The 144,179-nt window shown below is 36.7% G+C and overlaps 1 pseudogene; it reads right to left on the minus strand.

The window, feature by feature from the left end:
• Positions 1–10,255: 10,255 nt before the first annotated feature.
• Positions 10,256–72,040, minus strand: LOC102512565 (annotated as a pseudogene).
• Positions 72,041–144,179: the final 72,139 nt, after the last annotated feature.

Genomic DNA, 144,179 nt, shown 5'->3' on the forward strand with positions numbered 1-144,179 from the left:
AAGCTGAAACTTGTCTTCACATCCAGATCCTATGTTTTTTTTTTTAAAAATAAACTTTCAATTTTAGAATAGTTTTAGATTTATAGAAAAGATATTGTATCATTGTAAACATAGTATAGAGAGTTCCCATATACTACGCACCCAGTTTCCCCTATTATTAACATTTTACATTAGTATGGTACATTTGTCACAATTAACTGATACATTACTACTAACAGAAATTCACTCTTTTACTCAGATTTTCTTGGTTTTTACCTAATGTTCATTCTGTTCTAGAATCCCACCACATCACATTTATTTGTCATGTCTCCTTAGCTCTTTGGTTATGACAGTTTCTCAGAATCCCTTTGTTTTTGATGACCTTGACAGTTTCAAGGAGTACTGGTCAAGCATTCTGTAGGATGCTCTACTGGTAGAATTTGTGTGATGGTTATTTTTTTATTCAATTATTTATTTATATCAGTATGGACTCATGGGTATTTATTTTATATGTTGGTTTATAATCCTATACTACTTTATTTTGTTGCTTAAATTGTTCAAGCTTGGCCACTGGAAGCTCTTTCAGTTGGCTTTTGTGCCCTTAGGCCTAACCACATCATTGTGTGTGTATGTGTTTTCTTTTTGTAAATTTTTGGAGTGTTTCGTTACTTGCTGGCACTACAAATGCTCCAGACTCATATTTCCAGCTACAGTCCTAGACTTAGCCATTTCTCCAAGAAGCCCTGGTTTGTTTTTATTGTAGAATGGTATTAGAAACCAACACCTGTCTGGGTGCCTCTAGTTTGTTTTTCACACTGTAAATTATCTGTGAAATAGTGATTGAACAGAAACATGAGGTGGAAAAGAAAGTCTGAACTTCAGAGTCAGGCCTTATTTCCATTTTCCATATTTCCTGCTTATTAACTGTAGAGCCTTGGACAAATAATTTGACCTCTCAGCATCTTACCATGCTCATCTATAAAATGGGCATAATATTACTGACCTTGCAGGGCTGTTGTGAGAACTAGAAAAATAATATTTATAATGGATCTGTCATGTAGCATCTCTTCAAAAAGTCATTTTTATGGAGTGGTAGGTCCATATAGGTCAGCACTCTGAAGTTGGCTGAATACCAGGGAAAACAATGTTTAATTTTTTAAATTGCACAAACAAAACCATATTACCCATGAAGAAAATAAAAAATGATGTTTAACTACTCTAACACATGTTCCCTTTTAGTCCTTGTCATTATGTACTTATTTAAAAAATATTTTCATCACATTGCATATAATAAGAGAAATGTTTCACTATAGTGTATATAGTAATAATAAAATAGTAGCACTTACTAAGTGTTTGTCTTTTACTCAACCTTTTACATGGATTATTACAATTTCAATTTTATAGTTGAGGAAACTGAGGCACAGAGAGGCTATGTACCTTCCCAGAGGGCACTCAACCAAAGAAGACAGAATTTGAACCAAGGTGTGTCTGATGCCAAGCCTGAAACCCTTAATTATTATATTTTCTCTTTAATGCCGGCATCCACACACACAGTCACATGTACACAAATATGTGTATGTATTCATTTCTTTATGCAACATATACTGAGCATCTATCATACTAAAGGCATTGAATGATGTAATAAAAAATGAATTGTTCATAGGCCCTTTTTTTTTTTAAAAGGTGCTCAGGATTTTATAGGAGATATTTCAAACAGACAATGACTGCAATGCAATTCTATGTGTTATAAATACTCTTTGAGCCATACAGATTTCAGTGTGTGGAAAAAGGAATGATTATATCTGCCCAGTGACACCAGGGAGAGTTTGATGGAGGAGGTGACACTTGGACTGGGACTTGGAAGGATGATGGGCCAGATTTAAATAGGAGGTTTGTGGATAGTAAAGGTATTTCAGCCAAATGGGATAGCAAAAATAAAGCCACAGAGGCCTGTGATAGATTAGATCATTGAATAGCAGTTATTCATTTCATTCCCCTAACTGCTTGGGGTAGAGCATCCTCCCTTGCCCTTAGTGTCTTTGGTCTTGGCCTTGTGATTTTCTTAGGCCAATGGAAGGGGACATCATGATACTTGTGAGTACAGACCTTAAAAGAGGCATGATAAATTTCTGCCAGCCCTCTTGGGCTTCTGCCAGCTCCTTCCCTTTGTCTTGAGAAGAGTATGTCCCAGGTAACTGTTGCTCCTTCAGCCTTGGACATAGTATGAAGGCACATGGAAGTAGACCTGAAAGTGATCTGGCCTGAGTCCAACCTGGCCCAGAGGAGCCCAGCTGAGATCACACAACCTTCGGCAGAACTACAGACTTGTGAGTGTAAAATAAATGCCAGTTATTATGAATCCTTGAGATTTGGGGGTTGTTTGTTACACAGCATGATCCCAGCACAAATCTGATTAACATAGGCCAGAAAGGATAAGACAAATTAGAAGAGTAGGTAATTGTCCAGTTCGGTTGAAGAATATACATGCATGCCTGTAAGAAGAATTTTCACTTAAGATGAAAATAATGAGTAAAATGAATCAGACTTTGTTGGATTTTGGCTGCCAACATGGCCAAGACGATTTTACAGACATCTTATGTAGGATTTATGAAAAATCTACAAAGTTATGAACTTGGAATAAAAGCACAGAATGTCTCTGGTATTTTTCTTTCCTTCCCCACCCCTTTTGTGCCCTTTGAGCAAATACCAAGTAAACGTTGGGGACATGGGTCTTCCTTCAAAGGACCTTATAAGTAGTTTAATAAGCAAGATAGGAACACAAATAGGAAATATGGGGGGGGGGGTTCTTGCAAACAATAAAGTAGCAGGATTTAAGGTAAAGAAGGAATCTGATACCATTTTAGCTTAATAACCTAAGGGAGATATGTTAGTAAGATGTTAATCATGACAATATGATGGGTATGATTCATACCTTCTCCTGAGGAGAAGTAATTGCCATGGGTCCCCTACTCTTTCTACTTCTTCACCTTCTGAGTCCAGGAATATAAATGCAAATTGCTGATGATTGACAAGGTACCTGGATGCTTAGGCCAAGGTAGAACCCAAGTGCAAGGAAACAAAACATTTTAAAAGCAAAAAAGGCATGAAAGAAAAAAAGATTGAGTGAGTAGTTGGCTTTATGGGAAAGGACTACGAGGTGGGAGCTTTTAGGGAAATCTCTAGAATGTAGAACTAAAACTCATGCTGGGGCAAGGGATGGGTGGAATAGACTAGAGAGGACTTTCTTTAATCTTCCCACCCTTTTGGACTCAGGTTAGAAGATGTCACTTCAACTTCATGTAAAAGACTGTCTCCTCCTGGTTTTGCTGTTGTGCATTACTATCAGTAAGATCATTTGATTATGAACTGTGTCACCCTCGGCTCTTACATGCAAGTCCTCTATATATCATCATGTCTAAAGAGCTTGTCTCCTCTCAGCCTTCAGTTCATGCCCTTAAACAATGTCTCCTTTATTAGATGAATCTGTACCAATATTTTTCAGTTAATAAATTCTGCATCATGGAGTAAATTTACAACCATAACTTTCCTCTGGCTTAAAGATGAAGGAAAATACGTATCTTTGGTACATAATTCTGAAGTGTTTCTAGTAGTGCCTCAGTCTCCAGTGAATCAACCCTTCCTCTTTCCAGGGTGTGCAGGAGAAATGTAGGGTCTTCTAGCTGAGTTCTGACTGAGCACTGCCCTGATTCCCCCGTTTGTGTGACCACAGGGACTGCAGCCATAAATAAGATCCATAGGAAGCCTGGCCACTAAAGAACTATAAAACATATTCCACCACCATTTGTTGAACACTTGCTATTTGAAAGGCATTGTGGTAGGCAGAGCAAGGGACACAAAATGAGTAAGACATGGTTTTCTCCCCTTGGGGGTTTATAATCAAGTGGAGAAATAGATAGGCACAGAATCAACACAGGATGTGGGAGGCTGAGTGGAAGGACAAGTTTGAGCACGGGCCAAATACAGAACCACCCAGTCTCTAGGTTCCAAATTGAAACATAGTGTAACAGAAATCCTACTCTAGCCACATGGAAAGCCAAAAGCAGGACCAATGGAGGAGACTGATTTAAAACATAATCCTAGCAGGGTGGTCAAAGCTGAGGTACCCTATACTGGTCTAGGGAGAAAAGAACAGGTCTAACTGGATAAAAGTACTCTTTTTAAAGCCCTACTTCAGCATCTTTTATTCCTAACTTCTTATTTTTGTTTTACCTCCCAGGAGTACTGGCTAGAAGGTTCCTAGAACACTCTTTGGCTGTGGGATAAAGATGGTATGATTCTAGTGGGCCTCAGATCAGAACCAAGTGGGTTTGTACTTTTAGCAACAAAACTACATTCACCATGAGCTGGTTTCCTTTTGGATTGAATAGAAGTGAAGGTAGTTAGCTCTCCGTTTCTCTCTACGTAGAAGCTAGATTCCTTTCAGCTTCAGTGAGCTCTTATGGAGATCATCTTGGAGACCTGGTAGCAAAATACCACTTGCGAACAGTTCATTCAGTTTTTCTTAAGTAGAACAGTCTTGGAAGACAGGCTTGGGAACTAGGCTTATGGGCTTGGGAAAACAGACAGGGATTCGGGCAGCAGCTGTTTTTAATGTGCTTAGAGACTGCATATGTTCTATGTAGAGAACACATTGCATTCAGTAAGATCATAAAATATGCATGTGAGTGTGGTTAGAATATGACAGTAAAAATGGTGCTGCCAACACAATGGAAACACTTTGTTATGCTGCTAAACCATGTGGCTTCATGTCTCAGAACATGGCAGCTAGGCTATATTATCCTAGAGTTGAGATTTGTTGTGTTTTAATGCCACAGTCCTCTATTTTTCCCTACATGATTAATACATAACACTGAAAGAATTGTTAATGATTCCTTCTAACCTCTGGGTAGAAATGGCCAAGGCTCCCTCTGTCCCAGATCAATGGAATAGTTGAAAGACAAAATAGTTAATAACAAAATCCTCAAATACAGGCAATTTGCCATACTAGTAACTAAATGGTATCATGATTAAAAACTAGGTGAGATAAGCAATCCTTTAAACTCTCATTCAGTGCATCTAAAAAATTACTCTTTTTATTTTAATAAACTCTTACTTTGAATAGTTTTAGATTTACAGAGAAGTAGTAAAGATAGCACAGCAAGTCCCCTTATACTCCTCAACCAGTTTCAGTTTTCCCCAATGTTATTATCTTACAAATGTACTCAAAATTAAAAGACCAAATTGGTACATGACTATTTACTGAACTCTAGACTTCATTTGGATTTCACCAGTTTTCCCATTAATGTCTTTTCTGTTCCAGGATCCAATCCAGGATACTATATTCCACTTGCCATGTTTTCTTAATCCCTTCTGGTCTGTGACAGTTTCTCAGTCCTTCCTTGTTTTTCATGACCTTGACAGTTTTGAGGAGTACTAGCTAGGTATTTTGTAAAATACTTTTAAGAAAAATGTTGTGTTTTAAAATGAGGCCTGATCCTTTCTTACTTGGGAGAAACTGCTCTCCGTCTTGGAAGGCCAGAGAAGAACCATGGTCAATCTTGGGGGAGAAAAGGCATGGAGGAGAACACTAGGCCTCCTCCCACTCTGATCTTCTGTTCAGGCGCATGAAGAGCACCTGAGGACCATGAGTGGGCCAGTATATTCGAGGGCAACGCCTGGAATCAATGGGCTAACCCGCTATACTTCAGAATCACTTGGGGAGCTTCTAAAAACACTGATGCCCAGAACTCAACCCAGACCAATTAAATCAGAATTTCTGGGGATGTGGTCCATGTTGGGTATTTTGCAACAGCACACAAGGTGATTCTAATGTGCATCCACGATGGAGAACTGCAGACTTAGTAATAAAGAACATATTTGCCTAGTACTCTAGATACGGAGAAGAAGTAGGCCACAGGCATGCAGTTGGTCGAGGATTTAGGATTTGGGGCCCTGGAAAGGTCTCTTTATCACAAATTTAACTGATAGTATTACTCTACTTTTCTTAACTAGCTTGAATGCTAGGTGTCAAGCAGGGGATTTGTTTCCTTAATCATCAGTTTGATCTGAGGCTGTAACAAATGAGTTTTAGAACCCTGTTTCTCATCAAATATCCTATTTTTAATTGTCTAGTGACCAAAGCTGACCATTTGGAGATGCAATCTATTGTTCAGGTAAAAATACTGAACTGGGTGGCAGCTGGGAACTGGGTTTCAGTCTTAGGGCTTTAAAAACAGTTTAGCCACTGGCTGGTCAAGTCACATAGTTTCTCTGGAACTCAGGGTATTCACCATAAAAATGAAGGGGTTGAATTATGTCATCACTGAGATCTCATGTGGCTCTAAAATTCTATGTTTAAGTCCCAGTTTGTCATTGACTAAATGTTCAACCTTGAGTGAGCGGTTTAATCTTGTCAGGCCTCATTTTTCATCTGTTAAGTGGGGATATCTCATTTCAAGGTTACTGTGGGCATTAACTGAGATAATTCTTTCTGAAGTGTATGAATCTAGGTGTAATGTTTTCTGAAAAGGTGGGTGATTCTTCCCTCTCTTGGGGGATCATTGTATCACCATTGTATATCTCTTCCTATACCACAGAAGTTCCTTCCAAATACTCAATAAATACTTGTGGATTGAGTAAATGGCATAACTCCAAGATAAAACACTTAGTCAACATAGCAGTGGGTTGCAACAGTGGCTTCCAATTAGATTTACCTGAGATGCTTTAAAAATCATGACCCTCTACCACTGCATCCAGATCAATCAAATTAGAATCTCTAGGGATGGGATCCAGGTGTCAGTTTTTTGAGGGATCTCCAGGTGATTCCAATGTGCAGTGAAAGGTGAGAACCCCTGCTTATGAGAGCCAGTTTTTCTTGCTCAGCAAGTTGAAAAACAGAAGAAGGCTCAAGTACCAAAGGCTGGCCAATCCTTGAAGGACATGCGTTGTATCTTTATTTCTCTCTCCATCTACCATAACACTTAGGTGAAAGTGCATGGCAGGAACTCAACTTGAATTTGTTGAATTGGATGGAATTATAAAAAAAAAAATTCCCAGATCACCATTTACTCCCTCAGCCATGTCATTTACTATGTGATAGGACATGAAAAAGAAAGCAGGTGAAGTCAAGGGTTCTAATCTCTGATCATATTCTCATTACAATGCAAGTTCTTTTTTTTTTTTTTTAAAGGAATCTTATGATTTAATGAGTTTAGTTTGAAAAAGAACCCTTTCTTCATTTCAACTCTCACTCTGCATCCTCCTGTTGGTCCAGTTCTGCAATCCTGCCGCCGATTGGAGCCTGGGGCTGGAAAGCGAGGTAAGTGTCAGCTGACAGCAGTGGTGTTTTCAAGAGCTGGAGTTCCTGTGATGAGCCCAGGGCATATCACTGCTTCAAGGTGTTTCATCCACTGACAATAAGGTACTCAATTTGATCTCCACACTCCTTAGGTTCCTAATGCTTTGTTTATTCTCATATGAAAAATATATTTTAAAAAAGATTCTGAGATGCTCTTATTATTAATACAGGTGCTTACTTAGTTCCAGATAAATACAGACCCCCCTCCCCCCCTTTTGAATGTGTTGTAGCTTTATATGAAGCTAATGGAGCAAGGCAATGCTCAAACGTCAAATTAAACTGCACAGCTCTGTAATCACTCAGACTGACATGGCATAAAAGGATAATTAGTAGTTCATTACATGGAACATTGTTTGTTCAGCTAAATTGATTTCTCAGCTGCCCATGTTTTCTGTTTACTTAGTAAGCGCTCCACTGCACATTTTTATTTGAGAGCTAGGAAATCCCTTTCCCTGAACTTTTTTTTTTTTTTGATGAGTATAGTTTAAAAATATAATTTGCTTGAGCTGGGTGAACCTCCGAATGACATACAGGTGTACAGTAACAATCACATGTGTGGATTGATGCGCGGAACATAAAACCGGCTGTGGTTAGAAACCTGGGAGACTCTCTCCAAAGGTTGGAATATACCCCACGGCTTTGTACTTGGAAATGCTTTTGTGGCTGTTTGCTTTTCATCTTAAGAGTGAACTTCCCTCTCAGAAAGTGAGCGAGTGAGAGAGAAATTGGAATAAACACCTAATCCCTTGCCGTTCGAAGTGGAAATTTTCCAACAAACTTTTCTTAAACCTTCATGTTGCCTGTTAATGCCAAGATAAAGAAAACAGTAGCTGTTTATGGGTTTCCTGAAACCCTGCTCACTAACATCAGGGTTTAGGAAAAAGGCTAAAATGCTGACTTCAAAACTTTCTAAACTTCCTACCCTATAACAATAATGTGAATTTTCCAGACTGGTACAACATAGCTGTCTGTAGTACACACCCCTTGGCTGTTTCCGTGTCTTTGGTACTTCTCTTTGGGGAGTCAGACAATCATACAGATTTTGCTGGACAAATATAGGCATTCAGACATGTGGTCTTTGAAACTATCAGCATCTGCCTTCTAAAGCATAGCTCACTCAGGGTTTTGCCATTGGCTTGCTCAGCTCTGCTTGACCAAGGTTAATGCATTGACCTAAATGGCACCTTGGAGTTGTGACAGTCACAGAGGAGAGAAGCCTGTTCTGCAGCAAGTTCAAGCCTTGGGCACATGATGAAATATAAATCCAGGCAGAATGTCAGGCTGGTAGTTCTGCTGCAAAGAAGTTTGTTTCCCAAAAGATTCTTAACATTAATCAGGTTTTGCTAGTCCTTAGAGGAACTTAGAAATCTGCTGTTTGAAATTAAATATTTATACTGTTTGTATTAAATGGAGAAGGTGGGTCAGTGTGAGGAGAGGGGAGGCCTTTTGAGGCTGGGCAAAGAAAAGCTGGATGGCTCACCCTGGTTAACTATTCTTTGAAAATACATGTGTGCAGCTGGGGTCATGCTAGTGGAACCAAAGACTGTATTAAATCACCACAACCAAGTTCTGGGTTTCTTTCCTTGGTCCATTAGAAGGCTCATATAACTTAAACATGACATATAGAGCAGGTATCTCTCAGTTACCAATATTACTGGGAGGAAATAGAGCCTGCATGAATGAAATCCATAGATAATTCCGGAGGCTCACCAATGCTTTTTGATTTATCTCCTCCCCTAGCAATGTTGTTAGGTGCTGGACTCAGAGTTGAAGGTATACTCAAAGGAGGAGAATCCTGACTTTTGAAGAGAGCGTGGGCATATTATAGTTATATTCTCAGCACATAAAGAACTTTTACTTTTGTAAAGAAAGTGATTTTGGGGTCAAAATCCTGGGCAGGTCACTCTCCTGTAGGCTTTGACTGTGAAGACCAGTCAGTGTGAAGATAGATCTGTGATTACCCAGTTTGTTTCAGGACCTTGCTCAGGGTAAAACAATGATAATGAATGAATGTGCCTGTCATGAACTGAAACCTACCATGTGTCTGGCACTGCACTATGTGATTTACCTCTGTTCCTCCCAACTCTTAATTGCAGGCTTCCTTTCTCTTCTTGGGCTAGTCCCAAGCACTCTAGGTTAAGACAACGGGGTAGTTACCAGTATAAGACTGTCCTTTATTTCTAAGTACTACTTGCACACCTGGATGTTTGTCTGGATGCTTGCCCACCTGTTCTACCCTCTTTACATGCTGCAAACTCCCTGGTTTCTCTTGGTCAGGGCTTGGACCTTCTGGCTCCCTTTGGTCATTCCCTATCTCATTTCTCCTGTTACTGTTTTCCCTGAGTTTTGACTGTCATATTAGCTATTGCTGGTACCCCACTGCCAATCCCCCGTGGGATTGTAGGGTTAGTCTGAGAACGTGGGCTCAAACATAGCCCAGTTCCCAAACTGATGCCAATAAAGGCAGAATAAGTAGTCCTCCCGACAACTTGCTCATGCAGTGATTTTTATCTAAGTTCTGTTGTCAAACTGAATTACCTGGAGGTCTTGTTACAAATCCGCAGTTCCTGTTTTCTAACTCGCCTTGGCTGCCAAAGAGATCCATGAACTGCTTCTCTAAGCGCAAGTCTTGGACTCCATATATCTGTCTCCTCAATGACTTCAGTCCTCTTGCATAAGCCCAGGACACAGGGTTAAGATTCTGCGCAGATGGCCCTTCTGAATTCCTGATTTTGGGTGTCATAATTATAGTCCCGTCTCAGTTTCCTTGACACCAAAATCGCCTCATTTTTCTTCTGTCTCACTAGTTGTTTCTTTTGCTCCCTCTTTCCAGCCTCTAAGGGTTAGGGAGACCAGGGACTAGACTTAGGCTAGTCTCTTTCCTTTCCCTGTCTTTCTTTGTTTCTTTCCCTTCTCCATCTAGGTGATCTTATTTGGTCCCATGATTTCAAATCCCATCTGTACACACTGATGTCTCTCCATGTAGTATCTCTTCTCTTGACCTTTCTCTTGAGCTCCAGACTCATAGCCAAGTGCCTAATCATCATTTTAGGGTATAACAAGTATCCCAAACTTAACAGAGCTTAAAAGGAATTTGGGCTTTCTTTCCTGAAACCTATCTTGCTCTTTTATTTCTCTAAGTTAATGGCTATATCCAGTTGCTAAGGCTAAAAACCTAGAAATCATTATTGATTATTCTCTTCTCCCTACCCTGACATCCAATCCATGAGTGAATCCTGGAGGTCCTATTTTCAAAATATATTTTCAGTGTCAACTTTTCTCCAGCTCCAAGCCAACATCATGTCTCCACTAAATTATGGCAATACCCTCCTAACTAATCCCTCCCTGCTTCTGCTCTTGGCTCCTCAGTCAGTTCTTCACAGAGTAGGCAGAGTGCTCTTTGAAAGACAAAATTCAGGATTACGTCATTTCTCAATTTTAAAACCCCCTATGGCATTTACTGTAGTTAGAATGACATCTGAACTTCCTATAGTCCACTGACCCCATATGATCTAACCCCTTCCGACCTTTTCTTAACCTTATTGAAAGTCCCCCTCAATCGAATTATTCTGTTCTATTTCCTCTCTAGCATAAATCACTACTTGCCTTCTAAAAAATGGTTTGGATTGTTTACTTATTATCTGTCTTTCTCTATAAGGGAGCAGACACCATGAGGGCAGAGCCTTTGTTTTGTTCATGACCGTATTCCCTGTGCCTGGAAAAATGCCTGGTATGTAATAAATGCTCAACAAATACTTGCTGAATGAATAAAGTCTAGCATCCTTGTCCAGACTGAGGAAGGGTCCCACCTTGCACCCGTTAACACTTATGTCTCTGCTTTTGTTTTCAGACTGGGATCCTGCCTTGTTTGGTCAGGAACTCTGCCCTTATGTCTTGCCTGGATTCCAATTCTTCACTGGCCATCACCTTTGGAGCTGGTTTTTTCAGGCTTATTTCACTCTGCTCTGTCTAGTTCTGTGTGGCTAAGAGAACTATGATGTCACACTCCTGAGTCTACAAAGCTAAGTTACAACTGCTTCGCCCTCCAGTTTCTCACTTGAATTTCTTGGCTTTTATCTGCGCTCCAAACTGCTGAGGCTCTGGACGTTTGCTCCAGTCAAACATATGACTTTGGTTTATAAAGGTCTTGCTTTCACCCTGATGCTAGGCTAAACCTCTATATCTTGCTTCATATTCCCCAGGAAGAAGCAGTTGGAAGCTAAACCTCAAAAGAGCCTGAAGAAGGCAGGTTGGCTTTTCATCTCAAGCACAGTTTCCATTGCAGTCATATGCCATGGATGTTTGCTGCCACTCTTTCTGGCATTCGTGAATCAGGAAGTGTGTTGGTTTCCTTTACTCTTCCTGATAAAGACTAATCACATAGCTAAATACACTAAGGACCATTAAACTGAAAAATCTGGTTTGGATGCAAACCGAGGAAAGTGAAATTTATAAGATTTCTAGCTTGAAACATAATGTAGAACTGATGTGGAAAAAGAAGTATAATAGAAGCCTCAGAATTAAAAAGGAAATTCCACTCTTATGTCCTAGCTGTTATTTGGCTTTTTGATAGTAAGTGCGAGTACATGAGTGTAAATAATTTGCATATATCTATACTCCAATTACCTGTTTATAGATGATGTATGTAAAATGCAGGTGATATTTATATTTTACTTTAATGAAAAGTTATCAAATGAGTAATATTTATTCAAGAACCAAGAATAACTCCTTTGGATTTACTTGGGTGATTAGGCCAGGAACACATTCGGAAAGATATATAAACCATATCTCTGAAAGAACAAAGTGATAGTTCTGCAGCATTTCAATCTGTCAAGTAAATATATATGAACATATTTTTCTTTTGAAAGGTATATTATTATGTACCCAATAAATCAAAATGAACTCTTTTGAGTGACTTACATCTGTCAAATAAAATTTGATCTCATATATATATATATATGTATATATATATATATAATATCACCTATTGAACAAATCCAACCTGAAGACAAAACGAATTCACTTATGTAATACTTTTAAAAACAAAAAAGTTAAAATAGATATTTGTATCATAAAGTAAAACAAAGCTTCTTTTAAAAAAAGAATTATATTCTATTATATGAATAAGTCATAATTTATTTCACTATTCTGTTATTTATGGACATTTAAGATTAATCTACTGTGTGACTGTAAACAATGTTTATTTTTGTATCCCCATAGAAATATTTCTGTAAGATTTAGCTGTTAAAGTGAAATTGCTGCTTTAAAAAGATTGTGCATTTTAGTAGAGAAGCCAAGATGGTGGAGTAGAAAGACCCTGAGCTCACATCCTCTCATGAGCACACTAAAACCACAACTATCTGCAGAACAACCATCGATGAGAAAGACTAGAACCTGTCAGAAAAGATCTTCCACAACTAAAGACATAAAGAAGGAGCCACAATGAGATGGGCAGAAGGGGTGAACTTGCGATATAATCAAATCCTGTATTTTCTGTGTGGGTGACTCACAAACTGGAGAATAATTCTATGGCAGAGGTTCTCCCACAGGAGTGAGGGTTCTAAGCCCCACATCAAGCTCCCCAGCCTAGGGGTCCAGCACTGGGAAGGCCAGTAGGTCTTTACTGCCAGAGCCCCACAGCATTGGGGGAAATAGAGACTTCACTCTTAAAGGGTGCACACAGAATCCCACATGTACCAGGACCCAAGGTAAAGGAAGTAATGTGATAGGAGTTTGGGCCAGACCTACTTGCTGGTCTTGGAGAGTCTCCTAGAGAAGCTGGAGGTGGGTGTGGCTCACCTGGGAAACATGGACACTGGTAGTAGACATATTGGGGAACATTCAACAGCATAAACACTCCTGGTGGCTGACATATTGGATCATTAATACCAAGACCTGACTGCGCCTAACAGCCTGTAGGCTCTGGTGCTGGGATCCTTGGGCCAACCAACTGTGCAGGGACAGAGCCCCACTCACCAGCAGTCAGACTGCTTAAAGACTTCCTGAACCCACAGCCACCTCTAGACACATCCCTAGACATGGCCCTGCCCAACTGAGGGCCAAGACCCAGCTCCACCCACCAATGGGCAGGTTACTGGCCCCTCCAGCCAGAAAGCCTGCACAAGCCTCTAGATCAGCCTCAGCCACCAGGGGGCAGACACCAGAAGCAAGAAAACTATGAACCTGCAATGAAGGCCAGACTGTACCCTGGTACCAGCTGGGGCCTATCCCTGCCCATTGGCAGGCTAACACAAACTTTAAGACACCCCTAAACCCATACCCAACTGTGTCAGGAACTGACCCCCCTTCCCCCACCACAATAATCTGAAACTAACTCTGGGATCCCTAGGCCCTGCACCCAGACTCCAAGAATCAGCTCTGCCTGCCATCAGTCTGTTACTAACCACAGGATCTGGCTTTACCTGCCAGTGGGTGGGCAACAGCCCCAGAGTCTTTAGGACCCTAACTCCACCCACCAGTGAGCCAGCACTAGCCCTGGAGCCCCCTAAGGTTTTGCAACCAGCCACATCATGACCAGATCCCACTAAATAGCAGCCAGCAGCATCTGCACAAGACAGGGCCTGGCAACCAACCAGACTAACCAAGCCTACCAGACTGCCCACATAGTCAGCCCACCACAACAGAAGGACTTACGCAACCCTCTTAGGTGGAACCCATAAAGCATAAAGCTTGGGTGATAAGAAGAGAGTGCACTGCTAGGATGCATAGAATGTTTCCTACAGAGGGCCACTTCTCCAGGGTTGAGAAACATACTAACCTACCACAGACATAAAAATACAAATAGCAATTAGACAAAATGAGGCGACAGAGGAATATGTTCCAGATGAAGGAACAAGATAAAACCCCAGAAGAACAACTAAGTGAGTGGAGATAGGCAATCTATCTGAGCAAGAGTTCAGAGTAACAATCATAAAGATGACCAAAGAACTTGGGAGGAGAATGAGAGCGAGAAGTTAGAATTTTTTAAACAAAGAGTTGAAAAATATAAAGAACAACCAAACAGATGAAGAATACAGTAACTGAAATGAAAAATTCAATAGAAGAAATCAACAGTAGACTAAATGATGCAGAAGAACTGATCAGTAAGCTGGAAGACAGAGTAGTATAAATCACTGTCACTGAACAGAAAAAAAAAAGAATGAAGAGAAATGAGGACAGTTTAAGATACAACACCAAGTGTGCTAATATTCACATTATAGGGGTCTCAGAAAAAGACGCGAGAAAGGGCCTGAGAAAATATTTGAAGAGATAATAGCTAAAAATTTCCCTAATCCGGGAAAGGAAACAAGACACCCAAGTCCAGGAAGTGCAGAGAGTCCCATACAGGATTAACCCACAGAAGAACACACCAAGACACACTGTAATCAAAATGACAAAAATTAAAGATAAAGAGAGAATGCTAAAGCAGCAAGGGAAAATCAACAAATAAATACAAGGGAACACCCATGAGGCTATCAGCTGATATTTCAGCAGAAAATTTGTAGGACAGAAGGGAGTGGCATGATATATTCACAGTGATGAAAGGGAAAAACCTACAACCATGAATATGCTAAACAGCAAGGCTCTTATTCATATTTGATGGAGAAATCAAATCTTTACAGACAAGCAAAAGCTAAAAGAATTCAGCACCACCAAACCATCTGTACAACAAATGTTAAAGGAACTTCTCTGTGTGAAAAAAGAAAAGACCACAAGCAGAAATAAGAAAATTATAAAGTGAAAAAGGTCACTGGTAAAGGCAAACATATAGTAAAGGTAGGAAATCATCCACACACAAAACTAGTAGGGAGGTTAAAAGATAAAAGTAGTAAAATCATATATATCCACAATAAGCAGTTAAGGGATACACAAAATAATTAGATGTAAAATATGATATCAAAAACAGTAATGATGAGGGAAGAAGAGGACAAATGCAGGCTATTTAAATGCATTTGAAATGAAAAGATCAGCAACTTAAAAACAATCACTTATATATGTAGACTGCTATACAAAAACCTCATGGCAAACAAAAAATCTATAATAGACATACCCACAAAAAAGAAAGATAAATCCAAACATAACACTAAAGATAGTCATCAAATCACAAGAGAACAGAATAAAAGAAAGGGAAAAAAAGACCTTCAAAAACAAATAAAAAACAATTAAAAATGGCAATAAGAATAAACATATTGATAATTACCTTAAATGTAAACAGGCTAAATTCTCCAACCAAAAGACACAGGCTGGCTGAATGGATACAAAAACAAGACCCCTATATAGGCTGCCTATAAGAGGCTCACTTTAGATCTAGAGACACATACAGACTAAAAGCGAGGGGATAGAAAAAGATAGATATTCCATCCAAATGGAGATCAAAAGAAAGCTGTAGTAGCAATACTTATTTCAGACAAAATAGGCTGTTAAGAAACAAAGAAGGACACTACATAATGATCAAGGGATTAATCCAAGAAAAAGATGTAACAATTGTAAATATATATGCACCCAATATAGGAGCACCTCAATATGTAAGGCAAATATTAAGACATAAAAGGAGAAATTGACAGTAACACAATAATAGCAGGGGACTTGAACACCCAAGTTACATCAATGGACAGATCATTCAGACAGAAGATCAATAAAGAAACACAGGTCTTAAGTAACATATTAGATCAAATGTTCTTAATTGATATTTAAGAGCATTCCATCCAGAAGCAACAGAATACACATTCTTTTCAAGTGCACATGGAAAATCCTCCAGGATAGATCACATGCTAGGCAACAAAACAAGTCTCAGTAAATGTAAGAAAATTGAAATCATATCAAGCATCTTTTCCGACTACAACACTATGAGACTAGAAATCAACTACAAAAAAAAAAAAAAAAAAAAACCAAAAAACTGCAAAAGACACAAACAAGTGGAAGCTAAGCAATATGCTATTAAACAAGCAATGGATCATTGAAGAAATCAAAGAGTAAATAAAAAAATATCCAGAGACAAAGGAAGATGAAAACACAATGATCTAAACCATTGATAAGGGAAATTAAAGAAGACTTTAAAAAATGGAAAGATATCCGATGCTCTTGGATTGGAAGAATCAATATTGTTAAAATGGTCACACTGCCCAAGGCAATCTACAGATTTAATGCAATCCCTATCAATTTACCCAGGACATATTTCACAGAACTAGAACAAATCATAATAAAATTTAGATGGAACCATCAAAGACCTAGAATTGTCAAAGCATTACTGAAGAGAAAGAAAGAGGCTGGAGGAATAACTCTCCCAGACTTCAGACAATACTATAGAGCTACAGTCATCAAGACAGCAAGGTATTGGTACAAAAACAGACATATAGACCAATGGAACAGAATAGAGAGCCCAGAAATGAACCCACAAACTTTTGGTCAACTAATCTTCAACAAAGGAGGCAAGAATATACAATGGAAGAAAGACAGTCTCTTCAGCAAATGGTGTTGGGGAAACTGGACAGCAGCATGTAAAACACTGAAGCTAGAACACTCCCTTCCACCATACACAAAAATCAACTCAAGATGGACCAAAGACTTAAACATAATACAAGATACAATAAACCTCCTAGAGGAAAATATAGGCAAAACATTATCTGGCATATATCTCAAAAATGTTCCCCTAGAACAGTCTACTCAAGGAATAGAAATAAAAGCAAGAATAAACAAATGGGACCTAATGAAACTTACAAGCTTCTGCACAGCAAAGGAAACCATAAGCAAAACAAAAAGACAACCTATGGAATGGGAAAAAATTTTTGCAAATGAAACCGACAAAGGCTTCATCTCCAGAATACATAAGCAGCTCATACGACTTAATAAGAAATAACAAACAACCCAATCCAAAAATGGGCAGAAGACCTAAACAAGCAATTCTCCAAGGAAGACATACAAATGATCAATAGACACATGAAAAAATGCTCAATATCACTAATTATCAGAGAAACGCAAATCAAAACTACAATGAGGTATCACCTCACACCAGTCAGAATGGCCATCATTCAAAAATCCACAAATGACAAATGCTGGAGAGGCTGTGGAGAAAGGGGAACCCTCCTACACTGCTGGTGGGAATGCAGTTTGGTGCAGCCACTATGGAAAACAGTATGGAGATTCCTCAAAAGACTAGGAATAGACTTACCATATGACCCAGGAACTCCACTTCTGGGCTTATATCCAGAAGGAACCCTACTTCAGGATGACACCTGCACCCCAATTTCATAGCAGCACTATTTACAATAGTGAAGACATGGAAACAGCCTAAATGTCCATCAACGGATGGCTGGATAAAGAAGAGGTGGTATATTTATACAGTGGAATACTATTCAGCTATAAAAACTGACAACATAATGCCATTTGCAGCAACATGGATGCTCCTGGAGAATGTCATTCTAAGTGAAGTAAGCCAGAAAGAGAAAGAAAAATACCATATGAGATCACTCATATGTGGAAACTGAAAAACAAAAACAAAAAACCAAAGCATAAATACAAAACAGAAATAGACTCATAGACATAGAATACAAACTTGTAGTTGCCAAGGGGGCGGAGGGTGGGAAGGGATAGACGGGATTTCAAAATTGTAGAATAGATTAACAAGATTATATTGCATAGCACAGGGAAATATACACAAAATCTTATGGTAGCTCACAGAGAAAAAAATGTGACAATATATATATATGTTCATGTATAACTGAAAAATGTGCTCTACACTGGAATTTGACACAACATTGTAAAATGATTATAAATCAATAAAAATGTTAAAAAAAAAAAACCCACAATGATCTAAACCTACGGGATGCAGTAAAAGAAGTTGCAAAAGGGAAGTTTATAGTGATACAAACTTACCTCAGAAAACAAGAAAAATCACAAATAAACAATCTAACCTTACACTTAAAGCAACTGGAGAAAGAAGAAAAAGCAAAACCAAAAGTTAGTAGAAGGAAAAGAATATCTTAAAGATTAGAGCAGAAATAAATGAAATACAGACTAAGATAACATAGAAAAGATCAATGAAACCAAAAGCTGGTTCTTTGAAAAAATAAACAAAATTGATAAACCTTTAGCCAAACTCATGAAGAAAAAAAGAGAGAGGGCTCAAATTAATAAAATGAGAAATACCACAAGATCTTGTATATATTTCCCTGTGCTATATAGTATAATCTTCTTTATCTATTCTACATATGCCTGACTATAACTCAATAAAAAAATAAATTTAAAAAAAGGACAAAAAAAATGGGCAGAAGATAGTTAGGGGTGGGGGTCAATGTAACTTGTTGAATAGGTGAATTAATGATCTATGATGTTACCAAATTTATGTAAAGTAACTACATGGGTACTAGTTATGTGGAGGACGTCACATTATAGCTATGTATATTTATTTATGATTTAAATGCATAGAACAATGTTTTGGAGAATATATACTAAACTGTTATCAGTGGTTATCTCTGGGGAAGGAACAGGATTGAGTGGAGGGGAAGTGAAAATAGTCATTAACTATTACTTGATATATTTCTGAAATTGTTCATATCATTATGCATTATTTCTATAAATTAAAAGACATCAGTAAAGAAAATAATCAATTATCTTAAACTATCAAATATCTGATCAAATATCTTTAAATTTCATTTGAAGTTCCTATGTTCTATATCATTAAGCATTATTTTTGTCAAGGAGATTCTAAAGGGACGCTTAAATTGGCACTAAACAGTTAAAACTAAAGACCAGGCAATTCTTACCAAGAATTGCAAAACAGACTTGGAATATAGCCAAAATAAGATATGGGTGTATGGTAAATAGGAACACAACTATTTTTTCCATCCTTAGGCTTTGAGCACGATCCAGAGAGTAGTATCAAAGTGGGTAGATCAGTGGTCTCATAACAAGAATCATGTGAGGGGACGCTAGAAGTTACTTAATAAAGGAACCAATAGCCTAATATCCAGGGATAAAACTGAGTCAGGAACTAAAGAAGAGAAAGATACAAAAAATCCTATTAATGGATTGAGTTATGAGTCACGAGGCAGCTTGGATGATTTTTACTTGCTGAATTTTATTGCCCAGCAGTACATGTGGCAATTCTCATATTGGGGTTATCATGAAGATTCTGGGTGTCTCCAATTAGGCAAAACTTATCCTTTTTATCAGCTTTATAATCAATACTGTCAAAGATGAATGAATCATGTGAAGAGTCAGATTTCATTCAACAAGAATTAAAAGAATGTTTATAGAACACAAAGATCTGGAGTAGGTTCTGTCAGGAATAACAGGATCTTGGAGGTGAATCAAAATATGAAGATAAATTGCCACAAAAGGATTAAAATTATAAAGATACAAGGTTATGAAGTTGGGAAGTAACACAGTATCAGTGGGAAAGAAAGAAGGAATGAATATGGGAGGAACTGAAAAGGGAGAATGGAAAGAGCATGGCCAGTGATTGTACACAGTGACTATAAGAAAACTGCCAAGAATCTTTTGGATTCATTGAACATCCCAGGGGACTCTCTTCAGAGAGTAACTGTGTCAGGACTTGCCTAGTTCCCAGAATTTCTGGACTGCAGATGGCAAATACAGCTATTTATTAAAGGGTGTCTACAGTCTCTGTTGTCACTAAGGGAGCCATTCAAGACTACACCAGGTCAGGACAACTTGTATTTTACTTATTTGTCTCACTCACTAGTCTGTAAGGATTTTTGAGAAGGGGTTCATATTTATTTCTAAATTCTTAGTGTCTTTCAGAATGCCTGGTACATAGTAGATACTCAATTGTTTCTTGAATTGAACATAAAAGCAATAATTGATCATTAGGAAAGATAACATGACTAATAAGTAAGCACTGAAACTTCTTTCATTTGTTCAGTAGGACTGAGTACCTGACTACATGTGATAATTCATTTTACAAAAGGCAGATACATAAATTCAGCCCCAACACTGGAGTTAACAGATCCATTGTATCTGTTGATTTATGTAAGCAGACTATGCCCAGACAAATAGAAAAGGAGATTTTTCAATGTTAAAACTTATGCTAATTTTCTAGGTGGTATATACATAATTATGATAAGGTGTCTCCTCCCAAGAGTCCAGTGAGAGTTCATCAGATGTACTAGATGGGTGCAGAAGAAAACTACAACTCAAGAAGGGGGAGTAGCTTTGCTACCAGAATACTAATGTATATTATTCAGGATGAGTTATGCTGTGGCAACAAAAACCTCACATCTCAGTGGTTTCCTACGACAGTCTTTCATTCACTCCACATGTCCACTGTGGGCTGACTGAAGCTTGGCTTCACATTGTCTTCACTCAGGGAACCAAGCTGAATAGATCATCTTTTCTACCTGGAGCATTGCTGGTCGTTGTGGCAGAGGCATGCATTGGGTCTTAATTTCTTCCTCCAAGTGACATACATCACTTTGCACATTTCATTAGCCAAAGCAAGTAACACGGACATGCCTGAGTATAATCATCTCACAGGGAGGGCCAGTGAGTCTTGATGAACAGAAATATCTTCTACCACATCACTCCTCTGCACTCAATTTTTTCAACCCTAAGACTGTATCTTAGAGGAGAATCTTGAGACTTTAAAACATTTCTGGAGAACAAGGAATAGGGTACAGGAAACAGAGGATGTTCTAAGGGTAGCTGGGACTGTGGGAGAAAATTCAAATTAAGGAAGCTTCAAGATAAATGTGAGAGAGACCTTTTAATTTAGCTATATACCCAATAAGGTAGTTGGTATAAGGTAGTTGGTATGGATGGTTGTGAAATTGTGAAATCTTATTTTTCTGTGCAGATGATATTATCACATGCTTGTCACGACTAGACTATTACTGTGGATTTTTAAGAGAAGAAAAATGAAAAGATTTTGATCTAATGTCATCTTTATTACAGAAAAAAGATAAGAACACTAATTGTTAAGACTGACAAAGAATTAATTTCTAGTTGCAGTGAGAGGAAAAAAATTAGCAGACTAACAAAATTATAACCTTAACATGATTGAACTCATTACTCTTGAAATGTGGAGCAGATACTTTCTGTTGGGTTTTTAGTTTGTTTATAGAACTGGAAATGGCTTTAGCATGTTAATATTTTATCAAATCAAAATTAATATCATTATGTTTTGAGAATCAAAATGTAAATGTAAATGCCATTATCTATGTTAGAATATGTACATTATTTTTTATAAAAATAATATATGCTTATTATCAAAACTTCAAGTAGTATAAAAAGTACAAAGAAAGAAAAATTTACTTATAAATAACCTAGTGGAACATTTGGTGAACACTGCTTCAGTGAACTCTATAAGCCTATACAGAGATTAACAGATAAACTGATAGGTAGGGCAAGAAATAAATACATAGATGTAGAAATAATTTTATAAGAATGAAAGGAGGCAGAAATCAAGATGGCAGAATAGAAGGAAGTGGAGCTCACTCCTCCAACAAATACATCAAAAATATATCTACATGTGGAAAACTACTCACAGAATACTTACTGAACTCTGGCAGATGATCTCATACAATCAAAACTATAATAAAGATCACCATGTAACCAGGTAGGATGGAATAAAAAGGAAAATTGGGATGGGACCTGTGCCACTGGGAGGAAGTTGTGAAAAAAGAAAGGTTCTCTCACCTTGGGAAGTCCCTTCACCAGCAGGGATATCAGCCAGGCCAGATAGGGAACTTCAGAAGCTTGGAGGAGAGTGCAGCAGGCAGACAGAGAGAGGCCAGCACAGAGGATCTGTGCCACCTTGATGCACTCCCCAGCCTGAGAGATACATCTGCTGGTGCATGCAGGGGATGGGTGCTGAAACTCGGACTTTAGAGGACAGACCTGGGGAGAAGACCGGGATTGGCTGCTCAGAGACAGCCTGAAGGAGCTGGAGTGTGGTATGGGCTACAAATGTGTACAATGGAGCCAGGGTCTGTCATAAAAAGCCCCATTGTTAACATGTGTGAAGGTAGGGCAGAACCCCACCATAGCAGCCTCCTTCTTGATGTGCTCACAGTCAGCATGGCTCCAACTCTATGACCTTAAATATGTAAGCACAGATGGTCTGCCCCTAAGCAGAGGCAGCACTGAAATCTGAGCCCATTTCTAGGTGCCATGCAACTTCAGAAGTGGGGCTGAAGTCTGAGCTGTGTCCCAGGAGACTCTGGAGAATTTACTCCTCCAGTGCCTTTGTTGGCTCAGCAGCTGTGGGACATGTGAACAGAATACTGGGTACATGGCTGGGGCAGGTTTGGCATTATCAGCTGTAGGCTTTTCAGGTACATGGAGGCAGTGTTGGGGTCTGGGCTGACTCCGTAGATCCCAGGGAGGGTCCAGGTGTGCAGCTACAGTGGGTGGGGGTGGGGGAGCTGGTGCCTGACTTAAGTCTATCTGCTCTGGTGGCTTTGTGAGCACAGTGTCTGAGACACTCAGACTGCTTGCATTCTCACAGCTGTAGCAGGGCCAAGGGCAGCTCCAACAACAGTGTACTTTGTGAGCATGCACAATGGGTGACAGGCGATACCACAGAGTGTACTTCCCAGTGGACAGCTCCTGTGGAAGATTACTCAGTGGCTCCTCTCACAGTGGAAGCACTCCACTCCTGCATACCTCATACCAGAGCTTAGAAAAAGATCTGCGGGCTTTTACTCCAACAAATGAAGAGTAGACCCAACCTACAACAGGGCTATGAAAAGTGCAGAGTGAAGAGGATGTCTGCTCAACATCCAGTGAAGGCTCTGGTCATCACAACACCAATCATATCCCCTTATCAAGGGGATAACAGCCAATACACACAGAGAAAGGATAAGGCAGGCATCCATACTAAAAACAGCCCCCAACAAAAATATTAAACTCACACAGGCTACACAAGGATGCTCCCACATAAAAATAGCCCTTCAAGGCCACAGTAGATAATTGTTACTCCTAAATTCATAGTCAGACAAATAAAAGTAAAATAAAGAAGCAGAGGAACCATTCCCCCCCAAAAGACAACAGAAATCCCCTGAAAGAATAAACAATGAAACAGACCTCTGCAGTCTACCAGAACTTGAGTTCAAAAAGTAGATAACAGAAATACTGAAGGAATTAAGAAAGGTTATTGACAGAAATGCAGATCACTGTAAAAAGGACCAAGAAACTGTAAAGAAGAGCCAATTAAAATGAGAAAACTCATTTGCTGAGATGAAAGCTGAGCTGAAGGCAATGAAGAGCAGACTAAATAATGCAGAAGAACAAATAAGTGGAAGATAGACTAATGGAAATCACCCAATTAGAACAGCAGACAAAAAGACATGAAATGATTTTAAAAAAAGAAAGTAATATATAAGATCTATGGGATAATATAAAGCATGACAATCTGTACATAATAGGGATCCCTGAAGGGGAAGAAAGAGAAAAAAGGATAGAAAATGTATTTCAAGAAATTATGGCTAAAAACTTCCCAAACCTAAAGATGGAAACAATATCCAGGTACAGGAAGCATAGAAAATCCTAAATAAGATGAACCCAAACAGACCTACACCAAGACATATCCTAATTAAAATGACAATAGTTAAAGACAGAGAGAGGATTCTAAAGGCAGCAAAAGAAAAACAAAGAGTTAGTTACAGTGGAACCCCCATAAGGCTATAGGCTGATTTCTCTACAGAAACATTGCAGGCCAGAAGGAACTGACAAGATGTATTCAAAATCCTGGAAGGGAAAACCTGCAACCTAGGATACTCTGCCCAGCAAGATTATCATTTAGAATAGAGATAAAGAATTTCTTAGACAAGCAAAAACTAAAAGAATATAGCAATACTAAACCTATCCTAAAAGAAACATTGAAAGGTTTTCTCTAAATGGAAAAGAAGCAAGAATCTACAGAAAAGAGAAAAATCACAATTGGAAATGCGGTAACTATAATGAACAACAAAAGAAAAACATGAAAATGTAAAAGAGGACATCAAAACATAAAATGTGGAGGAGGGGAGTAAGAAAATGTAGTTTTTTTATAATGTGTTTAAGCTTATATGACTACTAGTCTAATGCAAGTAGATAAAGTAAATGGGTTAACATACTTGAAAAACAGGGTAACCACAAATCAAATACATAGAATAGATTCACAAAAAAACAAAAAGAAGAGAATTCAAACACAATACAAAAGAATATCATCAAACCACAAAAGGAAAAGCAAAAAGAAAAAGAAAGAAGAAATACAAAATCAACTGGAAAACAATAAACATATCTAACAATAATTACCTTAAATGTCAATGGACTAAATACACCAATCAAAAGACACAGAGTAGCAGATTGAATAACAAAACAAGAGCCTACAATGTGCTGCCTATAAGAGACCCACTTTAGGGCAAAGGACACACATAGATTGAATGTGAGAGGATGTAAAAAGATACTTCATGCAAATGGAAATGACAAGAATGTGGGGGTAGTAATACTCAGACAAAATAGACCTTAAAACAAAGGCCATAAAGGAAGGTAAAGAAGGACACTATGTAATGATAAAAGGATGAATACAAGATAAGGAATTACACTTGTTAACATATATGCACCCAATAAAGGAGAACCTAAATACATAAAACAAATACTAACAGACATAAATGGAGAAACTGATGGGAATAAAATAACAATAGGAGACTTTAGCACCCTACCGACATCAATGGACAGATATTTCATACAGAAAAATCAATAAGGCAATAGACATCCTAAGACACAACAGAACAGTTAGCTTTAATTGATATTTTCACAATACATCTGAAAGAAACAGAGCACACATTATTTTCAAGTGCTCATTGGACATTCTCTAGGACAGATCACATACTAAAACATGAAACAAGCCTCAACAAATTTAAGAGGACAGAAATTATTTCAAATATCTTTTCTGACCACAATAGCATGAAACTAGAAATCAAGCACAGAAAGAGAAATGAGAAAAAATGATTATATGGAGACTAAACAAGATGTTACTAAAAAATCACCGGGTCAAGGATGAAATCAAAGAGGGAAATTCATAGCGATACAGGCCTTCCTCAAAAAACAAGAAAAATCTCAAATTAACAACTTAACGTGCCACCTAAAAGAATTAGAAAAAGAAGAACAAATAAAAACTAAAGTCAACAGAAGGAAAGAAATGATAAAGATCAGGGAGGAAATAATAAAATAGAGATTAAACACAACAGAAAAAGCAATAAAACCAAGAGCTGGTTTTTTGAAAGGGTAAAGAAAATTGAGAAACCTCTGGCCAGGCTCACCAAAAAGAAAAGAGAGAGGACTCAAATAAACAAAATGAGAAATGAAAGAGGAGAAATAACAACTGATACCACAGATATAAAAAAAAACATAAGAGAATACTATGATCAATTCTATGACAACAAATTGGACAGCCTAGAAGAAATGGACAAGTTTCTAGAAACATACAGCCCAGCAAAACTAACTTAAGAAGAAATAGATAATTCAAACAGACTGATCACTAGAAGTGAAATAGAATCTGTAAAAAACAAAAACCAAAAACCAAAAACCTCCCTGCGAACAAGCCCAGGAATGAATGGCTTCACTGGGGAATTCTGTGAAACATAAAAAGAAAAACTGATACCAATTCTTCTCAAAACCTTCCAAAAGATTGAAGAGGAGGGAAGAGTCCCAAACTCATTCTATGAAGCCACCATCACCTTGATACCAAAATGAGACAGACACTACCAGAAAAGAAAACTACAGGCCAATGTCTTTGATGAATATAGATGTAAAAATCCTCAACAAAATATTAGCAAACTGTTTCCAACAACACATAAAAAAGATCATACACTATGATCAAGCTGAATTCCTCCCAGGGTCACAGAGATGGTTCAACATATGTAAATCAACCAATATGATACACCACATCAAAAAAAGAAAGAACAAAAGCCACATAATCAACTCAACTACATGCAGAAACAGCATTTGATACAATTCAGCATCCATTCACGTTAAAAAAAACTCTTACCAAAGTGGGTATAGAGGGAACATATCTCAGTATTATAAAAGATATTTATGACAAACCCACAGCCAACATAATACTCAGTGGTGAAAAACTGACAACCTTCCTGCTAAAATCTGGAACAAGACAAGGATGCCCATTCTCACCACTTCTATTCAACACAGTATTGGGATGTCCTAGCGACAGCAATCAGACAAGAAAAAGAAATAAAAGGTATCCAAATCAGAAGGGAAGAGGTAAAACTGTCATTATATGCAGGTGACAAGATACTATACATAGAAAACCTTAAAAACCACACAGAAATTACTAGAACTGATAAATGAATTCAGCAAGGAGCAGGATACAAGATTAACATACAGAAATCTGTTGCATTTCATTTTTGTTTTTGTTTTTGTTTTTTTTGGGGGGGGAGGTAATTAGGTTTAATTAATTAATTACTTATTTTAATTGAAGTATTGGGGATTGAACCCAGGCTGTTGCATTTCTTTACACTAACAATGAAATACCAGAAAAGGAAAGTTAAAAAGCAATCCCTTTTGAAATTACATCACAAAAAAGAGTAAGGAATAACCCTGACCAAGGAGGTGAAAGACATATGCCAAGAACTATAAAACATTGATTAAGGAAACTGAAATTGATTTATAGAAATGGAAAGATATTGCATGCTCTTGGATTAAAAGAATTAATATTGTTAAAATGGTAATACTTCCCAAAGCAATGTACAGATTTAATGCAATCCCTATCAAATTACCCAGGACATTTTTCACAGAATTAGCACAAATAATCCTAAAATTTACATGGAATCATAAAAGACTCAGAATTGCAAAAGCAATACTGAAGAATAAGAAAGAAGCTGGAGGAATAATCCTCCCAGGCTTCAGGCAATATTACAGAACTCAGTAATCAAAACAGTGTGGTACTGGCACAAAAACAGACAGGTCAACGGAATAGAATAGAGAGCCCAGAAATGAACCCACAGACTCATGGTCAATAAATCTTCCACAAAGGAAGCAAGAATATACAGTGGAGAAAAGACAGTCTCTTCAGCAAATGGTGTTGGGAAAATGGACAGCCACATGTAAATCAGTGAATTTGGAACACTTCCTTACACCATACACAAAAGTAAACTCAAAGTTGCTTAAAGACTTAAACATAAGGCAGAACACCATAAATCTCCTAGAAGACAACATAGGCAATACATAATAGGCAAAACATTTTCTCTTTTTTTTACTGAAGTATAGTCAGTTTACAATGTTGTGTCAATTTCTGGTGTACAGCACAATGCTTCAGTCATACATGAATATACATATATTCATTTTCATATTCTTTTTTGCCATAAGCTACTACAAGATATTGAATATATTTTCCTGTGCCATACAATATAAACTTGTGTATCTATTTTATATATACCAGTCAGAATCTGCAAATCTCAAACTCCCAGTTTATCCCTTCCCACGCCCTCCCCTTCTGGTAACCATAAGTTTGTATTCTATGTCTGTGAGTCTGTTTCTGTTTTTTATATAAGTTCATTTGTCCCTTTTTTTTGATTCCACATATGAGTGATATCATATGGTATTTTTCTTTCTCTTTCTGGCTTATTTTACTTAGAATGATATTCTCCAGGTCCAACTATGTTGCTGCAAATGGCATTATTTTATTCATTTTTATGCCTGAGTAGTATTCCATTGTATAAATACACCACAACTTCTTTATCCAGTCATCTGTCAGTGGACATTTAGGTTGTTTCCATGTCTTGACTATTGTAAATAGTGCTGCTATGAACATTGGGGTGCAGGTGTCTTTTTGAATTAAGGTTCCCTCTGGATATAAGGCAAAACATTTTCTGACATAAATCTTAGCAATGTTCTCTTAGGGCAAGGACCATAAACAAAACAAAAAGATAACCTACGGAATGGGAGAAAATATTTGAAAATGATGTGATTGACAAGGGCTTAATTTCCAGAATATACAAACAGCTCATACAACTTAATAACCAAAAAACAAACAACCTAATCCAAAACAGGGCAGAAGACCTAAAGAACCAATTCTCCAATGAAGACATACAAATGGCTAATAGACACATGAAAAAATGCTCAATATCACTAATTATCAGAGAAAAGCAAATCAAAACTACAATGAGTTTTCACCTCACACCACTCAGAATGGCCATCATTAAAAAGTCCAAAAAATGACAAACACTGGAGAGGGTGTGGAAAAAAGGAAACCCTCCTACACTGTTGGTAGGAATGTAGTTTGGTGCAGCCATTATTGAAAACAATATGGAGATTCCTCAGAAAACTAAAAATAGACTTATCATGAGATCCAGCCATCCCATTCCTGATCATTTATCTGGAGGAAACTCTGATTTGGAAAGATATATACACCCCAATGTTCATGGCAGCACTATTTACAATAGCCAAGACATGGAAACAATGCCCACTGACAGATGACTGATATAGAAGTTGTGGTATGTATATATACAATTGAATACTACTCATTCATAAAAAGGAATTAAATAATACCATTTGCAGCAACATGGATGGCCCTCAAGATTATCATATTAAGAGGAGTAAGTCAGACAAAGATAAATATCATATATCACTTATATGTGGAATCTGAAAAATGATACAAATGAACTTATTTACAGAATCAAAACCAACTCACAAAGAAAAAAATTTATGGTTACCAAAGGGGAAGAGACAGTGGGAGGGATAAATGAGGAATTTGAGATTAGGAGATACAAACTATTATATACAATATAGATAAACAAGGTCCTACTGTATACCACAGAGAACTATATTCAATATCTTGTAATTATCTATTATGAATAATGTATATAATATATAAATGAATCACTATGCTATAAGCCAGAAACTAACACAACACTATAAATCAGCTATACTTCATTTAAAAATTTTTAAAAATAATGAAATCATACTCCACCAGCTATTAGAAATATATTGAATTTTATTCTCCTAGATTTTGAAAAGCAGGGTTTTTGATAAATGTTTTTCTCCTCAAGAGATATTACTCCCCTAAGATCCTAAGCTTAAAGATTTTGAAAAGCATCAAGACATTAACAATATTACTTTTTAAGAGTGAAATGTTTCCAGTTTTTACAGTACTGATTGATTTCCTGCTATGAAGGATAAAGCCTTTAATACTCTTTTTTTTTTTAACATGTAAGCAATGGATATTTATTATCATATTGTCAGAATGGATTCTTTTTAAAATATTTATTATTTATTTTTTCCAGTTTTATTATGTAAAATTATTACAGTTTGCACATACACATTATATTGCACGTAAATACATATAAACAGTATACTGCACATTTTTTTAGTTTTCATATATGTACTAATTATTGTTTCTAAGAACAGATTAGATCTTTAGCTTTTTAAACTTATATAGTTATCAAAGGAATAAAGCCAACTACAAGATAAGAATCAACAGAATGCGGTAATCCAATCATAAAGGACAGTCAAATGTGCTTACACACATTCAAGAAATCAAAATAATAATTAGTTCATTTGTGTCCTTATTATTCATGTTATTATTTTTTAGATTCTTCATATAAATGATGTCATACGGCATTTTTCTTTCTCCTTCTGGCCCACTTCACTTTCAATGACAGTCTTTGGGTCCATCCATATTGCTGCAAATGGCATTATTTTATTCTTTTTTATGGCTGAGTAGTGTTCAGTTGTATATATGTACCACATCTTTTTTATCCAGTCATGTGTTGATGGACATTTGGGTTGTTATCCTTTCTTCTACTTCTATGTTTTTTTCTGATTTTATTTAATTAATATAATTTGAGATTTACTCCTATGTTGTAGTAATATTGCAGGGCATTCCTGCCTACCCTTCACCCATATTTACCAATTTAAAAATATTTTTCTCCATTTTTTATTATTCTATTTTACACATTTGCATATTATTTGTCTAAACCACACTTAATACATAGTTAAATATGTATTTTTGAAGAACAAGGACATTCTCCTATATAATCACAATGCAAGTTTCAAAAGCAGGAAATTAAACATTGATATAGTACTGTCTAGTCTGCAGTCCATCTTCAAATTTTGTCAGTTGTCCCAATATGCTTCTTATAGAAATCTTTTTTGAGTACAGAATCCAATCTAGGATCATGCATGACTTAGTTATCATGTCTCTTTAGTCTCCTTTAATCTGAAGCTATTGTTCAGCCATTCATTTTTCTTAATCTTGACATTTTTGAGGAGTTCAGGCCAGTGATTTTGTAGAATGTCCCTCGAGCCCTCATTTGGATGCCTACTTTTTCTTCATGATTTAAATCATGTTATGCATTTTTGGTATGAATATCACTGAGGTGATGTACCTTTCTTAGTGAGGCACAAGATATCTGTTCCAACACTGGTGATGTTTACTTTGATTACATAATTGAAGTGGTAGGCACAAGATTTTCTTCTGTAAAGGTAATATTATCCCTTTCAAAATTAATAATTATATTGAGCAGAGATATTTTGTGACTATTTACTGTCTCATAACTCATCAAAATTTTGCCCATTTGGTTTAGCCTATTGATCATTTTCTATTTCCATCATTCCTCCTATATTTATTAGCTGGCTTTCTACTACAAACAAGGATTCTATTTTACCTAATATTTACTTACTTTTTCATTGCAATATGCATTCTTCTGGATTGAATTGTATCTCCTCCACCCCCCACCCCAAAAGATGTGTTGAAGTTATGATCACAGCACCTCAGAATATGATCTTTTTTGGAAACAAGATCTTTGATGATTTAACCAAGTTAAGATGAGCTTATTAAGTTGGGCCTTAAAAAGTATGACTTGTGTCCTTATAAAAAGGAGAAATTTGGTTACAGATACACACAAGAGAGAGGATGATATGAAGACACACAGAGAGAATGCCATGTAAAGATGGAGGATCAGAGGGATGCCTCTACAAGCCAAGGAATGCCAAAGATATGTTGGCAAACCACCTAGGCAGTGCTAGGAAGAGGCAAAGAAGGATTTCTCTATAGATTTCAGAGGGAGCACAGCCTTTGTCAACACCCTGATTTTGGACTTCCAATCTCCAAACCTGTGAAACAACAAATTTCTGTTGTTTCAAATCACCCAGTTAGAGGAACTTTATTACAGCAGCCCCAGGAAACAAACAAAACATATCTGGATTTTTCTTTTATTCAAAAGTTATAATCAATTACTATTATTAATTATTTTGATGTACAAATTGTCCCAGATTTTGCCAAAGGGAGCAACTTTAAGCTGGCTCCTGTATCCTTTTGATATGAACTCATTATTCTTTGAGCATTTCCTTAATTTCTGGCACAAGAATATGTTTATGCTCATTTTGTAATTTTCTTACCTAGCTCTCCTCCCTGCCCCCAGCTCTACAGCTAGGAGATATCATTTCTCTCCTTTTTTCTTAGTATCTAGGATACTTCTTCCTTCCTCTTCCTTTCAAAGTTTCTTGGAAGAAGGACTTTTTTTCAGAAGGAGGAATTTCATGAATTTTCTTTTTTTTTCTCTTTTTTTTTTCTTTCTTCTCTTTCTTCTCTTTCTTCTTTCTTTCTTTCTTTCTTTCTTTCTTTCTTTATTTCTTCTTTCTTCTTTCTTTCTTTCTTTCTTTCTCTTTTTCTTTCTTTTCTTTCTTTCTTTCTTTCTTTCTTTCTTCTCTTTCTCTCTCTCTTTCTTCATTCCTCCCCCCCTTCTCCCTCTCTCTCTTTCTTTTCTTTTGTCTCTGTCTCTCTACCTATCATCTTATCATCTCTAAAAGGTCATATTGATACTCTCAGTTTCAACCCAACACCTCAGGGTACATTCTTGTCTTCCTCCTTATCTATTTGTAACTCCTACAAGGAGAAATCTGGTTCTCATTTTTAGCAATATATTTACTCATTTGTTTAAGCCTAAAATGTTTACTCACTTTGTCTTACACAAATTAACTTTAGAACTGCTAAACCATACTACTGAAAAAAGCAAATTTACTCATTAGAGTTCAGTATCTGTTTATAGTCCTTTACTTTTTTTTTTTGGTAAAATTTAAATACAGTGAAATACACATATCCTAAGTATACAATCTAATGAGTTTTGACAAATGCATACACCTGTATACTCTACACTGCTATCAATATATGAAATCTTTCCACCCCCCAGAAGGCTTCCTTATGTCCATTACCAGTTAACCCCTTCCCTCAAGGCAATATCTTTTCCAATTTTTTTCACCTTTGTATAATCTTGTTTGTTCCAGAATTTTGTATAAATGGGATCATATATCATGTAGATTTTTGTGTCTGGCTTTTTTAATATAATGTGAATAATGTCTGAAATTTGTGCATGTTGTTATATTTATTCATGACTTTGCTGAATTTACTTTAAGTTTTAGTAGTTGCTTTGTAGATTCTTTAGAGCTTTCTACATACGCTATCATGCCATATGAACAGAGACAGTTATACTTTTTCCTTTCCAATCTGTATACCTCTTATTTATTTTTTCTTGCTTTGTTGCACTAGCTAAAAGTTCCAGTACAATACTGTATAAAAATGATAAAAATCCTTTACTTGTTCCCGGTCTTAGAGGAAAGGCATTTAGTATTTCATCATTAAATATATTAGTTGCAGGCTTTTTGCTGTTGCCCTTTTTCAGATTTAGGAAGTTGCTCTGTAGTCCTAGCTTGCTGAGAGCAATTTTTTTTTTTAACGAATGGGCATTGCATTTTACCAGGTGTCTTCTGAATTCATTGAAATTATTATATGGGTTTTCTCATTTACTCTAATATTATATTGACTGATTTTCAAATGTTGAACCAACCTTCCATTCCTATACAAAATTTACTTGGTCATGCTGCATTATCTTTTTTATATGTTGCTGGATTTGTTTGGACAATACTTTTTTTCTCTTCTTTTCTTTCTTTTTTTTTATTACCATTTTTGTATGTGCATTCATTTGATCATACTAGTCTGTAATTTTTATTTCTTGTAATATTTTTGCTAAGTTTTGGTATCATGGTTTGTGTCGTCTCACAAAATGAGATGAGAATTCTCTTTCAAGATTAAAAAAAAATTTGTATAAGACTGGTGTCACATCTCCCTTAAATATTTGATAGGATTTATTGGTAATCATCTAGGCTTATGGTTCCTTTGTAGGATGTTTTTTGATCATGAAGTCAATTTTTGTAATAGGTACAAGGTTATTCAGATTTTCTACATCATATATGTCATTTTCCTAAGTTACATATTTTACAAGAAATTTATCCATTTCGTCTATGTTGTAAAATTAATTGGCACAAAATTTTCATTTAATATCTGTGATTTGTAGTTGTAACCTCTCTTTTGTTACTGATATTAATAATTTCAATCACTTTTTTTCTTTATTATACTTTCTAACTAGGGATTTATCAATTTGGTTGCTCTTTTCAAAGAACCAGCTTTTGGTTTTGCCAAATTTGTCAAGCATTTGTTTTACATTTCATTGATTTCTGCTCTTTATTTTTTACTTCCTTGCACTTAATTTAGGATTAATTTACTTTTTTTACCTTCAAATTGGAACTTGAATATTGATCATAAAATTTTTCTCTTATCTAACATATGTATTTTACACTATAAATTTTCATCTGAGCATTGCATTAGCTACATACCGTAAATTTGGTATGTTGCAATTTAATTATCGTTCTATCAAAAATATTTTATACTTTCTCTGTTTTCTTTAACTCATGGATTTATTTAGAAATGTGTTGTTTAATTTCCAAATATTTGATGGCTTTTCTTGATATTCTATTACCATTCATTTCTAATCAATTCCTTTGTGGTTACAGAATATACCCTGCAAGATTTCAATATTTAAAAATGTATTCAGACAGTTTATGGCTCAGCATATAGAGATTATTCTACTAAATGTTCCATGTATACTTGAAAAGAATATATATTCTGAAATTTTTGAGTGTTTTGTGTCATTAGGTTAAAGTGGCTAGCAGTGTTATTCAGCTCTTCTATATTCTTACTCATTTTTTAAAAGCAGTTTTTCTATCAATAACTAAGAAACGGATGTTAAAATCTCCAACTAGTCAGTTTTTGCTTCATATATTTTGCTTGTCTGTTAATTAGGTTCATACACATAAATGATTGTTTTATCTTCCTGATGAACTGACTCTTTTAGCATTATAAAATTTGTCTCTTTATCTCTGGTAATAATCCTTAAATTTCTTAAAGTTAATTTTGTCTGGTATTAATATAGTCACTCCAGCTTTCTGTTGCTTCCTACTTGTTTTTTTATCCTTTTACTTTTAATCCATCTGTGACTTTACCTCTAAAGGGCATCTATTATGTACAGCATATAATTGAGTCTTGCTTTGCTGTATAGTCTGTTAATTTTGTCTTTCAATTACAATTTAGTCTATTTATATTCAATATGATTATGGATATGGCTGTATTTTTTGTCTACCACTTTGTGCTTTGTTTTCTTATTCAATCCATTTGTTCTTCTGTTTTTGTTGTCAAATATATTTTCTCTAACTATGAAACAAACTCTACAACAGCATTATAATTTTTGCTTTAAACAGTCATGTTATTTTAAAAAATCAAAAGAAAACAAATAGGGGGTTTTATATTTATCATTTCTAATGCTTAGTATTCTTTGCTGTAAATCTGTGTTTTGATCTAGTGCAATTTCCCTTTAGACTGAAGAGCTTTCTTTAATATTTCTTGTAGTGCAGGTCTGCTGGCAGCAAAATTTTCCAATTTTCGATTTTTTTGAAAATGTGTTAAATTCATCTTCACACTTAATGGATAATTTTGCAGGATACAGAAATCTGGATTGAAAGATTTTTATTTTTCTTTCATAAGTTTAGCAATGTTGATCTGGCCAACTATTTCTGCCTCACAAACACCCCCAACACCTTGTGTTTTAAAACAATACCAATTTGTTATATTATATTGAATGATTTTGCGGTTCAGAAATTTGGGCAGAGCTTGATTGGCTGATTCTTTTGCTCTACATGGCACTGGTGGTAGTTACTTGGTGGTATTCAGCTGTGACTGGTCAGCATGGTCCAAGACGATTTCATTCAAATGCATGTCACCTATGGAAGCTAGGGCTCACATACACATTTACCCTTTTCATGTAGTCTCAGAGTCTATCCATGTGATCTTTTGAGCAGGGTAATTGGACTTCTATCTGTCACTTCAGGACTTCAGGAACAAGTGTTTCAAGAGATGAGAAGAAGCTGCCACTCTCTTAAGGCCCATAAACAGATACAACAGGACTTCTACCATATTCTTTTGGTTATGCTATCACATAGCCCACTCAGACTCAAAGGGGCAGGAATCTCTCAGTGGGAGGAGTACCAAAGAAATTTTGGCTATCTTTTATTTACCACAGTTCTCCACAGTTTTCTCTTGGCCTCCAATGTTTCAGATGAGAAGTCAGACATCATTGCTATCATTATTTCTCTCTTATGTGGCATGTTGTTTTCTCGTTTTCAAGAATTTTACTTTTTAAATTTTTTTTATTTTTTAAATTTTAATTATAGTCAGTTTACAATGTTGTGCAAATTTCTGTTTAAACAGCATAAAGTTTCAGTAATACATATACATACATATATTTGTTTTCATATTTTTTTCATTATAGGTTACTACAAGATATTGAATGTAGTTTCCTGTGCTATACAGAAGAAACTTGTTGCTTATCTATTTTATATATGGTAGTTAGTATCTGCAAATCTTGAACTTCTAACTTATCCCTTCCTACCTCCTTTCCCCCCAGTAACCATAAGTTTATTATGTCTGTGAGTCTGTTTCTGTCTCCTAAATAAGTTCATTTGTGTGTGTGTATGTTTTAAGATTCCACATATGAGTGATATCATATAATATTTTTCTTTCTCCTCCTGGCTTACTTCACTTAGAATGATGATCTCTAGGTCCATCCATGTTGCTGTAAATGACATTATTTGATTCTTTTTTTTATGGCCGAGTAATATTCCATTGTATAAATATACCACAACTTCTTTCTTCAGTCACCTGTTGATGGTCATTTAGGTTGTGTCCATATCTTGGCTATTGTAAATAGTGCTGCTATGAACATTGGGGTACATGTATCTTTTTTAGTTTTCAACTGTATGACTACAATGCAACTAGCTGCAGTTTTCTTTGTATTTATCTTGCTTGAGATTTACTGAAATTTTGGATCTCTCAGTTTATATTTTCCACTAAATTCGGGAAAGTTTTGGTGATATCTTCTTCCTTTTGTTCCCCCTCTATTCTTTCTGTGTACTCCACAGGTCACTGAATGGCTGCTCACATTTTCCTCCCTCTTTTCTGATTGGATAATTTCTATTGATCTATCCTCAAGATTTTAGAGACTTGCTTCATTTTCCTTCAATAGTTTATGTGGTGAATTTAATGTAAAATGTTGTACTTTACCATTTTAGAATTTCCTCTTGGTTCCTTTTAATAGTTTCATATTTTTTGAGATTCCTCTCCATTTGTTCATTTATATTATGAATCATTTTTTAAAGTTCTTGAACATATTTTTAATAGCTTCTTTAAGTCCTTGCCTGCTTATTCCAGCATCTAGGTCAACTCTGAGTTAATTTCTGTTGACTACTTTTTTTTATTGGGTCATATTTTTCCTTCTTTGCACAGCTAGTGATTTTTTGACTCTGCTGGATATCGTGGCTGTAATATATTGTAAAGATTCTGAATTCTGTTACTTACTTCTGAAATGTCCTCATTTTTGTTCTAGTAGGCTGTTAACTCAGACTCCGCAATCTGTCTCCTCTGTGGTATGCTCTACTTACAGTCACCACTCAGTTCTTTTAGCCTTCCAACTGTCACCTCTCAGGCTCCTGGTGAGACATTTTAACTTTGTCCTTGTAGTTTCCTTCATTTATGTGCAGTTCAAGGTTAGCCAAAGACTCAGATAGAATTTAAATGCAGATTTTCTATTATATACATTTCTCTGATTCTCCAGTTTCTGATATTTGTCCCTTCACTTCCTCACTTTTTTAGCTGCTCTGGCAGCCCAAACTCCATTCTCTGGCTTCTTATGTCAGGAAGAATGAAACTTCCTACTTACAAATTGTTGTGATGTGCTGTGTAAAACAGAAAATGACTATAAGAAGAGCTGTACAAGTGCAAATGTTGCCCAGCAAAGCTTCCTTTTATTGAGCCAGTTCTTTTCCAAAATGCCTGCCTTTTGTCAATCTTCAATGCATTAAACTTATTAAAAAATTTGTCTAGATTTTGTAATTGTTATCTGTGGGAGGGTTCATCTGGTATAATCTATTCTGTTATTACTGAAAACAGAACACAGCAATTAATTTTTACCACATCAGGGTTATAATATTTTCATTTTATTCTGTGGCCATATTTCCCCAGAGGCATAGTCTTTGTTATATATATAATTTATTAAATTTCACCATCATTTCTCTTACCATCTTATTTAATGATGATTTCTTTATTAGGGCTTCATATGGTATTATGAATGTTTTATTTCCTAAGCTCTTTCTTGTGTAATATATCTGGACTGTTGCCTTTCTAATTGAATGACAACATGATTGGATATAATATTCTTGGTCAAAGATACTCCCCACCCCTCAACTCTTTAGGGGAAAAAAGTTAAATTCAGTTATTGAATGATGTTGTATAGCTGTCAGAGTTCAGGCTAATATTTTTTCTATTTATAAGTGACTTAATTTTTCTGCCTAGATGAGATAAGAATTCTTTCTTCATCCTTTAAGTTGAATAACTTAGTCAGGTGGTTTTGTGTAAGTTTTTTGTGATATATGCTACACCCTTTTGATCTTCAGATTTAGTTCTTTCTTCATGTTAGTACAGTTATCCCTTAGTATCCACAGGGGATTGGTTCCAGGACCCCCTGCAAATACCAAATCCACGAATCAAGTCCCTTATATAAAATGGTGTAGTATTTGCATATAATCTATGCATATTCTCCTGTATACTTTAAATCATCTCTAGATTACTTATAATACCCAATGCAATATAAATGCTATGTAAATAGTTATTGGTATGTGGCAAATTCAAGTTTTGCTTTTTGAAATTTTTTGGAGTTTTTTTCCCCAGAATATTTTCAATCTATGGCTGGTTGAATTCACAGACGCAGAATCCACAGATACAGAGGGCTGTTGTATTCCTATATATTTCTGAATTTTTTTTTCCGTTTGTTTTTTCTGTTTCTGGTTCTCTGATACCAATTATCATTTTTTTGGTAAAGATTTTATCTCTCTTTCACATCTAACAGTTTCTTGTTTAATTGTTTTAATAGCTGTCTTTTTCCTTGTATATTTAAAATTATATATAATGTATTTTATATATATATATATATGAACATATATTTCCTTTTGTGTAATCATCTGAAGCCCTTCTTTGCAATTAAGTTTTTTTGCCATATATCTGCTGCTTCTAATTTATTTATTAGTCCTTCAGTGTTATTATTTTCCTTCTCAATTTGTTTGTCAAAACATCTTTTTTGCAATTAATTATGTTGTTTTACCCTTCCATTTTGAATACATATACTTTTAAGTTCCTTTATAGATAAATCAATCTTAGGCATTTTCTACTGTTGGATAGTATTTTCTGGGTTCATCAGGCTTTTGCCTCCTAGGATATTCAATACATTTGAAAAATTTTTCTTCTACTGTATGATTACAAAGTTGCTATATCTTTTCTTTTTAAGTTACTCAAGCTTAATGTGAGAAGCTCAGTCTATATCTTACATTTACTCTGTCCTTGACATTATTCTCCATTTCTTGGTCTTTCTCCTTTTTATCAGTGTGGGGATAAAGTGTTGTTTTCCATATACTTTCTTAAAGTCTGAAAGAGTATGGCTAGAGTGGGCTGAGTTCCCATGGTGCTGAGCATAGCCACTCCCTGGGGGCCCAGAGATCTGTTCTCTCTTTTGAGAACCCACTGAATCTTCTGTACCAGGACACACTCCATCTCGCCAAGGGTGTATCATAGTCCCCCAAGCTTCAGCTTGTTCCCCCAACTTAGCACAGCACCCTGGGACATGGCATCTCAGGCTCTTAATCATGTTTAGTAGAGGTTCTGGGGCATTGTAAGGTAGCTTTTAGGAGTTCTTCCATGGAATATCCCTGGGTGCTTTACTCATCCAAATATCCTTTGCTCCAAGAATACTGTTCAAAATCCTCAAGATTTTGTTGACATACTTTGTTTCCTCAGTTCTGTTTTTAAAAGGTTAGAAAGTGTGGATACAAGTTTAGAAGCTGGGTTCTGATAAACCAGAATTTTTTATTTCTTTTCCTGATTGCCATTTTTCTGAGTTTAGGTTATAAGGGTGAAATTCTTTTTGGGTTTGGTAGCTGTTGATGATTTTTTAAACTTTCTTTTAAACAACTTCTTTTTTTTTCATTTAAGCTACTAGGTATTAGGGGGAGGGACATTTTATGATACTGACTTATTTGGCCATCTTTCACCAGATGTTTCCAGTAAGAGTTTATAAAGGTTTTTGTTCATGTCAATGCATGCAAATATTCGCTTAAATCATAATTATAATAGTAAGAGAAGCAGGAAAGACACAGTTATTACCACTACTATAAATGTCATAACTATCTTGTAGGATCTCAAAGACAGCACACCACCACATAAATGTTTCTTGAAGTTTGGGTTTAATTGATTAAATTATTTTTTCCCCTACATTAAATAACTGTCACTAAGAACAAGGTACATTTTAACAGATTTTCTTGATACTGTTTTAGGTGAATGAAGCTCCTAGGGGCAGAGGCTCTGCTGTATTTGAGAGCACTAGTGTGGCGTGATGGGAAGGTGTGGCTATGGAGTCAAACTAACCAAGGTTCAAACCAATAAACATTCACAGGAAAACCATTCAAAAGGTTTTATTTGCCTTGCCTAGAAATACAAGGTTTCCTGGTGTTCTGAGCAGTTACATATCTACTGATGGCTAGGAGTAGGAATATTTCTTATAATCTCACTTCTGGAGAGGTACAATGAAACGTTTATGCTATTTTCTATCAAAGTTTAAATCCCATTAATAATAATAATAAAAAGCTACTATATGATAATGGAAAATATTTTTTATCCTTTACTTCATTTAATTAATTTCAAAGTGCTAAAGAATTTGAGTTCTCTGGTGGTGAGCCCTAAGGCTGAATGGGTATGTATTAAAAAAACAGGTAAGTAAATGAAATACAGCCAGTGGCAGTCCACCAACCACCATCAGTTACTATAATTCAGAAAATCCTGGAATAAAATTTGGTTTTATAGTCTACATAAAGAAAGGATTTGCCAAGATTAGCTGTTTAAAGCAATCAAGTAAAGAAACTAAGACAATTTAGAAGCACTTAGTTACTATAAATAATAAAGATATTAATAAAATCCATTAATAAAGATATTAATGGATTAATTTTTTAGTGAAGATAAATAAACTGCAGTCTCTCTACCTGAGGCTCTCACAATATGGAAAACATCAGACTAAGCTCTCAAATGAGTACAAATTCTGCCTCTTTGATTTGTATCCTCAAAGTGCCAATGTAGCTATATACTTTTCTTGCAAATGGATAGGAATACACTATCAGATGAGAAACAGCATTGGTTAAGAGACTCTTGAAACTTCAGGTATGTGAGGAACTTGCAAGTAATCATCTTAGATGCAGTGAACGAGTGCTGTTCCTGTTTTGGCTGTCTATACCAGGGCACTGAGAAAAACTATAGATGAGCTTAGTCTTTAGTGACCTGTGGAGAATGAAGGAAGCACTATAAGAGGAAAATATGATGTAATGATAATACAGTGACAAACTGGTAATTCAGGCATCAATCCCAGATGCAGATATGATTTGTGAACATACAGAAAAGAAAGCAGTGGGCTCACTAAGTCGTGTCAAGTAAGTTAAGTTTTATTTCTTTGACAGGGATACTAGCTTGGTAGCTCAGGAGATAGCATTAAACTCTTGGGTTTTTTTTTTCTAAACAAAATGGAGAAAGGCAAATAGGATGCTAGTTCCAGGAGATGTATTCATAACTGCCCAAGGAAATAACTGAACCCCAAAGAGGGCTAATTAATGGATCATTGATAATCTTGATGTACAGTTCTAGAGTCCTACCACATAGACTGTGCAGTGCCTACTATGTACCAGGCATGGTGCTCAATGTTAGAATTAACAATGGATTACACATGCCAGCAACTATACTCAACACTTTATAGTCTTATGTGATTCTCACAATAACCTTATTAGATAGGCATCATTATCTCCATTTTATAGATGAGGAAACAGAAACTCAGAGAACTTAATTAGCCTAATCAAAGTTGGCCACACAGCTACTAAGTGCCCAGATACAAACCTTGATCTGTTGACTCCTCTTTACTGCCTATTTTTATTTATGATTAGAACAAGAAAATTAATCAATAGTCATGTAAAATGAATGCAGAAGAGAGACGGACATGGGAACATGCTTAATGACAGAATTAGTATCCAAAATAATTTTAATAGGCTGGAGCAAATTTAATCAGAGAACATTTAACAGAAATGCATGTGAGATCCTAAGCTTGGTTCTAAATGTCCAGCTTCACAGGGCAATGTGGCTTAGCAGCTGCATAAGCTCAATGTGATTCAGTAGTGTGACATAGCTGCCCTAAAAGTGAATGGAAATGAATGGTACATTTGTAAAAATCTAGTATTTCAAACAAGGATATAGCTTATTCTGTTTTACTAGGGAAACTCGGAGTAGCACACCTTCACAGGGACATAGATTTAATCAAACTTGTGAAAGGACCCAGTATCATTTCTCTTTGATTCTTTTGACTATTTTTTTTTCTTTATTGGAATATAGTTGATATATGATATTGTGTTAGTTTCAGGTATACTACATAGTAATTTGACATTTGCATACATTATGAAATGATCACTACGTTAAGTCTGCTAACAATTGTTCTCATACAAAGTTATTAAAATATTACTGAACATATTCCTTATGCTGTATATTACATCCTTTTGGCTTATTTATTTTATTAAAAGCTTTGTACCTCTTAATCTCCTTCACTTATTTTGTAACCCACCTTCCTGCTGGCCCCCTCCCCCCTGCAACAGCAGTTTGTTCTCTGTATCTATGATTCTATTTGTTTTGTTTGTTTTGTCTTTTAGATTCCACACGTAAGTGAGATCATATAGTATTTGTCTTTCTCTGCCTGACTCATTTCACTTAACATAATACCCTCTAGATCCATCCATGTTGTTGCAAATGGCAAGATTTCATTTTTTTAAATAGTTGAGTAATATTCCATTGTATATATACCACATTTTCTTTATCCATTCATCTATTGATGGACATTTAGGCTGCTTCCATATCTTGCTATTGTAGATAATGCTGCAATGAACACTGGGGTGCATTTATCTTTTCAAATTACTGTTTTTGTTTTCTCTGGGTAAATACCCAGAAATGAAATTGCTGGAGGATCATATGGCAGTTCTACTGTTAATTTTTTGAGGAACCTCCATACTGTTTTCCATAGTAACTACACCAATTTACAACCTCAACTATAGTGCATGAGTTCCCTGACAAGTATTTTTTGAGTGCTTACTATGTGCCAGACATTGTTAGGCAGTGAGGAAATGGCAGTTTACAAAACAGCCTGCTTATAGTTTACATTCTTACTAGAGAGAAAAAAAAAACAAAAACAAATGAGAAAATAAATGTATACCATAGTGTCAGGTAGTGATAAATGCTGAAAGATATAAAGCAGTATAAGGGGGTAGAGAATAGGGTGCAGGCTATTTCAGATAATTTGGTCAGGGAAGTATCTCTGAGGAACTGTCATTTGATCAGAAACTTGGAATAACTAATAAAGGCATCATACATTGAAGAAGAAAATTCCATGCATAGGAAAAAGAAAGTACAAAACTGTGAGGTAGGAGTTTGCTTCATACGTTCCGGAAGGAACTCAAGGAAGCCACTGTGCTATGTTAGCAGACAATAATGCAGGAGGAACAGCAAGACTGGGCTGCCACAGAGGCTAAGTGAATAAAGCATTTCAAGAAGGACAGAGAAATCAACATGAGTAAGATGACAACAGAGAACTGGTCATCGGATTTGGGCATGTGTGACTTTGTTGTTCCTCATTAGAATTAACTGAAAGAGCCTGAAGACATCTAGTCTCATGAAGAAAAGTCTTAGAACAGTGTAATTACGTGGGCCATCTGAAGATCTCCTGAAATCAGATCTCTAGGGACATGGAGGCCTGGAATCTACATTTTTAGCTCTAGGAGTTTCTTCTTCACCTAAAGTTTGAAAAGAAGCTGACATGGAATATTTACAAAGTTGTTCTGTATCTCCACATGGGACTGATGAACAAGGCTGAAAGTAGACAAATTTCTACTATATATGAGATGGAACACTTAAATGCTGGCCACCTTAAAGAATGAGTTATTTATCACAGAATAAGTTCTCTTCCATTGAAGCAGAGACTGGATAACCACTTTTGTCGGGCATTACTTTGAGGGAATTTAAGCATTGTATGGAATAGGAAGACTGTTATACTAAGTAAACTTCAAATCCTGAGGTTTCATTATTCTGAAATGCAAACAGCAAAAATCTTGGTCCAAATAGCCAGAGGAACACTGCCTCTGCCTAGCCTTTTCTATGTCTGATTTGACTTTGAAAATGTAGGAAAAACACCTTTCTATTTTGTTGAGTCCCAGGATGAGGGTTGTCAAGTGACCATAAAGCAACATCTATTAATTAAAAGAAAAGGAGAGAATTAAAATCTTACTGAGTAGTGGCAAAAGAAAAAGATCTTAATAATTGAGAATGCCTTATATCAATGTTAGCAGGTTTCCATTACAACATGTGAGGAAAATCCTGAAAGTCAATTCCCTTGCTGTTATTGAATTTATTATTATCATTACTATTACTATTATTAGTAGTATTATTGAATTAGGACAAAAGCACAAAATCAGAACAGATATCTTGGATCTGTTAGTAAATGAGATGTTTCAAATTTTGTGTCACAGAATTATTGTGGTGGGTTTTTCTCTGGCCATAACATTTCCTGCGTGCAGCAGAGGCTGGGCTGTGGACCTTCCCATTTGTTGAAGCATATGCAGTATTGTTGAGCTCACCACACAGCTGTGGGGGGAAAACGTCACTAACCCTAAGGTTATAACCCCCCTTCTCTAAATTACTGTTTACTGATGTGGGAGAAAAGGACTTCTGGCATAGTCCAATAATTATTCTTGGCACAGCTCAATAATTAATGAAGTGTTAAAAAGACACTGCTAAAGTTTGTGCATCTGCTATATAGAGTGTGAAAGTACAAGAAACTCACTTGCGTGGCCAAGTCAAAGACCCACATGGCCTGGCCCCTCCTCCCAGGAGAGGATCCAGTAGGAAGTGAGCACAAGCGAATGAATGACTTAGTGAAGGAGAGAAGGGGGACTCTTTAGTAAGCTGTTTCCACATTTCTGAGAATAGAGAAGCCTGAGGTAGTAGAGCTGTAATTTCTCAGATTTTTCTCCCCTGTGATTTATAGGTAGGTCCTTTAACTTGTGAAGAGAAATTTGTATGCAGAAACAATTGCTCTCCTCTCTCTATTGGTTATAATATAGTACTTTTAAAATCAGCAGTTTAAAATAATTTGATGATGGCAATGCAACAAGGACAGATAATTACTGCCACTAGGGTGGTATTTATCTCCTGAAGTTTTCAGAGGTTATAGGCTGGCATCTAGCCTAGTGAATAAGATATCAAGAGTGCTTTTTTAGCTGCAGAATTAACAAAGGGAGGAATAAATATTATTTTTCCCTCAAAGGACCCAGTTTGGAAAAAGCCCAAGGATTAACTCTTTGTGCCTCAGTCTGATTTCACAGTGTGTCACCTCTCACATTTGTCCTCATCAATCACTGACATAGGACCAGGCCTCAGACAGGCCTATGGGCTTTCCCAGGAATCCCTGCTGCTTGGCTGGTGAGTCGGGTCCAGACCAAGGATTTCTGAAACACAGCTCAGGTACAAGCTGACTCTAGCTTCAGGCCAATTTCTTTAAGCAAAGGGTCTCCACTAATATGTGGAACAGAAAAGAATGTTGCGAGAATGGGCTGGTATTGTTTATTCACCTTCTTTCTCTGCCCTCCCCTCTCCCATCCTTGAGTAATTTAAGTTCTAAAAGGAAGACATAAGACAAGTTCTGTTTTATCAGCTCTACTCTGGTTTAGTTGATGATATATTGAATATTGTTTTCCTTCTTTTTTTCCGGAGTTGTGTATATACATTTCTTAAAGGTCACAATTTCTCTGTGACAGATAAGGGGGAGTATAGGGCAAGGAGTAAACCCTAAGGAATTAAGGTGCAGGCTGCCCTATTTTTTGTCCCCTCTTCTTTAATATGAAACTGGTTACAGGCATATTTTTTTAAACCTCTCAGCAGGAACTGCGAAGTTTTCGCGGTCATCACCTAGCAACAAAACCCAGCAAAACATTCGCAAAGCAGGTTTTGCAATGCAGCCATCACTGACTGGCAGAACTGACTTGTGGAAGGCTGAATTTGTAATGGAGGGGAATTGAATGCTTTCTTCTTTATTCAAGTAGAATGCTGAGATGTGCAGTCTGGATCCTGCTTGAACCAAATTAACGTACATTAAAGAATAAACCATAATGCCCATTGTGAATAGGAGGTTGGAAGGATTCAACAGAATTTGATGATGGGCCAGTTCTTATTGAAACTATTTAAATTGAACTTTTAAAGTAGTTGTTTTAAATAAAGCAATCTGAGATTGATATAACTGTCCCTTTATTAGATAAAATATTCTGAGGACCTTTGGGTAGTGTAAGAAACCTTAAGTCTATTGGGTAATAAGTTCAGAATTCAACTCAAGATTACTTAGCCTCTTCCTCGAAAATAATAGTAAAAATCTCCTTTCAGAAGGAGAGGAAATCTGCTTTGTCTGGCTTTGACTTCTACTCAGAGTTAGCAGCCAGGCATAATATCTATTATCATTAAGAAAATATGCTACTCTGGAACCTGGTTATAATATTCATCTGAAGGTCCATGCTGTGGGTCTTTTTCCTTAGAAGTATAAGAATCTTACAAGATCCTTTTGCTTTTGTTATGTACTTTAGAACAAAAAGATTGGATGCAAACACATCTTATTTCAGTTATTTTTTTTTTCTAGTAGTAAAATGTGGTATATATGGAGTAGGTATATGTGGAGTAGTAGGTATATGTGGAGACTCAAGTATAGCAAGTCAACGATTTGATTTTTAATACTCAGATAGGGCCTTCTGAGTTCATATCTCTATTGATAATAGATGAGGTTTTCTGGCTCAGTACTTTAGGCAGACAGCAAAAGGATTTATTGAGTATGGCAGAATCCTCACTCTTCAGTGAGAATTCTACAAAGTTTGTTCCACATATGTACACCATGTGATGGAGGATTATATATTCTCACATAAGGCTTCAGCTCTTGATCACTGAGGAATTGATAAGACTAGTAACTTACGGGAAAACTGTTGTGATCCCATTTAGAGACTCTCTTCCGTGTGTCCCATAGTCTGGTTGTTGCCCAGGATGCCAACTTGGCTTTCCGTCCATTATTGCTAATGATAGAATTGTTCTAAACATTTGCCCACATACTTGCAAATAATGGAGCTGTTAAGTACTGAGTCCTTTCCAGTTGATTTGTGTAAAAGGCTTTGCTTCTGTCCATTATGCTCTGTGAAATGTTGGCTGTCTGCTTTATTTGACTATCTCTTGTTAGACTGAACTTTTCTGTCTGCCACAATTAGCATCTTCTGCAGCTATGGGAGCAATGTCCTAAATCCTTTACACAAAGCAAAGTATGGGCTGAAGACCAATGCATCAACATTACCTGGGGGCTTGTTATATACATAGAACCTCAGGCTCTGCCCAAGAACTACTGAACTAGAATTTGCAGTTTAACAAGTTACCCAGGTGATTCACATGCACACTGAAGTCTGAGGAAGATTGTAAATTTTTTTGATTCAAAGATTTGCTTCCTGCTGGGAGTGCTAGCTGAAAATGGATCTTCTTTTGACATTTCTTCTAAAACAGCATTAAACACTCCCCACTCTCAACAGTACTGAGGTGAAATCAGAGGCTGAGCTGTACCAGCCACAAAGAGACATTAAGCAAAGATGTAGAGACTGCCCATGTGTTAACTGGTGTTCACAGGACAACTCAGTGGTTCCACATGACCCAGTGGACTATCGGATAGTTTTCTCTACTCTATACATCTTACTGTTATCATTTAGGGAAAATTCTACATTTTGTCTTACATTGCAGTTATTTTTATATATGACAATTCTCCTAGATGAAAAACTTCTTGAGGGTATATATTTATATATTTAAATATAAGTACTCATATTTATTCCCTTCACATCCCTAGCCCAGGGCTTTCATCATACTAGGAGCTCAACAAATGATGACTGCATTAAATTGGTAACATTTCCGGTAGATGTAGTATGTTTAAGAGGGTCACAACATCACTGTTTCTAGGGAAAATGAAAAGGAACTTGATAATGACCTAACACAAAGCACCGAGGGGACAGTGTGCCTTGGTGACTCTAGGCATTTGGGTCACATTCCAATTGCTATAGGCTGGTTGAACTTAATCCTATTACCAAATAGGCCAGGTCCTCAAGTCAGTTATGAAAAATAACATAATTTGGGGGCATCCTTTTAACTTTGGGCCTAGATATTCATCCAAAATGGTCCCAAGAAAGGAAGAATCCCCAAGAGTGGAGGAGATATTATATTAAGGGTTTTCATGAATCTGTTAATCCTTCTAAGAGGTAAGAAATACCAAAGTTGCAACTTGGGAGTATGAGGGGAAAGGGTTTGCTACATGTGGAGAAGAATGACAATTTGGGAAAGAATTTTATTTGTGCTAGACATTGAAGAATATATTGTGCTTATTCAAATATTAGTTACCAAAAATATCTAGATCTTTCAGTAGAATTATTGATTGTAGAAAACTTCTAAAATTTAATCCAATTCAGATTTTCTAATTCCTGGTTTACCCAATAGATTATGCAGATGAAATGTTGACCTTTGGGGAGTATGAAATAGCCTATTTATATCTATATGAAGTTTTACAAAGTTTGTGAAGGGTAACACAACTCAGCCACAGTGCCCTCACATCCAGGTTTATGCAATATATTGGTAGTGGAAAAACTGGAAGTGAAAATTCTGTCATGCAATATTATGAACACACACTGGGGAAAAGAAACTAAGCATAAACAGGCAAATTGGTTTCACCTCAAGATAAAAAGCATGAGGTAAGATGACAATTAGAGGCTTATTCAAATTACTGCATACATTATCCTAAAAAAAGACAGATGACCAGATGAGAATTTTTATCCTGGTTTCACAGAAGTATAGGTTTCTTTTAAAGAAAGAGTTATAGTTACAAAAAGGAGTAGTTAATAAAGTGTAAAAGCTGCACTAGCTTCAGGGCACGAAATTTCATTTATGGTTAAAGGCAAATTTGTCACTTAATTAGTAATTCTGACACAGGTAAAGGGGAAGACAGCTGCTTTTCCAGGCATTTTATGCCTCACTGGTCCCCAGTAACCAGATGGCATTGTTGTTGCTGATGGATGAACCAGAGAAGATGTGGGAGAGGATCCACCCCCCACCCCAACTCCTTGAAATAACAAACTTGGATTAGAAATCTCACAAGGAGTAGGCTTTCCTCTGTGGTTACCCAGCCAGGTTGCAGTGGGGAGTGGTATTGGAGCTGAACCAGAAACTGCGCCTTTTACCCCTACAACATGTCTTGGGAGAACCTGAATTTTGTAGGTAAATGAGCAGCTGCACACATAGCCTTCTTTTGTTTAGAAAAACTCCCAATTATAGAATTATTCAATAATATTACACGTTTTTAAAACTAAAAAAATTCCATCCATTTGTCTAGCATTTTAGAGTTTTTCCACTTGCTTTTTCATCTATTATTTTACAGAACCCTCACATTAACTTTGTGGAGTAAGGCAGAATTGGGATTATTATTTCCATTTTTCTGATTGAGAAATCGAGGTTCAGAAAGGTAGATTTATTTCATCAAAGTCTGCAAAGCTAATTACAAACCTAGGACTAAAATCTAGCTTCTAGATTCCCACAATTAGTGCTTCCTCTAACTAATGCAGACACAAACAGGCAAAAATAGATGAAATGATTATCAATCTCACTAGCAATCAGGAAAATACAAATCAATATATCAAAATTTTTATCATCAATTTGGTAAAAAGTAAGAAATTTAATGTTCACTGTTTGCAAATATATAGAGAAACACACTGTTGGTATAAATAGACGCCATTTAGAAGATTTTCATATACTAACATAGCAATTCCACTTCTAGTAATCCATTCTACAGAAAAACTCACATTTGTACATTAAGATGTATGTACAATAATGTTGATTGTTTATATTAATAAAAAACTGCAAACAACTTTAAAGCCCCTAATTTTAAAGCCCACTATTAAATAAATATGGCATATATATTATGAAATATGATACAATTATTTCAGAAAGGACAGAGATACATATACTGATATGCAAAAAATCCCAGACACATTAGTAGATAAATAAAGCAAATTGCACAAAAACATATACCATTTATTTTTTAAAAAAAAAAACAGTATATGTGCATATGCATCTGCATAGAAAAAAGATTTGCGAGAGAACAGACCAAACTGAACATAGTGATTAACCGTAATGAGAAGAGTGATATTGTGGGATGGGCAGATAAAGAGGAAATTTTACACTTGGTCTCTATATTTCTATATTAGTAGACTCTTTTAAAAGAATCTGTTTACGCATTATTGTAAAATTAAAAATGTTTCAAAAGAAAAGTTAACTTCCCCAGGGCTGCCTTCATTTCTTGCATCCTAGATAGCTGCTTCTCCCACATTTTCTGATTATTGGAGCCATCTCTGAGTCCTCGCTGGAGCTCAGCAAGATGTCTCCAACCCTGCATCTCCAGTATCTTTAGGGAGGGGAGGAGCCTGACACTGACATTTCAGGATCATCTAGAATTTCTGTCATTGTGCTATGGTGGATTTTTACCAACCCAAATATAGAGTTTCACACTGATTTTTTTTAACATTTGCAAGACCAATGATTTCAAAATACTTTTCACAACAAATTATATTCAGAAGCCCAATGCATAAGAAGGCAAAAGTTTATTTAGCTCCTTTGATTGAAGTTGAGGGGAATGGAGGCGTCTTCTCAACCTCATCACCTATCCCTCCAAAAAACTGCCTCCAAAAAACTCCTAAGCCTCCACAGAGCGGTTTGAAAATCACTGACATTGTGTCATTTTATAAGAAACAAGAGTCTAGCGAGCAAAGTGATTCAGCTGAGATTACACAAGTCCTCAACGTACGGCCAGTCCTTGAATCCAGATACTCTGAGCTCAATTCTTTTGGCCTTCCCAAATTGTGGTTCACCTTCAAGGCAGCTCCAATTAACCTTGGCTTTCTAGACTTTTCAAAAACAGCAAAGAGCATCTCTACAAATGTTTCGGTTTCTTCCTTGCTTTTTCTTAAATATCATATTTCATCTTTGCTTTTTCCCTGATCGTTTTCTTCTATTCTGATCTTACAGAGGTGACTCACTGCAGACATGATAAAATACGAATATTATAGAAGCCTCTCATAGTGTTAAATAGGTAAGGACTGAAAGTTTTTAAAGGAGTTCCTGTTGTCATGGGCTAGTGAATCAGGCAAGTCATAGCTGAGACATTGCTTAAAATTTTTTCCTTAATAACAGGCTTAAAACACACACACACACACACACACACACACACACACACACACACGCACACGCACCCTACCATTGCAAGCAATTAGTGACTCTTTCCAGCAGATCTTATTCCTTGAGTCCAAATAAATCATAAACTATTTAAGTTCTAGTTTTCACAACCTTTTATAAATGTTAGGCACAATTCTCAAACAGTTTCTATGACTAACTTCTTTTTTTTAAGGACACATAGTTTTTAATATTTCCAGTATATCTGAATCAATAAGACACCTTTCCACTTATAAAAACTTTACTGTTGGGGTTTGGGGAGAATCAGTGAATAACACCGGTTTATCAGGCCATCTGGATTTGGAATCAGTAGAGAAAAAGATATAGGACACAGACAAATGAGACCTCAAAACATCAGCTTTAAAACTGATGAAATCTGGACTGAAAGTCATGCCTTTGGGTGCAATGGGCCTCCTAATACTTCACCTGAATTAAATTTATCCAGTTAGTCACTAGCATGGCAGGCCTTTTTTAAGGAGGTGAGGGACAGTGGGGTGCAGAGGAAACAGCCTGCATAATAGAAAAGCAGAGCAAACTGTCTCTTTTCTGCTGTTAGGCAGCAGTGTCTGTCACCAAAATTCAACTATGATTAACTTTTAAATTACTTTATTTCAAAGAGCTCCACTGGGTAAAGACTACAAAGTAAAGTTTACTTTTTTTGTACTATTTTACTTTAGGAGATGGAAAGGTAAAATTTAGTATCTTGTGCATTTTTAAATATCTAGATGGTGGTCATACTATTCTATATTGAGCCACAATGATTCAGTGTTTAACACCAATAGTTGGGGCATAGAAAACCTGTGGTGTGCAAACCTCCTCAGATCCTAAGGTTGGTGAGTAGGGCAATGAGCCTTTAACTAGATTAACTGATTAGGCTATTCTCATCCAAGGTTACTAATTTTCACCCACACTGGAACTGTATGTGATTCACAGGTTTACAGTGATGCTTTCAATCTATTTTCTAGTTGATAAGCAAATTATTTAGCATATAAACTACCCTTAAACATCATCAAAATCAATTTTTTAAACAATTAAAATAATGAATATTCTAAGACGAGGATTTGATCTGTATCAAGTTGTAAAGGGCCCCATTAACTGTGGCTGGTTTGACTAAAACAAGTTAATCCCATTAAGATGAGCATGCTTAATATAATTAGCTTTATTGTATCAGTCTTTTTTCCCCCAGGTTTATTGAGGTGTTCTTGACATACAGTACTGTATAAATTTAAGGTACATAGCATAATGATTTGACTTAACATAAATTGTAAAATGATTACCATATGATATAAATCTTAATATCATTATTGTGATCATAATTATGATTTATTAAGTGCCCCTTGCTAGTCTTTGGGAGTAAAGACTAAGACCAACAATGTCACTGTGCTATAGCGGACACATGGCCAGGAGGTAGAGAATGTAGTTCCAGCTTTAACACAGGCCTTTCTGGAATCCAGTTTCCTAATCTATGAAATAGTGCGGTTTGACCAGATTAATTTTACTTAATCTGACTTATCTGAACTTCTAAGAATTCATAAAGAAAACAATGAAAAACTGGGGTTCATTTTCTGTATTTCAGAAAGTCTAAATGAGATGGCTTATTTATATTAGATGAAGTCCTACAAATAACTTAATGCTCTGGCCATCTAATTATTATATAACTATATTAATTTTAAATATTGCTGATTAACTATTGATCTTAACTGTATTATATATTATAGTTTTACATGAATAAAAGTGAAGAAATAATCTATTACTTAGTAAATAAAATCTGCCAGGAAGAAAAATTCAGAACACAAAGTACATGGAATGTTGGAATGTTTCTTGGTGGTGAAAATTTGGAAACCTGTAAGATTCTCAGGCATCTCCTAAGAGGACCCTTAATGATCCCTGACTTCTAGTATTCATGCCCTATGTAATCCCCTCCCCTTGAGTGTGTGATTTATTGACTCCATGCTAATGAACAGAGTATGGTAGAAGTGATGAGACGTCACTTCTGAGATTAGGTTATGTAAAAATTTCGATTTCCATCTTGCAGGCTCTCTTTTGAATCATTTGCTGTGGGGAAAGCCTGCTGCCATGTCATGAGGTGACCCTGTGTAGGGACTCAAATAAGTAAGTTTGGAATTAGTTCTGAGGCCTGCCAATAGCCATGTGAGTGAGCTTGGAAGTAGATCCTCCCACAGTCAAGCCCTGAGATGCAGAAAGCCACAAAGACACCTTGGTTGTTGCCTCATGATAGACCCTGACGCCAGAACTACCTAGCTGAGCCATTCCCAGATTCCTGACCTATAGAAATTGAGATAATAAATGTTTGTTTCCAGTCTCTAAATTTGGGATATTCTGGTAAGGAATTGATAGCTAATATGGACCTTTCACCTTTCCATGTTTTAATTTTCAAATACTTTAAAGAGATTTAAAATATAACAGGGAGACAGCTAATACAAAGAGAGATGGTTGCTACTAGAAGTGGGGAAAATAAAGGAGGACAAATAGGAACAGGAAATATCAGGCAAAGGGAAGAGCTGCCCTTGAATACTACAGAACTCTCCTGACTTCTAAAGAACTTGAACGAGTCCAGTGACCCATCATTATCTTTCGTGAAGAATGAGAGTTATTTTTACTTCTGAGATAGTTGGGTGGGGATTGTGGTGGTAGTCACAGAGAGCCTCTCCCTTCTTGCATCTCCCCAAAGTCAGAACTTTGGCCTTAGAGTTTCTCATTAAGTTCTCCTTCAAGGGTCACTAAGCTTCACCACCTCAGTATACATACAAAATATTAGCTGTGTTATCAGCATTATTAGTATGATTATTATAAAAGATGACAGAGGAAGAGCAGAAAAAGAAAAATTCTGTGAAATTAAAACAGAAGTCTCTAGTTATTTAGTTTTAAAATTATGTTTATTATACACTTTTAGCCTTTATTTAGAAAATGCATGAGGGAGTAGGAAAAGGAGAAGGACAGAATAATTTTTAAAAAGTAAAAAGAGAGGGAAAAATAAAGAGAAAAAGGGGGAGATTCCCAGTCAGGATAGCTTCGGAAGTTTCTATTTACTTCACTCCAAATACAGAGCAATGGTAGATAAAATGTGAAAACAGAAAACTGTAGAGACAGATACTAATGAAAACTCAAGATAAATATCACTGTAGACAAGTGGGGGCTGACTTCATAATCCTGGACACTCGAGACCTAGAAAGAGGCAGTGGTATGAGTCGTCCTGTGGGGAAATGATTCCATCAAATAAGCAGTCACAGTCAGGAACTGGAATGGGTAGTCACCTTCTTGATCACTACCAGAGGCTCTGGCTTTACCAGGCATCAGATTCCAGCAAGGTGGGGAGCAGTTTAGTAAGAGGAGGGTAGCACAGAGGAAATCTACAGCCTTGTTTATCACTATGAAAGAAGAGCTCTGAAATGCAATTATACAACTTAGTTCTGAAGTACGAACTTGGGAGGTAGATAGAAGCAACCTCAAAACTGCTAGATGAGGATTGGTAAATACCTAGGCAGAGAGAGAGAGACAGAGAGAAAGAGAATGAGAGCAAGAACCATAAAAATATCAAGAACCATAAAAATATCAAGAGCCAACATTTGTTAAACTTTTGGTATGTGAAAGGCACAGAGAATGCTTTATATACATAGAATATATGACTTGTGCATTATCTCAAGAACTCTGAGGTAGTCATTATTTTTATTTTTCTTGTAGTTGTCATCATCATCATCATTAGCATCATCATCTCATCATACTAATGAGGAAACTAAGTCACAGAGAGGCTAAATAAATTGCCAGGATCACTTGGCCAAGGAATGACAGAACTTAGGTTTGAATCCACGAAGTCTCAGCTGACAGCATGCACGCTAATCACTTCACTTTCTGTCTTGAATGCAAAACTCACTTAAAATCTTTCACTCAAATGAACCTACAAACTATATTCCAAATTAATAATCTAATTCTATAAAAAGCAGGAAGATAATTAATTGAGACATGAATTCAATACAGATGGAATTAGTCTGAAAAAGATTTTAAAATAGATATGTTTACAATGGTGAAAGAAATAAGTGAAAAATAACTTTTTTTTTAAGAAAGCAAGAAATTTTGAAACAAAAGCAGGAAGGAGTAAAATGGAACAGGTGGATAGGAAAAGAGGTTGATTAGAAATCTTAGAAATAAACTACATAGTCACGACACAATGACTTTAAATCCACAGTTAAGTATCCAAAGCTGGATGTACCCTCTCACTGTATACAGCTAGAAAACTGGACAAAGTATATTAAATAATTGTTCTCAGATCTTAGACAATAGGCAACACAGGAACGATCACTGGGAAGAGGGAAGTATATGAAGTTTGCTTGGGAATTTCATTGGCTTTCTTTCTAGAGACACTTTCTGTTCTGTGGCACAGAAATGGGAAACTCGAGAAGAACACATCAGTCTCACTGAGCTGAGGAGACAGAAAACAAAGTTTCTGGAATTTGAAGCAGCTGGAATTTTCAGAGCAGAGTACAGAGAGGGAAGAGCTGTACAGAGAAAGAGCTCTAGAGATCTGTATATGAGTTCCCTTGAGTGGCTGGATGACCAGCTACATATTTGAAAATGGACAAAGAAAAATTTCTAGTGAAATATCAGCTATAAAGGAGCCATAATAGGGGCCAGGAAATATTTGAGTGGAGGCACACAGAGCAGAGATTTCCTTAAACAGCCAGGGAATTTAACAGTGATTCCAAAAGGGATGCACCTTAAGCCTAGGGCTAAGTAGCTTTATAACAAAGGCTATTCTGGACCCATGCTAAAAAAGCCTAACAAGCCTTAAAAAGACCAGGCTTATCGCTAAGTAAATGCCCTACAAAACAAGACTCAAGTCTTTAAAGGAAGAAGAAAAAATCCAGACACTCGACAAAATCCAGACAATCAATATGACACATAAAAATACTTTTCTAGTCATCAAAAATGACAACACTTGCAAAGAAATAGGAAATATGACCCAGAACCAGAAAAAAAAAATCAGTTAATAGAATAGATGCAGAAACGACAAGAGATGAGGACATTAGCTGACAAGGTTGTTTAAAAGCTATTATAAATACACTCAGAAGTTGAAATCAAAATATGAAAATAATAAAACAAGAAATACATAATGGAGAAAAGATAGTCTTTTCAATAAGTGGTTCTGGGAAAACTGAACAGTTACATGTGAAAAATGAAATCAGAACATTCTCTAATACCATATACAAAAATAAACTCAAGAAGGATTAAAGACCTAAATGTAGACAATAAAACTCAGAGAGGAAAACATAGGTAGAACACTCTTTGACATAAATCGTAGTAGTATCTTTTTGGTTCTGTCTCCTAAAGCAAAGAAAATAAAAGCAAAAATGAACAATGGAACCTAATTAAACCTAAAAGCTTTTGCATAGCAAAGGAAATCATTGACAAAAGGAAAAGACAGCCTACTGAATGAGAGAAAATATTTCCAAATGATATGACCAATAAGGGGTTAATATCCAACATATACAAACAGCTCATACAACTCAACATCAAAAAAACAAAAGACCCGGTTTAAAAATGGGCAGAACTGAGTAGACATCTTTCCAAAGAGGAAATGCAGATGGGCAACAAGCACATGAAAAGACCTCAACATTGTTAATCATCAGGAAAATGCAAGTCAAAACACAATGAGACATCACCTCACACCTGTCAGAATGGCTAGCATCAGAAAGAACACAAATAACAAATATTGGTGAGGATATAGAGAAAAGGGAATCCTCATACACTGTTGGCAGGAATGTAAATTAGTGCAGCCACTGTGGAAAACAGTATGGAATTTTCTCAAAAAAATAAAAATAGAGCTACCATATGACCCAGCAGTTCTACTCCTGGATATATACCCCCCGCCAAAAAACCCCCCCAAAACACTAATTTGAAAAGATACATACACCCCAATGTTCATCACGGCATTATTTACAATTGGTAAGATACGGAAACAACCTAAGTGTCCATCAACAGGTGAATGGATAAAGAAGATGTGGTACATATATACAATGGAACACTATTCAGCTATAAAAAAGAATGGAATTTTGCCATTTGCAGTAATATGGGTGGACTTGGAGGGCATTATACTAAGTGAAATAAGTCAGAGAAAGACAAATACTGTATAATATCACTTATATGTGGAATCTAAAAAAAAACCCAAACTAGTGAATATAACAAAAAAGAAGCAGATAGAAAACAAACTAGTGGTTACCTCACTGGTAACACAGGGAATATAGCCAATATTTTATAATAACTATAAACAGAATATAACCTTTAAAACTGTGAATTACTATATTGTACACTTGTAACTTATATAATATTGTATAGCAACTATACTTCAATAAAAAATATATAAAGAGTATATTATTTTCTAAGCACTCATCTTTATGAGATCTATTTTTTTCTATTTTGATTGTATCCTATGTAACCTGCCAGATGGTAAATTTTATAAATGTTTCATGAGTACTTTTTAAATAGACTAATCTGAAAAAACTGATCAAGAAAATGAAAAGATAGGGGCACAAACTAAAACAATATTAAAGTCAAAAGAGATATAATTACAGACAGATTTAAAAAAAATCTTGTGACTAATACAAGTAGCTTTAAATCAATAACTTTGAAACCTTAAATAAGTGATTTTTTATAAAGATTTAAATTATCAGAATTGACTCAAGTATAAATGGAAAATTAATTTAATAACTCTCAAAGACATTAAATAGGTAATAATCTCCAATTCCCAATCTTCCCACATGTACTTAGTCTCAAATTCATGAGGCTTTCATAATTTCCTAAAGTTTCATCAAATATTCAAAAAGATCTGATTAGCCATTATGCCATTGTAGAGATTTCTGTGTTATGATTGGTGGTCCATGCACATAATAAAATACTTCATTGGAGATGAAAATGTTAGGAGCCCCTAAGCTAGCAGCACCAAATTTCCAGGTCTCCTGGATTTCCTAGTGCACTCATGCTTTCTTCTCCATTTCTTTGCCAAAGTCATTTCTAAAATCCTCTAAAACACATTTCATTGTAAATGACTGTTAGCGTAAACTACTACCATATCAGCTGGGGATGATTCTTCAACAAAAAAATGTTTAAGCATCAACTTAGTGGGGAGTATCTTTCACTAGGGGCTCCTCTGGATCCCAGTAATCAGAGTTGATTTCCTCTTCAGTATGAGAATAACCTGGTTAACCAAGAATAAAATAAAATAAAATCAGAGGTTAAAAATATTAACCAAGTGTCCATTTATTAGGCATTTTTTCTAATAATCAAAAATGATTAGCACATTAATTTCCAGAATTAAGTGTTAGGTTTTGATTTGCATTTCTCTGATAATGATATTGAGCATTTTTTCATGTGCCTATTGGCCATTGGTATGTCTTCACCAAAGAAATGTTTGTTTAGGCCTTCTGCCCATTTCTTGATTGGGTTGTTTTTTGTTATTGAGTTGCATGAGCTGTTTGTATATTCTGGAAATTAAGCCCTTGTCAGTTGCATTAGTTGCAAATATTTTCTCCCATTCTGCAGGTCGTCTTTTAGTTTTGTTTATAGTTTCCTTTGCTGTGCAAAACCTTGTAAGTTTGATTAGGGACCATTTGTTTAATTTTGCTTTTATTTCTATTGCCTTGGTAGACTGACAAGTGTTAAGTTTTGAAGTACTTGGAAATATGCAGCAAAATCCACTTTGGAATCAATATACTGATCTCTACTTTTCTTTTAAGTGTTCATATTATTATATTTGGATAGTAAAAATTACTCTGGTAGCATGGCCAAAGGATGTCTCCTGGTTGCTTTATCCAATACTTTGGGTACCTTGTAACACTGAAGTAGTATCATGATGGTTTGGTATCATGGTAAAATGGGATTAAGAAAAATCACCACGAATGTCATGGAATCCTCAAGGGTTATTAAAAAGAAAGGAGATCCCCTCCTTCCCACATTTTCCTTGGTATAATATTGAAGAGTTCCTGATTTCCAGTTCTATGAAAATGTGAAATGTAGAATTGGAAACTATAAAATCCATAATTTCTAGACATATACTTTTGATTGTGTTTGGTCTGAACTGAAAGCACAGAGCATGTACTGAATCATTCAAAAGAAACTGAAAATTGCACACTCCAGGCACACCTTTCAGTGGTCTACGTCTGTCGTTACAGTATTAACAAAGGCTCTAGGGATGCCGGCAGTCGTATCTACCTACTTTCTTGGGAAGAAAATCTAAAATTAAAAGACTTAACAAAAGACTATAAGATGGATGGAGATTGTTGTGAAGGAAATGTCCTGGATTTCTTTTTTTATCTGTTGCCTAGGAGCCCAGAACCTAACTTACACAAAATCTTTCCTGGATATACTGTTGCTAATAACCCTAATTGCAAGTCAGGTAAGACATGCAAATTTATCTTTTTTGACATTGTGTATACTTGGGGAGCATATAAGCTCAAACTAAAAATGAAATGCTGGGACTGGATAAAACAAAGAATTTTTTTTTGGTAATGGATATGCATGATGAAGGTAAAAATAAAATGAACAGGTCACCTAAAGCAAAACAGATGAAAGAATACTTAGAGTTCATAAGAAGTTTTCTTGCAAAAAGATCAAACAATAGTTGAAAGTATATTTAAAAGCTGCATTGTGGTAAAACTTTTAAAATTCTCCTTTAGGTATTCCATTTAAAAACACACATTAGCTGTTAGGTTAGCATCAAATATGGAAATGTCAAAATGACCACAGTCTCAGTAAGGATAAAAGGAAAAACAGGGACTTGTTGTAAAAACACATTGTTAACTATATTTGCACCTCTGGTTCACTGACCTTGAGAATTATAGGTCTTTTTTCTTTACCTTCACAGACAGTTCCATCCGCTAAGAGAATGAACCCCTAATGTTTGGCTAGGTGTGCCTGGGAGTTTTTCTTTGAAGACATTATGTTCCATTGTAATTGAGTCTTAATTGGACCTATCTCCCTCATTCTCAGAGAATCCTGAACATCTTTTAGAAAGTAGATTTCCTTTTAAACAAAAGTAGTATAAAACAACCGCAACACAAACAAACATATGAAGCAGAACTCATTTTGAAGATTTTAGTAACTATGGTTTAATTTTTCAGAAATCATTTAATTACCTTTTCTTCAAGGAGACAAGGTAGGGAAATCAACCAACTTACACGGATTTGAATAAACCAAGAATTTCTCTCTGCTGGTTTATATAGATCTAAAAGGACATGAAGTGGATATATATCTTGGAGAAATTATGTTGGATAATATGACGTGTTCAGAAGACTTCTAGGTTTATAATTAACAATATACTTACATTTGAAATGTTCTCTTTGGGCCCCACTCTCATCTCTGACCATGTGTTGGGCATCTGGGGTGGAAAATTAACCTAAGCTTCTCTTCTAAACACATCTTTATATTTGTGTTAACCAAAATATTAATTTATTAAGTATAAGTTTCTAAATTTTCAGTCAGTTTAAAAAAAATGAGGGACAGATACCCATACCCTGATATACTGCAATGCCAAATGCATCTCTCATTGTTTTCCCTCTTGTACTTCCTTATCCCTTCTCTGTCGATTTTGCTTTTTACTAACAGATGAAACAGGGTCATAAATTAACACCATCAATTTCATTTCTTCCCTGTGACCTCTCCATTTGTCTAGCATTTTTATCAACTGGAAGTGATAAGAAATCCAAACTTAAAAAAGTCACTTTAAAGTAGCAGTAATTTATTCACAACTCAGACTCTGGGTTCTTTTATTTTAAAATACAAAACTCACCATCTGAAACACACACTATGTGACAGACATGTCACTTCCCTAAGTTGTATTCTAAGAAAACCTACACCTGTTTTAATTGGCCCTCTCTTCTCTGACTGATTTGAAGGTTGCTACACATGCCAATGATGAAGTGACATGACCAAAGCTTTCTAGGAACACTGTTGCTGTATGTAGCAGATTATTATTCTAGGGCTATTTTAAAGGATACTGAGTAAAAATAATGAAAATAAATGAAATAATTTAGGAACAAAAACAACCATTTCTTGAGTACCTACTTTGTACCAGATGTTTTATACACATTTTCCCATTTAACCCTAATAATAACTTTATAAAATATGCATTATTACCTTATTTCATAGCTCAAGAATCAGAGGTACAGAGGCGTTGAGTAATTTGTGAAACAGAAGAGCTGGGATTCAAACCCAGCTATATCTGACTCTGGAGCCCATGCTCATTCCATGTGACAGACTTATTAGGAGGAAAGCAGTGACACATTTTATTTTTATCAGTGGGGGAGTCATGTGGATCAGCCCAGTCCCTGTCATTGGATCTCACTTTTGCCAAATAAGTCAGCAAGGATAGGAATGATAGTTTGAGTGGATCAGCCCAATTATGAAAAGGAAATTACTGTACCAGAATATTTACATATCTCTAGAGCACCAATATACAATGTTTACTGTTCATAGACTTTTAATCTAACTTAACTTATATATTTAAGAAAAGAACACCTAACATTTTAGGAACTTTCATATCATCTGGTGATTATCTCTAGCCTATAATGAATGAAGAAATTTTATATTATGTTTTTGGTTTGATGGAGAGAATAGGACCTGTGGACTCACATATCTATGTTTTGGAGATATTTTTCAGGAAAGATACTGGGACAAAAGAAAGGGAAGAAGAGAAACAAGTCCCACAGAAATGATCTTGAGTGCTCACACATTCTCCTTAATATTCATATGGCAGATGTTTAGTAGGCGTTTGTGGATCAAAGAGAAGTTTAGAAAGGCAAAGAAAAAATGAAAGGAAGCTCTCCTGCGCATATATCCAGAGGGAATCTTAATTCAAAAATATACAGGCACCCCAATGTTCACAGAAGCACTATTTACAACAGCCAAGACATGGAAACAAACTAAATGCCCATCAACAGATGACTGGATAAAGGAGCTGTGGTATAATTATACAATGGAATACTACTCAGCCATAAAAAATAAGATAATGCCATTTGCAGCAATGTTGATGGACATGGAGAATGTCATTCTAAGTAAAGTAAGCCAGAAAGAGAAAGAAAAATACCATATGATATCACTTATTTGTGGTATCCAAAAAAAAAAAAAAAGACAAATGAACTTATTTACAAAACAAAAAGAGACTCACAGACATAGAAAACAAACTTATGGTTATTGGGGGGAAGGGGCTGGGAAGGGATAAGTTGGGAGTTCGAGATTTGCAGATACTAACTGATATATATAAAATAGATAAACAACAAGTTCATACTGTATAGCACTGGGAACTATATTCAATATCTTATAGTAACTTATGGTAAAAAAAGAATATGAAAACGAATATATGTACCTTCCTACATGACTGAAGTATTGTGCTGTACACCAGGAATTGACACAACATTGTAAACTGACTATACTTCAATAAATATACATTTATACATATAAATATATACACAAATAAATATATATTTATATATAATATAATATAAATAATATAAATACATATACAATAAATATATATATATATACACAAACACAAAATAAAGTATCTAAACCAGCCCTCTCAATACTGGTCACTTAAGAAAAAAACTTTTAAAGAAAAAAAAAAGAATGAAAGGAAGCTTATAGGAGAGGCAAGGATACATGGTGAGACGGTCAGGAGGAGTTTGCTGTTGCTGTGCAATTAATATTCTGAATTTGTGTCTCTACCACCATTGTGACTTATTGAGCATAATTATGTGATATAATGTGATGGAGGGGATGTTTAGAAAGTAAATCTTAATTATTACATATTTATTTCATTAAACATTTTCATTAAGCTTTAATGTCTAGGACATTGTGGTAGGCACTTATTGGATGTGAATTAAAGGAGGTACATATTCTGGTTCCACCTGTCAAAGACAGCTCCATGGAGCACACGAAAAAGACAAAACAAGTAATTAACATTTATTTTGGTGGTCCTCAGGGCATAGATATTGTATAACAGGATGCATATACAGGGCTTTTTCCTATTTTGGGAAGCAAACTATCTCTTTTTTCCTTCCACAGACTTAAATTAGAAACTCTGTTGAGAATACTAAGAGAACCTGTAATTCAAGCAAATACTTTTAACAGATATGTAAATGTAAGTTAGTTCCTCACTTGAAGTCAGATAAAACATTTTTTGGAAAGAGGACAATAAACTTAATAAGGTGTTATATAATACGTAGAATAAATATTAGTACAGTATATGAACCTAAATGACAGCAACAAATTATAAAGGTTAGCATGCAATTAAAATCGCTAATGGAACACTGTATGGAGAGAATGTGTTCATTCTTAGATCAGTCAAAGAGCAGCTATTTGGTGTCAGAGCTACCACTTGAACTAATGACACCTTAAACTTATTTTGAAACACTGTCATGTGATAGTTACAATTTACGGGTATCTTCAGTTCAGTCTTTCAGCATATGTTGTATATGCTAATAAAATGTGCCCTCAAGGCAGGATGGTCCTCATGGCCAGAGTCAACAGTCAGATCTATGCTTAAGTAAATTTTTCTGATGTCAAACTTACAGACAGACAACAATAGTAGTATATCTTCTAGTGACTGGCAGGCCAACAGTGCTTTAGATTTCAAACTTAGGAACCAAAAGCTACCTGAAATTTGTCAGTTAAATTGCTCCTGCTGCCCTGAGAACTATAAGCTCTGAGTTTTTGTTTTTTACATGGTTGTGCTTTCCTGGCTATGCTCTTGGGCATATGAGTCTATCAGTCAATGTCATTTACCTCATCTTCCACATGTACAAATCTTACTCATCTTTAAAGACTTAAATTAAATGACATCTTCTCCATGAAACTCTCCTCCAGCTCTCTCAGTTTAAATTAATCTTTCTGTTCTCTGAACTTCCATTGCATATATTTGTACTTCCATTAGCACTTTTCACTATCTACATCATAGTGTTATTTGACTATTATATATTTTGCATATTTTAAACTATGTATATATAAAATATATATCATATATATTTGCATATGTGTTTTATCCCTTATTTTAGACTAATAGAGGAAAGAAGTGTCCCAGATTAGGTATGGAAACAAAGGGATGCCACTTTTGGTGTACCGGCTAGACATGGACATATACTGAAAGTTTACCACTCAAGCAGGAGATATTTGAAAAATAATGGAATGACTTTGTAGTCTTTGATGACTGGCAATAGAGTTGCCCTTTCTATGTGTAATTCAAAAAGTTGACATCTGTCAACTCTCTTGGTGAATGAAACATTCACATAAGTGAAAGGTTTCAAATTCATGCCCACATTTGAATAGGAAGAAAGGAATAATCTCCTGTATTCAAGGAGAAAATAGTTCATAGAGTTCATGGTAGAAATGGAGAGAGAAAATTTAGTATTGATACTGGAACTGATCTACTCATCATTAGAAACAGGGAGCTTTTCAGTTTCTATGGCCGTGGAGGTGTGCCACTCACTCCTCCATCAAGAAAGAAACTGCCTGAGAGTGTAATTAGCAGACAGCCTTCAGATGTTGCAACTTTGGGATCCACCACAGTTTTCAACTCCAAGTTCATGCTCTTTTAGGGCTGCTCACAGCCAGTAACAGCACAGGAGGTGTTCTGTGAGCCAAGTACTACAAAACCAGGTCATTTCTGACCCATGTGGGACTCCTCTAAACTTTGCACTGGGGTTCCCCATTGGCCTGACTGGAACTTTCTTGAGCTACACTGCAGTCAGAGGCTCATCCAACCCAATCCTCCTTCCTTTCCTCTCTTCTTTCACAAGTGTCAAATCAGCATTGTGATACAAAGGCTTTTCCTTCCTACTATTCACAGCAATTTATTTCCTCTAATACATTTCTTGCATTCTATCTTTGCATTTGCCTTTGCCAGGAGTGTCTGAACTGACACAGCTTCAGACTATCATGTTGAGCAACCAGCATGACAAAATTGGATCCGAGTAACCACACTCATGAATTTAGTCATCTATTCAATTTATTTTACAAATATTTTTGAGCATTGACTATATGCCAAGCACGTATAGTGAGTGTCCTAGATACCAGCAATATAGGAATAAGTAAGGCAGACAAGATGTATGTTTTGAATAGAATCTACATTTCTAAGGAAATTAATTAAATAATTATTGTTTTTTACTTATCTTTTATCTCATAAGGTTGTATAGCTCATGATTATTTCTCAATTCTTAGCAACTTGATGTCTCAAAAGATTTCTTTATGTCCTTGGCCTTTCCCTCCCTCCCTTCTTCCCTTCCTTCCTTCTTTCTTTCCTTCCTTTCTTTCTAGCTCTCTTTCCCTCTTTCTTCCTTTCCTTTTTCCTTCCTTCCTTCTTTTCATTTTCTTCTTTCTTCCCTCCCTCCTTCCATCAGAATAATTAATAATCTATGTTTCTGATGAAAGAAAACCTATAGATGGTAGTAGATTTGGAGACTGTACTTTAACCTCAATGAAGGCAAAGCACATACTCTCAACTTGGACAGGATTAAGGAAGGCTGATAAATTATCAGCACACAGCAGTGGAAAGAAGGAGGAAATCTGGGCTGTCAAAATATGTGGTTGGCTTTTTATTGGAGGGGTTGGTTTATTTCATATCCCAGGGAATTTTGCAGGTAGAAAAAAATTCAATACTATGTTTCTTTCTTATTGTCAAATTTGGATCCCAAATTGGGTATTGTCTCACCACTGTGATATATTGATCTAGTTTTAGTATTACTGGAACCAAATTATATATCAAATCAGTATTTAATTTTAATTAGTAAAGTTACTTAGAGGTTTTCTCTACCAGACATCAAGGCATCAAGTTTGCTCAATTAATTCTCTTCTTTGGGATTTTGGTCTGATTATTCATTATGTAACACATCGTCCACCCCTTTAAAAAATTTTTGTTGTGTATGGTCATAAGGCCTGATCAGCTGATACATGCTTTTTCTAGTTTGTTATTATCTGTGGCCACTGGTGTTTTTCACTCCTTGTTGTTGGTACTGTAATTACCTTTTATGGATCTGTATGACTTATTCAAGTTTCTTATGTTCACTCTTTTCTGTTCACATAGATAGAAACAAGTACATTAAAAATACACATACAATTGTAGAAGTAAGAAAAAGTGCCCACTTATATCAATATTTCACTACTTATTAACATAAATAAAAATACCATTTTTGTATTAGAATTACTTTTGTATACCTTTTATTTTTATTTTTTTCTTACTTTAAAACATTTGAACCCATGGAAAATTCACTACTCTAATTAGAAATAAGCTATATTCTCTTGGTGCTTTTTCTTGACAAATCTGTATTGCTCCAGCAAGTAAAAACAGATTGCCATTACAAGTTCCCCCAAGAAGTTAACTTGCTATAGATTTGTACCCTTTCAGTTAATGTCCAACATTCAAAGATTTTTACTGAAAGAGCTCTTCTAAATAAGAATGTTACAAAGTAATAGTTCTAAAAGTACATATTACAAATGAAAAGGGAGGATAGACACATTATTTTGATATAGCCATTATCAAAAGTACTAGAAAATGTCTACAAAAAGGTAAAGACACTCTGCTTAAAAGCCTCTAGATGCAGAATTCTTTGCTCTGGGAGATCCTGCTGAATTCCACTTTCATAATATTTGATTTGAAAAAGACCCAGATTCTCTTATATCTGATATCTAGAACTATCATAATCTAATATTACCATAAAATCAAGTTTTTATTGCCCTAATTTTATTCTAATCTAAGAAAATATTTTTAAACATCAAGTACATTTTATTTATTGAAGCACTTTCATGTAGATTATATCTCAAGTTTTTGTCAGGAAGATAAGGTAAATAAGGAAGAGCTTACAAAAAAAATCAATTATCATTCCCCTACACCACAACAACAAAGTGGAAAATATAATAAAAATGCAAAATCACAATAGCAATAAAAAACTAAAGCACCTATGAGCTAATATAATGAATGCACAAGATCTTTATAGAAAAAAGTAAAGCTTTAAGAAAGGTATTATAATTGGATACTCATATAATAAAAAAGGAATCTTGATACATATGTTACACTCTACAGATACACACAATATAAATATAAATGTAAAAGGAAAAACAATAAAGCTTCTAAAATAACTGGAGAATTTCTTCATGACCTTGAGGTAGCTAAAAATTTCTTAAATAGGACATTAAAATACTATCCACAAAGGAAAAACAAATAAATTGGACAAAATTAAAATTAAAAACCCTATGCATCAAAAACCACTATTGAGAGAGTGAAAAATAAGCCACAAACCTGAAGATATTGTAGTACATGTATCTGATAATGACTTATATCCAGAATATGTAAAGAAGTCTTATAGATGAATGAGACAAGACAATTCAACCTCCCCAAAATGGGCAAGTACTTACACAGGCACTTCATGAAAGAAGAATGGTCATCAAACTTACAAAAAGGTGTTTAATTTCATAAATACCAGGGACATGAAAACTAAAACCACAGTATGATACCACTAAAGACCCAACAATATGGCTAAAATGCAAAAGAGAAAAAAGCAAGTGTTGACAAAGAAGTAGAATGACTAGAACTCTTACGTGCTGCTAGTGGAATGATCAATCAGTACAACCATTTTGGAAAACTTTTGGTAGTATCTACTAAAACTGACTATAGGTGAACCAAAGCTGAAACAGGCAAAAAAACCCCACAGCTCAGCACTTCTAGTCTTCTACCCAACAGAAATGCACATATTTGTTCACCAGAAGATATTTATAGGAATGTTCATTGCAGCACTTTTCTTAGCAGTCTCAAACTGGAAATAACCCAAATACCCATCAACAGTAGAATAAGTAAATTGTAGTATATTTATACAATGGAATACTACATAGCAACAAGGTACACTCAACTGTATACAACAGAATGGATGAATCTCACAAAGATAATGCTGAGTGAATAAAGCCAGACTCTAATATTTATTGCATGATTTCAGTTTTATAAAGTTCAAAAATAAGCTAAATAGAAATCAGGACAGTGGTTATATAGGAGACGGGGGAGAGGGATACACAATGACTGGGAGGATAGGTAAGGGTGGCTTCTAGAGTTCTGATGTTTTTTGATCTGCATGCTGATTAAACAAGTGGGTCTACTTTGTGAAAATTTGTCAAGGTGTACACTTACAATCTGTACACTTTATGTATATTATATCAATTAAAAATTTAGATGAGAAAGAAAAAGCAAAACATACTGGATTCCAGATCTCCAAAGAGGCAGAAATAATTTTTAACTTAAAAATCACTAAAAGGGACATAAATGAAGACCTAAAAAATTGGTGAAATATGTTTATGGATGGGATAACTTAACATTAAGATAACTATCCTCCCTAAATATGTAAATGCAATGTCATTCCACCAGCATTTTTTTGAGGAATTCAACTAATGCATCCTAGAACACATACTGAAAAATAAAGATGCATGAATACCCAAGACAATTTTGAAAAACAAAAGCAGAGGGACTCCTTATCAAATATTATGACATACCACAAACAGTAATAAAAACAGTGTGTTTCTGGAGCAGAAGCAGACAGACTAATGGGATACTAAAGAAACAGACCCATTTATATATGAGAAGTTGATAAAGAATGGATTGTTTAATATATAATTGTTGGGAAAACTGATTCACTGTAAGTATAATAATTAAGGTGGCTCCCTACCTTAAATCAAATAAAAAGGCAAACTCTATATACTTGAAATACCTAAAAATAAGCTATAAGGCAAATAGAACAACATGCAGAAAAATGTCTTTAGGAAAAATGTCTTTAGATTCAAAATGCATAAACCATAAGGTGAAAAACTGACTAGAAGAGTTTGTACAACAAAGTACAGCATAAATAAAGTTAATGGATGACAGACTTGGGAAAAGATACTTGAAAAGTCGAAAAGAGGCTTATAAACTAGGATATACAAGGTACTCTTGGGGAAAAAAGATAGGAAATCCAATGGAAAATTGGGTGAAGATTATAAATAAGAAATTCACAAAAGTAGAAACTCAATTTGCTAACAAATATATGAACAGAAGCTCAACCTCAATTAGTAAATAGAGAACTATAAGTTAAAACAAACCCAAAACACAAAATATCCCTTTATAGCTATTACATTGGCAAATATTTTTAAACATTAGATAGTACCAATTGCTGGTGAGGATATGGAGGAAACAGGAATTCTTGTGAACTGTCATGGGTAGGGTAAATTGTTATAATGATTCTGGGGAGCAATTTGGCAGTACTTAGTGAAACTAAGTGTATGTGCATATAGTATGATCTAGCACTCCACTCCTGAAAATATTTCCCAGAGAAACCCTTGCAAAGGTCCAAAAAAGGATTAATGAGAACATTCATCATATAAACAGCAGGAAGTTAGAACCAACCAGTGAGTTCATCACTGGAAGAATGGTCTATATACACAGTAGGTTCATACCATGGATTATGTAATTAAAAGCAATCAATTACACATAAATACAGGTACATGGATAGATCTATAAAATCACCAATGAATGACAATTAAGAACAAGAATGACCTCAAAAGAATAAAAATAGACTTATCATATGATCCAGCAGTCCCACTCCTAGGCATATATCCAGAGGGAACCTTAATTCAAAAAGACACTTGCACCCCAGCGTTCATAGCAGCACTATTTGCAATAGCCAGGATATGGAAACAACCTAAATATCCATCGACAGATGACTGGATGAAGAAGTTGTGGTATATTTATACAATGGAATACTACTTGGCCATAAAAAATAATAAAATAATGCCACTTGCAGCAATGTGGATGGACCTGGAGAATGTCATTCTAAGTAAAGTAAACCAGAAAGAGAAAGAAAAATAGCGTATGATATCACTCACTATGTGGAATCTAAAAAAACAAAGACAAATGAACTTATTTATAAAACAGAAACAGACTCATGTACATAGAAAACAAACTTATGGTTACCAGGGTTGGGGGGAGGGAGTAGAAAGGGATAAATCGGGAGCTTGAGATTTTCAGATACTGACTGGTATACATAAAATAGATAATAAGTTTATACTGTATAGCACAGGGAACTATATTCAATATCTTGTAGTAGCTTATGGTGAAAAAGAATATGAAAACAAATATATGTATGTTCATGTATGACTGAAGCATAGTGCTGTACACCAGAAACTGACACAACATTGTAAACTGACTATACTTCAATAAAAAAAGTAAAAAGAACAAGAATGAGATCTACAATAACACAATACTATCTTGTAATTAAAAAGCACAAATTTAAAAAGCATACAGATATAAGTCAGCCAGAAGGACAAATGTCATATGCTATCACCTATATGTGGTATCCAAAAACAAATGAATAAATAAAACAAAACTGAAATAGACTCACAGAGAGTACAAACCAGTGGTTACCAGTCTGGAGAGGGAAGGGGGAGGGACAAGATAGGGGTAAGAAATTAAAATATACAAACCACTACTCACAAAATAAATATGCAACAAGGACATAAATGCACAGCACAGAGAAATATAGCTACTATTTTATAGCATCTTTAAATGGAGTATAATCTATAAAAGCATTGAATCATTATGTTGTACATCTGAAACCAACAGAACATTGTAAATCAATTACACTTCAATAAATAAATAAATAAAAATAAAGGAAATAATAGCAAATACAAAAATAAAACAAATTTTTAAAGCACATGTACAAAGCAACACTGTACAATTTATAAAGACATACACATATTTAAGAAATTATACCAAATACATCAGTGAGTGCCAGAGGGTGTGTGGGATAGGAAGGGGGCAGTGGGATTACTATAAAGTAGAAAAGAAGTAAAATGAGTAAAATAAAATGAGAGAGGCCTTGAGCAGCCCACTGATGACATCATGCTATGAACTGATTAGAAGTTTTGAGTGACTCAACTCCCTGTTCTCGAAGTCCCCTTAAAAAAGCTCACCCTCATGAAAAAACCAAGTTACAATAATATAAATTAACCTACAAAAAAAGTTGATAGAGGTGCTTAATCAGCCCTCTACTGATAACTTTTAACTGGCCAAGCTACGGCTAAAGAGAAACTTGATTTTACACAGCTTTCACAGCTTCTCAACATCCACATACCTGCAAAAATGAGAGAATTTGTATATCCTTCCGTGTGAGTCCTCGTGATTCATTCAGGCTGTAGTTTAAGTAGGATCAGCATGAGCAAGCAAAGCACGATCCAAAAGGAGGAAGAAGCAAGATGATGTTACGGAAGTATCTTTCTGCAGTCCCTTCTGTCGTTGTAGGGCCCAGGGGAACCTTTCAACGTAGGTGCTTGGCAACAAGTCGGCTGAGATAGGCTGACCTTGGAGCTTTCGTAGTCTCTCCTGTACAGCACTGGTCAGGTCTACACAAGCCTCATCAACGCTGGCACATTCAATAACAGCAAAACGAGCTATTCCTCCATTACTTCCACGCTGGTTTCCCGGTACTTGGGGAGGTTAGCTTTCACGGACTTGTGCCAGTAGAAGATCTGAATATAACTTCTTAGCATCATCTGCCCACATATTTCTAATGACCCCAAAGTACGAGCTTCGTAACTTACTTCAACGATTCCATAACCCTTTTATGATCTGTCCCGTCAACTGCACAAGGATTATTCCTCAAATGAGGATTTTGCCGCGGCTCCATGTGAACCAAAAAACAGCCCAAGTCCACTAGAGCAACTACCGGGTCCTGTTCGTTTCAATGTGACAAACACCCGGGCAAACTGCAGCCCGTGGGCGCTGCCGATACCGGGCTTGGTGTCCACCAGAGGGAAGATGAAAGGGTCTTGAGTATCTGTCCCCTTTCCGGGAGCTGGAGAGTCACTTCTGAGAGAGATTTATTCCCCATAATGACGGAGAAAAGGACCAAAGGCCGCAGACGACTCTTGCCAGGGAAACGGCCCGCGAGCCGTGTGGACCGCCCTCCTGACAGGGATGAAGGGTCGCGTGCACCCGCGCTCGACGCCGACGTCCGCTGACGCGCCTACGCACCGCGGCCCTTACGTCTCCTCAGTACGTCTTCTAACTTCTGTTTCCCGGCTGTGAAGAATTCCACCTTCTACAGACTCAGCCTTTCTAATTAACCAGAATTGTTATTATATATATATTTGCTTCGGATGCTTGAATCATCACGGCTTGTGAGTAGCATCTCTCTCAGCGGGATCTGTTTGTTGTCTTTTCAGCACGTCCTGCCATCGTAGGAAAAAACCGATTTTCTATAACCATAGGAGGTTACTACCATCACCATCCTAATTTTTTTCTGTCCTAAGACATGACTTCTGGTACCTTGCAAAGAGTCCTGGTTCCTTTGAGTGTAATTTGGAACCGTAATCTGTGCTTTATGAGGGCTCATGATGGCAAGTTGTGGACACGGGTGATGATTTCTGCTGTTGTGGGTAGAATGCTGTTAGTGGCAGGTCTGGGAAATACATATTTTTTTTGAGCGTATGAGCTTACATCAGGTTTTTTTCTAAATTAAAAAATTTTAATAATGTAAGTTTTCATGCTGCATTGGCAGTATGAACCGAATTGCACAAATGGGTTTCATAAATCAATGCTTGTTTCTGTTCAGAACCAATATTCTCTGAGATGGGCTACCTTGGAATCTGTGATTCGCGCAGCAACCCTTCCCCTTTCTTTGTTACTAACACTCCGGTTTTGCTTCTGGGGACTTCGCTTCCCTCCTTCCATATTGTTCTGGTGGGAGAGACATGTGCACTGTCCTCACACTTCTTGGACACATGTCTGAGGTAAGACTGTTCCTACCCTCCCGGGAGTTTAAGTCTTCAGTGAGTGTACATTGACACAAAGCACTGAAGTGGGTCCTTCCAATGGCCAAGCCCTGAAGAGAGTCTTTTAATACCTCTTTCCTAATTTCTTGGAGCATCTTGATCCTGTTCTTCCCAAGGCCTGATTGTTCACTTTTTCATTAGAGTCTGTAGTTTATTTAATTTTTTAAAGATTATTATTGCTATTTTGCTTAAGTTAACCAGAGTTGGTTTCAGTCACCTACAACCAAATAATCACTGATGCAGTCATCTTTGTGGGTGGATATGTGGGCTTCCAGTAGCTTCTAGTGTAACTATGTTGGATGCCTCAGAATTTTTTTTTTTCAGAAAATTATTTGCATGATGACTTGATCAGTTTATTTAGAGAAGGTTTCAGTCAGTGACAAGGGGTCTGGGAAAAACGTGAGTCCTTTTTATTTACAAAACAGGTTGGTTTTATTTTTGAGACACATTTTGTTTTTCTATTTGTTTTACGTGTTTGTAGGTACAACCATTTTCAGACTTGTTTATTTTTATGTGAAAAAGATTACTCATAACTTGTCATTTTCAGAAATCAAGAACATAAGACCTTCTTTAAGAGAAAGACCTATATAACTTTACCACCCTGGTCCCAAGGTTGTCTCAGGTTGTATATCCTGTGTTTACAACACAGTTACTCAGCTTCTGTCTTTATAAGGAAGAAGGTCAAAGGTATCTTTGGGTTGTTCTCTTTGATATCTTAGTATGGAGATTTGTTCATAGATTGTGACTTTAGGCCATCAAATGTTCAAACTTATTTGAGTCAAACTGTAACTCCTGCCATCAGGGATGCTGTGTTTTCCCCATCTATGAAGTGCTTTTCTCATTTCTTATGTGCAGTAAATGATAATGACCGACCTTGAATTTTGCTGGCTGAAGTGCTGGGTAAACAATAAATAATACCAGTGACTCTATGAGATTACCGTCTAGGTTGGGTGCCCTCTGCATTCTTCAACACTTCATTGCTGATTCAGTTTTTGAAAATTGCCAACTTGGTCTTCAGATCATGTATAGTAAGTCACTACAAATCATAGGTATAATAGCAGCTATCATTTATTGAGTATATTATGCCAGACACTATATTGGATGGTTTATAAAAAGTGTGTTCTGTTTTCACCAATATCTTGGGTACTATCATCATCATTTATAGACAAGGGAACTGGGATTCAAATTTCTGTGATTTGATAAAGGTTTCCTTATTCTACTTTTTGACAATTTATTCAAATAAAAGATATCCTAGTCCTGCATATTTCACACAAGAACCTTCATAAATAATGGGATAAACATAATACATGCGCCTTTGTTGCCCTTGTTTCAATGATTTTCAAATCTCCAACTCTTTGCCCCTATTCTTTCATCATGTCTGGCATCCAACAGCTTCTCCAAGTCAGAAATCTGAAATATCACCCTTGATCTTTTCCTCTTTTTATTCCCTTTTGTCAATCAGTTATTAAGTCTTGTCAAAAATATATTTTGAATATGACTATATTTTTCCTTCTTATTGTCACTGCTATACTTTAGTTCACCATTATCTCATCATCTCAATGATTCTAGCTGTACCTAAAAGGAAATGTCTCAGTTAATCTATGCTTATTCAGTCCTCTTGGAGACATGGACTTTTTGGAATGATTTATGGTCCTGGACAGATAAAGAGCAGAGTGGGACTGGGTGGTAATGAGTAGTCACAGACTTGGATGAGAGATCATCTATAGGGAAAGAATATAGATTGGGTTGGTTCAGTTTAGTAGTAGGCTAAAATCATTATGGAACTTTTTTACCAAGGGTGAGAGATTAAACCAATAAGCAGGAATGGAGCTATCTTTGGATTCTGGGCACAACAAATCAGTATGCCACACTGTAAATGCTAGGTGAAGGTATTAAGGGAACAATAAGAGGTCAGCAATATATTAGGAAAAAGAGCAAGATAAAGTTGGAAAGGTAAGATGGTTACTTTCCTAACATTTACCATGTTCTATGTAGGACATGCTTTGTTTTGTTTTTGTTTTAGTTTTTTTGAAGTGTACAAAGGCTATATTCTTGTTTATCTGGTCTAAAGATCTTCCCAGGTTGAGGGTAGACTCAAAGTGGCTGGGTGAATATAGACCTTTAGGAGCCAAGGGCTTGAGGCCTGAGTATCAGTTCTGTGAGTTTAGTAATGCCTTTTAGTCATACCTTTTCCTCAGCTAGAGATTGGAAAATGGCCAATTTTATGCCCAAGCAGGTTGAGTCATGCCCATTTTGGACTGTCCAAAGGCAGAATATAAGTAAAAAAGATCAGGTGATATTTTGAAAAAGATAAAATGAAAGAAGGCAGCATCATATGAAAAAGACCTTATATATTTGCAAGCAATGCAACTGACAAGGGCTTAATCTCCAGAATATATAAACAGCTCATACGATTTAATAACAAAAAACCAAACAACCAAAAATGGGGAGAAAACCTAAACAACGAATTTTCCAGTGAAGACATACAAATGGCCAATAGGCACATGAAAAAAATGCTCAATATCACTAATTATTAGAGAAATGCAAATCAAAACTACAAGGAGGCATCACCTCACACCAGTCAGACTGGCCATCATTCAAAAGTCCACAAACGATAACTGCTGGAAAGGGTATGGAGAAAGGGTACCCTCCTATACTGTTGGTGGAAATGTAGTGTGGTGCAGCCATTATGGCAAACAGTATGGAGATTCCTTAAAAAACTAAACATAGACTTACCATGAGATCCAACCATCCCACTCCTGGGCATATATCAGAAGGGAACTCTTAATTTGAAAAGATACGTGCACCTCAGTGTTCATAGCAGCACTATATACAATAGCCAAGACATGGAAACAACCTAAATGTCCATTGACAGATGACTGGATAAAGAAGGTTTGGTATGTTTATACAATGGAATAGTACTCAGCCATAAAAAAGAATAAAATAATGCCATTTGCCGCAACATGGAAGGACCTAGAGATTGTCATTCTGAGTGAAGTAGGCCAGAAAGAGAAAGAAAAATACCGTATGATATCACTCATATGTGGAATCTAAAAAAAAAGAAAAAAGGAGAACACTAATGAACTTATCTGCAAAACAGAAACAGACTTGCAGACATAGTAAATAATCTTATGGTGGTTACCAAGGGAAAGAGAGTGGGAAGGGATAAATTTGGGAGTTTGAGATTTGCAAATATTAGCCACTGTATATAAAAATAGATTAAAAAATAAATTTCATCTGTATAGTACAGGGAACTACATTCAATATCTTGTAATAATCTTTAATGAAGAAGAATATGAAAATGAATATACGTATGTATATGCATGATGGGACATTGTGCTGTACACCAGAAATTGATACGGTGTAACTGACTGTACTTCAATTAAAAAAAAGAAAACAAATGTATGATTACTGGAGGGGGCAGGGGGTGGGAAGGGATAAGTTGGGAGACCAAGATTTGCAGATACTACTATATATAAAATAGATAAACAACAAATTTCTACTGTATAGCACAGGGAACTATATTCAAAATCCTGTAGTAACCTATAATGAAAAAGAATGTAGAAACAAATGTATAGATGTATATGTATGACTGAAACTTTATGCTGTATGCCAGAAATTGACACAACATTGTAAACTGACTATACTTCAGTTAAAAAAGAAAAGAAAAAGAAAAAGACCTTATAAGCAGAGAGATCAGTCACCATAAATGAAACAGTGTTAGATGGAATTCGCAAGACTGTGGCCAATGGTTTTTGCTAAATCACTATTATATTTACCCAGAGTACCAGTTCACTGAGTACTAGATAGGGTCTTGGGGAACAAGAACAAACTGTGGGTTCCCTATCAAATAGCACAGTTAGCCTGGGAGAGAAACAGAATGGGTCTCTCATAGCCAGAATGAAACAGTATTTCATTGAAAACGTTCTCGCTCTAAACTCACAGGGATCCTGATTTCTAAACTGGTTTCAATTAAATATACTTTTTTTTCCCTTCTAAGAAAACAACATACACCTATAATCTCTTCTAACTATTGGCAGATCTGTGATGCTATAGCACTCCACCCCTTCCCAGTGGCTGCAATTACACACATCAAATTTCAGGATGGACGACAAGGTAAGATTCTGGAAGTAAAAGGCTACCACTTATGGTCCCCATTTTGCTCTCATGTGTCACAGCCTTTTATTGTCGGGAGTTATTTAGAGAAATAGTCATCAGCTAACAAAACCATCTGTTAGTTAACAGCAGCAAAATATGAGGCTATTTCAAAATAACATGGGCATTTCAAGTTAAGGGCAGATGAGTGCCAACTATTTTTTTCCCTTCAGTCTTTCCTTGTTAAAAAAGAATGCATTTGTTATCAAAGCCAGTTTGGCTAATGTGCTTTCACCTCATACGTATCTAGAAATCAAAGCTGCCTAGAAAGTTATTTGAGGGTATGTTCTCCCTTTGGAGCCCATCTTGCTCCAGTCATGCTAATAGGAATTTCATGTGTGTGTCAAGAGGACAATATAGCCTTTATGCAATTCAACCAACACGTCCTACTCAGAACATGGTAAATGTTGGGAAAGCAAAAATGGTCTCACTGTACAGATTTAGTAAAATTCCTCACCTTTGTGCTTGTCTGCACTACTCCATTACTTTTTCCATCTGGGGGAGGGGGGTGGGAGATGAAGAATCTCTGTACTCCTTCTTTTCCCTTGGCCAGATAGTATCCCAAATCAGCTAAATATAACTCCATTTATTGTCATGCTAAAATGTTCTATTTAGCTGTGTTTAACTGGATATCATGATTCCATGGGCTGACCTTTCACTCCTGGGAAGTCGTTTTAAATTCAATCCCTGCAAAGGAAAATCCTTCCAATTCGTTGGCTGTGAAAGGTCACAAGTGAAATGTGTTTTGATGGTATCTGCCTATGGCTTAATTCTCAGTAAACTTGAGCACTAACTGGGCCTCAATTGTGCTTTGTCTTGGGAATCTGAGTTCTAAGAAGCCTGGGAGAGCTGAGTGGGAGATGTGAGGCTGAGTTGCTGGCATCAGCCACAGGTACACAAAGGTACCAGCTGAAAGGTAAGGCATATGGTGCTAAGTTAGGTCAACGCTGCCTCCTTTCTGAGCTGACGGGGAATTCAGACTGAAATATATAGTTTCTCCCTCTGTTTCATTTGATCTCTTTAAGAGGGGCATTTCCCACTTTCTGGGAGGCAAAGAGGGCTTAGGGTGAGATAGAGAAGGAACTAGAAGTGTGTGAACCAGTCAAGAGGAAATTGGAGTATCCTGAAAATTTAGGCATTTCAGGGTCCAGAGCATAAACTCAGCATTCCAAGTCTGAATGTTTTTCTTTTACAGCCTTTTTCTCTTCATAGTTGAGTAGCACTTCAGTTTCCAGTGAGTTACTCACTGTCATCATTATGCTGATTTTTAACTGAATTAAAATAGTTTTATTACATCTTATCAAAGAACCCCTTCCCCATTTAAAAATCATATTTTACCAAGCAATATTAGGAATTTTGTCAGAGGTTTTTGAAGAGTTCAACAGATGAAATACTGAAGTTGCTGGATTTTTGTTTTGTTTTTACTCTATTTCAACTTTTTAGAGAACTATGCCATAGTCATTCAATCAACAAGTACAATATCTGGCTCCTTCTAACTGAGAAAAAAGCCCAGAGAACAGTCTGTCCTCCCCACTACCCCATTCCTCTTTCACACGCACGTTATACTCTACTTCAGTGAGTATTCAATGTTTCCTGAACACAACTTGCAATTCTCTACTTCCATGCCTGAGTTTGTGTTGCTGCTTCTTCCTGGAATGTATTCATCTTTTCATCAAAGTTCTACTCATGCATAAAGGCCACATGTCACTTCTTTCTGTAAAGCCTTCAAAAGGCTTGCTTCCTTCTTCTTACCTGTGGCAAAGGAAAGCATGGCTTCCATACCACTTTGTCTATGCATCTATTATACTTTTTCTGCTGTGATACATCTGTTTCTCTCATTCAGCGCAGCTCCATGAGGGCAAAAGTTGGGCCTTTTTCATCTCTATACCCAGTGCTTAGCTCAGGGATTACTCCAAGAAGAGTCTTTAGCCATCCCATCACAGGTATGTGAGCAGTTAGGCCTTTGATATCAAGATGAAGAAATGAAATGTTTCTTATAACAAATATATCTTGAGAGTGCATAGCAGCCACAGGAATAAGCAGAAAGAGAAACACTTTCTCTAAAAGCAGTAAGGGCAGTTCCTGGTAATAAATGAGAAAATCTGTGCTTCCCTTTTCCCTTTTGCTTTGTGTTGTCAGTTCCTCTTAGAAATACCTGGTTGCAGAGAAAACTCTTTGAATCTTAACACTGAATTCAGAAAGAGGGAAATAGAGGTGGCTCTGAAGATAGGGTGGAGGCAGTTACACTTGGTCTCATTCCCCAGCTTCTCTTTTTCTTCTCCCTTCCTGGGTCTTCTGCCTGGCAGACTGCAGGCCAGCTCTGACTCCTGAGCTTTCTTGAGAGAGAAAACAATATACGATTTGCAGAACCTGAGTTAAGCCACGTTCTGCAGAAACAGCATTCAGAGGTCAGGCACAGCTGATAGAGCAGCTGCCTGCCCTGCCTCTTTTACCATCAGTGACATCCGGCATGTAGTGACCCAGGGTGGTCCTGGGTGTCTGTGTCAGTCCCAAATCACAGCACACTCTGTCCCTCCTCGAGTGTGAGTCTTTCTCAGATATTGGTCTGATCCATTATATCTCTCAGGATTGTTGGTTGTGAGAATCCAGTAAAGCTGGTTTAAAGAGAAAAGCTCCCCCACTTCCTGGTGTCCCAGAGACTCTGGCTTGAATGCTACACAACTAGGAACAATGGGCAATTATGCTAGAAGGCCCTTCACTGGCAAAGGTACCACCGCTGGCATGCATGCCTCAGACTTCATAGCTGAGCGAAGGGCAGCTATCACCAGTGACATAAGAGACTAGACACTAGGACCTTCCTCTTTCCTGCCCTCCAAGACTTGGATACATTTGCCACATGTTCTCTAGAAGGTGACTTTCACAGGCCGCCTTCTTCACATTGTTTTCTTTTGAAAACAAGTCTCTTGTGGCTGCATTTGATTGGTGGATCCTAGGTCTCATGCATACATCTTAGCAGCTGAGTTGTTGAGGAGATTTGTTTTCTAGTTTCTGCCTTGAGAAATTGAAACTCATAAAGGAAAATGTTTTCCAAGTATTTCAAGGGCTCTCAAAAAGTGCTGAACAACTAGAAAATATGACAAAAATCTACTATATCCTGTAGGGCATTAATATTTTTATTTTAATTAATATAAAACCATGTGACATTATTATACCAGTTTCCTCTGTCTGGTAACTTAGTAATATGTGAAACTATTTTTTTCTGGGATTTGAGACTTAGATCACTTTTCCCATCCCTGATATCTCCCTTTCCTAATGAAGGACCTTATGCTTTATTACCTTCCTCATATTGTCTCTTCTCCCAAATTCAATTTCCCGCATGTTGGTGGGGACCTTGATGCACAAGACTTGTCTTCTGCTGGTGACTTCCAATTGGGACCTTACATACTATCCCTCATGGTCACGGCCCAGCCTTGAGATGGGACCTTCAGTTGCCAATAATTTTCTGAGCCATGCTTCAGTTCACGACTCTGTTTGACTGCCATATTCTTGATTCTCTGGGTTGCCCTTAAGACCAAACATTAGGGCCAAGTGAGTTCACCTTCATCCTGGGCTCAAGCCTTTGTGAGAGGATCTAAGTTCTGATATAGCTTGATTTTTCTCCAGAGTGACTCCATCTTGACAGTGGTCAATGTACCTTGCTTATGAGAGGTAGGCATAAAAATAGAGAGCTGCCAATGCAGATTTTTCAAATTAAAATAAATTTATGCTGTCTAGTGATTTCAGATATGCTGTGAGTTCCTCAAAGGCTAGAATCGTAATCATTAATCATCTTTGTATTCCCAGTGCTTGGTATGGCATTTGACATGCAGCAGGCCTGCAATTCATTTTAGCTGAATGAATGAATGAATGAATGAATGAATGCAAATTGCATAAAGACCACCAGTATATTTCAGCATCACAGACTAATCATTCATTCATTTAGCAAATATTTTTTGAGAAGTTGCAAAGCATTATACTAGATACCATAGAAATCTGAAATAGCCCTAATGTTATTAATAATTATAACTATAGTCAACATTTACTGTATACTTACTAGATGACAAGCACTGAGCTAACTTTCATGAACATTCATTCAGTTCTCACAACAACTCTAAGACAAACGTACTATTATTATTATTCCCATTTATGAGGGAAAGAACTGATTTTCAGAAAGGCTAAGTATATGAGAACAAGTTGGGGATATGATGTTTACACAGTAGAGTTGAGAAGGTACAAGAGCCATCTGGAATGTCTTAAATATCACACGGCAACACATTTGCAGTACTCAAATTCCATTCAGAGTCCTTGAGTGCTAAATGGATACAGCTGGGGAATCAGAACTTACCTGGTGACCTTTATGCAACTTGTGTTTTAGCATTAAGGAACTCTGCTTTATTCACTCGGCAAACATGAATGGCATGCCTGCTGTGTACTAGAAACTATACTGAGCACTGGGGACAGGGTAGGGAGAGCTGGAGGAGAGGAGACAAACATGTCAGAAGATCATTGCAATTCATAAGAGCTGTAATAGACGTGTGAACGTATTTCAAAGGAATATTTTTAACATTTCACCATTAAGTATGACATTTACAAGCACTTATGGTTACCCTCTATTAAAAAAAGTCCTTTTATTCCAGTTTGCTAAGGGTTTTTATTTCAAATGTTTTTTTCTACATTTGTTCAGATGAATTTTCTATATCTGTGGAGATTATTTCTCTTATTTATTAAGGTGGATACTTAACTTTTATCTGTTATGAATATTTTCTAATATTAAAACAACCTTGCATTTTTAAGGTAAAACATACTTTTATACTTTTATAGAACTATTCAGATTTTCTTTTATTTAAATTTAAAAAAATTCTCCATTCACTTTTGCTAAATTGCTTATTTGTAGAATTTATCTACTTCACTTATGTTTTAAAATGTATTAGCATAGAATTATTTATACTATCAATTTATTAGCTTTTACATTTATATAACATCTGTAGTTATGGCCTCTTCATTAATATTGTTTACTTATTCCTTTCCCTTCCTTGATTAACATTACTAGAAAACTAAATTTTACTAGTTTTTTCAATGACCTCATTTTGACATTGTTTGATTCTAAATATTTTCTACTTTCATATTATATATTTAACTCCTTAACTCTGAGCCTTTTTTCCTACTGTAAGCATTTAAAGCTATATTTCCTTCCAAGAAATGCTTTAGCTGCATCCCTCAAGTTTTGATATGTTAATTTTTCATAGGTAATTCTTTTGAAAATTATATAATAATCTAAGTTCCATTGTGATTTCTTTTTTGCCCTGAATTATTTAAAATATATTAAAAAATTCTAATGAAATAGATTTTTATTTTGTTCTTTTTGAAAAGTTATGTTTATTACTTTATTGCTAGAAGATGTAGCCTATCAAGTGCCTTTAAAATGTATTAGACTTGCTCTATAGCCTAATACATGGTTAATTTTTGTAAATAGCACTTGTGTGTTCAACAAGTAGTTGGATGCAGTGTTCTATAATATGTTCTTTGTACTAGGCTTGTTATTTTGTGTCAAATCTATATCCTTGCAGTTCTTTATTCACTTGATCTATCAATTACTGAGAGAAATGTGTTGAAGTGTGTGAACATATGAATTTCTCTTAACAGATATCTCAATTTTGTATTCATACATTTTGAAGGTATAACACATACCTAAGAGTTTAAAATTGTTATATGTTCCTTGTGAATTGAAGCTTTTATTATTATGTAGTGACCATTCTTATTTCTAATAATGCTTTTTACCTTGAAGTCCATTTTGTGTGATAATTTAGCTACACCGACTTTCTTTTGGTTAGTATTTGCTTAGAAAGAAATGGGTTCAAATGGTTAACAGTGGTTAATGCTGGATGATGAGATGAAAGGTAATTGTTATTTTCTTTATGCTTTCCAGTCTTTTCCAAATTTTCTTTAATAAGTATACACTACTTTCATGACTAGGAAAAATTATACTTAAAAAATTTGCTAAAAGTGAACAGAGATCCTCCTTTCTGATCAAGCTTAATACATTGGGGTCATATTCTCAAATAACCAAATATATATACAACAGAGTTTATATGTCATACAAGCAGCTTTTTGCACTGAAACTTTATGAGGGGTTATAGATGAAGAAAGAAAGAAAATCAAATAGAGTGCTATTCTATTCTGCAGACTGGACTATTTATTATCAGGGATGATGAAATGTGATGTCTTACCTAACTCTTCCAGGCAAAGTTAGTTGCCTTCTTCTAGATTTTGGTCGTACTCTCTAAAGACTCCAGTCCAGCACTCACCACTTTACCTTGTGAACTTTGATTTGCTGGTGGGCAGAGACCTTTCTCTTTCTGGATAGGACCATGCTATAAGCCAGCAAGGTCCATCAGACAGGAGGGGTGGTTTGCTGAAGTGACTTCCAGCCACAGGGCATTGGAAGGTGTCTGGGGTTGTAAGGCTGGACTCCTGTGCTAGACTCCGTGTCTTTGGTACCCAGTGTTAGGGCACAAGGAATGCTGGCCAGGGCAAGCCAGCGTTTACTAAGTGGAAATCTCTTAATCAATGCCAGTCCCTGTGAGAACCTTGTGAGGGATGCATTGTTGTCTCTTGTGGCAAATTGTGTGGATCAGCCTGCTCCACGTGTTCCAACCCCTTCTGGTGTGCCTTCCTGACCTACAGAGGCTGTACGACTAAAAAAATCATTTTCCACATGCCCTTGCAGCTGTGATTTTTGATGCAATTTTTGTTTTATCACTTTTACTATCATAAGACTTGAACTAGTCACAGGGTTAAATACAGGGAGAAAGATTAGTTATGAGGCATGTATATTGCTAGCAAGGAAAATGCCAGAGGTTAAATGGTTCTAGGTCTGGGAGCTGAACCTAGAAACTCAACCTGGAGCCTGGTCATCTAGCCCTTCCAATTATTTAGAAAACTATTCATACTCAGTAGTAAACTCCTTTTTGTTTTAACAAGTTAAAAGTGGATTTTGCTGCCTATAGTTGTGGTCTGACAAATGTGCCCATTGTACAGCACAAGAAGTTGAGACTAGAGCTAGAAAGTGACCTACTCCAGCTTACACAGCTAATGAGTGGAAGAAGTGGATGGTGAGCTTGGGTCCTTTGATGATATGCCAGGGTGCTTTCAGCAGCAGGGCAAGCAGTAGACTCAGGGATCAGATCCTGGGAGTTTCCAGGGTCATTAAGATAGCACTGAGAAACCACACAGGCAGATCCAAGGTCAGGGTGCCACAGCGACATTTTGACTATATTACCAAGTAAGAGCTGCTGCGACTCCCCACTGGCCTGGGTTGGAAGTAGGTGACTTCCCACTAACCGCGCTCCCATTACTTGCTCCTTCCTATGGTCTTTTTTGGTCTTTCTACTAAGTGTATTACTTGCCTTCCTGTACTTCTGTGTTAATATTGGGATTCCACACAGTTTGGGTTGATCATTCAGCTGTGTCCACATTGTACTATGTGCCCCTTTACTATTCTTAGTATATGTATATTTTTTTCCATTTTTTAAATTGAAGTATGATCAGTTTACAGTGTTGTGTCAATTTCTGATGTACAGCATAAAGTTTCACTCATACATGAACATGCATATATTCTTTTTCATTAAAGGTTGTTACAAGATATTGGATATAATTCCCTGTGCTATACAGTAGAAACATTGTTTATCTATTTTATATATAGTAGTTAGTATCTGCGAATCTCCACCTCCCAATTTATCCCTTCCCACTCCCTTTTCCCCCTAGTAATCATAAGTTTGTTTTCTATGTCTGTGAGTCTGTTTCTGTTTTGTAAATAAGTTCGTTTGTCTTGTTTTTTTTCCCCTTGATTCCACATATAAGTGATATCATATGGTATTTTTCTTTCTCTTTCTGGCTTACTTCACTTAGAATGACATTCTCCAGGTTCATCTACGTTGCTGCAAATGGCGTTATTTTATTCTTTTTATGGCTGAGTAGTATTCCATTGTATTAATATACCACAACTTCTTTATCTAGTCATCTGTAGGTGGACATTTAGGTTGCTTCCATGTCTTGGCTATTGTGTATAGTGCTGCTATGAACATTGGGGAGCATGTGTCTTTTAGAATTAAAGTTCCCTCTGGATATATGCCCAGAATTGGGATTGCTGGATCATACGGTAAGTCTACATTTAGTTTTTTAAGGAATCTCCATACCATTTTCCATAATGACTGCACCAAACTACATTTCCACCAACAGTGTAGGAAGGTTCCCTTTTCTCCACAGCCTCTCTAGCATTTATCATTTGTGAACTTTTTAATGATAGCCAGTCTGACTGGTGTGAGGGGATGCCTCACTGTAGTTTTGATTTGCATTTCTTTAATAATATTGAGTATTTTTTCATGTGCCTGTTGGCCATTTGTATGTCTTCATTGGAGAATTGCTTGTTTAGGTCTTCTGCCCATTTTTGGATTAGGTTGTTTGATTTTTTTTTGTTATTAAGTTATTAAGTATGAACTGTTTGTATATTCTGGAAATTACACCCTTGTCAGTCACATCATCTGCAAATATTTTCTCCCATTCTGTAGGTTGTCTTTTTGTTTTGTTTATGGTTTCTGTTGCTGTGCAAAAGCTTATAAGTTTAATTAGGTCCTATTTGTTTATTTTTGCTTTTATTTCTATTGCCTGGGTCAACTGACCTAGGAGAACTTTGCTAAGATTTATGTAACAGAATGTTTTGCCTATGGTTTCTTCTAGGAGGTTTATAGTGTCTTGTCTTATGTTTAAGTCTTTAAGCCATTTTGAGTTTATTTTTGTGTATGGTGTAAGGGAGTATTCTAACTTCATTGATTTATATGCAGCTGCCCAGTTTTCCCAACACCATTTGCTGAAGAGACTGTCTTGACTCCATTGTTATGTTCTTGCCTCCTTTGTCAAAGATGAATTGACCAAAAGTTTGTGGCTTTATTTCTGGGCTCTCCATTCTCTTCCATTGATCCATATATCTGTTTTTTTGAGCCAATACCACACTGTTTTGATTACTATAGCTCTGTAGTATTGTCTGAGATCTGAGAAGTTTGTTCCTAAAGCTTTGTTTTTTTTTTCTACAATATTACTCTGGCAATTCTGGGGCTTTTGTAATTCCGTATAAATTTAGGAGTATTTGTTCTAGTTCTGTGAAAAATATCCTGGGTTATTTGATAAGAATTGTGTTAAACCTGTAGATTGCTTTGTTAAAATGGCCATAGCTTTCATTCTTCCAAACCTAGAGCATGGGCTATCTTTCCATTTCTTTGAATGATCTTCAGTTTCCTTAATCAGTGTTTTGTAGTTCTCCACATGTAAGTCTTTTGCCTCCTTTGTCAGGGTTTTTTCTAATTACTTTTTTTTTTGGATGAAATTTTAAAAGGGATTTTTTAACTTTCTTTTTCTTATATTTCATTTTCACAGTGTAAAGAAATATAAATGATTTCTGAATGTTAATCTGGTATTCTACTACCTTGCCGAATTCTTTTATCAGCTCTAGTAGTTTTCATGTGGAGCCTTTGGAATTTTCTATATATAGTGTCAGGTCATCTGCATATAGTGACAGTTTTACCTCTTCTCTTCCAACTAGGATCCCTTTTATTTCTTTTTCTTGTCTGATTGCTATGACTAGGATCTCCAATACTATGTTGAATAGAAGTGGTGAGAGTGGGCATCTTTGTATTGTTCCAAATTTTAGTAGGAAGGCTTTAAGCTTTTTACCATTGAGTATTATGCTGACTGTGGGTTTGTCATAAATAGCTTTTATTATGTTGAGATATGTCGTGGCTACAACCACTTTGGTAAGATGTTCTTAGACTATTTTATTGCTTCTTTAAAACTTTTTTTCAGAACGAAGAAAGGAATTACAAACCTATAGCTTGATAGGCAGATAAGCAAATATTGAATTATAATTATCAGATTACTTTTCTATCTCCCACTAGATTATCTAAAGTAGATGTCCTGTCCATATCAGTCCATTGTTTTCTCATTTATGGCTCTCCTCATAATTTGTAATTATTTAATTTTTGGGGGGGTTATGTTTGTTTTCTTTTATATTTAATATACTAGGAAATAAGTTTTATGATACCAGGGTCCAAGTCTACTTTGACCAGGGCTGTGTCTGCAACCACTGACCCAATCCTGACATAAAGCAAGTAATTGAAAATGTTTATTAAGTGAATGGATGAATGATGAGCAGGGACCATGTCTTGTCTTTTCATATTTGTATCTTAGTGTCCAGTTTGAACCTGATATATAGAGGATGTTGACTCATTTTAATTGAAAAAGAAGCTGTACTCTGTGCACATGACCTACATTCATGAATACAAATTTTATCTTTTTCTTTTCAATGTCTTCAAAACTGGAAACTTTAGGTTGTTCATCATTCACTTGCTATTTATTCAACAAATATTTGTAGAGGGAGTTGACATAAAGAGAAATAAGTAATAAACATTTCATACCTTCAATTTTGGCAGATGATCTAGCATATTACATATCTTTAATACATTTTCTAGAGGAAGAAACAAATGAATGAAAGAATGTTAAATTTGTGGGGCTTGGTATTACCTGCAGAAAAGAAACAGCATTTTCAGGCAATAGGGTAACTTCAGCTACACTGCATTGATTGGATTCTCCTGATGTCTTTCTACGTGAGATAGTATTTCCTAGATGGCATTCTCTTTGATATTTCTTCTCTGGCTGGTCATGGAGATCAAGGATCTGAAACATCTTTTTCTCTGAGTATTGCTGGAGGGCCTTTGGGCGCCACTCACAGAGCTGAGGCACTGGCGAGAGAGAGTAGAGAAAAGGGGAATGAGGAAATAAGAAGAAAAGAAAGAAAGGAAATAAGAGAGGTCAGAGGATGAGAACAAGGGAGAGAAAGGAGCCTAATTTGGAAGAAATAATGGTGATAATGCCAGTGACACCAGCTAGTTATGAAATGCCTTTTATAGAGATTCTATATTCTTTTCAACACATACATTGTATCTGATTTTCATAACCCAGCCAGCAAGGTCAGTTAACATTTATTACTTTCATTGTGTAGATGATCAGGCAGGCTCAGAGATGTTAATAAGTAACCAGTCACACACTGCTAAGAGGTAAAGCCTGGATTTGCTCTCAGGAGTGTCTGGCTCAAAGCCATAGTATGTTCACCTGGTGAGGAATGACAGAGAGGCACCACCGGGGACCTGCATGTCTTCCAGACCTGCATGCCTCCCACTGAGCATTTGGATTACAGAGTGTCAACCTCCCACTTTAGGTTGGGTATCTAGATATCAACACTTTAAAGTAGCTGTCTGTTTCCTGCTGATTCACACACACACATGCACACACACACTCAACCAGAAAAAAGAAAAGAAAAATTTGTTAATATTTGTGTACACTTTGATCAGAATACTTAACAGAAAAGAGGCATAATGGATGACAGAGAGGCCACATTCTCAAATGCCATAATTACAGAAATAAAGCAAAACCCCTGACTCTAGTCTCACCCCCCACATATAGTGAGTAGAGTCAACAAAGCCACATAGACCAAAAAAAGTAACAGGAAAATAACAAATAAAATTGAGGAGCCATGTAAATACTTTCTGACTGTCCATTCCCTAAAGGGTTGAGGTCAGGCATATGGTTCTATTCATCAAACCCTAAACAAAGGACTTGGGCTATTTTATGCCCTGGTCATTATTGTTGGTTAAATTAAATAAAGCATGATCAAAAAAAGTATAATGGAATATTAGTTTTGGTTACTGTAGCTAATTGAAAACATAGCAGGAGTTGTGACTGTAGAAAATAAAGTGAGAACACTCAGATGCACGTCCAAGTCTAGCTTACCCTTTTCAAGTTGGGCAGTAGCATATTTTTGAAAATGATCATTATCCCTAGGGTCTATACTTAAGTGCATCAGGAGAAAGACTTGGCCTGGGAAAAAAGAAAAGTAACCAACTCTCAGCTATCAGTAGACTTCAGAAATTCAAATTCAATTTGAAAACTATCAGTTGTTAATTTGTTCACATAAAAGACATTGCAAAAACACATAATTCCTGTGAAGCCAAGGACTGTGTGGTTTTCATCTTGCTGCTCCCAGTTTGAAGCCTACATCCTGACATCTAGGGGATGCTCATCAGTAATTGTTGAGTGAATGAGTGTATGATTATTGATGACCTTTGTTTACTCTAATAAATGAGAGGGTTTTCTTTCTCAGATGACTGACCTTTTTCCTAAGTGAAAGTGCAGACTGACAAGATTTGGGAGAGAAAAGACAGCTCTACTTTAGCTTGATACATAAACGTAAGCAGGAATTTTTGTCTGTTTTGTTCACTACTGTATTTCCAGTGCCTGGAGTGGTATCTGGCAAATGTGAGATACTCAACAAATATTTGTTAAATTAATGAATAAATGCTCAGCATGGAATTGGAAGAAGAGAGCAAATTAAGCAAAGGAGGCAAAGGTGGAGAACTCAGAACTTCACAGTGTATTTTATTTCTCTGCTGATTTATCAATTTTCGAATGTTGGGCACACTCTTACTTGATGAAAGTACAGGAATCCTCTCCTCAAATCAATATAATCTGCCTTGTAGGATTAATCAGGTTTCTCTTTATTAACATGAAGGACTGGGATAATGCTTTTAAAGGCATCGGTTCCAGCAACTAAGTGAAAGTTGCTCTAGAATCACTTAAAATGCAAGGGGGATATATTTGGGCAATGCCAGTCATTCTCATGTTACAGGGGAATGGTATGTTCTTAAGGAGAATTTGCATTAGATTTCTGAACTTTGTGCCCTCCACCTCCATTACCTACTTACACTCGTTGATTTTTCCTAGAAGAGGCTTATTCTACTCATTTTTCTTCAAGCAAAGATACTTTACTGATTATCAAAGGCCAATGACACAGAAGATGTACATGAGAGGCCATGTTTAAGTAGCACTGAGAGAAATGTTCTTATGAAGAATGCTCTTAGAATGTGTCCTTAATCTATGCTTAACAGCATAATGGAGGGAAACACTGGCAAAAAACAAGCTGGACGTGCTTTAGCAGGAGTAATTTGTATAGGGTAGAAAAAATGTCATCAATATTCACTAGTTATCCTATGTGGCATCTGACTTTTTTTTCATTAAGTGACTGTGTGTGGTATTCTGTGTATGTGGGTGGCATTTTTTTTTCTTTTTCAGATGAGTATGTATATGTTGTTTGTTGTCCTCCTTTTGTCACACACTTAACCATCAATTTAAAGGGGGAAAAAAAGATTGTTGAAACAACATTTATTTTCATTTAGACAAGTACCACATTTTCTGAATCCATTTTGAATTCAGTTCAAGTGATGGAAAGTTGGTGAAATTTTGCATAGAATCACAAATTGGAAAAATTGTCACAGAGTTTAGTGTTTCTCTGTTGTCCCTTGATCATACATGGGAGCCAAAATCATATACTTTTGAGCACATTTCTTTTGAATTGAATTCCCAGAACTGTGGTGCAAAGATGCAGGCAGCAATTTTCACATAGTAAGGAAATGTTCAGTAGGCTCTTGCATTTTGTTCTACCTAAAATACTATCTGAATGTGACTCTTTTACATCACTGGTTGAAGCTCTCTGGTATTACCCCACACAATGGGGCTCTCTTCAGCAACTAAGAGGAGGGGAAATGTCATAAGAGGGCAAGCAATAAAGCCAAGGGGAACATGGTTTATGTATGCAAAACTTACAGTAGAACTTTAGACAGGAAAAAAGTTGATGATGCAAGTTAAAGCTGGCCCCAGGCAGCAGTTACTTACTGAAGTGGCATTTATTTGGCTGATAACCCAAGGTTTTGCTGAACTTGCTAGTAGAACAGAGGTAATCTTTATGGAAGAATGAATTACAATAGCAGTTTGCAGTAACATTATTTGATCTTTCCCTTATATAGAATAATCTTGTAAGCTCCCCCCAAACTTTTAAGTTCCAACTTTCTGCTGTGTCTTAGAAACTGAAATAGGAATCTTCCTATATATCCCCAAAGATTTTTCCAGTAGGTTTGCAGTATATCTCACCTGCAATAGATTGAGTGATAAGGGTATAATGTGAGATTTGATCTCATAAAGTAACTGAGCTGAAAGTTAGATGGGGTAGGATATTGACATTCTGAGAAGTAAAATGACTCACTCAGAGTCACACAGCCAGGTGACCTGCTTCAGGTGCTGACTGTAGCTACTATTTCAGAGCTAATTAAACAGGCTCAGATCAAGAAGTCTCAAGATGAGAGAGGATTATAAAAAGATTGCAGTGCTTTTCTGAGAAGCGTGGGTGTCATGAGAACAAGATGAATATTGAATTATTTGTAAAGATTACCTTTCCTTTCTTTTGTCTTCTCTAATTACTAATAATATTAATGGGCATTAAACAATTTTGTAGCTGAAAGTTTGAAATGTATTTACAAGGTACTGAGAATCTTTAATGCATTTTGATGAAAATATATATTTTTGTTTAGGACACATAGAGATTTATGGGAAGAATGAAACTTCATCATATTAGATTTAAGACATACAGTTTTCTCTTCCAAAGCATATGCACTTTTTCTTATACACTCTCTGAATGCCCAGCAACATTTGATATGGGTGGGGTAAAAATGTGGCACCACACCTGGAGAAATGCTGAATCATCCATCAGTTGCAGTTCAGGTATTTGGAGCTGGCTGGAGGCATAATGATGAGGCAGGGATCCTCGCCCCTTCCAGTGTCTTCCTCCAACCTGGAAGCTCCAGTTTGGGGACATCATAGGTGAGGTGGAGAGAAGTGAGAAAGAAGACTAGAAATAACAAGCCAGTGTCAGTCAGGGAGACCTTGAAAGTCTTTCTCTCTCAATTTGCCATTTTTTCTTCTCCACATACCATCACAACTAAGTCTCTCTACTCATCAAATGAAAGAGCACATCTGTATTCCCTTAACTATTGCCTTTTCTCTTTTCCCCTTCACAGCTTGAGTCATATCTGAAGATTCTTTCTTCCCCTGTGCTGGCTCTTATACTTTTCAACCTAATGTGGCCTGACAGTTGCCTCTGCCTTGCTTCTGAAACTGCTCTCATTGAATTCATTAATGACACAATTGCCAAATCCAGTGGCATGTTGAAGTTCTTACATTAGGCAACATGCTTATAGTTTAACACTGCTGACTTCCCCCTTATTCTTGAAACTTCTGCTTGGCTTCCCTTCTTGCCCTGCTTTCCTTCTATTTCATGAGTCTCTTCCCTTTCACATTGGTGCTCTCCAGTGGTCTCTGGGTCCTTCTTCTGCTCTTACTCTTCATAAACCATATCTTCTATTCATATAATTTTAAATGCTTTCCCATGAGCTCTGGACCTATATTTTCAATGGCCTCTTGGAAATCTTTCAGTCTGCACTGTAGACACCACAACTTAATGACATCCTAAGGTGAACTGACTGTCTCTCTTCCAGAATTAGTTCTTGTCTTATATTTTTGATTCTGCTTAAATAACTCCACCATACACCTGGTCCCCCATGTTAGAAATTTGGGAATAATCCATAATACTTTTATTTTTGCTACTTGTATAAATGTCATCAAATTTTCTTGATTTTGCTTCTTAATCACTTCTCAAGCCTATTTTTTCCTCTGTCTATTGTCACTACTATAGTTTAGCTACTCATCATTTTTTAATCCTAGCTGATTGATATCAGTTGTGAAAATTGTTATGGAAAAAATATAAATGGCATGACGTGATGGAGTTTCTGGGACCATCTCTGATGAAGTGATCTTTTGGCCAGATGCCAAGGAGCTACCCTAGAATGATCTGAGGGGCAGAAAGTTCCAGGAGGAGAGAAAATAATACACAAAAGCCCTAAGGAGAGAACAAATCTGATGGGTTTGAGGAGCAGAAAGAAGGCTGGAATGGCTAAGTCACGGTGAGCCAGGGGAGAGTACAGGGGGATCATGTCACAGAGATTACACATAAGAGTTTTTGGCCATGGAAAGGGTATAATACTTACAATTTCTTGTGTCATAATAGTTCATTGGCCATGGAGAGAGAAGAAATACTCATGGCCTTGGGACATTAATGACATATCTATTGAAATGAGGAAGTTGAGAAGAAGGGGCAGTTTGATGGGGAAAGAGCATCTTAGTCTGAGGAATTAGTAAATGGCTCTGAAAGTTAAAAATGTGAGTTTAGGGACTGAGGAATTCATTGCTTAAAGATTAAAGTAGATCCTCTGGATTTGATGTGATTACCAAAGAAGACAGTAAAGATAGAGATTCCTAAAGAGAGAGGACTAAGGAAGAAGGCTAAAGATAAAGCCTTGGAGAAGTGAAAATGGCGGTAAAAAGAGAAGCCTCCAAGGAAATTTGGAAGGATAAGGGAGAGCTGGCCATGTTCTCATACATATGGATAGATCCACTGCAGAAAAGATAGAAAATGCTGCTAAGATAAGTCATGATAGACTCTGGATCAAGGTTAGCTGGGACTAGGTAGCAACATATGGACCATGAACTGCCAAGTTTGAGGCTGCCTTGTGAGGATGGGACACATAGGTGGAGACAACTTAGGAGAACTACATGGGCTGGACCCAGCTAGGCCAGCCAGGCAGGCCAAAGCCCAGGTCTAGTTTGGTCAAGGATCAGTGCAAGGGGTGTATGCTGACTGACCTTCCTCAGTGAAGTAGGCCTGAAGTTCACCCCCTGTGAGGGAGGTTAAGTTGAAGGAAGTCAAAGGGTGGGCCCTTGAGGATAGATGTTTAAAACAGCTAATGTGGCTTCCTATAATAGTCAACAAGGGATGTGTAAAACCATTCCTGAGGATCAGTGAGAACTCAGCTGAGGTTAGAAAGCATTGCTTCGTGGTGGCCTAGTTTCCATGGTTTCCTTTTTCATGCAGCTTGGGAAAGGAGAAAGCAGAGAAAACCAATTATTGTCTACAATAAGTCTAGGTTAAGAAATACTAGCTTGATGTTAGAGGCTACTATATTTTTCCCCTAGTGCCACAGTATTATTTTGAGTTCTGTAGTGAAAAAAAATGGAAAGGTTGTAGGTCAAATTGAATTTTGTTATTTTTTATATTGAATAAATTATGTATGATTTAGCCCAACTTTGAAAATCTATCTGCAAAAAGTGGAACCAAGGGTTTACATTAATAAGCCTGCAGTGATTTATATTTAACTCATTTTACAAGAAATTTGGAAACTTTGTACCACTGTTATAGTGATTTGGGCTCTTATCTAGCAAGCATGTGCTTTGGAGACCAAGAATGTACAAATAAATAGTAATGGTATAACACAAATTTCAAATTTTTTGAGTGACACATTAACAATGTGAAGTTTTCCACTGACTGATATTTTAACGTCACACCCCCCAACAAACCTATAATTAAAGTTATTTTGGCATTTTCATCTCGAATCCCTGCTTTTGGGGGGTGGGCAGGTTATAATTCCACTTTTAAAATGAGTTTCCAGATACAATTTGACATAAAATACAAAGTCTTATCTTAGCAACAATTTCCCCTCCACCTTCCATCATGAAATATAGGAATATGTGGTCTTTCAGTTTTAAAAGTTATAACGATATTTAAAAAGGGAAATTGAACCTGTTTTTATTTGTTTATTTGGATTTGTTGACCACAGTGTATATATGGGAACTGAAGCCTCGCTGTAGAACAATTCACACAAACATCAGAGGTCATAGCCTATAACAGATAGTTCTGGGAGAAGACAGTAGTCCCATTTATAATGCTTGTCTTCTTTTAATAAAACATTAATTAATTCCTATTTTTCTTTGAGAGAAATAATACTTGCCCTGTGATTATTCCCAGGAAAAGAGTTTGGGTCTATAGCTGCACACTTTAAACAGCATATGAATAAGTTAGAGCAATAGCATCAAAATAGAAACAAACAAAAAGTCAAGATGGAATAAGAATCATCTCTCTTTTTGTACATTGTTCCTTTCTTTTAATCTCTTGAGCATGGAAATTTTATATGGAATTCTAATAATTTCCCTTCATACTCATTAATTTTATATATACATATATATTACACATATGTCATATATATGTATTTATTATATATATAATGTATTATATATGCATATATATAATCAGGGAATAAATCTCCTGAAGATTTATCTTCTGGGCCTTTCCCCCCCTTGAATATGAGTTCTGACTTAGCAGGGGGAAAGCTTTAGATACTTCTGAAGCAGGAGTTTAAATTCTTCACTGGAATTCAGAAAGTAAAAGGAAAGTGCTTGGGAAGAAATCTTATGCTGAAGTGGGGGGTCATAGAAAGGCCATTCAATTCTTGCAGGAAGGTCATGGGGGCAGTGGGAGGGGTCATAGACCAAGGATCATTTGAAGAATGCCATCCTTTAAGTAGGCTTTAGGCGTATCATTGGTTGGGAAACATCAATATGGTCTTTCTTGCACAAACAATTCTAGGAAATGCCTCCCAAGACACTTTATAGCCCAGTGTGGGGGTGAGGAGAGGGGTGAAGACTGAAACAACCATTATTTATTCCCATCAGAATAAGTACTGAATCACACATAAAAATCCTTTCTGAAACTCTTGGTCATTTCACATGGGTGAGGGCTTGACTTTGCCTTAGGAGAGACATTTTTCTTATCAACCCCTTTCTTTCTCTCCTCCCTAGACACATATAACCTGATTTCCTCAGAAATAACAAGAGTCCAAGTTTCAAATACTTCCAGAGGTTTTATAGCTCCCTTTTTAAATTTTAAAATTCTCTGGTGTCACCATCATATATATATAAATACGAAAGAAAGGAGCGACATTAGGGACTACTATTGAGCTAAGTGTAATATTAATTTAATGCAGGTCTTGATAAACCTCTATGGCAAATTAGAGGTTTCCCACTTCCCCAGTCAGCTGCCCATAAGATGTTGGGAGGTTCTTTGTTTTTTTTTTTTTTCCTTTAACACAAGGATCTTAAGAATTTGTAGCTACGTATTTTTAATACTGTCAATAAACAGCTTCCTCAAGACTCAGAGGGGCAATAATGGAAGCTGTTAACAAAGTGTGAAAAGCAACGGGCTAGCAAAGGTTAATCACATGGCTGCCCACTAATGACCTCTACAGCCCTCAGTTTAAACCCAACAGCACTTGTAAAGACCAATCACGTGAATAATTTCCTGTCTGAGGTAGCCTTTATGGTTAAGAATAAAAGCAGAGCTGATTGTGAATAGAAAGCCCCTGGCAGGGGAGGTGGTTATTATTTTTAAGCTGATCTAAACACCTGGGTTTCCCACTGGACCCTATTAAACTTCCTCCATTATGTCTAAATATTTCAGTCATTTCTACAGCAGTTGTGAATGAGTGCATTACTAAGGTAGGCAAGAACTAGGAGAGGGGACAGGTTGCCGAATGGCAGAGCCCCTTCCTCCACGTGACGACACTCAGGTAGGGAGAATTTCAGGCTTTGGGAAGGGAATTAGAGGGTCATCCTTACCTCTGTAGCTCCCTGACCCCACCCCGTCTCAAGAAAGACCACACGTAAAGCCATTCAGACCAAGAAAATTTTACTATTTTAAAGGCCTGTAGATGAGGAGATTCTTTAGTTTGCCCTGGTAACCCATCTCATTGTTTAACAGCCCTCACTATCAGCCAGCAGTTTTCCCATATAAAGGACTTAAGTAATTTCTGTTGTGGTTTAGACCCATTTTCCCTGCTCTGTCTTTGGATGGCTGTTTTGCTGATCCTTCCACATTTTATTATAGTCTTGGTTAAACATTACTCCCCTCCAATAAAATTGTTAAGTCTTAACCTCTAGCTTATAGATCTGAACATATTTAAGTGAGGAGCACTTATCTAGTAACAATGGCATTTTTAGGTTCATGGCAAGGACAGGATTTAAAAGCAGTAACAAGGCTTCAAGATTCCAATGTGGTAGAACTGGGTGGTCCTTTGGGCAATGGGTCAGTCCATACTCAATACTTCTCTCTTTTGTCACTCCTTGTTTGCATCAGCTCATATCCCATTATATTATTTGTATAAATATCTCTCTTCGAAATTGTGTTATAAGATCCTATAATGAGTAACATGTAGCAGAAGAATAAGATTGTGATATGCAGTCAGGTCTAAGTTCAAATTTTGCCTCTGTTCTTTCTTGTGAGAACATGGACAAGTTGCCAATCACACCAAGACTCAGTTTCTTAAAAGCAATACCTCCTTCCTAGAGTTGCTATAAGAGTGAAAGTAAGTAACTTGTGTATAGCCCCTGAAATGCACTAGGTACTCAATATATGTTAGTTCTTGTCCCTTTCTATTTTATTAGTAACCCTGAATCCAGCACAGTGACTTATTCATGATAAAGATCCACAGGAGGCATTCACCTTTAGCATATTGGGAATAATTTGGTTCCAGATGGCAGGCACATAACTTGAACTAACTTGGACAAGAGGGAGATCTACTGTTTCACCTAACCAGTCAACAGGAAAGATTGTAAGGGTAGCTTGATTTCAGAGATGCCAAGAAATAAGGACTCTCTGGGATGATCACCAGGACATTCTTCATCGTTCTTCTCTGCTCCTCTCTAGGTCCTCAGTCTTATTTTCTCAGACCAACTTCTATTTGGCTTGAAACATGGCCTTCTAATGCTCTCAGGCCCACATCCCCCATCTTTACCATCACAGAGGGGCAAGTCCTCTCTGAGCTCCAGATAGAAAATCATGGGGTAGGATTCACGTTGGCCCAAATCTGTGCTCATTTCCAAACCCAACAATTGAGATTGGGAGTTGGGAGGGGAAACTGTGATCATCACATTCTATCAAAGTCATATGATTGAAGCAGTGGTAGGGTTAGTTCCCTGAAAGAAGAGGGACTATTTCTAGAATAAGTTGGGCAACAGAACAATAAGTATTCCCTTCATTAGGAATCCTAAGGGACCCCTCTTCACCTATGTCATTACTGCCACAAAGGTGCTATGTATAATTCCATAGCCAGATGACCTTGGCAAAAGATTTAAAAGAGGATATTTTTAATATGTTTTTGTGACTGGACATTGATAATGATGATGATAAGAGTAACCAGATTCTTTACATTTGCACAATGCTCTGAAAATCTATCAGGTTCCAGATCATTTTAGAACCATCCTATCTGATTTAGAGTTCTGTGGTATAACTGGACCAATCATATTTTTCCAGTAAAAAATTAGAACATATATGGTGATTCTGTTTTTACTCTTTGTGCTTCTCTGAGCTTTTCAAATTTACTATAATGAACATGCATTATTCTTATAATAAAACAAGTGTTGTTAGAAATAAATAGGGCTTGTGGTCTTACACGTGAACTTTCTAAGCTCATCTCACCTTCAGGTCTTTCCACATGTTCTTTCCATGGCCCTGGAGTTTCTTTTCTTGTGAATATTTCTTCACTTTCCTTGGGTTTCAGCTGAAATCTCACCTTTACCAAGAAGCTGTGACCAGAGTCAGGTCACAGCTTCTTGGTAAAGAGAAGGTTTTGTGGGACCTGAAGCTTATATAATTCGGTGATTTTCTTTAAGAAAAAAATCATGAATATAAATTTATACTCAGAAGTGAATATTTATTTAGATAATAAAAGACATCACAAAAATGATAAATTTAAAAATGTAACTAGTACCATAGCATAAGTAATGCTTTAATCATTTTCCCCTTATGTTCTTTGGCTATATGTCTTTTTTCTCCCATGGTGAGATAGAAAGATAATTTAGTGTTTTTCTATAGTAATCAAAATTTGCTTTTTATATTCGACAGTTTAGAAAAGTTTATTTCAGCTTCACAGTGTTTTTATTAGTAATGCTATGCAAATGTTTAGTAGTAGTGTTTTCACACAGGGCAAAAGCTCTGTCTTGCCCTTGCATTTCATACTTGGTTTCTCCCCAACTACCTATCTACTTCTGGTGCCAGGCAATGGAGGACACAGTCATATCAGGTGATACCCTCTAGGCCTAAACCCTTGTGTCATCCTGCTGTAAGAGTTGGTAAAAAGGCTAGGAGGACTGTTCCTGGAAATCTTTCTTACATTGGGATGCTCATAGTAACTTTACAGTTTGTAATATGTCCCACCAAACCCAGCTGAAGTGTATCCCCATCTCAATTTTCCCCAAACTAGATCCCAGAAATGCCCACGGCCCTCCAGATTCACACAACATAAGGGGAAGTATGACAGAGGAAATCAGAGTGGAAAGAGACAGCAGTCTTTATTGATTGCAGTTAAAATATTTTCCATTTGCAAATTTTGCAAAAACATAGCTGTACGAACACACTGTAGGGGTCCCCCTATCTCCAAAGCCTAGGAGGGAGCCCACGCAAATAAGAGGCTTTCAAGCAAGCTTAAACTTCATTAGTTTTAATGTATATTTACTTTTGCACCCACTCCAAAAGGTAGGCTCCATCATTTTCTTATAATCTATTGTTTTTTTCCCTTTAGCTCTTAGCATGTTTTAAAATGAAATATTAATATGCTTGCTTGTTTAATATTTGTCTCTTATACTAGGATTGTGTGCTTCATTAGAGGAGGTGCTTTATCTGCATTTACACCACTGCATACCAAGACCTGTCCTAATGCTAGCACATTCTCAGTACTCAGTAAACCCTACTTAAAAACAACAACAATAAAAAGATGAATGAGTAAACTTAAGGGACAACAGGATTGAAGGCTGACACTAAGTTACATCATTACATTTCCACCCCTGCTGCCCAGCTCCTAGGCTTTAATTAAGTCACTTCTCCCTGGTCTACCTTCTCCAGGCTGCACCTGGTTCCAGTCTGAGGCCCATGATTAAAATCTACCTGTCCTTTCCAATTTCTCTTTCCCTGAGACCATGTCTTCTGTGCGACCAAAAGCTGACCTGATAAATGATTCTGTGTTAATAATATTTTTTGTATGATTTACAAGGCATATTCCCATGCATGAAGCTAATACGCTAACGGGAAAAGGCAAGTGAAACGATAACAAGCATTATTGCAAGGGTTTTCTGAAGACGCTATGTCTAGCCCACCCTTACACCCACCTTAAATACACACAGATATATAGAAACTTACATGGCAAGAATTTCAAGCCAGTTTTGGAAGGAGGGAAAGATTTATGGGGAAAATTTTTTGAGGGTCTTGCAGTTCTGTCTGGAAATCACACTATTTGTTGATAGGAAGCCACCGACTTCATTTAATCCTAGCCCCTGCTTTAATCTCCTGATTCTGAGACAGTTTATGTTTGTTCTTATTGGTTTGGAGTTCATGATTTCATGACATTATACTAAGGATGCAAAATCTGGAGAAGGGTGGTTAATTAAAAAAATTTACTTTTAATGCCATCTCACTTCATTTTTATTGGCCTTACAAGGCCAGTAGCAGAGGCACCAGACCTGTATAAGTTCATGCTATAGAGTGAATGCAAAAGTAAGACTGTCCTAGACCCTGAGCATGTTGCTCTTTCTTACCCTGTATCAATCATGTCATCTCTGTGCTAACATCTCCATCACTTATTTGAAGGCAGACTTGCAGCAGAATGTTATATAGTCACACTATATATATCCAATTCCATTAGCATTTATTAAGTACCTACTATGTATGAGGTAGACGCTGTCTTAGACATGGGGGATTCTGAGATGAATAGGACAGAGTTTCTATCAAGTTTCTTATAATCTAATAGAGGATACATGTAAGTAAATAAATTACAGAATGGCGCCTCATAAATACAGTAGAATATTTGAAAAAGAGGAGATATGGGAGAGAGACTAATGAACTTGGGCAGAGGTGAGGGAATGAGGAGAGGCTTTAACAGGGAAGTGGCATATGAATTTTATATCTCATTCTCCCACACTGTAGCAAGAAGGTGATCCATATGGCAGTAACGCTTCACTAATGACATGAGCCTGAGTTCATTGAGAGGTCTCTATTCCAGACGCTGCCAGGGTGCAACATTTAGGATCTCATTAAATCCTCACAATGCTTTGAGGTTAATACTTAACACTTTATAGATAAAGAATATGAGGCTCAAAGAGTGAAACTTGCCCAGGGTCATACAGCTGCTATGAGGCAGGAGCAGGATTCTAACTCAGGTGGCTCTGACTCTGGACCTAAACTCTTGACCAAATTATATGTGTGTCAGTAATTTGATAGCTCCCTCCCATCCTCACTCTGAGGTCATCCCATGGAGAAAGATTTCTCACTTCCTAACCACTCTTCTCCCACCAGGTGGGTGCTTCTTCATTGGTGTTCATATTATTCTGTGCATATTGCTTTTTCTGTACTCATCACATTGGATTATGATTAGCTGTTATTATGTCTTTCCCACTGGACTGAGGGATCAGAAATTACCCATCTGGTAGTCCCACCCCTAGCATAGTTGTGCCTGCCACGAAGGAGGCACTCAGTAAATATTTGTAGCACTAATGATTAAATGAATAAGTGAAGTTTTGAATCGTAATTCTTAAATGAAACCTTGTTATAGAGATTGGACAATACTTCCGATAGAAGCTTTTTTTAAGTAAGCTTGAGAAGACCAAGTGCTGTCTATAGCACTTGGGATGTCACATCATGATACACATCAGTTTATTAATTGCTCTCAACATTTTGCTGTAAAATTTGCTCAACTTTGTTTTATACAGTGTATACCAGGTTCTGACCACAGAATCGTACTGAGGAACACTGAAGTAGTATCATAAATGAGGAAGTGATGCTTTAAAAGTTAAAATAAAAATATGAGATGTCACAAGGTGTAATTGATGTCAGATGAATTATGCTACAATCTGGTACCAATTTGTAAAGAAGAAAGATTAGTGTGAAACAGTCTGCAGAGCCTTCTTGAAGGAAAACAGAAGCTTGAAGGACAGACTAAATCTGGCTAGGTGGGAGGTAAGGTAGTACCATGGTTTTTCATCTTTTTCCTCCTGGCATCTGATAGGACACACTCCCATTAACAGCAGTGTGTCACTGTGGCTTGTGGGTTTGAATTTGGAGGAAGGAGTTAACGAGCAGTTCAGAAACTTGGCCCACATCCCATTTTCCTTGGCGATTCTGACCCCAACCTTACATGATGCACCTTGAAAAATACTGGGACTTTAAAGATGGGTGAATGGTCAGAAATTCCAGAGGCTTCATGACTGACAATTCACTTTTATTCTTTTAGACTCTTTTGAGATTTTTCAGCCTAATTGAAGAGCTTCCATCAAAGCTGTGAGTTATTGGGATTCACCTCTTTGGGGATTTTAATCATGGCAGTGGAAGAGGAATAGATATCTCCTTATCTACCAAGTGGTGCAAGATATATTATCAGTCTTTTCTGATTCTACCCTTGGAATCACAGGATTTTGGAATTGGATGACATCTTTGAGACTATCTAATAATTCACCTTTCTCATTTTGTAGATGAAAATACTGAGGTCAGAGAGAGCAATGTATATAGTCTTTAGGCCACTCTGAGTTGAGGTTGAGACTTGGGATTCTTGCCTCCCAGGGTTAGTCCCTTCCTCATTTCCACTAGGGAAGATCTCACCTTGAATCTGGCCTCATTCTGAGTGGGCAGCAAAGCTTTACCCATTTACTGAGGGGAAACTAACAGAGGGGTACAGGTAATTCCCACTTCTGTGATGGACAAAATTGTCCATCCTTTATTTCATATTTTACCTAAGGCTTACAGGCTTTTAAAAGGGGCATGGTTTTACTGGTACTGATAGGTATACCCAATGTTCCTGGCTTACATTCCTTTTGAACTCTGTTTTTGACCCCAAATTAAGTGCTTTCTAAACAGTATACCATGGTTCAAACCCCTCAGTTGCTCAAATTACTCTTTGAAAATACAGATGTGGTGAGACATTTTAGCTTCATGCTCACACGCTTGAACTCTTGCCTCCCTTTCTGTGACTCATTTATATTTTCAGACTCTAAAGAATGATTTAGTTAATTTTCATGTCTTCTTAATTTGCACAGTTGGCTTTCTTGTTCTACTAAATAGTCTTTGTATCAACCTCAGGTTTATGTAGAGTAAAATGCTTATATTTCAAATAGATTTTATTTATATTTTGTCAGATAACTGATGCATTTGGAGTCTTTGCTGGGGGCAGGGAGTATAATCTAGGAAGTTGAAAAAACTTGTTCTCATTCCTCTAAACTTCTGCTTAGGTTGCTAGGTTGAATAAATTTTCAATAAAAGGGAGAAGTGTTTCTAAGATTCCAAAGATAGAGCCTTACAAATGCTTTCCTATTTTTCAGTATGAATTATTTCCTTTTGATTTTTTAAAAGCAAGCAGGGACCAGGCCAAGCTTATTTGCAAATCGGTTTGAAAGTAAGTGAATCTGGATCTAACAACAACAAAAAAGCCGTTTCTGAGACACTCAAGCATATCATTCACTGCTAACTGTGTGTTATTATGTAGTATGGATACAAACATATATGATAGATCACATGCTCAAAGACCAAGTAATAATAGTATAGTGGGATAATTTATCCCTACCATGGAAATAGAAATCCTCTAAGTAAAAATTCTGGGGAACAGAAGTTGTAGTTTGCACAATGACCCGATGTGAGACATGGGTATTTATTCTTTTGTGTGTGTGTGTTTTGTTTTTAATAAACCGTATGGAGTTTTCCTGTAATACTGGAAAAGTTCTGTGGATGTGCATGTATCTGTGTGAATGTGTATAAAAAGCTTCATGTAGGCTCTTTTCTCGCCTTTGGTAAAGGCCTTCTTGAAGCAACTTCCTCTAGTCTTCTTCCTAATGAAGGAAAACACAAATTCAAGTCGATGTTGGGGAGGAGCTGTCCGGTGCTCTCTAGTGGCACACGCTTACAACTCACTTTAGAATAAAGTGTAGTGCAAACACCTAATTTTTAGAGAACTGCTTGTATTGGGAGTTACTAATTAAAAATCCTCACGCTTTCCCTTCTTTTCCTGTTCAAATCTTCAAGGTTATTTAATTGAAGTCTTATTTTGTGGGTGCAGATGCATGATGTGTTTGAATCATCAAACAGATTTAGTGTGTTTTGATTGTTGTGTGTGCCTCATTGCTATTCCCAGAATGTCGAGCTGAGCTTATGCTCCTCTGGAAGACTTAGCCGCCTGAAACAGTAAAAGAGTCCTTTCTTCTCCTACCGCCCCCTTGCCCCCCATTTTCCTTGAAACTTTGCCAATATCAGATCGCGCTCTGTCTGTTGCTGCATTAAAATGAAGTCATTCCCTTCCTCTCGCCACCGTCCTCCCTCCCACCCCTACCTTTCCCCCTGCTCTCCAGCTCCGCGATTTTCTCACTAAATGGGGGAGCCGCTGTTGCTGTCGGGGACGAACTTTTTCAGTTTTATTTTCTTGAGCCTTTCTCTCCTCACCGTTTTTTCTCCCCGTTTCTCCCTCTTCTTAGACATGGTTTTTGGACTGGGGGCTGTGAAAGGGAAAGAGAAGGGGCCTGTTTTCCTCTCGAGGTAAAAACAGCCTTGGAACCGGCAGGTGCACGGCCCCCAAGCAGCTGCTTGCGCTTCGCAAGCTGAAGCGTCTTACTTCCCCCTCCAAGCCAAGAGCACTTCATATAATCCTCTCATGCAATTCACACTGTAATTGCAGAAACCCCGACTGCTTGGGCTCATCATCATATTATTATTACGATTATTGTTGTTGTTGTTGTTTTTCACTGATAACAAGATCTTCTGCAAATAGGAACCTGTCATGTTAATTAGTTTTTTTGTGTGTAAGATGAGCTGCTTCTCCAGAAGCAAAATTTTTCCTTTTTTGTCTTGCTCTTAGCCCTATTCCCCTGCCCCCTTCCAGCCCTTACCCCCTTAAAGGCCACTCAGGGAGTAGCACATGTGGAACTTTTATATGGTTCTATAGTAGGCCTTTTATTACCCTGTGGGCCTCCTACTCCTCTTAAGAAAGGGGCCGGTGGTTAGGTGCTGGCAATGAAAATTATTTTCTTAAACACCAGCTTGTTTTCTCAAGGTTCTGTTTATTCCTTTGGTAATTATGGGACTAAAGGATCCTTTTTTTCTTTTTTTTTTTTTGGTTGATCCGTGAGCACTATAGTCTATAGAACAATCATTTCATGGTTTTGAGGAAGAAAGAACTAGGAATGAAAGTTTGAAGAGATTCAATTTTTTTAAATTCCCTTAAGAAATATGTAGAGAATAAATGAAAATGTTTTTATTGCTGACTTAAAGAAAACCTGGTATTTTGAGGGGTCAGAAAATATAAACTATTGCTATGCCTAAATCTAATTTTGTTCTGTAACTTTGGTCTGTTTTTTTGTTGTCTACCAAATTCAGCAATTCATGACTGCATCATGGTTTTTTAAATCAGAGCCATACACTGCCTGTGCTATTATTTAAATAACATTTTCTTTTTATGGACTTACCTTTTAAGTGTAGTTTACTTGCAAGGGAAACTATTTACTATGAACATATCAGTCCTATAAATAGTAAACAAATGTGATAAACCATAAAGAAGATGTAACTATTAAAGGAAACAAATGAAAACTATTCAGTTCTTTTGTGTTAGACAGGGTGTTATGAAGTATAGGAAAGGTGTTCAAGATTAGCACTTGGACTTTTTAGTCTTACTGTAATCAGAAAGACTGAAAGACAACTGATAGGAGAATAACTTTCCTACTCACTATGTGGACTGCTGCTGTTCAGCACCATGCCAGTGTACTGCCTGCACAGGCTCATGTCCGGCAGTGTGGCCACACATGGTATGTGTCCTACACTTCGGGAAATACTGGCCCATTGTGTGGCTGGGGGCTCAGGTGGTCCAGAATCAACTATGGATATTTGGTTCTAGGATGGCTGTTATTTAGGTTGGCTCTTGATGTATATGAAATATATATTTCTAGTATAAGAGAAGTGAAAAAAACCCTGCTCTTTCAGAACAGTTCGTCTAGTAGTGAAATTAATCAAACATTAAGCATAAGAAACCAAAGTTCTAAAAGAACATCCAGGGGCAAAGCAAGAAAAGCTAAGTTCCAGGATCTGTGATGGGAACCAAAAATAGAAGCCAAAATAGGATCTAAAGTCTGAACAAAGTGGAATGGGCATAAGGGTAAAAGTGAAGTGAGATAGGTGTTCCAGAAAAAAGTGTGTGTGATCAGAGCTGAGGTACTGAGATTTTCCTTTACTGACATGTGATGTGCGGGAGGGTCTGGCTGGGTAAAACCTTGGGCAAAATCAGGGTTGAGGAGGCTATAAAGAAAAGCACTTTTAAATAATTGGTGTGAGTCATGAGACAACGATGAGGACTACCCATCTCACCTTCATACACTCACACACACACTGCGAAGCTACATGGGTTGGAGAACCTCACAGTTTCTATTAGTCATAAACAAAATATTTTTAAGAGATTTATGTCCCAAACTCTTTCACACAACCAATTACCATTTCGATATCTAAACATTCCTGATTACTCCTAATGATTCTGTGCTCCTTGTCTCCCCACAACACTCTCCCTCACTGTTCTCCAGCCTTTAGGATGGAAAGGGCAGCCTTGAAGATGCATAAATAACCTACCAAATTTTTCTTCCACAGAAGTTTAGTAGTCCTTCAAGGACCTCTCTGCAATGTCCATGTTTTAATTTACTCTCCAGAACAGCGTGGGGAGAAAGTGAGTGTTGATGTGTTTCTTTAGGACCTTCTGTGGTTGGCTAGTTAATGACAGTTTCTAATGTTGATGTAGTCTATTAAACATGACTTTTATAATCCATCTACCTGTTTTATGTTGGAACTGACGATGATTATATAAAAAGTACTCTGATAGATATAAAAGAAATTTGTTTGACAGATATTTTCTGAGGACTTCATATGTGAAAGGCTCCATTCTTGGGCCAGAGAGTATGATCATAACCCAGCCCCTGCTGTTAAGGAATTGTTTATTTGGAGTAGGACAAATAAGCACATAGCCTACTACAATAATATTTGATAAAAATTCTGATAAGGGTGAGAACTAGAATGCCATGGAGACATGTGTACTCACTAACCAAATCTTCCCTAGTCAGGAAAGGCTCCCATGTAAGCTGAGAACTTAAGGCCAAATAGGAATTAGCTATGGGGCATCTGAAGGAAGGGGTTCAGGGAGAAAGAAAAAGAATATCCCAGAAAAAAGAGAACCCTTGAAGACCTGGAGGTGAAGCTGAATATGGGAAGTTTTGAGAACTTTCAGTAGTTCAAAACAGCTGGAGGTTGGGTGTTGGATGGAGGGCCAAGATGGAAATTGAGGCTGAAGAAGTAAAGAAGGATCTGGAAATCCATGTGCAGTTTAAGCTTGATGCCAAATGAAATAGGGAGCTACTGAAGGAGTGAAAAGCACAAAGTGAAACCTGCGAAGAAGAGACAGCCCTAAGGTGAAGTAGGTGGAGGGACCATGTAAGCAATGGTACAGAGGTGAGGGTGAATTGGGCCAGACTGGGCCTGAGGGTACTGGTGGGTGGGTTGCATTTGTCAGCTAGGACAGGAGGTAACCTTGTGATGATCCCTAGCAACTGATTCTGAACGTGTGGGTAACTACCATGCCAGCAGAGAGGACTGTTCATACGGCTGAGTCCCATAATAGTGGCTTGGGGTGGGATCATGCAGAGGAGTAGGGTAGGACGTATGGAAGTTTTTTTTTGTTTTTGACTGAACAAGGTATTTTTGGAAGATAATTTGGATGCTATTTGGCTAAGTGTTTTGGATTACTTTCTTATTTCTGGTGTGCTTCATATATTTGTCTCACCTTGAGATGGGCTTTTAATGTGAAGGGGAACAGTGATTTCCATGTAGAAGGTATTAATAAGAGATCTTATTAATGGAGGACTTACCTTGGGCCAAACACTGTGCGGAGCATTTGACATATACTATTTCATTTAATCCCTGCTCCTCAGACTCCATGAGGTGTTATTATTATGTTCATGTTACAGATGAGAGCACTGAGGCTTAGAGAGGATAACTGATACAATAACTAAATGGTGGAGGTAGGATTTAACTAAGGGTTGATTCCAGAGCATGAGCTCAAAACCAAATCACCATAGTTAAGGATGTAGTATGTTAGACATAGAGTCTAGTGAATAACTGTGGACAGAATATAATTTTTTAAAGAAAGGAAAATTTGTTAGAAGGTTTTTTGGTTTCTTTCTGCATCTTTCTCTTGGAATTATGCTGCAAGAAAAAGCTTTGATTAATAAAGGGTTATGATTGCTCATTCCCAATTAAACATGGTTTTATTGAACAAATGAAAACAAAGGGAAAACCAAACAGGGCATTTTTTCCCCAGGTTTTTATATTTAAAGTTTTGGAGTAAATTTGCCAAAACAGTAAGTGTGTTTTCTTTTTATATTTCACATATGGATTCCATGCTTCCTTAAAATTCTTATGTTGTAAAAGATTCACAGAATTAATCTACACTAATATTTAAGTAGCCATTACTCTCCATTGAAAAAACAAAATGTGTTACTAGAATTATTATAGCATCCCAAAGTGAACAGAGTTTAAAGATCAACACCTAGTATACCGTCTCATTTTACACATGAGGAAGCTGAGGACCAAAGCAGCTAGAGGACATACATGCTCAGAACCATACAGTAAGTCTGATTGAAGGCTCAAGATCAGAGTCCCTGAACCTTAAGGAAGGCTCACTGATTGCTGTACCATCTCACCCTGGATAACAGTATTTCAAGAGATTAACATGATGCATCTTCCTGGAGTATCAGTTTTACTCTAAGATTTAAAAGCAAGCAAGCAAACTAAATAGTTTGTAATTTAGATAATTTTTAAATTAAAATGAACATGGCCATATTCTGCAGTAAAAATCATAGGGATCTAATAAACAAAACAGGAGACTTCCAAGAAATATCCCTTTTTTGTAAAAGAAGGAAGGGGAACAAGGAGAGGGGCTACTTTAGCATTTACTCGAAGATGTCTTGTGGTTCAAATGTATTCTCTCCGCCTTTAGAGATTTTTTTAGAGGGAAAGTTTTCTGAAACACTCTGGCATCCCTTAGAGTGTATGATGGACAATAGTGAACTACCAATTAATAACATTGTTCATAATTATGCTGTTAAATGACACTGTGTGATGCCAGAAACATACTTTGCAATTTCCATTAATATATAATTTTTAATTGCCTAAATACATGTTAACAGATCCTTTAATGGAATATTTAAATTTTTTATCTGAGAAATTTAATTTTTAAGCTAATTTCAATAGAAAATGTCCTTGATTTGTTAGAAATGTATTCCATGAATGAATGCATTTTGCTACAAAGCTTATCTTTGAAATGATGTGAATAACCTGTTTTATGCCCACAAGTACTATGAATGCTAACACTTCATTCTGAACTCATCTAGTTGTCATTAGGTAAAGCAGCTGATACAATCTTCCATTAAGCAGTCTCAGAACTGTGGGTGGTCTTGGAAACTATACCATATGAACTGTAATACACAATACAGTGAGTTAGGGATTTTTTTTTCCACTTTAATTCTGAATCTTGCAGTTCCTATTGGTTGAAATTGAGCAAAAAAATAAAAGGAACTTGATTTTATCATCAATCTATATTGATGCAGAGCTGCTTATATATTCATTGTTTAAAGAGTTTAAACTTACTGCAGTCATTTTTTTTCTTTTTAGTTTTTTCTTCTATTTGAGTTTATTTACTTAACTAAAGGTACTGAACCGACGGTGCTAGCAAACAAGGACACTGTTGGCTATTTACATTTTTAAAACCAGATCCTAATAAAATAAACTAATAAAAGGAAAATGGTAATACATTTTAACCATACTTTTGATTGAGCCAGCACTAAGTTTTAGTGGGACATTTTGGAAGTGTAGCACACAACTGACATCAATACCAAATTGGCTGTGTTTGTTGTGGTATTATTATAAAGGCAGTTAATTCATAAGGTTTGGAAACAATACCACTTTAAAAGGGCTGAAACTTAACAGTTATATATATATATTTATGTTTCTTTATAAAATAATATAAAATGCCTTAAATATAATAAAAGCTAAATAAATAGCTATTGATTTGATTTCCATGAGAAATATAGTGTATTGGAAGCCCAGAATGGAAGGAAAATGCAAAGTAAATTAGTAATAATTTTGGATTAACTAGGTGGGGATGGAAGCAAGTGGTATGTATGGTTTTAGCAGCTCAAGAAAGAGAAATCTGCTCATGGATCTCTACAAAAGTAGTCATTTGTTAATCTCAAGAGAAATATTCTTTAAAAAAACTAATCTTTGATACACAAAGACACATGCATTTAAAGAAAAAATCTTTCAAAACACAATTGGAATGACAAGCAAACTTCATTTGTAGTAAATGAGCTACAAATGTGTGCGTTTACAATTTTTTTCAATATTCAAATGAGAACTCTGTAACCACAAAGAAGTTAAGTCTGAAAAGTGCTACCTTTTTTTTCTGGCATAGATGGTCCCCAGTCTTTTTCATTATAGTCTAGAGTCCTAATAGAGAAACCACAAGCCATACTCTGTCTGCATAGAGCATTTTAGCTCCCAGCTGTAATTTTGGTTTTAGTCTAACAGGCAGACAGTTTATAAAGTTTTCTATCTCCCATCCTATTTTGTTTCTTAAAATCTCTCAAATCTTAAAGGATCTAATTGTAGTGCTGTACATTTTGTACCTTCCATCTCTACCTGCTACGTTAGTTGTTTGTAATGGTTTAGCCCTAATACTTCAAAGTTCAACTGCTCTCCCTCCTTTTTCTTTTTCTTTTTCTCCCCTCTCCCCTACCCCCTTTTTCTCTTTTCTTCCTTTCTTCCTTCTTCCTCCTCCAGCTCCCTCTCGCGCCACCCGCCCCCCCCACCCCGTCCCCTTTGGAAGCCCCTGGGATGACACTGTTCATTGATGCATCTCCCTCATTAGCATTGCTGCAGCTTGGCTCTGAGGTTTCAGAGGCAATCCGTCATGAGAAAACTGAAGAATGTGCCCCATTTGCATGATTCTGTGCCAGAATGCAACTTTTTCTCAGCTGTTCTTTGTGTAATTTCCCCTTGAGTGTTCAACTTTCCCATGAAGTCCTAGAAATCATATTACAGATTTCCAACCCAATTGAAATGCTCCTCAGATTAGTTTTACATACTTGCTTCCTTCCCCCAACAACTTCATAGTTCTTTGTAAACAGAGCAAATTTGTACACAAATAACAGGTTTCACCTTTTATTGTTTGGAAATGAGGACACATTAAGTAAATAACTTTGCTTTGAAAGTGCAGGGGTACATGTTATATGTGCAAATGTATATTTATTACACATGTCCAAATGAGGCCACAGTGCTAATAAATACTTAGACAATCTCTGCTTCCTAGTCATTTAGAGCCACTGCAAACAACATTTTGTAACCTACAGAGAGACTCAGAGCAGAAACACAGCAAAAAGCTGGACAAAGTACTCAATGTTTAGAGTTAAAGAGAACTTCCCCCATAAGTGGAGGAGATCTACTTTGCAGCTCTTGGGTGAGCACATTTTAATAAATGAATAAATTCATAGTAGCTAACTAACTGCTAATTAAATAAGTATTCTCACAATATTTTTTTCCTAGATAAAAAATGATGATGACACCGATAACACGGGGACATACAACCTGTTACCAAGATTTACGTTTTCCAGAAATTAAGATAATGTGCTACACACACAACACCCTACATTCCAGAAGAGAAAATGCTCCATTAAAGTATGTTCATTACATTGCATTTGAATTAACAATAACAAAAAAAAAAAACAATTTACACACAGACACAAGACACACACAGTCTTTAGCCCTTTTTAATGACATGCTGTTCTTCTCAGCGTCATTATGTACAAATCAATATAGTCTTTTCATTCCCTCTTGCCTTTTAGGGCAGTTAGGCATAAGAATAAAAACTTATTTTTATTATTTCCATTCTAAAAACTGTAGAATTTTTTTTTTTTGATTACCCCTTGATTGTTGGTTGGAATGTATCCATTTGGGTAAAATAATGAAGATATTCTAAAAGTGCTTTCATTATAACTACTTGAAATTTTAAATTATGTCATAATCTTTTAGAATGAAAGTTACTTTAGAATGAGAAGGCAGAAGTACCAAACTTACTGAGTTCTGAACAAAATTAAAATGACTTAAAGATAATTCCCTGCACTAACAGAAGAAAATAAAGCTTTTAAAGTTCAAAACTTTGGTTGTTGGAGGAACGCTCGCTCACACGGTGATTAGAATTAGGTTGCGGAAGATTTCATTAATTATAGGTGACTGATTTTCCCTGAGCAGACAGCTCAGGTCTCCCGGCCCCTCCACCCGCTCCCCCACCTCCACCCCAATCCCAGCTCATCTCAAACTGTTGTCTAACCTTTCCCTTAATCCATCTCATCTTGAGCTGATGGGAACTGCTTTCATTCCACCTCTTGTGGAGGTAATGAAACAATCTTCTTATTCACTTGGTTCCTCTGAGCCAGTGACATGCAACAACAACAAAAAAAATCGAGCGCCCTGATTAATGGCTGCTAATTAGCAATGTTAATGACCAGGTGTCCGAGAGCACGGCCAGCTCCTCTCAGCATGGAGTGATCGCTCAATGAGGGCCCTGCAAATCCATTCCCAGTGACCCTTCCCCTCAGCTGCCAGTAATGAAGGCTGCTTGCTTGTTACTCCTGGGAGAGGCACAGGAGGAGACCCGGGGCCTGGGACCCAAACCCTTGCCTGGGGTCTAGTGGATCTTCCATTAATTAAGGTTAGCGTTTCTGGTCCCCCAAAAGCTCAAAGGTAAAAGAGTGAGGAGCAGGGAGATGAACTCAAAGCCTCTTTTCTCAGGAGGAGATTCTTTTCTAAATGGAACCAATAATTAATTTGAACTATCTACATGTATATCTATAATTTTGACTCTTTGTTAGGCTACACACAACATCTTCTCTGATTCTGTTATTATCCCAAGATCATTCACATGGGTGAACCGTATTTCACACTAACTCTCAAATACAACTTTCTGTCTGGAAGGTTTACATTGTTTTTGCCATTCAGTGCAGATGAGCGGCAGCAGAAACTCAGAACACCTAGATCTGTGCTTAAAAAAACAGTAATCTTTTAAAAAATGTTTTCCTGGTTAGGAGGTGGGTTGAGTGTGCAAGTGCTCTTAGCTCTCATGTAGGAGCAAGGGAGTTATATTATCCTAAAAGAAAACAATACAAAACAAAAGCAGGCTATTCCAAGAGCTTTCTAGAGAAACAGCTCTATAAAGACCTGAAAAATTATTTTACTAATTAGAGTTGGTTCCTTTTTTGAAATGCTGACCAGAAAATTGAAAAGTGACAAGAATAAAGTCTTTGCAGATAATTAACCATTAACTGTATTTGCCAATTTGTGACAAGCTGATTCTATGAGTTTACACATTTATTTTCTGCCCACTGGTGAATGGTCTTGTGCCTTCTCCAAGAAGGGGAGGAATAGATGATTCAGTTTGGAAGAAACAGACTAAAATGAAAGGAGGTATGCCATGTCATTGCTCTTGTTTTAGCAGGCTTTTTCACATATATATCCTTAAGTGAGGATAATACCTTGGTTAATTTAGAAATCTCCCTCCCACCTTTAAAAAATCTTTTTACTTGTTCAAATGTCTTATGTTTGATACCATTGTGATAAGTTTCTGTTTTTGACAGCATTGTGAAGAACATATAATTTATTTCAGAAGAATAAGTGCTATTGCAAAAATTACCAACTAGTCATAGGTGATAGAATACCACCCATGTACTGTACCTAACAGCAGGGTTTGGAAAATTATGGTTACTAGGTTGTCTCTGGCCAGTAGGTCCAAATGAAATTTGACGAGAAAAACTTCAGTGCTTTAGTCCAAGTGTGGACAAGGCCAAACAACATTGCCTCATAAGCTACAAAAGGAGGCCGCCTAGACAAGAGGGTGGCTCCTCTGTTATTGGATCCCACCTTCTGCTGCAGTAATATTTGATGTAGTTTTTTGGAAGGAGGGGTAAAATTTTTCTCCCTATGGTTGGAGAATTTAGTAAACACTTTCATTGTAGAAAATTTAAAAAAACATGCAAAGCACTTGCACACATGCATTTGCATGCATTCACGCACATACAGCACGCACAATCCTAACCAGAGCTATCCACCGCCAGCATGTGGCTGTGTATTCTATCCACCTTGTCCGATGCACAGTCAGAATTCCTCTGTTAACAAAATTGTATTGTACTGCATGTATTTTATAAATTGCTTTTAAAATTAGCAATCTAACATAAATCTGTTGTGAAATATCCTTCTTCAGTGGCATATTATGACAACCTCTACTGAGAGCCACGTGTCCACCATTAAACATTCATGATTAATGCAGATTTCTAGAGTTATTACAGAGCCATATTACTATGATGGTCCCAATACTAAAGGGAAAGGCACAGGCACCACCCTGGCTAGTCCTTCCTTCACAGTGAATGTTGAGGATTTGTTGAGAATTGAGTTATATTCCTCCATTAGCTCAGCTCCTCCTGTGTTCTCTCCATAGCTCATAGAGCAGTGCTAAAGAGTAAAGAGAAAGAATGAGTTTATAAGTGGTGCCCTGTATCCAGTTAATTATACAAAGAAGGGGCAAAACTGTATGAACATAAGCTTCATGAGAGCAGAGAACTTGTATATCTTCTCACCTATATATCTGCAGTGCCTAGAACCATACCTGGCACATTGTAAGTACTCAGTAAATATTTTTGAATAAATGAATGAGTGAATAGTTAAAAAGTAATATGACCATATTCTAGTTTATTCACTTATTAGATTCTGATGTTTTTTCTTTAGTGAGAGTGATGGATTTTTAGGTAGTGCCCTGGGTGTGCTCACAGAGCATAGCTCCTGGGAGAACTCATCTCTCTTGCATGTTACATGTGGTACTGACAGAAATAAACATGAGCAGAGACATGGCCGTATATTTCTAGGCAGAATAACCCTGAAATCTATTGCTTGCTTCCATGTGTCTAGTCCTGACTGCTCCTCTATCAGGTTAAAACAATCTGGCCAAAAATTTTATACTTTTGAGCCCTAAGATCATTAGTTTGGACTTGAAATTAACATGAATTCTAAAGGAAATCTGGCAATTTAAAGATTTAAATATTTTTTGTATCTCTTTTATCCATTTTTAGGTTTATGAAACAAAGTCCATTTGTAGATAGAATGTATACTGGCCTAGAAAATGAATAAATAAGTTATTGATGGCAAGGAAATTACTTGCATTTAGTGAGACTCAAAGTTAAAAAGTGTAGGGCTGAAAAAAAAGCATGGTTCATGTATAACTGAAAATTGTGCTCTACACTGGAATTTGACACAACATTGTAAAATGATTATAAATCAATAAAAAATGTTAAAAAAAAGCATAGTTCTTGTTAGTTGCATTTTTTTCTTTTATAACTTAAAGAAGAATTACCCTAAGAATATGATGAAGAAATAATAGAAAATAACCACCTTGCCTCAAAAGATGTTTTGCAGCAATTAGTGGAAGAAGCAGCCCTTGTCTATTGTGTGCGGTAGGGATGGCTGTTCCTTGACCCTCTCACTCACCTACCTCTGGCGCTTTGTTTAGGCAGCAGGGGCAGAACAGACCCCTTTGGTAAATTTAGCCTGTTGGAATAGCAAATGGAGAATGCTATAATGCATTCACTCTTTCTTCCATCCATCCATCAATCGTTCTATTAATCAATCAATTGAAAAGCCTGTTTAAGCATCTCTCCACAGCCCATTATCCACAGTGAGTCAAAGAAACTCACTCCACTTTACAGGCTCCTCCACTTTACAGCTTGTAGTTTTAGAAAAAACAACAATGGAGATAGGCACAGAGGATAAATAGACACCAGGTAAAACACTGAGTAAGTATGTGGTATGAAAAGAATAAATAATATTAACATTGTCAATCAATTAACAGGTATTTATGATATGCTAATTACATGTTCAGCACTGGCCTGGGTGCTCTACAAGTGGAGTGGCTGATCAGGAAGACATATTATAAATCACATTTTTAAGTAATGAGAAACTAAAGAGGTTTACTTTCTATTCTTTATAAGACTTTGTGCAGGCAAGTTTATGGGGGAGCAGGGTGTACATTCTCATTTTGGCACTTGTTGGAAAAAACAGAATGCCTATGATGCGGTAGGGAGGAAGTAATAGTTTAGAAAGTTGGATTTTATAACTTTAAAATGAAACATTGCAAAGTTGAAATGGGCCTGAAAAATTGATTTTTCATTTCTTTGCATTCTGTGTTTCATTCCGCCTAAAACATAGAGGCCTACTTAGGGATACATTTGTATATAGGGTCACGCTGGCATGAGAAAAGCCATTCAAGGGATGCAGATGGAAACATAGGAGGTGAAGTCCTCCTTGGTTGTAATTGTGACACGGATGAGGTTTTGGAAGCCATTCACAGGGTTTTATTTCTTATTTGTAATAAATCTTAGAGGAGAAAAGGGTTAATATAGTCAAAACCCCCAGTAGAGGTCTCTGTAACAACAATAGAAGGCAGTTGAGTGAGGAAGAAATTGTAGTAATCCAGGCAAATGGTACCCAAGGCCTATATTATGCTTGTCTTGTTCCTATAATTCATGCCAAATCCTTATTACCAAAATTTTATTTGAGGCCTAGGAGTATTAAATCCCAAATCTGCATCAAAATTTGCTGAAATTGGTATCATGGCTTAACATATGTCATTTCATTTTTGAAATCCAGGTAAAAGGTTAAGTAAATACTTTTGGATAGATTGGACTAACTAGAATGATTATAGCATTATTTTGAAATATCAGAGTTGAGAAAAAGACAAATCTTTGTTGACTATCAATACTACGGTTGTTATTGTGTTAGACACTCTGTACATTGTCTAATTAATCACTATAGTCCTCAAAATAAAATAGTAGTATTCCCGTATTACAGACACCAAGGCTTAAAAAGTCAAATAACTGGACCCAAATCCCACAGACACTGAGTAATGAGGGGTGGGTCTTATGACATCAAGCCACTGTTTTTACCATAGCACCATGCTGTCTCACATAATTTGGGCTGTTTTGTTTTGTTTTGTTTTGTTTTAGTTCTCTTCCCTTTTGATATATATTAGACCAGAGTTGGATGAAGTCAGTATTTCTCATCAGTGCACTCATCTTTGCCACAATTTATCTGGCATACAAGTTATGATTGTTGAGTGGGTATGTGGTCTTTCCTATTTTTAGATTACAATCGGGAGTAGTGTCATGAAGCTATGGATATCCAGAAAGTCTTTATGCTCAGGACCTTGTAAGGAGCCAAGTTAGCTAAAATCCTTGAAGCATCAAATAAAAGTATGATAGTAAAAGGTTTTCTTACCAGGGAGGATAATCTCAGAAAAGAGCTGAGGCTGTTGACAAAGTATCTTGGACCCCTATCTTGCTGTTCTGAAGTCAAGTCCCAATTTTAAGAGTGCCAATACTTTAATTTGTACTTCCAAAGTTCTTCATAATAAGCCTGGGTTGCGATTTTCTGGTCATATTTGCCCTGAGGTTTTGTATCCCAGGCCCATATGATCATGTCCTTGAAGGTGCTGAAAGAGACTGTACTACTATTTCCATGGTATATGAGAATTTCTTCTACCATCTTTTAGGAGTGTCATTGTGAGGAGTTTTCAAAAAGGAAGTTCTCCTGGGAGTTACTTGGGATCAGTTTTTTTCATGAATATATTGATGGCAGGTCACAAGATTATTGGAGCATTGGCCGACAGTGATTGCTTTTTGACGGAGGCAACAAGAGACTGCCTGGATTGTGGCCACAATCCAGGGGAGTATGTACAAATGGGCTTTCCATGACCAAAGCCTGCTGGGGTTCTATGAATGTGAGACAGTCCTGAGGATCCTCGTAGTTTCACATCTTTTGAGAAATGTGTAGGCATTTTCAGGGGTCTCTGTAAAATCAGAATATCACATTTTTACTTAAGATTAACAGTTATAGTGCAGCAGGTGAGAACATTGTGGGGGGGGTGGTGTTTTTCATTTTGAAGTCTAAAAAGAGCTAAAAGTTTTTCTCTGCTTTGTGTCTGGTCCTTTCAAAAGCTGTTCTGTCCAGATTATACCAATCTAAAGGAAGGTAGAGAATCAGAAAAACTAATATTTATAAAATGTATTACACCATGCCCTTTAGAATGTTATTCAGAAACTGAAGCTCCAGGAAAATAATTGTCATAGAGGTAGTAAGTGTCAGGGCCATGCATTTAAGTCTAGGTGTGACTCCAAAACACTTTGTAATGGTGCTGTCCAGCATGGTAGCCCTATTGGCCAGTATGGCTCTTTTAATTCAAATTCTAATTAAATATAATTAAATATTCAATTCCTGAGTCAAACTAGCCACATTTCAAATGTTCATTAGCTGTATGGGGCTAGTAACTACTGTATTGGACAGGGCAGATACAGAATATTTCCATCATCAAAGTAAGTTCTATTGGACAATACTTGTCTGTAACTAAGCTGAGAAATTTCCTTGGCATAAGCATTTATGGAAAATAACAATAATAAACATGTACTTTAATGGAGAATGGTGGGGGCAAAAGGAAAGATAGAATATGAGATTTCATATCTTGAAGACTTCATACACTTGGAAGATCTTTAAAGAAGAAGATAGTTTAATTGCAGATATGTTTCTATAGTATAAACTAAACCAATAGTAGTAATACCTAATTGTTAAATACCTCTTATGTGGTAGGTACTATTCTAAATTTGTTTCACATACAAACTCATTTAACCCTCAAAACTGTCTTGTGAAGTAGATGCCATTATTATCTCCATCTTATGGATAAGGAAACTGAGGCACAGTGAGGTTAAACGGTTAAACAATTTTTTAAGGGTATCAGATAAGGAAAAGTAGAACAGGATTGCAACCATAGCCTGATTTCAGATACTGGGTGTGCAATCATTATTCTCTGTTCAAGAGTATATTGTAGATTTACTTAGGAGAAAGTTGTGAGAGTAAGTTGCTAATTAGAAATGGAGGCACAAAAGGCAGTACATTATTTTTTAAAAAGAACAGCCTGAAATCCAAGCAATATTTCCTTTTGTGTGCTCTATGTGTGTATATATGTATGCATGTAAAACATGTACTACATATGTATAAAATACGTATTATATATTAATACACATACTTCTGAATTTCTACCTTTATGAGGCCAGCAAGTAAAATGTAGTGTTGTTAATGGCAAGTAAATGAGATAGAAAGGAGAGGCTATTATAATTGGAAAATGACAAATACTATATAATTAACTTGGTAAAGTTTATTTTCCTTACCTGCTTCAACAACAAGTAAAAGAAACAGTGGTTAAGGGCAAACCCCAAATGGGAAAACCTTAATATTTTTGTAAACTTTCAAGTTTGCAAAGTAGATTTAAAGGTTCTTCATGTGTTTTAGGAAAATTCTGGAATGTGGGCTTCAGGTTTGACTTGAAGTACGTAAGTCAAATTCCTGTTACCTCTATCTGTGTATAATTTGTGCACTTGGAAGCTCTAAATTATTTCATAATCTGTGTATCAGATACATTCCTAAATGGTGTTCTTTTACCTCCCATCTCAGTTAACCTCACAGAAGATGGTAGTGGTCTGAAACAAGGACTGTGTTCCTGTTGGGGCTGTTGCCATCTCATGCATTGAGAGGCTCTATTGATATCTTACTGGTTTGGGTGCTTTAGTTTTGTGAATATAGCTTGTGTCTAACTAAATACAGAAAGTACTTAGAAGATGCTGGCACTTATGTTTATAATTTTTAAATTAAGAATAATAATGTGGAAAACTAAATTAAATTTGCATTATTAACTAGATCCTTTAGTTCTCAAGTGGAATCAATTTAAAACTCAGTTTATTTTGTAACATTTTAGCTAATGAGTGATTTAAAAAAGGTTTTAGTATGGGAAACTTACAGCTTTAAAAAATGGGTGTGCAACTAATACTTTCAATTTAGTTTGGTGTGACTTTCTAAGTTATTAGCCATGAAAATAAAAATCTCATTATCTTTTTGATGGTAGCCAAGAGTCAACAAATTGGTATGTGATGACAGACCCCATTGTTATGATAACCATATCTGAAAATTCTTTTGCCTTTATGACAGTTATAGTCTTACCTGTCTTCCCCATCAGGATGCCTACTGTAAATACATATTTATAAACCAACTGAAAATTCTTCAATACAGAGTAATATGGAACAGAGAATATTTGTTTTGTAATTATTCAGACCAATATCCATTTTCCTCAAGAATATATAGTAAAATGCACTGAATATTATATTTAGGAATGTGGCGGTTTGATTTTTTTTTCTGTTTGAGCCATAATGTCCTTGTTGGAAAAGACTTAGAGGTCATCTACCCAACTCCTCTTAGAAGTTTTGGTGGACCGACCCAACACCACATAGAGCCTGCTAGAGCTAAGCCTTGAACCTCAGTTCTCTCCCTTTCGAGGAGCCATCAACCAACCAACCCTTACCACCTTTTGTTCACTTTTTGACCTGATCTTGGACACACCAAATCTTGATCTAATAAACATTTAAATCACTTGAGAAAAAGATTATCTTGCTTTGCTTGGCTTCTCCAATTAAGTATGTACTAAGTCTCTTGTGTGTATCATTCACGTAGTATTATACATATGTGAAACCACAGAACTGGAAGAGACCTTAGAATTATCTAGTTCTATCTCCTTGGGTGTCAGATGGAGAAAAGGAGAAGTTGAGAGACTGATCTAGGCCACACAGCTAGTCAGCAGCAGAGCTGAGTCCCTACTCCAGGTGGCCTGACCCTTGAGTCTGGTCCTCTTATTACTATGTTATTTCCAGTGCAGTGTACATTTCTGAGGGGACAGTCAGGTGTTCAAACAAGAATCCAAACATTGCCGAGGCCTAATGACTCTTGTTCCAGTTGCCTTATGGGTGGTTGAGATGGTGACAAAACATAAATATTTGCCAAAGAATCATGAATAAGCTCAGCTGGGAATCAACTTTGATATGCAAATGACAAGGGTGGTTGTAAACATGAAAAAAAAACTTTCTTTCTTTAAAAAATTTTAAAATCAGTTATAAAACACATGGGATCAGACGAAGTGTTTAAGAGAATGGCATTCTCCACAATGTCTCATTGCTTTGGGAATATCACAATGGGATTGAGCTTTAATGTCTGTGAAGAATAAAGGCAAAAGGAAAGAAGGCTGCTTGTCTCCAGTAACCTGCAGACAAATGAAAACCCGGACTGTGTCCTGAGAGTTTTAGGTAATCCAGGCTCATAATTTGATTTGAGAAGAGCTACTCCAGGCTACTGTGTAATTATAGAAGCATTCACTCGGCTGGCTCCTGTTGGCTTCATCACGTTCTACTTCATTGCCCTTTATGTTAAAGCCCCTGTTGATGAGAGGGCGGAAACAGTAAGTACAAATAAAGCAATTAGCAGGTGGGGAATGCTACCACTGTTTAAGGATAACATCCAATCTTTATTGGTACTTATTAAGTAGAAGTCTAGAGCTTAGAGACAAAGGGAAATATTGCAAACCACAAAAATGAGAGAGTGTGGGAACAAAAAGAGAATAAGGGAAAAATTAGACCAATGTATCTATTTTATATTCCACAAATCTAATCACAAAGGCTAGTTTAAAAATAATATTAAACAACCAATATATTTAAAATATAGTGAGTTACAGTCTCATATAAACTTCACCTTCTTTTAAAGTTTTTTTGCTTCTTTTTTTACTATGTGGATTAACTTGAAAAATATTTTTAACAGTTACTATGTTCAAATGAGAAGAGAGTTTTTAGGTTGGGTTGTAGTTAAACCCTCCAGCAGGGGGAGTTAGGATAATTAGCAAACCTCTTCGACTGGGTCATGACATCCAGGGCACAGATTCTCAGACACTATTGGCAGAGTTGAAAATGCCCCCTGTAGACAGGAGTATAATGGGCAAAAGGAGGAAAGCAAGAGGATTTCAAGAAAATAGGGTACAGGCTTTCTACTGCCCTCCATTTGCAGAGTAATCCATGCACTCTAATTCTCTGTTTAATTATCTGAACATAGGATAATAAAAATCTGTCCATCCCGAATGCTATAATTCTCATTTCTCCGTGAGTAGCATTGCTCTTCTTGCTTCAGCCTTATTTTGTATGTCTGAGTAGTGAAATGGAGTATAAATAATTGTTCATCTCAGAGCATTGCCAAGAAGATGCCCCTTGTGTTTGATTTTGGACATGGAAAAGATTCATGCATCCTCTCAAGACTGGGAATCTTGGTATTTTGGGAATGTGGCAATGGCGGTGCTTTGGTCCTTGAATATTTTATCTGTTAAAGCTCTGCTGGCAGCTTCAGCTACCTAAGCAGGACATAACTTCCTATTTAAATAACAGAGTTCCAGCTAGTCAACTTAAAAGGATGGATGTTTACAGAAAAATCAATATGCTTTTCCTTTACCTTAGTGATGGGAGGGTACTGTGGAAGAGATATGTGCAGATATCCAGAAATCATCACTTGTAGTGCAGTTTTTATAGTGCAGTTCCTTATTTAATAGGACAGCAATTGATATTACAGAGTTAAATCTTTATCCTCATCCTAGGGAACCTATAATTTCTGTTAGGGCATATTTTTAGTTCTCACAGTTATACTTTCTTCCTCTCTTTCATCCTTCTATCACTTAGCAGCCACCTGAGACAGAACCAGAAGGTCAAAGTGGAATCTCTTGGTAATGATATTGAGAAGCATGTTTATTTCACTCTCTGACAGAAATCACAGGACTTAAATAGGGTGGGCAGTATTTCAGTCAGACTAAAGGTCTAAAAATGATCCTCACTTGGCCTTCCCAAGCATTGTTTATAGGCAAAGCAAAGAAAGAGAACCTCCAGAAGCTGCAAATTTTGAGCATTTTGCATTGGTGTCTTTGTTACCTTTGATAAGAGAAATATGCATATCATGAATTTTCTTTTGAATGTTTAAAATATGTCTCATTCAAGGATCACCACTGTGCTTATAAACTTCTATTAACATCTCAGTCCTGGATGTCTAAGAATATTAAAATTCCCACATGACAAATATTAAGCCATAATTTCATAAATGTATGTAATTTCTACCTGCATTCTCTCATTGTCACCGTTATAATCTTCATAATTGCCACTGTTCCTTGAATTTGTTGTGGTGCTTCGTGTTTTTGAAGGCATTTTCATAGTCATGAATTCACTTAATTCTTCTCAACAATCTTGTGAATTTGACAGGTGAGAATATGATTCTACAGATAAGGAAATAGACACAGAGAAGCTCTGTGACCCACTCAGGGTGGCACAGTTTGGAACAATATCCAAGTGTCTGGGTCAGTGATCTCCACTTGTTGTTAGTTAAAAGTACAAATGCAAGAGACTGGAAATCCTTTCCAGTAATTATTCAGCCATTGGAAATTATTACTTTTTTTGTCAAAAGATAAAAAAATAGCAAAAGATTCATGCATCCTCTCAAGACTGGGAATCTTGGTGTTTTAGAAATGTGGCAAATGGCAGGACAGGATACAAAGAATACGATTCCTCTTTTCATCCCTCCTCATTTTCACCTCCACATTTTTCCTGTTGAGTCGGGTTAAAAAATAAATGGGCAAATCTGGATGGTTGCGGTTGGGTTCAAAGACTTGTGATCCTCACTGCTTAAAGCTACAAAGAAGGGCTTCAAAAGGAACCACTGGAGATGCCTCTTTTCTCTAAAACTTCAGTTTCCTTCAAAAAATAAGAACTCAGTTGTACTAACAAGGAGGCTGTCAGGAATTTTCTACTTTGGCAAATCCATAGGCGCACCATTTCTGTTCTCCAGTTCATCCACTACAGCCCCTACTCATAGTGAACTCCTTTTCCTCTACATAGTGAAATGAATTTCACGGTTGTCCAGTTCAATTTATATTTGACAAAAAAACTTTTCCGAGAACATACCCATCCACAGTTTGAAGCACTGAACAAAATTACTTTATTTTAAAAACAGTCATTTCAGTATTTGTAAAGGTTCAGGGTAGTTAAAAAGACAAGTAAGGATTGCAGATTTGTGATAATGAAGGGAAGTTTTTATTTGACTCTGACTATAACTCGGATGCCCACAATGTTCCTCATATGTAGGTTCTCCAGCTCACAGTGACCCACCTGGATGCCTTTTAGGGTTTCTTTCTCTCTTGATGGTAGCCTGAGGCCTCTCTGGGCCTGGCCTGAGGAAGCCTAAGTGTATGATCTCCTTACAGATAATCAATAGTGGACCATAAATGATGATTGATGCTTCCATGTTGCCTGAAGCCTCTGCACCTGATGCCATTTGAAACTCCTGCAGGAAACGCTGGGCATACTATCCCAGGGGTCCTTGGAGCCAATGGCAAATTCCTCTTGCTCGCTCAAAAGGCACACTTCCTGTTGTTTTGGATGGTCTGCCCAATGCCCACATTTGAAAATGTTTGAGGGGAGAATAAAGAACATTTAAAAATTCACAAAATACTTTACAGTTGGTAGAACTTGGTGTTGATAGCATAATTTGGAAATAGCATGATTCTGTCTTTACTATGAACATTTGGTGACAAGCAGGCCTGATGCGGGATATTGATAGCACCTCCCTTCCCTCTCTGAGGCAGTCAGTTCCGACCAGCTGTTCAGGCTTCTTTCTGACTAAGGGAGTTGTTACTTTGAGATCCTGTTTCCTAGGCAGTCTCTGATGGTAGATGGAGGGCACATTTTTCTCTGCTGGTCATGTGTCTGTATAATCATTGGCCTCTTAGAGGCTCCAGGTTGGAGGTCTTTATAAGTTAGTCTCACCAGCCTTTCTGAACCAGACACAAAGTACACACCCCGACTGGCTTGTAAAAGCAGTACATCTAATCACATAATACCTCTGTGATGTGGTTTTTTAAATTAAGTGACCCACAGGATATTAATCTGGTGGTAACAATTCCCAAGAGATGCAGCACTGGCAAACACTTCAAGAGCAACTAGTACTACTATTAAATGTGATGTTCATTTCATCTAAACATATGGAAATAAAAACAAGTCATGAGAGAACTTCAGTGCTCTGTACATGCTATATTGTTCATAAACCTGTCATAAATAAGTGCCTCTTAAAAAGAAACCAATTAATAAATGTGCATTGAATTACAAAGTTTAAATATTCCATAATATGGGCCCCCCCCATCCCCACCCCTCCCAGGGCCCCCTTGTTATTCAAGCTATTAACAACATTTTCCACTGTGTGGCACATCTCCGTTTTGTTGTTGTTGATTGAGTTATTTGGTTGGTTTGGCTACTTAAAAAAAATGAAGAAAAAAATCTGTAAGCTATAAAATACATCTTCTTTCTTCCTTTGTCTGTGTATTAGAGTCTGACTTGGCACTAGGGCCCCACCTAAAACCTCCCACCAAGAGTGTGTCATATTTCTATATGCTCCTGCGTGTTCAGTTCTACCTCTTTTGAAATGATGCCCAAAACCAAGCAATGTTTACATAAGTAAAAGACAGTTTCACTTTTATGCTGTAATTTCTGCACAGAGTAGAGAGTTTTCCTATTCCTAGCCATACCTTGTACTTTTTCATGGGTGAACTTCTATTTTTCTAATGTGATGGTTTTATCCAGCTTTGACAACAGATTTCTTTAGGAGATTACACACCTGGAATTAACTTTTTCTGCCAAGAATTACAGTGCACCTGGAAGTACTAAATCATTTTTATCTATGTTTTAGAAGCTTTTCATAATGAAATTGCATATCTTGAACTTGACCTGTCTCTTGAGGAGAAGCTTAAGAGCCAGAGTTGGGTAGGTATGCATATGCTGGTGCTATGAAGTAAATATATCCAGGATGTGTTTACTTCTCGCCAGTGAAATACTTGCTACCTGAACACCTTCTCCCTGAGTATCTCACTTCTTAAATGACTCTGCTTACCGCATAACATATGGAAATGTGAGTATGTATTTTCAGCAGATTGTTTGCTATGTTTACACCGGTTCTAACACTAATCCCCATTAATGTTTGATATAGTTCTCAACAGGTTTAAGTAGATGTCAGACACCATATCTATTGCGTATGTGTTGGGCATGATAAACATTAGAAGAAAGATGAGGAAGTGTTTTTTAGGGATTTCTGTCCTGAAGACATTTGTGCTATCTAGACTAAGTATTTTGAGAATGTGAAGTACTTTCTATGAGTGTAAATGCAACCAAAATGTAACATGAATTAATTTAAAAAATCATGTAGGGAATTTATTACATCATCAATTTTGAGACCTGTGACCTTTTCTATTGTAAAACTGTTGATAAGATCTTGTGACATACAACTGCAAGGCTGTCCTCAAGAGATTCAGAAATAATGAGTTGTAGATTTTTTTATAAACTTACACCAACACATCAGAAAGATAATGTAGTGTGAGTATTAGAAATTACTTAAATGACTTTTTTGGTGGAGGAGGTATGGAGGGACAGGTATAGGAAATTTGGAGGGAAAAAAATTCCCTGTAAGTTTTGCTATGAGTATTAAATTAGCTCTCTTGTTTTTGCCATGAAACTTGAATATGCTCTAGTTTTCCTTGACATGAAGTCATATAAGTAGAACAACAAATGCTTTTTATCCTTAGGCATCCTTGCCCTGCTATGTTTGGTTTACCTGAAGTTTGTCAAACTGGTTCTGCTTATTCTTGTCAAACAAGGATATTTCTTCTCTTGGTTGTCTCTGATATAGTGTCAGCATTTTAAAGGCCCAAAGTTACCATAGTGACAAATTGCACAATATAAACATTTATTCTGTTTAGACAAAAACTCTGTAAGATTGAGAAAAGGAATAGAGAAATTATGGATAAGCCAACATAGTTATTTTGATGGATTTTTTTCAGGCAACATAAGAATGATTTTGTAAGTGATGTAAATGATGTTTAGTTGAAAAAAAAGGAGTACAAGAAAAACAAAATATAGATACATGAAAAAATACCTGCTCCCAAATTCAGACATGAATAACTGAATTTCACAGATTACTGTTCTCTCTAATTGTGGTTTAATCTTATATGAATGTGACTAAGTTCTACCCCAGGTATAGATAAACTCATTATGTCCTTTAAGTAGTTCAAATTTCCTGATAACCAGCAGTCAAACCGAGGAACAAGCAGAATTAGTAGCCAAGTCTAATAAACGACTGGGAAAAATTGTATCTGTCTCATCCTTCTGGTTCCCACACACTCTGGTTACATCATTACTTAGCCTGTAAACTCAGAGGCCAATTGGGCTTCAGAACTTGTGTCAGGTGACCAAAACACCAAACTGCATCTGAAACTCTACCCTAAAGATGGGGTTACAGCAGGGGCCTCTGGATAGCTGACTCCTCTGTGGCTGCTGTGCAATTTTCGTATTTTATTTCGCCTTTGCTTTTAGGCTTAGCTCTTGGTCTCACAGATTGACGGCCGAAGCAAACTTGTTGATGTGGGTTTTTCTGTGCAGGTGTGTGGACAAAATTATTTCCTGTACTACGTACTACACCTGGTTATGTAATAGCTTAAAAAAAACCAGTGAGACGTCTCCCTATGAATTGATTTTCATCAACAGAGAGAATTCTCACCCCTTTTCCTTTTGTCTTTTTGCATTTGTTTCTGAAAAGTGTTTTCAGTTTTATTTTGTTTTTTAAAATAATTTAATGTTAAAATCCACAAAACTCAAAAGCCATTTATCAGGTCCACTGGATGGAACTCTTGACGATGGAGCTGAAACGCTGTGCTCCTCTTAAAGGAACGGAATGTGTAACTCTATCACCTTTCTAAGGTTTCACAGGGCAAGTATAGTGATGACAACAACTACTTGTTTTCTGCAGATGTAGAAAGGCATTTTTTTACATGTGCAGGAAGCAAAAAAACCTGGTCTAAGGGGACAGGTGAGAGTTGCCTTGCAAGAAATAAACCAAATAGTCCTTAAAGTTGTAGTAACCTATACAGAGCCAAAAGCTTGACACTTTTTTACACAAACATTTTTATGTTCAAGTTTACGTTTCTCTTGATTGCTACAATAGGTGCTCTGACCACTTGTGACTGAGAATTTGTTTTGAACTTTCCTTAAAATAAATTCATTGGAAATGGAAAATCCATAGGAAAATGTCCTTGATACATTGTTATCAGGTATTCAAAGATGCCTCCAGGAGGCAGAGATGATGCACTGAAGAAGGAGGAAACCCAGGTGAAAATTAATTTTGTCAAAAACCAAGCCAAAGAAAACAAATTGCTCTCTCAGGCCATTCTTCTTGGATCAAAGGATTACATGTGAAATATATTTCATGATTTATACAACAAACATTATATGTGCCAATTATGCTAGATTATGGGGATACAAAGAAGGCAATGGGGGAAATGATGGTAATAATGGTAACAGCTAGTATTTATGAAATGCCTGCTCTATACACATTGTACTAGGTACTCCACCACATTTGTCCTGATCTTTACATTAATCCAGAAAAGCAATTATTACCACGTCCCACCCCTTTACAGAGGAGAAACGGGGGATCAGAAAAGTTCAGTGATTTGCGCAAGAGCATGTGACTGTTATGTGGTAGTCCATAGGGACAGGATTCCAACCTACACCTGATTGACTCTGGGGCCTCTGTCCTTTACCACTATCCTGCATTGCTTCCCTGTACAATTCTTTGTCCTCATGGAGTTTTTAATATCATGGTAGAGTAAATCAGATGAAGTAAAAAGTGAAATTATAAGTGTTAAAACATTAACAGGACTAAGTGCTTGAGGAAAGTGAAAGTTTCTTAGAAGAAACGGTTCAGGTCCGAACAGTGTTGAGGAGCCTTGTTATCTATGGAAAGCAGGGCAGGGAAGAGAGTCGGAGTGGGAGGGGAGGTAGATAAATACTTGGTTATCTTTTCCCCTGAAGGTAATCCCTCAGAAATAACTGATAGCTACTTTTACTCTGCAAAATTTATCACTGAAAGTGCTGTGGAAGACAGAGCAAACTCCCATCCCCTCGGGCACCTGCCAAATAAAGTAACTAGGTGCTCACATATTTTCCAGTACAAGTGGTTCATTATTAATTCATGGTCCAGGTCTTCCATACATGCTGTTACTAATATTAGGTTTCAGCAGAGAATAATGAACAGGAGCACTGGACTGGATATCTTAACATTTTTTAAACAATGTTTGCAGTGCTAAATTCTATTTCTAGCTTAACTGGGGTCTTCACATAAACAAGAGGAGGGCTCTACTGACTTGGGGAGGCATAATTTTCCCACAGCTTAGCAACAGAAAAGGTAAAGAGTCTGCGTGATTAAGACCTGTGGAAAGTTAATGCAGGTAGGGATTTCCACCCTTAGGTCTCAGCTATTCTTAAGTCAGACAAGAAAAGGAGAGGCCTTCTGAGTTTGGAGTCCAACTAGAAAGTACGGACCAGCTCCTGGCTTTGAAACTGCATCCCATCAGGAAAGAAGGGATAAGGACTTGCTCTGGTAGGGAAGTGGTCCCCCGCAAGTGGCCCCCAGAGCAGGGCCCACTTATTCATTAGGCACAGCACCCATGGGTCCATGGTACTTTTAGTGGCTCACGTAAATGTTTTCACTTGAATTTCCATTTAAAACAAGAAGAAAAAAAAATGAAACCTAATGATAACTATATAATGATGAATCCAGTTTGGTTTATATTCCTCTTTACGCCAGTGCAGTCATAAATTATAACTTTAATTATTCTCATGGAGGGAGGAAGCCCGGATGGCAAAATGCTCACAGAAATCTTCATGTGGTCCTGCCTCAAAGAGGCCATGTATTAATGGTACTGAGTGGGGGGTGCTAAGTACATTGAATCATTTCATTAGACAATTTCTTTCTCCTTACTATTGTTTTCACACTGTAGATATTACTGGGAGTGAGTTTTTGAGGGGAAAAATAATGATATGAGTTAATAAGAATATTAAGATCACTTTTCCTCTGGGTTCCCAGCCCAGGCTCTGTGCCTGTTTGGTTTACAGAGAGAAACAAGACTACTCCCCTGCTCTTGTGGGGTTTACATTCTAGTTGGAGAGGGACAGATAACAAAATTAAAATAATGGACGAGGTAATTGCAGGTTTCTATAATACCATTCCAGTAGATAACTTTCATTTTGGCTTTTTGGTAACAGCAGCCCAATTTTCCCTGGCATAGTGTCTTGACAGACTATCAGTCAAGGTGTCTCACCTTCCCTTAGCCTAACCCATGAGTGAAGGGTAGCTCTTGCTTTAGTTTGCCATTGATAAGGTTGAGTTACTAAACTATGTTGACCCTAAATTTCCTTTACCTGGTGCCTCCTTTATGGCTATCCATAGGGATGCTTAAGAAGAAGTGTTTAAGCATAGACCGTAGGATGACTGGATCAGCATGGTATAATGGAAAGAGCTTGGGAGTTGCACAGATTTGGGTCCCAAATAAAGCTTTGTCAAAAGATAGTTGTGTAACATGTGTAACACCAACTCCATAGGTTGTGAGGTTTAAATCTAGAGGGTCTAATGGAATGTATTTGCCCACAAATGACAGTTCCTTTCCCTTACCTGCTTCTACTCTGCACCCACCCTCCTGTTCCATACTGTCTTCATAATTACTATGCTGCCAGATTGTCAGGAAATTTAAAATAATGTGCAATAACAACTCTAGGGAAAGAGAGGAAATAGAAAGGATTGGAAGGCTGTCTAGTGAATCCTCAGCCTGCTCCTCCCCTCTTCAGATACTGTAGGCTTAGAGTTGAGCATGGACCGGAAACTCAACAACTGGCCTAGTCTGTGCCTCATGAACTCTGCCTGGCACGAACACTTCTGTTTCAGCACATCTGTGATTGCCATATCACCAGCATTTGCAGAATGGAGGATTAATTTTATTGTGCATTGGATCAGCAGATCTGGTGACATAATATTGCACGACGGAGAAGGATTACTCACCAGTTTCTGGATGCTGCATTTTTAGAAACTAGCTCCACTTAACGATAAGTGTTGGATCTAACAACTTCCCCCTTTTCCACACTCCCACTCTCCAATCACCCAACCAGCAAATATCGCTTGATGCAAAAACCAGCCTCTTGGGACCAGATGGATACAATTTTTCTTCAGGATAAAATTCTGGATATTTCCCCAAAGTAAAGGTTTTATTATACTTCTTCAGTTATTAAAAACAGATGTGTCATGTTTATAATGATAGCTTCAAGCACTTTCTTCTCCTCTGGGTTTATGGAAAGCAATTTGTGTAGGGTAAAATAATATAGCACTTATGAGTCATTTTTGAGGAAAAAAAATAGGAAAATTATATAGTCTGCAAGCCAGACAGGGCTCATGGTCATAAGGAAATATGGCTACATCCCAGGGCAAAGAGGAGACCTTGTTTCTGTTTCTGTCAGATACCCACTCAGGGTTTTGACATCATCTTTTTACCTGCATCTGTCATTTGCAGGAAAGGGGACTCAGAGATAGGCTTCTGTCCAGGTGTAGGGTATGGCAGAGCTCAGTTGCATGCTGCGTTCTGTAATTTTCTGCCTGCCATTAAGCCAGTACCATTTCCCTTATCTGGTATCTTTTTCTAAGCACCTTTTTTTCCATCCTTGTTTGGGCTATCACAGAGCTTTGTTTCTCCAGGTAGCTCACCTTAAAAACCATTTCTTTCACTGCCTTTCTCTGTAGCCTTATCTTTGTCCGTTCTTCTGTCATTTCTACTTACATTGGTTAACCAGTTGTTTGGTTTCTGTGTCTTAGCTGATGGTGGAGTGAGTAGGGCATTGTGGGTAAATGTAAAAATGAGATCTTTGTGTGTATGTGTGTGTTGGGAAGTCATATATTGAGTGCTTACTATGTGCCAGGCATTGCTCTAAGTTAGTTTTTAGAGATTGTTACATTTAATTTTCACAGCAGCTATATGAGGTAGGAGTTTGGATAGTATTTAAACCCTGCTTGACCATTTATTTGTAGAAATACATATAAGTTTATAGTTAGGAGTGTCCATATTTGTATGGCTAATTCCTGTTTTCTATATTTGCATGGTTCAAAAAACTGCTTTATCTCTTATATAGCCAGGGAAATTTAAAAAATATTTCAAAAAGTATTCTGTCAATCTTTCTTATATTCGAAGCTCTGATGACCAAACTGGACATATGCCGTATTCATTTTTAACAACCCAAAGTACAAGAAAGTGATCAAAAGTATACAAACTGCTCTCATTTAGTCTATGCAAGAAGCAGACAGTAAAATATAATGGTCTACTTATTCTGATGTGATTGACAGTCAAACCTTAGAGCAATTTACGCTCTGATCAGATAGCAGGGTTTCTCCCATAACCTTGAGGTCCAAATCTCACTGCCCTTTATTGTGAAATTATCTGCCCTTTGACCCTTTGGAGAGCCGGAGACCCCCATCTTCTAAAAGTCTTCTCTTGGCCCTCCACTGACGTGTACAGTAAATGGCTGATTGTCTCTGTTACACGACCATGACAGACACAGAGAAATACCTCACTCATTTTAGCAGAACTTAATCTAATTGGAACTATAATCAAAGGTTACTGGAATGCTCCAGAAACTTACCTGGAGACCTGGATTTGGTGTCTTTTGAAGTTTTGGTAAAATAAGTGGTACCTTCTTTGTGCTTGTATTTTCTTTCCTTCCAGAGGGGAATGAGGAAGAAAAAAATTGAAAGGAAAGCTAAAACATCTCTTTTCGCACAACCTTCCCTTCTCTCTTCCTCTGTAGCAGAAAGTGACACGGGGCTGCTGGGCTGGTTCAGGGGGTTATGCACATAAAGTCCTTGTCACCTGTGCTATTTAAAGTGAAATGGAAAACTACAGTTAAAAACATCCTGGAGGAAATGTTCTCTCCTAGGGCAGCCAGGGTCCTTTTCATCTTCACCTGAAGGCAGCCCTCACCCAATTTAATGCATCATTTAGTTCCGCATTTGTGAGAAAAGCCTCTCCAGGCCTGCTCACAGTGACCCCAGGGCTCTGCAAAAAGACTGAGCAGGAAGGTTACTGGTTCTCACTTCCTCATTCAGAATCTTTTTGCAAGGGAAACTGAAAAAATGGACATGGAGCCAAATGAGGAGGTTGAAGAGTGCAAGCCTTAAATGACAGGCAAGTGCTTTCTCTAAAGCTTCCCAGTCCTATCACCCAGGAGTTAGGAGGAACCTTGGATAAATTTGTAGATATGTAGCAAGGACGGAAGGAGGGAAAGAAGGAGGGGAGGAAAAGTTATTGAGAATCGTCTATGTCAAGGCATTTACCAGGCTTTTGGCATTGTATCAACTAATCACCATAATGCTGTTTATATTTTTGTTATTCAGTCTCGACTTTGCAGATTAGCAAACAGATACTCCCAGGGGTTGGGTAAGTTTCTCTAAAGATGCTGAAATAAGGGGCAGGAATAGGATTTGAACTTAGGTCATCTTTCCCACCAATATTTCCCCTCATCCCTTTCAGGTGGCTCTGGAGTTTAGCATTGACTCCAGGATCTCCAATTATTTCCAGCCCAGAGTTCAGTCTGTGGGAAGCCTCATTGCACTCCTAACTGGGTCTCCAGTTAACAGCTTACCTGTTAAGAGCTGAGTGGGAGAGATGCCATTTGTACCCATCAGGAGAAGAATACAGGTGCAGTGTGGCTGTCTTGGGGTGGGGCTGCTGTACCTACATGCCCTTACCTTGGGGACACCTGCCAGCCACAGTATCGGGGCCACAATTCTCTGAGAGTCAAAAGCCCATCAGTAATTGCCTTCTTTCTAAATCTTAAAAAAAAAAAAAAAATTGCTGGATGGGAAGAGTTCTGCTTGCTTGTTCTGTTAAGCTGTACATTCTGTCCATGCCTGCTACAAATGCATGCTGAATTTATTTTAATTTTGAAATGTAATGCTTCTGGGTACTAGTCATGTTTTATTTCACTTATAACTCCAGAATTTTATGCAGTCACTTGATGGTCTACCATTATTTGAGAGAAGAGTTTTCTCCTTTCAGCTGATAATCCTGTTTAGTATCTGTGTGATTCACTACAACAAGATACAGTTGAATGTTATCTGCCAATATTGTGTATACTATCCATCTGCCAAAGTATTTCTTGCCTCCTGTTGTATAATTTTGGATACAATGTTTGAAAGTTCTTTTGTGTTTTGTCATTTAAGCAAAATATTGATGGAACAGGCTACCTTCTAAGAAGAGACGATAGTTTCAATATGTGTAAGAGACGCTTGCAGAGAAATTCAGTGTGACTGAGTTTCTTATAATAATGGCATTTTAATATCATGGTAAACAAAGCTCATTCTTATTAAAGCTTCTGTGATAATTGTTGAAATGAAAATATCTCTTCACCATTTAAACTAATAGTCCAAGAATTTTGAGTTGAATTTGATCCTTGTCAAATGCCAACTCCACCATTTATTGGGTGTGTATTCTTGGAAGAGTTACTTGTGTTCTCGAAGTCTTATATTTCTCATCTATAAAGTGGGATAATAATACCTAGAGTTTTAGGGGGAAGGTAAGGGTTAAATGAAGTAGATTGACTAGTGTATCCACCTAGTATATAACAGACACTAGACGTAATTTATTAATGTTAGTCTTAGAGAGCAGTGCTCATTTTTTAGCATTTTAACTAGCTGTAATTTGGTAATACTATTCTGAATTGAAAAGTCTCAAAACCACAAAATGGCACCAATCTTAATGTACAAATACTTTTTAATATGGAGATGTTTGGAAATGGAAATCAGCCAACTTCCTAATCTGATAATTCTAATAGAAATGGGAAAATGTAAAGATGGTTATTTTTAATGTATTGGAATACATTACCTGTTTTACCTTCATTTCTTCTGAGAAAATTAATTGTAATTTAATTACCTTCCATTTTTCAAGAAATTAACCCTTGAGTAAATAAGAAGTGGATCTGCTTGATTTTCAAATTTATTTAATAATGTCTTTAAGGATGGAACATTCTTTAAGAATGGAATAGTAAATATAGGCTTCTGAGACCACTTATACAATCCATGCATATAGTTCTAATGGTGACCTTTCCCACCCCAAATCATAAAAAAACACAAATTACTTGATTTAAATACTTTTCTTACAGGAAGTCTCCCTCAATTCCCATTTACAACTATGATGAAATGTAAATCTGACTCATAGTTCTTTGCCTTAATATTGTTTGCACATCAATAGATATTTTTGCCAATAGAGACCAGGCCAATCAAAAAAGGAAAGAATTTGAGAGTCAGGCAGAGAGAAGGCTTCTTTAGGAATAGATCCTTTCAGGAATGGAAATTTAGTCTCAAAAGGAATTCAAAGTATCTTTTTAGTTAAGGAATGGCATTAACAGACACAGGCGCTGACTTTCCTTCCTGAAACATTTTTCTGGTTCTAGTTCTCTCTTTAACCCTATGCTAAATACAGCACAGTTCATGCGCTGGCTTCCTGAAGTAAACTGGTATTTGGCATAACCAAAAAGACACAGTATCCATAAGCACCAGGATATGTTAAAGCCAATCTTCTACAAATGATTATGCTTTACAAGGGAAATATTTCTACCATTAGTCTTACTTCTCTAACAATTTTCTGGCCAAGAAGAAAGCAATAAATACCTACTCATGCTCAACTAATCTCAAGTAACTTTTTAACAATCCATTTGTTTTGAAGCGCCAGATGCATATTCAGGATGTCGCCTCCCTTCCATTTCTTTATCACTTTTGTTGGATTTACTGGTTCAAAAGAAATACATCTTGCAGAATTAACCTTAATCACATGGATTGAGATCAATAGTAAAATAAAATATTACATGTTGTCAATTGAAACATTTTATCACATTTAATCTTACGGATCAGATTTGGGAGGTTGTAAAACAGAACAATTCACATGAGAGCAATGAATGGTAATTACTGAAGATGGCTGTATGATAAATTTTATCAGTTAATGCCCATTTGTTTTTTTTTTTTTTCAAAAGATGTTATGGTCTGTCACTGACTCTTCTATGTTATCCATATTATCAGGATCAAGAAAAATGTGAGTTGTTTTGAGAAAATTTTACCTAGAAAAACTTACAATGTGCAAATAATTTAAATTATAATTTTTAACAAATAGTGCTAGTGAAAATTTGTACTTGACTAGATTGTTTACTAGCTGTGATGACTAGAGTCTCTCATCAGAAATTTGAGTTTGAACAAGATTACTAACTTTCAACAGATGGGTGCTTTCTCCTTAGATAAGCTTCTCCAATTGTATTAGTCAGGGTTCTTCAGAGAAATAGAATCATTAGGATATATAGAGATATATTTAAGAGGAAATTTCTTATAAGAATTGGCTTATATTATTATGGAGGCCAAGAAGTTCCGCAATCTGCCATCTGCAAGCTGGAGACCCAGGAAAGCCTACAGTGTGGTCCCAGTTGGCATCCAAATGCCTGAGAACCAGGAGCTCCCATGTCCTAGCTCAAGAAGAGAGAATTTACCATTCCTTGTTCATTTGGTTTCATTTGGGTCCCCAACTGATTGGATGATACCCATCACATTTACTTGATCTACTGAGTCAAATGCTAATCTTTTTCAGAAACACCCTCGTATTTTACCAGCTATCTGACCATCTCTTAGCCCAGTCAAGTTGACACATAAATTTAACTAACACACCAACACAGTGACCTCAGGATGCAATAGCTAAGCATACTTTGCATAAATGAAAAGAAAATTGAAGTTGTCTCCCTCTTCTTTCCTTCCTTCCTTCCCTATCTCCCTCTTAATTTTTTTGGTCTGTTTTTTGCTTTTCATATCTTGTTATGTTCACTGATAAGATGAAAATGGACTCACCAGCCTGATACAAATCAATATAAGTATAATCAAGAAATTGAATTAAATTGAATGAAGCAAATATTAGTTAGATGTTAAAGCAAATCTATGAATTCTCTCTTTAATATTGTGGTAGGCAGAGTAAAGTTCTCCACCTATCCCCCAAGGATGTCCATGTCCTAATCTCTGGAGCCTATGAACATGTTACATTATACAGCAAAGGTGAATTAAGGTTATAGATGGAATTAAGACTGTTAATCTCGTGATTTTACATTAGGAAGATTATCCTGCATTATCTGGGTAGACCCAGTGTAATCACAAGGGTCTTTAAAAGTAGAAGACGGAGTGAAGAGGAGGTCAGAGTGATGTGTTATAAAAAGGACTCAACATACCATTTTTGGCTTTGAAGATGGAGGAGGGGGAGTATGAGTCAAAGAATGTGGGAAGTCTTTAGAAGATGGAAAAGTCAAGGAAACTGATTCTTCCTTAGAGCCTAGAGAAGGGAATTTAGCCCAGCTTACACCTTGATTTTTGCCTGGTGAGACCCGTGTTGAACTTGTAAACTACAGAACTGTAAGATACTACACACTTGCACTGGTTTAAACAAAGTTTGTGGTAATCTGCAGGAGCAATAGAAGACAAATATGCTTTCTTTTCTATAATAATTTCTCTTTATTTTTAATTTCTGCTGTGGAAGAATTTGCAAAGGAGTGTGTTTGCCCTAATGTTTGACTTAAGAAAAGGAGGGATTGGCTGGAATGAGTCAAAACTGGTATTTTCTGTTGCCCTTAAAGCTGATGTGTTTGCAGAATGAAAGCTTTTATTGCTGTTCTACAGCATTTTATGTCTTATTTGCAAGAGCTGTTGTTGACCCTCATTGATTTCTTTCTTAGCCTGGGTTACCCAGGAAAGCAGAGCCTGAGAAATGCATTGATTGAGAGTTGCTTCAGGGATATTAACTCTGCTGCACTTGGACTATGCAAGCATCCATGTCCAGTGTATTCCATGTGAAACGCCCATATGTATTCCACTCCTTTAGGATCAGAAAAACACCATGGCAAGCCAAAGACATGGCTGAGGCAAGGTGAGATCAGTATGGGAACTCTTCACCCCTTTGCCAACGTTACAAATGGAATCAGAAGTAAGATCAAGAGAACGTGACTCTTTAGACAGGGCATGAGAATACAGTCCACCCCCTGCTTTCACCACATATTAAGACCAATTTTTCACTGAATCTTCAAAGTGCTAGCAGCTGCAATTGCTCCCCAAAGGACTTTAGTACAAAGGATTAGTGTAACAAGTTATAATTCCCACTGCTGCAACTGGGCCTGAGGTCGTAATTGGTATTCATCATCTAACTACTTCAATACCTATTCTAGATTTCCTTCACCGTTGCCCAGCACTTCAGTTCCTCTAGGTTGCTTGCTTGGTAGTGTGCCAGTATCTCCATCCTTGAGGAATCTGAGCCCTTGATTTCATTGTCCTTGTTGGGCTGTGATTGCTATAGTTGGCTATTTACCAATATCACCTTGCATGGAAGTACCCAGAGACACCTGGTGAATCACCTGTATTCCAGACATTTTCTCTCTACCCTCATTGTGTAAAGGAAACCCTATTCCTTAAGATAATCACATTCAATTACCCTCCTCCCCCTACCAGCATAGCAACTCCTTTTTTTGTCTGCTAGGTCACTGGCATGAGGAACCCAAAGTTAACAGGCAACGGTAATTATCTTCCAGTTTAATGAAACTCTCAATGTTTCTCTTAGTGAAAGCAATACTCCCCTAGGTACCAGGAGGTCTAATCCTATAAAACCTAAAGACATGGGGACAGGAAGCACACATTCTGTAAGTAAACCACTGTGAATGATGGTGAGAGGGACATATCTTACTTCTACCCTTTGGTATCTAGACCTGCTTATTCTAGTTATTGGGCGAACAGCACAGTTGTCTTTTTAGTTCATCTACTTTGATTTGGTGGGCAGTGTCCTACATCCATAGAGGTCTTTGTCTTCTGTTAACAGCTTAGTTGAGCCATTAGTAAACAATTCCATTGTTCTAGTTCTGGCTGCTTCCAGGTGACGTACTATGTGGTAGAAGTAATAGATCCTTCAGTCATAACATTGATTTTTGTGTATCCTTCCTGTAAAATAGGTTCTTTGATTTGAAGTGATATTATGTGAGAATCTCATGACAGTAAATTGAGCATTCTATATGCCCTTGAATGGTGGTGCTGGCAGAGACATGGCAGATAGGGAAATCAAAACCATATGGGAGTGAGGATTTATTACAGTGATGATGAATCACTGCCTCCATCAAGATGGAAGGGGTCTGATGTCACCATCCGGCCACTAAGTGTCTGGCTAATCTCAGGCTTCGCTGCTTTATCATGGGTTTTGTATGGAGTAGTTAACACTGGGGCAGGTTGGGTGTTCAGTAGCAGCAGCTAGATCATCCTTGGTGAGTGGAAGCCCATACCATTGAGCCCACACATAGCCTCTATTCCTGCCACCATGGTGACTCCATTCTTGGTCCCATTGTGCAAGCATGAGGGTGGTAGAGGAGGGCAGCTGGCTGACATCCACAGAATGAGTCCTCCTCGTTGTTGAGTGTCTCCCCTGACTTGGATGCTTTCTAGTGGGCTCTAGGATATTTGTGCCTACTTTGTAGCCACAAATGTGGGTCCATTACATGCTTCTTCCTGAGAGCTGGCTTTTTTTCTCTTTGTTCTTTCAAACTTACTCCTTTCAGGCCATGACTAACCAACCATGCCAGTTGCTAATGATCAGTCTATTCATGTTCTTCTCAAGTTACTTCTTCCTGCATTTAAAGTAAAAAATCAAATGGTCTGCTCCCAGCTCTATCTATTGGAAGAATTGTTCTTCACAACTGACATTTAGAACCATCCCCAAGTAGGACTATAGTGCAGCAACAGCCCATTTTTAATTTGTATTAATGTATTGTGCTGACCCAGCTGTGACCTAGGACCAAGATTTTTCCTCCTCCTTCAGCTGGCTTTAAGAATAATTCCCATCCCTTCAACAACATGTTAGGTGTGAATTCAGGGTTAGGCATTGGTACAGCAGAAGTAAGTGGTGTGAAAGTCAGAAATCCTGCTCATGTAGCTTTTTGTATCCTCTGGCTTTGCTTGGTCCTGATTTTGTACTATTTCCATAGTATAATGGATTGCTGCTGCTCTTATCTGACCTTATAATTTGGTAGATCTGAAAATACCAGCCCATGATGGGTGGCAGCACTCACATAGGCAGTTGGTCAGGCATTTGGTCTCCACTAGGGCTTAGTAATAGCCAGGGACTGCTTTTCAAAAGCAGGTAGCTTCTGCCTTGGAAGACAGAGTCTTGCTCTGAAATCTGAAGAGTGTCTCTACTGTAGCTTTTGAATTGTCATTTTTCAGAGATCCCACACTTGTGTTCACCATGGATCCATGTATTCACCATGGATACTCCTAGTGCCATTGAATCTATTGGATTATATAGTCTGGAGAGTAAGGCAGCTTGCAGTGAAGACTGGACATGCTGCTGAGCCTTCTTTCTACTCTAAACTCCATTAGAAATGTCAGCCTTTCAAGCTGTCCAACAACTAAATCAGAGTGGTATTCCTAAGAGCATTATATGCTACCACCAGAATTCAAAATAGGTCACTAAACACTATTTTTTCCTTAGTGGCAGGGGAAGCAAGATGCAACAATTGTCTTTTTTTTTATTAAAGAGAATATCCTGACATGCTCCAGACTATTGAAATCCTTTCCTAAGTACTTTATTAAATAGGATAAATCAAGTATAGAAAGATGCTAATTATGGAATCCAGGTGTTGGATATTCAGGGGTTTGCTCTAAAATTATTTCAAATTTTCTATATGTTGGAAAATTTTTGTAATAAAATGTTGGAAAAACATTTTTTATTTATCATAAGTAAACTCTATGGATGCACCAGTCCCCTGAATCTTTACATGGTTTCTCTTCCACCCTGTGATACGCATGTGTCAAATCAGGACATCCAGAGTACTTGCCACTACCAGCTTACCAGCCCAATTAGTGTGACCTCATTAAGAAAGTGATGTTGTATGGAATATCAAGATGATCAATGTTTTTCTGGACTGTATTTTAGCAGAGAGAAGGAAGGTTAACATATAGCCCTATGATAAGACCAGAAATGTGTATTGCTATTCTTTCCAGCTTTTGGCTATTACAAATAAACCTGTTATCAACAGACAAAAAAAAAGTGGATGTGAGTTGCTTGTGATCAGACTTTGGCATGTTTGGTATTTTAAGCATTTGTAATTTTGTTTAAGAAAATTTAGCTTCTTAGAGTAAATGCCAGGCTTATGATTCAAGTTTTAAAGGTAGAATTGAATAGTTGGTTTAGACAAGATTTTTCAGTTAAAAATTTAATTTATGACATTTACATAGTTTACTTAAATACTTGGGAAGGGTTTATTGAGTCAAAAATTATACTTAAAAGGAGAATTTAATATACTGAATTTATAAATACAGTTAAAAATATTTCAAGGTATTTAATTAACTCTGTAAATGGGACCAAATATTAATCTAAAGATTTTTAAAAAAATATTTGCTGAACTGTGTTAGGCTTATAAGTTCTGTGTAGTAAATTTAAAAGCTTAAGGAAGTTTTGCTTTTTTAACCATAGTGAATTAAAAAAATTTTAAACTGAAGTAAATCACTGGATAATATTATCCATCCACAAAAGCTACCCTCAGTGCATAAAAAAGCTTGTATTTCACAGTATTCATCCTTTGAGTAGAATATTCCAGCGTGTGGAATACCCACCTGTCAATAGGCTGTTTTTGAGACATTTTGAAATTGTGAAGGTATCTAAATAGATTCAGTGAAAAGAGCCACATTGGCTTTTAGACATTACCTGATTATTCTCTCCTGGCCTTTTGATTTCTTCATAATTCTCTGGATGATGACGTCTTTCCCAAGTAACAAGTAGCCATGATGAATATGTAAACTTTTGTAAGTTAGCCTTTCTAACACCCATGGGCAAAACATTGCACCTCTTGCTTTCTCTCTTCTCAGAAGTAGCTGAACAGACTGAGTTTAAAGTTCATCTGAATAAGGAACAAAGTCTGGAAAGATTTAGGCTGAAGGGATGTGTTCAAAATCTTGGGAACTAGTGAAGATGGGGGATTACAATGAAAGTCTGTATGTAACCCTAACTACAGTGTTAACTAAGAATATCATTATAGCAGCATAGGTGGGTGTGTTTATAGCTACTTTTCTTTACAAAAGATTAGAAAAGAAAGGAGAAAGGGAAGTGAATGAGACATTCCTGTGATCATACAGCCTAAAACAGTAGACTTCAAAGCTTCCGAGGTAACCATTCTTGTAATCCACTGCTTAATTCTCCCTAAGTAAGAACTGGCAAGGTAGATCAGAGGGGCTTAAATATTTAGTAGGATTCCCGGTAGGAAACTTTAAATAGATACAGTGACCATTGACACAAATGGAGGTAAAAATTTTATTTTTTTCCTATTATTTTTAGTTAAAAAATCTTTATTTTGAAGAATTAAAAATTCTCAAGAATACTGATCACTTGCTACTTGGTTTCATGGGTTTTGCAAATTTCATGTATTCATTTATTTACTCATTTTTCCCTTCAGCAAATATTTGCAGGCCCCACTGTGTGCCTGGAGTTTCAGGGTCAGAATGAGATTAGTGGCATTAAAAGCCATTAGAAGCAACTAATATTCAGTTGGCCTATCCCTTCCCCAGCTCCTCTCAGCTACAGCCTTGGTCTAACCTACTTCCTTAGCCCTTCTTAACGAGGACAGGGAGGATTTAGGAGTTTGCTCTTGTTGATATGTGAGATAGGAGCCTGGCTCCACAGAATTCTTTTGCCCCTACTGTATGCACTGAGATATATAGTTAGCATGCGTTTGTCTTCCTATTGGAGGTGTTCACTGGCCTGAGCTCCTGGCTGGGGGCTTGTTACTCTGTTCAGTGCTTTTCACCATCTTCCTCAAGGGTGCCATCTCCTTACCTTACCCCAGATAATACATGGAAGGGGTCTAGGAGAAAGGGATGAAGAAGGCATGCATCCTGGAATTATGACACATTCCAACCCAACTTAAGAATAGCTCACTGACTGATGGTTCTGTTGCTTCAGACCACATCCATCTAGCACTGTGTGGATACCATTGTTTTCCAGGGTCTCCAATGGCTCTGCCCAGCCTGCTCTACTCTTCCCACCCTATCCTGCCCTACCCAGTCCTCCCTTCCCTCCCCTACCTATCCTATGTATCTTATCCTTTCTTGTGGAACTGAATTTATAAGCCAGTGTAAAAAGCCAAAATACATACGAAAAAATAGTCAAACATACTAGTAACCAAAGGAGTATAAATCACAACAATAAAATAACTGCTTTCAAGCTATCAGATTGGCAAGATATGAAATAATGGCTAACAACAAGAGAGTCAAATGTAAACTGCTAACATGTGCTGACACAATATTTCTGAAGAGCAATTTGGCAGCACAATATGAATATGAATATGCTTGACACAACAATCTACTTCTAGGATTTACTATAAGAAATAATCAAGTATGTATTAAAAGGTTTCACAATAATGGTGTTTATAACATGAAAGAATGTAAGCAACATAAATGTCTAAAAATAAATAAATGATAATCTAGTCCTTATAAAGGTTACTGTAAAATAGTTAATAATATGGATAGATGTTATGATATATTTTAATTAAAAGAAAAATGTTTCAAAATACCATGTATCACATCATCCTAGTTTTAGTCTACGTGCATAATATATGAATGGACTAACCACCAGAGGGATATATGCCAAAATATTAATGGCTACCACTGAATGGTTTAATTATAGGATATTTAATCTTTCTCTTTAGTTATTTTTGTACTCCAAATGTTCCCACCCCTTTGTAAATTAAAAAAAGTATAGATTAAAAACCATTATGGAGAAAAAGGTAATTATCCTAATGATTACCCATGTGATTTAAGGCAGCAATTCTGAAATGATTTGGTCCCAGGACCGTTTTTTTTCCATTTCTTAAATAGAAGTATAGTCAGTTTACAATGTTCTGTCATTTCTGCTGTACAGCATAATATTTCAGACATACATATACATACATATATTCCTTTTCATATTCTTTTTCATCATAATTTACTACAAGGTATTGAATATGGCTCCCTGTGCTATACAGTATAAACTTCTTGTTTATCTGTATTGTAGTTGGTGTCTGCAAATCTCAAACTCCCAATTTATCCCTTCCTACCCCCTTTTCCCCCCTGGTAAACATAAGTTTGTTTTCTATGTCTGTGAGTCTGTTTCTGTTTTGTAAACAAGTTTATTTGTGTCTTTTTTTTTTTTTTACATTCCACATATATGTGAT

Source organism: Camelus ferus, chromosome 1 (assembly GCF_009834535.1).
Source record: "Camelus ferus isolate YT-003-E chromosome 1, BCGSAC_Cfer_1.0, whole genome shotgun sequence".
Classification (NCBI taxonomy): Eukaryota; Metazoa; Chordata; class Mammalia; order Artiodactyla; family Camelidae; genus Camelus; species Camelus ferus.